A 143,768-nucleotide genomic window follows, 5' to 3' on the forward strand; every position below is an offset into this window, starting at 1 on the left:
GCTGAGAGATGAGTCGTGCTGTTCCATCATTTACCAATAACAAGGGCCTACGACTGTGCCACTATTCATCTGAATGAACCTGTGTGAAATTGTTGTTCACGAACACTTCGATATTCCTATAGGAATCCAGATCTCAAGTCTCGTTCTCTTTCTCCTCTGCAGAGTACGGAGCTGGGGGTAGGGTGTTGGCTTCGCCCCATATGAAACCTCTATTACTGTTGCTCTTATTATATGGTGTTGTGCAACATGATCTTACAGTCACAACGAAGGCTCAGGTTCTCCGTGGCCGAAGCGAGTAAGACATTTAAGCATGTTAACCCTAGCAAGGCTTCCGGTCCAGACAGCATCCCTAGCCGCGTCCTCAGAGCATGTGCAGACCAGCTGGCTGGAGTGTTTACGGACATATTCAATCTCTCCCTATCCCAGTTTGTTGTTCCCGCTTTCTTCAAGATGTCCCCCCGTACCCAAGAAAGCTAAGGTAACTGAACTAAATGACTGTTACCTCGTAGCACTCACTTCTGTCATTGTGAAGTGCTTTGAGAGGCTAGTTAAGGATCATATCTCCTCCACCTTACCTGACACCCTAGACCCACTACAATATCCGTACCGCCTCCTTCGACGGATGACACAGTCGCTATCACACTGCACACTGCCCTATCCCATCTGGACAAGAGGAATACCCATGTAAGAATGCTGTTAATTGACTACCGCTCAGCCTTCAACACTGTAGTGCCCTCCAAGGTCATCACTAAGCTCGGGGCCCTGGGTCTGAACCCCATCCCATGCAACTGGGTTATGGACTTCCTGACGGGCCAACCCCAGGTGGTGAATGTAGGCAACAACACCTCCACCACGCTGATTCTCAACACGGGGGCCCCAACAAGGGTGTGTGCTCAGCCCCCCTTCTGTACTCCCTGTTCACCAATGACAATAGTTTGCTGACGACACAACAGTGGGAGGCCTGATTACCAACAACAAAGAGACAGTCTATAGCAGGGTTCCCCAACTGGCGGCCTGTGGGCCGAATTTGGCCCGCGGGTGGTTTTATTTACCCCCCCAAGTTTTTTGACCACGGGGGACATAATAGATTTTTTTTTAAACAAGGAAATCAGCTCCCAAGTTATTTTAATTCAAGACATTTGTTCCCAAGTATTCCCACGCATAATAGAGAGACACGTGATCATATACAAATGTAAGCAAGGTTTGAAATGATTATGTTGTAGTCAAATATTATATCTGTTTGGGCTTCTTGCGGTCAATTTGCAGTCTACAAATTATTTTTAAATATGTTCCCGGCCCCCCCGACCATCTGCTCAAGAAAAAATAGGCCTGCGGCTGAATCTAGTTGACGATCCCTGACCTACAGGGAGAAGGTGAGGGCCCTGGCGGAGTGGTGCAAGGAAAATAACCTCTCCCTCAACATCAACCAAACAAAGGAGGCCGCAGTGGAGAGGGTTTAAGAAGGCGCAACGGTGCCGCAGTGAAGATGGTGAAAAGCTTCCTCGGCGTGCACATCACTGACAACCTGAAAGGGTCCATGTACACAGACAGTGTGGTGAAGAAGGCGCAACAGCTGCGATCGCACCGTCCACAACCGCAGGGCTCTCCAGAGGGTGGTGCGGTCAGCCCAACGCATCACTGGGGGTACACTGCCTGCCCTCCAGGACATCAACAGCACCCGGTGACCACACTCAGTACCCTGCCCTCAGTACCCTTCCCTCAGTACCCTTCCCTCAGTACCCTGCCCCCAGTACCCTGCCCTCAGTACCCTGCCCTCAGTACCCTGCCCTCAGTACCCTTCCCCCAGTACCCTGCCCCCAGTACCCTGCCCTCAGTACTCTGCCCTCAGTACCCTTCCCTCAGTACCCTGCCCTCAGTACCCTGCCCCCAGTACCCTGCCCTCAGTACCCTGCCCTCAGTACCCTTCCCGCAGTACCCTTCCCTCAGTACCCTGCCCCCAGTACCCTGCCCTCAGTACCCTGCCCTCAGTACCCTTCCCTCAGTACCCTTCCCTCAGTACCCTGCCCCCAGTACCCTGCCCTCAGTACCCTGCCCTCAGTACCCTGCCCCCAGTACCCTGCCCTCAGTACCCTGCCCTCAGTACCCTTCCCTCAGTACCCTTCCCTCAGTACCCTGCCCCCAGTACCCTGGCCTCAGTACCCTGCACCCAGTACCCTGCCCCCAGTACCCTGCCCTCAGTACCCTGCCCTCAGTACTCTGCCCCCAGTACCCTGCCCTCAGTACCCTGCCCCAGTACCCTGCCCTCAGTACCCTTCCCTCAGTACCCTTCCCTCAGTACCCTGCCCCCAGTACCCTGGCCTCAGTACCCTGCCCTCAGTACCCTGCCCTCAGTACCCTTCCCCCAGTACCCTGCCCCCAGTACCCTGCCCTCAGTACTCTGCCCTCAGTACCCTTCCCTCAGTACCCTGCCCTCAGTACCCTGCCCCCAGTACCCTGCCCTCAGTACCCTGCCCTCAGTACCCTTCCCGCAGTACCCTTCCCTCAGTACCCTGCACCCAGTACCCTGCCCTCAGTACCCTGCCCTCAGTACCCTTCCCTCAGTACCCTTCCCTCAGTACCCTGCCCCCAGTACCCTGCCCTCAGTACCCTGCCCTCAGTACCCTTCCCTCAGTACCCTGCCCCCAGTACCCTGCACCCAGTACCCTGCCCTCAGTACCCTGCCCTCAGTACCCTTCCCTCAGTACCCTTCCCTCAGTACCCTGCCCTCAGTACCCTGCCCTCAGTACCCTTCCCTCAGTACCCTTCCCTCAGTACCCTGCCCCCAGTACCCTGCACCCAGTACCCTGCCCCCAGTACCCTGCCCTCAGTACCATGCCCTCAGTACCCTGCCCCCAGTACCCTGCCCTCAGCACCCTGCCCCAGTACCCTGCCCTCAGTACCCTGCCCTCAGTACCCTTCCCTCAGTACCCTTCCCTCAGTACCCTGCCCCCAGTACCCTGGCCTCAGTACCCTGCCCTCAGTACCCTGCCCTCAGTACCCTTCCCCCAGTACCCTGCCCCCAGTACCCTGCCCTCAGTACTATGCCCTCAGTACCCTTCCCTCAGTACCCTGCCCCCAGTACCCTGCCCTCAGTACCCTGCCCTCAGTACCCTTCCCTCAGTACCCTTCCCTCAGTACCCTGCCCCCAGTACCCTGCCCTCAGTACCCTTCCCTCAGTACCCTGCCCCCAGTACCCTGCCCTCAGTACCCTGGCCTCAGTACCCTGCCCTCAGTACCCTGCCCTCAGTACCCTTCCCCCAGTACCCTTCCCTCAGTACCCTGCCCCCAGTACCCTGCCCTCAGTACCCTTCCCTCAGTACCCTGCCCCCAGTACCCTGCCCTCAGTACCCTGGCCTCAGTACCCTGCCCTCAGTACCCTGCCCTCAGTACCCTTCCCCCAGTACCCTGCCCCCAGTACCTTGCCCTCAGTACTCTGCCCTCAGTACCCTTCCCTCAGTACCCTGCCCTCAGTACCCTGCCCCCAGTACCCTGCCCTCAGTACCCTGCCCTCAGTACCCTTCCCGCAGTACCCTTCCCTCAGTACCCTGCCCCCAGTACCCTGCCCTCAGTACCCTGCCCTCAGTACCCTTCCCTCAGTACCCTTCCCTCAGTACCCTGCCCCCAGTACCCTGTTCTCAGTACCCTGCCCTCAGTACCCTGCCCTCAGTACCCTTCCCCCAGTACCCTGCCCCCAGTACCCTGCCCTCAGTACTCTGCCCTCAGTACCCTTCCCTCAGTACCCTGCCCTCAGTACCCTGCACCCAGTACCCTGCCCTCAGTACCCTGCCCTCAGTACCCTTCCCACAGTACCCTTCCCTCAGTACCCTGCCTCCAGTACCCTGCCCTCAGTACCCTGCCCTCAGTACCCTTCCCTCAGTACCCTTCCCTCAGTACCCTGCCCCCAGTACCCTTCCCTCAGTACCCTGCCCCCAGTACCCTGCCCTCAGTACCCTGCCCTCAGTACCCTGCCCCCAGTACCCTGCCCTCAGTACCCTGCCCTCAGTACCCTGCCCTCAGTACTCTGCCCTCAGTACCCTGCCCCCAGTACCCTGCCCTCAGTACCCTGCCCTCAGTACCCTTCCCTCAGTACCCTGCCCCCAGTACCCTGCCCGCAGTACCCTGCCCTCAGTACCCTTCCCCCAGTACCCTAACCCCAGTACCCTGCCCTCAGTACCCTGCCCTCAGTACCCTTCCCTCAGTACCCTGCCCCCAGTACCCTGCCCTCAGTACCCTGCCCTCGGTACCCTTCCCTCGGTACCCTTCCCTCAGTACCCTGCCCCCAGTACCCTGGCCTCAGTACCCTGCCCTCAGTACCCTTCCCCCAGTACCCTGCCCCCAGTACCCTGCCCTCAGTACTCTGCCCTCAGTACCCTTCCCTCAGTACCCTGCCCTCAGTACCCTGCCCCCAGTACCCTGCCCTCAGTACCCTGCCCTCAGTACCCTTCCCGCAGTACCCTTCCCTCAGTACCCTGCCCCCAGTACCCTGCCCTCAGTACCCTGCCCTCAGTACCCTTCCCTCAGTACCCTTCCCTCAGTACCCTGCCCCCAGTACCCTGCCCTCAGTACTCTGCCCTCAGTACCCTGCCCTCAGTACCCTACCCTCAGTACTCTGCCCTCAGTACCCTACCCCCAGTACCCTGCCCCCAGTACCCTGCCCTCAGTACCCTGCCCTCAGTACCCTTCCCTCAGTACCCTGCCACCAGTACCCTGCCCCCAGTACCCTGCCCTCAGTACCCTGCCCTCAGTACTCTGCCCTCAGTACCCTGGCCTCAGTACCCTGCCCTCAGTACCCTGCCCTCAGTACCCTTCCCCCAGTACCCTGCCCCCAGTACCCTGCCCTCAGTACTCTGCCCTCAGTACCCTTCCCTCAGTACCCTTCCCTCAGTACCCTGCCCCCAGTACCCTGCCCTCAGTACCCTGCCCTCAGTACCCTTCCCGCAGTACCCTTCCCTCAGTACCCTGCCCCCAGTACCCTGCCCTCAGTACCCTGCCCTCAGTACCCTTCCCTCAGTACCCTTCCCTCAGTACCCTGCCGCCAGTACCCTGCCCTCAGTACTCTGCCCTCAGTACCCTGCCCTCAGTACCCTGCCCTCAGTACTCTGCCCTCAGTACCCTGCCCTCAGTACCCTGCCCCCAGTACCCTGCCCTCAGTACCCTTCCCTCAGTACCCTGCCCCCAGTACCCTGCCCCCAGTACCCTGCCCTCAGTACCCTGCCCTCAGTACTCTGCCCTCAGTACCCTGCCCCCAGTACCCTGCCCCCAGTACCCTGCCCTCAGTACCCTGCCCTCAGTACCCTTCCCTCAGTACCCTGCCCCCAGTACCCTGCCCCCAGTACTCTGCCCTCAGTACCCTGCCCCCAGTACCCTGCCCCCAGTACCCTGCCCTCAGTACCCTGCCCTCAGTCCCCTGCCCCCAGTACCCTGCCCTCAGTACCCTGCCCTCAGTACCCTGCCCCCAGTACCCTGCCCTCAGTACCCTGCCCCCAGTACCCTGCCCCCAGTACCCTGCCCTCAGTACTCTGCCCTCAGTACCCTTCCCTCAGTACTCTGCCCTCAGTACCCTGCCCTCAGTACCCTGCCCTCAGTACCCTGCCCTCAGTACCCTGCCCCCAGTACCCTGCCCCCAGTACCCTGCCCTCAGTACCCTGCCCTCAGTATCCTTCCCTCAGTACCCTGCCCCCAGTACCCTGCCCCCAGTACCCTGCCCTCAGTACCCTGCCCTCAGTACCCTTTCCCCAGTACCCTGCCCTCAGTACCCTGCCCCCAGTACCCTGCCCCCAGTACCCTGCCCTCAGTACCCTGCCCTCAGTACCCTTCCCTCAGTACCCTGCCCCCAGTACCCTGCCCCCAGTACTCTGCCCTCAGTACCCTGCCCCCAGTACCCTGCCCCCAGTACCCTGCCCTCAGTACCCTGCCCTCAGTACCCTGCCCTCAGTACCCTGCCCCCAGTACCCTGCCCTCAGTACCCTGCCCTCAGTACCCTGCCCCCAGTACCCTGCCCTCAGTACCCTGCCCTCAGTACCCTGCCCTGAACCTTAGTCACTGTTACTAGCTGAACCCTAGAGACTCCTGCCCTATATACATAGTCATTGAACACTGGTCACTTTAATAATGTTTACATACTGTTGTACACACTTCATATGTATATACTGAATTCTAGTCAAGGCTGATCCTATATAACTACTGCAGTACACATCTTTTCTATTCATTTACTGCCATGCTGTCTATATATTTATGTTTCGTGCTCAACATTGCTCGTTCTGATATTTCTTAATTTCTTATTTGAATTTTGGGGATTTGGGTGTTTTATATGGTTAGGTATTATGACACTGTTGGAGCTAGAAACATAGGCATTTTGCTGCACCTGCGATAACATCTGCAAAATACGTGTACACAATCAATAAAATTAGATTTGATTTGATTTTGATTGAGATTTCTGGTCGAATGAGAAGTTCGGCCGAGAGCCTCTCCTCACAATGTCCACCCTTGGATACTTCCACTCTAATCTGGAGGCAGGACTTAAACACAATAACATGCTACTCCACGGCTCCCACTTGTTTTCCCCATGCATAAATTAACATAATTTAGAGGATTATCTTGAATTTATGCAGGAAGGATCTGCATTTCACTTGTTGGACCACAATTTTTCAGGGTGCTCAATACAATGTCGTTTTGCTTCTCGAGTTCCGCCGCCCTGTGTGTGTGTGTTTGTGTGTGTGTGTGTGTGTGTGTGTGAATCCTCTGTGCTTGGCTTGTGACTGAACCTGTGGCTTTCTGGAAGCGACCTGTTGCTAGTTAAGACCTTCCGCTTGGCAGAGAGGAGAGTACAGCAACAAGGGTTAGCTTCCAGGCAGGTCAGTTTAGTCCTTCCTCTCACTGCATCGGGAGAGAACAGCAGTGAAATAACAGACGTCAAAAAGACAACATTCTGTTTTGATGGAGAATAAATTGTATTATGTTTGAGACCCACTTACCCTCAGAGACACGTGCTGCAGCGGTAAGAAGTAAAAACCATAGACCGTATAAAACACGTGCGAGAGATCACATCCTGGATTTTTAACAACCAAGTACGATAGGTATGGGACAGTTCAATATATCTGGATGGCAGTGTTGGGTCGGATTTTCAACGGAAGCCATTACTACAAAAATGTAGATAGGGAGGAGAGGACCAGAGCTATTAGTCAATGAATAGTCTCTCCCCATCAGGCCTTTGTGTGCGGACCTGCAAGTGAGGCTAATCCATTTAAGATGACACATAAAGGACTTGGTAGAAGTGCGTCAATAAAGGGAGTGGATGTGGGATACTATGTCATCTTTGGCTACTGGTAAACACAGCATTGTTTACGACCAGAGGAAGCTCTACTTTGGTGCTAGGTGTTTGGTTACTTCGGAGGGATTGACTGTGTCTGTGTGTGGTGGCTGGTGTCTGGAGTCAGTCTGAGTGATGAATGGCCCTGGGATGGGATCAGCTACTGAGGGAATATGAAACACACAGGCCAGTGTTAGAGAGAGGACAATGGTAGAACACTGCTATCCCCCTAGCTGACTTCGCCACACCTGCGATACAGTTACCTGTGGTAAACAAACACACAAACCGTGGGACACAAACAGCTAGACTAACGTAAGACTGTTTGTCAACGAAGAGAGGACTCCCCCTGGATTTGACCAGCCTAGGCGTCGGCGGTTTCTTGTTTAGCTACTAACAGTATTCTGCTAATCAATGTCAAGCCTTCGGTAAAGCACAGCATCATATCTTCCCTACTGTATGCATGCTGTGCTTCTTCCTGTTACACGCATAGAAGCATTGGTAGTAAAAGTCAGGTACCCAGACTAGAACTGGACACGGTTCTGTTGGGTCTTTTTAGTGTCCTCTGTCTGTAACAATGGCTTCCCATGGTGTCTTCCTCTCTTCATCTGCCTTCATGGCCTCTAAGAAAACCTGTATCTTCTCACTCCCTGCTGATGTGGCTTCCTCAACTGCCTCAGCCCTGTTTCCATGGCACCCTGGTAGGTTGTAGCCGAACGTCAACATCATTGACAGCCAACTGTCGTGCCTGAAGTTCAATATTCCGGACACCCCGTTGCATAACCCCAACGGATCGATGCCTGTCTCAGCCACTCACAGATAGGCGTGCGTGCTGGCAGGCAAAAGCCACCCCCCCTCGCTGTCAACTCATTGTATGTGGCTGCACACACGCACATAAACACACACCTCACTGTCTGTCTTCTCTGTCTGTGGCTGTGCTGCTCACTGGCTGGCTGCACACGGCAGCATCCTCTCAGGCGATGCAGTTTTCGATTGAGTTATGTAACCTTACCAAATAGCATGATTACACTCTTTTCAACTATAGCATAAGTCAGTACAGCTTTTATGCTATACTCCATCAACGCTCTAACTAAAGGAGGCGGGAGGGAGCACTACATCTGTACAAAACACTCTGTACAAAACAGACTCAGTCAAGCAGTCTGTTTCCTGTAATGGGCCTCAACCAGTCTTCAGTCAGCCATGTACCAGAGAGATGTCTGACTGAGAAGGGACATTTACCTCACGGTGACAGTCCAGTCCCTCTGTGCGCGTCTTTGGCCTCCTCTACAGCTCCCTGGGTGGAACAGAGAGCTGCCAGAGGCCAGAGACGACAGCAGTGGGACAGGCAGCCACAGAGACAGCAGCCAGAGTGGAGCAGTCGTCTGTGAATCAACAGCAGCCGAAGCAACAGCAACACAGAGCTCCTTCAGTCATCCTCAAAGGCCCTCGTGTGGCATTCCAGCCAGTCCCTCTTATGTGACATCCGGCTTCCCTGAGCCCAGGGAGATGAGAGCGGTGCGTGGCAGGGCTTTCATCGGGACCACAGAACCAGAGAGTCAAAGAGCAGCCAGTCAGTGCCTGTCTACCCTCCTGTCTCCACCTCCCTCTAGGGATAAAACAAAGACTGGTAGACAACCAAACCCCCGGTCCACTAACACATTAAGAACACACACACACACAGGCACGTATGCGTACACACATTTTCACATATAACTGAGAGAGGAGCCAAGCCTGCTGTGTTCTTTATCAAGAGGCAGGAGGAGATGCAGAGGCCTCTCATATGATGAGCTATCAATCATATTTCCCTGCTCTGCTGGTGAGCAAGAGCCTGGTAAAAACTTGAAACTTTCAGCTTTACATGTTCAGTGATATGCATATGGTCTTACTCTAGTACAAGTCCTAATGCTGTGTGAAAGCCATTAGCCAATCAGCTGGAGGTCCAGGGTTTCCTAGCAACGGCTAACAGAAGAGTAAGGCCATGTCAAACCAGTATGACCCTCACACAGCTGGAGAATAGGCAAAATCACTGCAATATTCCTCAAGAATTTCCTGAAGAGCCAGACCGACACGTAAAGCCGAAACTTTGACATGAAGATATATTGTAATGAGGAGGAATGCATAGCCGTTCTACAATCTTAATTCTTCTTAATTCCCAAGGCATTAAAGCCATTCTGCTCTAGCGCCGTGCGTTTTTAATGGCATAATGTAGTATTCAGCTATTCTCTTTTTTAAAGCAGCTCTCCTTTTTTCTTCAGGTGTCACATCTCACAAAAGACTTCCTGGGAACTCACAGTGAGCCTCCGATTCAATGACATTCCTCTCCACAATAGCCCTCTGAGTATCTCTTATGCCCTGTCTAAGAGCTGTGCGCAAGGGGTCGAGCTACTAACTAACACGAAGCTCTTACAACGGTCAGAGAGAGGGTATGTGTTGAGAGAGAGAGAGAGAGAGAGAGAGAGAGAAGACGGCTGGGAATCCAAGGGCCATTTGGCCCTGTTTGCCATTTCGCAAGCCTTATTCCTTGGATGTTTACAGTTCTTACTGTTACTTCTCCAGAAAAAAGGCAGAACCGACAACAAAGCAGGAGCTGCAGAATAAATGTTCTGCAGGAATGAGATGTTTTGTTGCTGGGTGATTCTGCAATCACACTGTGGTCTCCAACGTGTTTTGAGAATTTTTGTGAGTTGAGCGTTTCCTTCAGTGTGTGGGTTTGCAGCCTTCCTCAGTCTGACATCCTGAAATGAAATGGATTGTTGCTAGGCTCCATGAGAAGAAGGCACAGGGCAGGCCTATTATCTCCCCTCTCAGAGCAGGGGCAGTGTTCCGTAAAAGCACCCGTGTGCCTCCTCCCTCCCTCCTCCCCTCATCCTTTTTTTCTGTCAGTTCACATCCAAGTTAAGACTGACCAACTGCACTTTGCCCCAAATGAATTGTTTTGCATATGACCTGCAGTAGCCCCCAATGTCGTCTTTGATTTGACAATACTGTCGAAGCCCTTTTTATATCAGCAGATACCTAGCCTAAAACCCCAAAGAGCAAGCAATGCAGAGGCAGAAGCACAGTGGAAATACTCAGTAGAGGGCTTTCCACACCTGGATTGTGCAACATTTGCACATTATTCTTTACAAAATTCTTCAAGCTCTGTGAAATGGGTTGTTGATCATTGCTAGACAATCAATTTCAGGTCTTGCCATAGATTCTCAAGCAGATTTAAGTCGAAACTGTAACTTGGCCACTCAGGAACATTTACATTCTTCTTGGTAAGCAACGCCAGTGTAGATTTGGCCTTGTGTTTTAGTTTATTGACCTACTGAAAGGTGAATTAATCTCCCAGTGTCTGGTGGAAAGCAGACTGAACCAAGTTTTCCTCTAGGATTTTGCCTATGCTTAGCTCCATACCAGCTTATTTTTTATTCTGAAAAGCTCCCCAGTCCTTAACGATGACAAGCATACCCATAACATGATGCAGCCACCACTATCCTTGAATATGGAGAGTGGTACTCAGTTATGTGTTGTGTTGTGATTTGCATTTGCCCCAAACATAACGCTTTATATTCAGGACAAAAAGTTAATTGCATTTCCACAGTTGTAGCGAAATGCAGAGGGAAGTTGAACAAGACTTTTAAAAGTGCTTTATTGTGAAATATTGTTTGTCTCCCTCCTCGCTTGTTGTATCACATGAGAAACTTACATTTTGTCTTTCTTAGACCTGTTTCTGTGAAAATATGAGATTACTGTGTGAAGTGTGCCACCTAGCGGCATCTCAATACACTCCCCAAAATGAGTGGAAAAACATAGAGATAGCTAGAGGACTTATCTTTGAATCTGTGCTATCATAGAGCACGCCAGCTTGTAGTTCAGCGTTTCGCAAACTCGGTCCTCTGGACTTTTCCCTAACACTGCACAGCTAATTCAAATTATCAAAGTGTGATGATTAGTTATTATTTGAATCAGCTGTGTAGTACTAGTGCAAAAACCAAAAGATGAACCTCTTGGGGTTCTGAGGACCGAGTTTGGGAAACCCTGTTGTCGTCCTAAAAAAACATTTCCTAAAAACTGGAAATTACAGTGCCTTGCGAAAGTATTCGGCCCCCTTGAACTTTGCGACCTTTTGCCACATTTCAGGCTTCAAACATAAAGATATAAAACTGTATTTTTTTGTGAAGAATCAACAACAAGTGGGACACAATCATGAAGTGGAACGACATTTATTGGATATTTCAAACTTTTTTAACAAATCAAAAACTGAAAAATTGGGCGTGCAAAATTATTCAGCCCCCTTAAGTTAATACTTTGTAGCGCCACCTTTTGCTGCGATCACAGCTGTAAGTCGCTTGGGGTATGTCTCTATCAGTTTTGCACATCGAGAGACTGACATTTTTTCCCATTCCTCCTTGCAAAACAGCTCGAGCTCAGTGAGGTTGGATGGAGAGCATTTGTGAACAGCAGTTTTCAGTTCTTTCCACAGATTCTCGATTGGATTCAGGTCTGGACTTTGACTTGGCCATTCTAACACCTGGATATGTTTATTATTGAACCATTCCATTGTAGATTTTGCTTTATGTTTTGGATCATTGTCTTGTTGGAAGACAAATCTCCGTCCCAGTCTCAGGTCTTTTGCAGACTCCATCAGGTTTTCTTCCAGAATGGTCCTGTATTTGGCTCCATCCATCTTCCCATCAATTTTAACCATCTTCCCTGTCCCTGCTGAAGAAAAGCAGGCCCAAACCATGATGCTGCCACCACCATGTTTGACAGTGGGGATGGTGTGTTCAGGGTGATGAGCTGTGTTGCTTTTACACCAAACATAACGTTTTGCATTGTTGCCAAAAAGTTCAATTTTGGTTTCATCTGACCAGAGCACCTTCTTCCACATGTTTGGTGTGTCTCCCAGGTGGCTTGTGGCAAACTTTAAACAACACTTTTTATGGATATCTTTAAGAAATGGCTTTCTTCTTGCCACTCTTCCATAAAGGCCAGATTTGTGCAATATACAACTGATTGTTGTCCTATGGACAGAGTCTCCCACCTCAGCTGTAGATCTCTGCAGTTCATCCAGAGTGATCATGGGCCTCTTGGCTGCATCTCTGATCAGTCTTCTCCTTGTATGAGCTGAAAGTTTAGAGGGACGGCCAGGTCTTGGTAGATTTGCAGTGGTCTGATACTCCTTCCATTTCAATATTATCGCTTGCACAGTGCTCCTTGGGATGTTTAAAGCTTGGGAAATCTTGTTGTATCCAAATCCGGCTTTAAACTTCTTCACAACAGTATCTCGGACCTGCCTGGTGTGTTCCTTGTTCTTCATGATGCTCTCTGCGCTTTTAACGGACCTCTGAGACTATCACAGTGCAGGTGCATTTATACGGAGACTTGATTACACACAGGTGGATTGTATTTATCATCATTAGTCATTTAGGTCAACATTGGATCATTCAGAGATCCTCACTGAACTTCTGGAGAGAGTTTGCTGCACTGAAAGTAAAGGGGCTGAATAATTTTGCACGCCCAATTTTTCAGTTTTTGATTTGTTAAAAAAGTTTGAAATATCCAATAAATGTCGTTCCACTTCATGATTGTGTCCCACTTGTTGTTGATTCTTCACAAAAAAATACAGTTTTATATCTTTATGTTTGAAGCCTGAAATGTGGCAAAAGGTCGCAAAGTTCAAGAGGGCCGAATACTTTCGGAAGGCACTGTAGTTACCTCTGGTACGTTCAGCCATTCATATGGGGAAAATTTATGGGGAAAGAATTAGGGTTTTGGGATAAACTCAGAAAATAAGGTTTGAGGTTAACACAGGCTTAAGAGATCTTATACGTTTTGGTCTATGAGATAATATTAGTCAGTTAACATGACCTTTATGAATTAAGAAGCCTTTGTGATTTTTTAAAATTACATAAATGCTTCAAAATTCACAAAAGGTGACGTTAGCTGACTATATACATTTTGCTCATAGAACAACAAGTATAAGATTTCCTAAGCCTTTGTTTACCACAGACCTTATTTTTTGGTGTTTATCCAAAATCCGTACAAAATGGGTCACCAGGAAGGATCAGCCAATGAAGTTTTGCTGTCCCACTCAGTTAACTACATTAAAATGGTGGAACCCCTCAATAGTGTTGCCCATGCTAATATCAAAGACAGTACAATATGAAGATAGGCTAAAACTGCTTCTCCAATAGAAATCCCAGATCATACTTGTATGCGATGTCATGCCGACACTGAATAGCTAAACTCATACATAGAAACACGTCATGGGGTCTGACTGTCTTCTGGCGCCGAACTGCGCATGTGCAGGCTGTCAAAAATCAAAGCCACTCCTTCGTTATATTGTTGTATATGACGGAAATGAAAACGTGTCAGTTTGTCACTTTGTATTTGTATTTATTAGGGATCATTAGGTTGGAGTAATAACATGTTCAACTACTTAAGACATGCGCTGGAATCTAGGTTGTGCCTTTAGATTTCGAGACAATTAACAATTAACAAATAATTTAAAATGTATCTCATTGACTTCTCGAACCTGTCTGTTTCGCGACCGTTCCCGGAAGTCTCGAGATGTTGCGCCTCTGGGTTTCGAAACGCAGCGTTAAAATGACCTTTCGGCCACCATAGGCCTCTACCATTCTCTATGGGGGAAAATGAACTCTTGCATCGCTGAGATGCGACGGAAGTCCTTACTCCATAAGCAGCTGTCCTTGAATGCACTCGGGAAACATGTTACAGAACTAAAATTACATCATTTAAATGATCTTTTGGCATTATTGATCAAACCATTCATACCGGAGTAGTGATATAAACATTAATGGTGAGTTGTCAAGATTATAACGTGGCAGCATTAGCTAGCTAGCTTATTTGATAACAGTTTTGATTGGGTTTGGAAACCAATTCGCTAACGTTACCTAGCTAACAAGGCACAATCTAAGGTTGGAGTTTGATTCTCGACGAATAAACTTGTAAATCAGCTAGCTGAAAGCCTTCATAGACTCTTCTTACCTCAGTCAGAGGCTGTAGGATATGAGGGCTGCAGGATAAGTGGGATATGTGTGCGTTGGTTTTCGCATCACTGATTATAATATAGCTCGCCAGCTTGAAGTCGGAACAAAAATAAACGCAACATGCAACAATTTCAAAGATTTTACTGAGTTACAGTTCATATACGGAAATCAGTCAATTTAAATGAATTCATTAGGCTGTAATCTAAGGATTTCACATGATTAGGAATACAGATATGCATCTGTTGGTCACAGATCCCTTATAGAAAAGGAAGTGGATCAGAAAACCAGTCAACCAGTCGACCTTACCAAACAAAGTGGCAGGGTCAGGCTGTTGTAGTTGCAGATTGTGCCATATAGTTGACCGAACCGTTTTTTCCTCTCGTTGTTTTAGTAAGTTTTCCCAAGCTCAGTGATGTCAGCCCCTAACTCGAACCAGAGAAAAGCATGCTGGGGCGCTAGGGACGAGCTGTGGAAGTGCCTTGATGATAACCAGGACAATGCCTCCTCCTGTGAGAAGTTCCAGAAAGAGTTTGAGGCGAGCTGTCCAGCTCAGTGGGTGAGTCTCCCTGTCTGGTCTCAAGTCTAGCTTATAACCTATTTGTTATTCTATTGAAAATGACAGTCTATCATAGAGGTAGCCAGAGAGAGAGGCTAGATCTAGAATGTTTGTGGTGGTCTAATTCCCTTATTTCTGTCTTTGATGTAGCTACAGTAGTAAACTCAGTGTGGTCACCAACCCTGATCCTGCTCAAATACATCCTATCTCACATTGATCCTGACAGGTGAAACACTTCACCAAGAGGAGAGACTTTTTGAAGTACAAGGACAAGATGCAGACGGAGGGCTTTGAGCCTGCTGACGGGCCTAAAGAGTCACGGTCCAGCCAGTAGCCACTGGTCAGAAGACTTGAGAGGAGGGCTTCCTGGGGCCTCCTGGTTGATGGACAGCAGTGGACTGTCACTGGTCACTAGAGCACAATCTTGCCATGCCTCCCCAGTGACAATAGATGCTGGAGTTCAGTGACCTAACACCTGGACACTGGGTAGATGTCAACTACGCGCCGCAGTCAGATTCTCAAGCTTCTCCTCAAGTGTGCACTTGTCTCGTTCACTCCTCGCCTCAGACTAGTAAACCGTATCTACGTCACGCATGGGACAGGTGTGTGGTGACGTAACCACGGTGAGCGCTGTGGAAAGTGCACCCCTCACAGTCACAGACATGGTTCTACAGGCTTTCTCTGTATCCCTCTCTACTCTCTCGATACAACGTCAAGGGGTTGTATGTGGTGTGACACAAATCAACTGCTCCGTGACTGATAGTCTAACCACAATAGTTTCTTATTTATGCTATTGTCAGAGATAGATTCAGATATTGTTCTTTATTTATGAATAGACAGTGACGTTATGTGTGTGTGATTTGTTGTGATAAATAAAGACGAGTCAATGGTTCAGTATTATTTTCTAACAATTGTGTTTAATTTCCATGAATCTAGGCCTATTCTACGAGGTGAGTTGAATATGTGTGGAAACAACTACATTAACGTTATTCATGGAGGTTACAGTTCATTGGATTGGTTGGACACTACAAGGCACATTTCTTTTTTATATATTACAAGTTGGCATGTATTTACAAAGGTTCTATATCTGTCTTCTAAAACCACATCAAAGTATGAAAACTTGTGCAACGTCGAATAAATTATAAACAGAGATGTAGGATTTAGATTGCTTGATGTGCATACATTCTGTATCGGCCTCCATTTTTCACGACGACAGTGGATAAAGTACAAAAAGGCACACGATTACATTTCAATTGGTTCAACAAAAATATAGAGCATTTCATACAAGTCATATGGTCTACGATAGAATGTACACGTTGCTCTGTAGTCCTAGGGACAGACGGCTCTCGTGATTTGGCTGTTGATTGGAGAGGCTCTTTACTCTGCAGTTTTCTCTATGGTCTCTATTGTGTCTGTCTTGACACCCTATTCTCTATGGCTCTGGTCAATAGTCGTGCACTATATAGGGAATTTCAGCACACTTAACAGTAGGGACCCAGTATGTAACACCATGAAGACTGTATACTACTGTAAATATAGAGTATAATTCTAATTAGCAAAGTGTCATATGCATAGAAATACTGTTCATGTGGTTGTTAGCTCAACCTTTAGGAAAATGTGTGACATACAGCATGCTGTGGCTTGTCATAAACCCATCTTGAATCAATGATTTTTTTGTGGGCTATGGGATGGAGAGATTAGAAAACAATATAAAAGTAACATTTACAGCAACATACAGTAATATGGAGTAAAAGGCAATATGATCCGTTGACTTGAGTTGGGAGTCTATTCCGTGCACCTCATATAGGCTACTTTGGCTGCGTTTACACAGGCAGCCCAATTCAGATATTTTGTGCAATTATTGGCAAAATATCTGATCTGATTGGTCAAAATACCAATTAGTGTAAAAAAAAAAACTGAATTGGGCCGCCTGTGAAAAGGCAGCCCCTGCGTCTCCTCCCTTGTGGTGCTTCTTCCACCCAGTCTTCCCCAACCTGCACGATTCTCAGACGTTACCAGCACAGTTGAAGGAATAAGCCTCAGTCCCTTTCAATTTGGCATTTACAGTAAAAGAGACGGCGAGTGTGCCTGTTTTGAGACGTCTTCTGCATTCTTTCTGCCCCCCCCCCCCCCCCCCCCCCTCTCTCTCTCTGACTGTCTGCACTCTCTCGCGCCCCCGCGTGGTTATAAGCTGCCAGTGAAGTTCCTGGCGATGGCCCAGTCTGGGTACTCAGTCAGGTTGAAGAGGGGCACGCCCCAGGTCATTATGGCCAGCATCACCACTAGAACACCAATCAGATTCACCCCGAATCCTGCCTTCACCTGAGACAGACGACAACAACACTGGGTAAGAAATATGTACTTGTTCTCTCACTTATTATTGAAGAGCTCCCGTATGTACCTAAGCCTAGGTGTTCTATTTAGGGTCCTGTGTTTTGTACAATCATGTGACATAGCAAGTTCTCTTATTTCTCATGTTTTTTTTTATTATTATTTTTATTAGTTATACTAGTTTGATATTGACTATGGCACTGTTGAGTAGAGCTCGCAAGTTAAGCATTTCAATGTGCTTGAGCATGTGACAATCAAACTTAACTTGCATTTATCCAGAAATGAGAATTACATCAACAATGAAAGCAATATTGTCTGAAGATGGTGCTGGACCATCTGACATCATAAGGAAAGGGGATCCGTTTGATGAAAAAGCTTTGAATGGAAGGTTCAAATCCAGGCATGTCAAATGATTGCGCAAAACACAGGGCTCTCGTTATAGTGATTGATTGCTGCTCATTAAAAGGTATTACGACTATTAAATAAATCTCTTATAATCTTGTATAATAGGACTGTTACATAAAAACGTCAGAATTGCAACAACAGCCTTTGATTCTGCTTGGCATTGTGCTGTCCCGTCCCAGTGGGGTTTGTGCTTATGTGTTTGTGTCTCACCATGTCGCTGATCTGCACATGTCCGTAACTGAACACTATGGCGTTGGGGGGGTTCCCGACAGGCAGCATGACCCCAAATGACACACACATGGTGGCGGGGATGAGTGTGTGGAGGGGGTTGATCTGCAGGGTCTCCGACTGAGAGAGGGAGACAGAGGTCAGAGGTCGCATAACTGCGTGTCACGCAAAGGAACAGCGGCACCGAGAGAGGAGGGCGAGCAGATGGCTGTGTTGATGTTGTGAGAAGAGAGTAGAAGTGTGTAGGCTATTCGAGGACACTGGGAATCGAGCTGGGAAATTGAAGGATGGGGCTTAGGTTCTTCTTCACGGGCTCTCAGGGTTAGAGGGGCTAGTCAGGGAAGAGAGAATAGACGACGACTGTGGTTCTTTCTAGAGCAGAGTGTATACACACAGTGTGCTTCTTACCAGAGACGATCGAGAGGACAGGTAGAGAAGACCGACAGAGAATCACTGTTATTCTTACCAGAGCAGAGAGGATAGGTAGGAACACGGTGAGAGTGGCGGGGTTGCTGGCGAACTCTGTAACCGCGGAGACGAGCAGGCAGGCCAGCAGCGTGACCATCCACGGGGGTAGACCACTCATGGGCTCCAGCTGTCTGCCGATCCACACACTCAGCCCTGACACCTGAACACACACGCAAACACATGACCAGACACACCACACGATCAGACACACACTACGTTGAGTTGTCATTGATGTATGTAATATAGATTGTGATGCATCCTCATAGCACATACTGTAACATATATACTGTAACCCACATTGGAAGGTATCATGTTTAGGATGGCACAATTTCATGTGTACAACAGCTAAAGACCTGCATCACTATACTGAGAGATTTGTTGTTTACAAAAGGACATATTTGGGCCTTTTTGGAGCCTTTGTTCAAGTTTTTTCAAGGCCCCCATACTACACAATGAGGATGAGGAAGTGATTTGCTGTTTGGGGTAAGTTTCTCAAAAACGTGAAATAACAACAACAAAAAATGTGTCTGGAACCTTCTATAACATGCCGTTTACACAGAGATTTACACTTTTCTAAATCGAGACCAAAATGAGATGTTGACCGTTCTCCCGTGACCCAAATCATTCTCTATTGACCCAAATTAGGCAGAAAGTGTGTGATTTATAGATGTATTGTCATAACTCACGACCCACCTCTCACATGCCTTGGGCCCACTTTGGGTTCCGAACTATAGTTTAAGAAACCGTGGTATCGTATGTTACCTTGCAGCATGAATTAGGCTGTTTGAGAAGGTTTTAATCCTAAGCAATCTGCCCTGTGGTGAGTAGCCTACACGTTGTTTGTACAGTATACTATATAACCTGGTACCTTGCAGCCAGCAGCCAAGGCGTAGCCCCCTCCCACAAGGATGACGATCTCCCAGGGCATGAGATTCTGGAAGTCCTTCCAGGTTATCATGGGGGCCATGGGGTCTGGGTCTCTTTCTGCAGAGCTGTCCCCTGCGGGGGTTCTGGGGGCCCGAGAGAATGGCCGACGGGCCGGGATAAGGAAGAGCAGGAAGCCCAGTAGCACAGAGACAGTAGCGTCGGTCCTGTAGCCTTTCCTGCGGAAACAAAACAACATTTAACTTTTTTTTTTTAATCGAACCTTCATTATTCAACGTTAGTCTCAATGAGATGCATTTGAAATGGCACCCTATTCCGCTAACAGTGCGCCATTTTCCCCCCCTTTGATAGTGCAATACCAAAAGGTATCTACGTACTTCTCGAACAGCGACGTCCACCCGGGTACGAAGCCCGGTTCTCTGGTGAACCACAGCAGAGTCATCAGGATGAAGAACACTCCTGTCACCACCTCTGGGTAGCTACAGCCCAGAAGAAACAGCACACAGGTCAGTTTGATTGTTTTCCTTCAGCGTTTGTACCATCAATTAGTCCTCACATACGGTTACACAGCTGCTTTCTTGTCCCCAGCTGTAACTGGAAAACGAGTCTAAAAATCACCTGATGGGCCCAAGCTTTATGTACTCGTCGTGGATCTTCCTCTCTGACAGCATCTCTCTCCTCGTCTTACGCTTTTTACTCAACGAGCATGTCTCCCTGAAACTGGAGACACGCGACAACACCGCAAGGTTAATATCACAGAGATGCCTGTACAATGTGTGTGTGTGCGGGTTCCTGTGTGCGTGTCTTCCTCCATTTCACATGCATGCGAGGTGCTTACTTGCAGCCGAGGAAGAGGAAGTGCAGCCAGACCCAGGTCAGCAGCAGCATGATGATCGCGATGGGGAAACTGAAGATGAACCAGGTCCCGAAGTTGATCACCTTCGCATCCGGGTAGCGACTGCAAGGGGGTGGAGAGAGAGAATAGTTAGTGATGGGAGGAGATACAGAGAGCATGGTTAACGTTAAACCAAATGCACCACACAATCTGTAAGGGTATTGTCCTCATAGTAAACTCAGCCCCAAAAAAAGAAACGTCCCCTTTTCAGGGCCCTGTCTTTCAAGGATAATTCGTAACAATCCGAATAACTTCACAGATCTTTATTGTAACGGGTTTAAACACTGTTTCCCATGCTTGTTCAATGAACCATAAACAATTAATGAACATGCACCTGTGGAACTGTTGTTACGACACTAACAGCTTACAGACGGTAGGCAATTAAGGTCACAGTTATGAAAACTTAGGACACAAAAGAGGCCTTTCTAAAACACCAAAAGACAGATGCCCAGGGTCCCTGCTCATGTGCCTGAACGTGCCTTAGGCATGCTGCAAGGAGGCATGAGGACTGCAGATGTGGCCAGGGCAATAAATTGCAATGTCCGTACTGTGAGACGCCTAAGACAGTGCTACAGGGAGACAGGGAGACAGGGACCACGTGAAACAACACCTGCACAGGATCGGTACATCCGAACATCACACCTGCCTGACAGGTACAGGATGGCAACAACAACTGCCCGAGTTACACCACGAATGCACAATCCCTCCATCAGTGCTCAGACTGTCCGCAATAGGCTGAGAGGCTGGACTGAGGGCATGTAGGCCTGTTGTAAGGCAGGTCCTCACCAGACATCAATGGCAACAATGCCGCCTATGGGCACAAACCCACTGTCGCTGTACTAGACAGGACTGGCAAAAAGTGCTCTTCACTGACGAGTCGCGGTTTTGTCTGACCAAGGGTGATTGTCGGATTCGCGTTTATCGTCGAAGGAATGAGCATTACACCGAGGTCTGTATTCTCGAGCTGGATCGATTTGGAGGTGGAGGGTCCATCATGGTCTGGTGCGGTGTGTCACAGCATCATCGGACTAAGCTTGTAGCCATTGCAGGCAATCTCAATGCTGTGCATTACAGGGAAGACATCCTCCACCCTCATGTGGTACCCTTCCTGCAGGTTCATCCTGACATGACCCTCCAGCATCACAATGCCACCAGCCATACTGCTCGTTCTGTGTGTGATTTCCTGCAAGACAGGAATGTCAGTGTTCTGCCATGGCCAGCGAAGAGCCCGGATCTCAGTCCCATTGAGCATGTCTGGAACCTGTTGAATCGGAGGGTGAGGGCTAGTGCCATTCCCCTCAGTAATGTCTGGGAACTTGCAGGTTCCTTGGTGGAAGAGTGGGGTAACATCTCACAGCAAGAACTGGCAAATCTGGTGCAGTCAAAGAGGAGGAGATGCACCGCAGTACTTAATTCAGCTGGTGGCCCCACTTTGATTTTGACCCCCCCTTTGTTCAGGGACACATTATTAAATTTCTGTTAGTTCCATGTCTGTGGAACTTGTTCAGTTTATGTCTCAGTTGTTGAATCTTGTCATGTTCATACAAATATTTTTTTTGGTGCTGAGTTTATAACACCAGCAATCACCAAGAGGCTCAGAATCAGATCTTTTGGTGTCATGTCTACGGTGTTGGACGACACGTTGCAGGGTAATCTCTCATGGACAGACTAAATGGATGCGATGACTAGAGAGCAACAGTTGTCCCGGTGCTTTGGTTTTCTGGCACTGGTTATTTAGACGTATCAGGGTTGGGTGAAGGTGCTTAAAGTGGGGGCTTGGATTTCAAGCAGAACATTTTTGGAAGTGGAGGGGCTCTGGCTCGTTAGCATCTTATCTCTTACATCTCCCCCAGAACCCAACGGAGCATCTGATGGAATTACGGGAGATAGTAGTTCTGGGTTAAGACCCACTAGGGATACCCCCAGTATCACAAGTCATTACAGACTCAGGGAGGGGCCACTACTACAACCTTAGAACCAGCAGAAACTAACCATGAACCCTTTTCTTTTGATCATGATCAGAACATGACGTCTGTAAGACCTCTGCAGGTCATTGACCACACAATGAATAAGTTCAGGTCTATTTTCTGACTCTATGGCCTATGTGGAAGGATATCTAGTAGTTGTCAATACTGGGCAGTGATATGGTAATATCTCTGTTTGCTGAAAGACAAGCTGACTCGCTGCTTCTTCTTCGTATACTTGCTCTGCTGTTCGATATCTGCCCGGTAAAAGACTGAACACATGGATATTCTGACAATTCCAACAGATAAAACTGTTAAATCAATCAATGAATTGCTGTTCATTGCTGTTCCATCCACTCAGTCAGCCATATGAAGGGTCTATGCAAACACCCCCCCCCCCCACCCCTCCTCACCCTACTGTCTGCGGTCAAGGTTTATTGAGGGCTTTCATTCCTTTTTCCATGTGGAAGTACCGGCCAAGGTCCTGCTTGCGCATACACAGAGTCAGATGAACTCGTAGATCTCAATGTTATGTCTCTGTGTGCAGACATAAAAATGGTATTCATGAGTTCATCTGACTCTGGGGAAGTAGATAGGGGGCTTCCTTGCCAAAATCCAGAAGTATCCCTTTAATGATTGATGTTGATGGAATCTTTTGGAATTTGCTATTAGATGCAAGGCAGATTATATTGAGTATCATTCATTATTTGTATTGCCACCTCCAACTGTCAATATAATACAATAATATATGCCATTTAGCAGACTGCTTTGACAAAACCTGCATACCAGTGTTTAGAGGATGGGTCTGTTGTTGTGAACATTACTCACTGTTGGAACGCAGTAGCAGGATAAAAATGCCTACAGGGTTAGGTTTAAGGTTCTGGTTTCACTAGTGTGGACCTGTTAAAGCTACTCAGACAATAAATCCTCTTTTGGGGATCACCAGCAAACCCCCTGACTCACAGAGCTGTCCTTCACCATCCTGAGCCCCAGTTTGACAGAGCTACACGTGAAGGAGCTACATACTACTGACGCATATTATAGTTGCACTGGGGAGGGAGGGAGGAAAGGAGGGGGATAAAGAGGGAGAGAAGGAAGACTGATATGGACACAGTCAGATTTACCTTTTGTCCAACAAACTTTAAGATGAAAAGAGGCCATTTTCTCTGGCTTAGCCTAGCTGATTTATTAAAGTGCCCAGGAAATCCGCTTTGTGGGATTGTTGAGAGGGTTTACACCAATCCTTCAATCCATCAATCCCAGGCCTCTTTGTCCTATTGTTTCCTCTGGACCTAGGTCACGGAGTTAAACATGACATATCGCATCATTCAATGTTCCCTCTAAACTGCGAGCCCTTCCTCCAGGACAGCCGCGCAGAATAAATGCCGTGCCGCGCAGAGACGCAGAATATTGAGATTCACTGATTTCGCCCCATTAGTTTGCACTATATAGATCAACGTTTTTTTTCTGTGTTCGAATCAACATTATAAGCAGGCCTTTTTCAATGCAACAAAACAAATCTGGCTTTGCGAGATTGAGTCTGTGATTTTGTTGTAGGCAGAGCCAGAGCGCAACAGAGTAGAATTCCACTGGCGGGGGTTGCCCACCAGCGGTCTTTGAATCGCTCGCGCTTTTCAGATCAGAGCCCGCGAGTGTGCGCATTTGTTAATATTCTTAGAGGGTTATTAGCCCAGTTATAGATAAGTATAGGTTAGCAATGGGGAGTTACTGCTTACTACTGGAGCACAAAATGTGTAGGCTACATTTTAAGCGGTCTTTAAAAAGCTTATGTCTTAATTAAAGGGGCAGTGTTGTATTTTGAGATAGATTTGAATATGCAAATAAGCCAATAGCAGAGGTAACCTACATCATCTCATTCTCTGCATAGTAATAATAATTCATGTTATTTTGTAAAGTGTTTTCTTGCGTCATACAACACAATACAATGCAATTGACAGTCAGCTATTTGGCCCATGGTGTTACAGACCAAGTAAAAAATAATTAATGTCAAGCCCTTCATAATGTCAAAAACGTTTTTAAAAGTCTCATGCAATGTATGCCTGCACTGAGAACCACATATAGGCTACATGTAGGCTATATCATAGAAATCAAAAGCTATTTACATGTGAAAATGTTACGGAATTTGTTGGTAGGCCTACAATATGCTCAAGTGGCCAGAATAGCCTATTGGCTACTGTCTAAAACGTTAAGGTTACTGCCTCAGTATTCATTGTAAACGTGCGCCGGAAGTTGCACAAAATTCTCACTATGTTCAAGTTTCCACTCACAAGAATTCAGTGCCAACCAAAATTTGAGGGAAAATTGGTATCATTCATCTGATCAACTCTCTTTATCTATCCATTTAAGTTTCACTGAGACAGAAATGACAGATTGTTATTTGGCTGATATGGTCAGGGCATGGGGGTATTAGTCAGGTATTGTATCTAGTAGTGAGAAATGTGTGGTATTGTATTTTGTTGATATTAATAGACCAGGTGTAACCAGTGTGAAATGGCTAGCTAGTTAGCGGTGCACACGGGTAGTGTTTCAATCGGTGACGTAATTTGCTCTGAGACTTTGAAAGTTGTTTCCCTTGCTGTGCAAGGGCTGTGGCTTTTGTGGAGCGATAGATAACGATGCTTCATGGGTGCCTGTTGCCGATGTGTTCAGAGGGTCCCTAGTTTGAACCCAGGTTGGCAATACTGTTACACAAAAGACATTTGGCTGATAGTGTATTGAAAGGCCATGGGGTATTTTGGGTATTGTACCTATTGAATTGCATTGGGGGTAGTGTATGGTATTGTACCTATTGAATTGCATTGGGGGTAGTGTATGGTATTGTACCTATTGAATTGCATTGGGGGTAGTGTATGGTATTGTACCTATTGAATTGCATTGGGGGTAGTGTATGGTATTGTACCTATTGAACTGCATTGGGGGTAGTGTATGGTATTGTACCTATTGAATTGCATTGGGGGTAGTGTATGGTATTGTACCTATTGAATTGCATTGGGGGTAGTGTATGGTATTGTACCTATTGAATTGCATTGGGGGTAGTGTATGGTATTGTACCTATTGAATTGCATTGGGGGTAGTGTATGGTATTGTACCTATTGAATTGCATTGGGGGTAGTGTATGGTATTGTACCTATTGAACTGCATTGGGGGTAGTGTATGGTATTGTACCTATTGAATTGCATTGGGGGTAGTGTATGGTATTGTACCTATTGAATTGCATTGGGGGTAGTGTATGGTATTGTACCTATTGAATTGCATTGGGGGTAGTGTATGGTATTGTACCTATTGAACTACATTGGGGATAGTGTATGGTATTGTACCTATTGAACTGCATTGGGGGTAGTGTATGGTATTGTACCTATTGAACTGCATTGGGGATAGTGTATGGTATTGTACCTATTGAATTGCATTGGGGGTAGTGTATGGTATTGTACCTATTGAATTGCATTGGGGGTAGTGTATGGTATTGTACCTATTGAATTGCATTGGGGGTAGTGTATGGTATTGTACCTATTGAACTGCATTGGGGTTAGTGTATGGTATTGTACCTATTGAACTGCATTGGGGGTAGTGTATGGTATTGTACCTATTGAACTGCATTGGGGTTAGTGTATGGTATTGTACCTATTGAACTGCATTGGGGGTAGTGTATGGTATTGTACCTATTGAATTGCATTGGGGGTAGTGTATGGTATTGTACCTATTGAATTGCATTGGGGTAGTGTATGGTATTGTACCTATTAAACTGCATTGGGGGTAATGTATGGTATTGTACCTATTGAACTGCATTCAATGCAGTGTATGGTAATGTAGCTTACTTGTTGAACTGTTCGGCGAAGATAAGGTTGGTGGAGGTGCCGGTGATGGTGATGAGGCCTCCGATGGTGGCTGCATACGTGATGCTGAGAGAGAGACATTTACAGATCATATGATCTCTCTTGGTGGGGTAGCGAGAGTTCTTGCTCTCCTTCTCCTTCTTGGGCTCTGGGATGCTGATCGCTGTCTGGAACAGAGAGAGGAACAAGTATAGTGAGTCACTGTTTGTGGGAAATATATATATATATATATATATAACATACATATATATTTTGTACACAATAAGGAAAATAAATGATGGGACAACATCTAAATATATAGCTCCCAGCGTTGGTCAAAGCTCAGAACGCTTATATTCTTGATTTGACTGAGTTTTCATTGAGCCTGCTTCTTTGCGAATGAGTGGAATCATGAACGGTGGTTTGTTTGTTGTGTTCCCATTTGTCCTCTGGATTTGCTTCTTGGATTTGCCTTTTTTTTAGCAGCACATTGACCACTCTTTCAAACGACTAAATCTGCCCTCTCACAGCACAGACCGAGGGCCTGAGACCGAGGGCCTGAGACGTGAAACGAACTACTCCAGCTCGGAGTCGGCTCACTATAGAAGTAGGCAAAACTGTAGACGCTGCTGACAGTGTGTTTGCGAGATGCCGGTCAAAAGGTTTTAAAATCGTCCTGCGACTCCTTCCGTGTCTACGGACATCCCCAAAGAAACAAAAAAATACTTTCTGAGAATAAGTGCACAACTGGTAGTCGCTTATAGATATGTATGGCTATGTAGATCAGTGGATGCTGCTGAGGGGAGGACGGCTCATAATGACGGCTGGAACGGAGCGAATGGAATGGCATCAAACACATTGTCATTGCTATCAGGGATCCTTGGTACGTCCATACGCCTAAACCTAACCTTAACCCCTACCTAACCTTAACCCATACCGTAACCATTTTAAGTGTCAACTTCAATGGGGTAGGGACGTCCCAAGGATACTAACTTCTCATAAAATCCTTGCTTTACAGAGTGTAGGCTACTAAAATAGCCAGTGATGTGGCTGTTGATAATTTACTTCCTTTCAGGGGTATAACATTACAATTGTTATGTGTTTGTAGATTGATTGAGGTGATAATGGCCGGGGTAATTTTTGCTTGTTTATTCTGTTTTCCAAACGAGCAATAAATGAGCTTTAACTTAAAAAAAAAATTATATTGGGAGGAGGGGTTAAGGCCCACCTTTCCGGACCTCACTAAAACTCAAACCCTGGTTGGGGCCCTGTGTGTAGTGAGTGTGTCTACTGACCGATGGCAGGTGTCCGTTGGTCTGTTTTAGGGACAACTGGCCCAGACTGGTCTTACTGGCCTTCCTCCCAGTCCCGTTAGTCTCCACAGTCGGCAACTGAGAGAACAAAACACACAATTGAGAATTAACGTAGAGGTTAAAGACAGATGTCCTTACACAGATTTACAAAAGATGTTATATTCTCACCTCAGTCAGAGTGCAGAGCTCCTGCTTCATACAGCTGTGGATAAAACACAACAGGTTCATAATTGACAACACTGGAGTTGTTTTCATGATGTGGACTGCAAACCTGTATTGGATGTGATTCTTCAGTGATTGTCTCAAAAGCTCCCCAGGTCTTACCTGTCTCTGCGATACAGACGCTCGAGTTGGTTCTGTTCCAGATTCTCTTCCCTGTCTGCAAAGGAGCAAAACAAAACCATTTAACGTTCACAGTTATGCACAATTCACCATGTCACTGAGATGTTTTACTGCAGGCAGTGAGGGGAAAGCCATACCGCTGAGGCAGCCGTCCTCGGTGGCCTCGACCGTTTCGGAGTCTTCCTGGGTGTCGGCCACGCCGGTGCTGATGAGCTGCTGCAGGACGGCCTCAGCGATGGGCATCACCATGGCAGTAGTGGAGGTGTTACTGAGCCACATGGACAGGAAGACCGTACAGCACATGAAACCCAGCACCAACCTGAGAATACACACAAGGAGAGAGAAGGTGTGTGTGTGTGTGTGTGTGTGTGTGTGTGTGTGTGTGTACACACTTGATTTATATATGGTTGTGTGCGTTTGTGGTAGCTGCGTACTTACATGCCAGGCTTGGCTCCGGCAATCATGACCATGCGTAAAGCGATGCGTTTGTGGAGGTTCCATTTCTCTATGGAGGCCGCCAGACAGATCACCCCCATCAGCAGCAGAGTGGTGTCCTTACAGTACTCTGCAGCTACCTGTACCAAAGACAACCACACAGTATTTATAGCACTCGATACACACAAATACACTCGATCCTTACATGTGACTCGCGCGCACACCTGGATTCGGTCGAGAAATGCTCAACATTTTTTGAACATATTTTTTACTTTGACCTCTTCTGTGTTCATGTTTGCCGATAAGCATGAATTGATGTAGTTGTACTCCAGGATGGGCTCAGATGGATCAGTTGGGTCAACATGTCTGAGCTTTGCTCATTTCCAAACATTTGCGATTGGAGGCATACAAACTAAAATGGGACCCAACAATCAAATCAAATCAAATTTTATTTGTCACATACACATGGTTAGCAGATGTTAATGCGAGTGTAGCGATATGCTTGTGCTTCTAGTTCCGACAATGCAGTAATAACCAACAAGTAATCTAGCTAACAATTCCAAAACTACTACCTTATAGACACAAGTGTAAGGGGATAAAGAATATGTACATAAAGATATATGAATGAGTGATGGTACAGAGCGGCATAGGCAAGATACAGTAGATGGTATTGAGTGCAGTATATACATATGAGATGAGTATGTAAACAAAGTGGCATAGTTAAAGTGGCTAGTAATACATGTATCACTATCAATGTGAGAGGGCAGGGGAAGGTTTTACGCGTAACACCTTCCTGTTTGTGCCAGGTTAAAACTGAGGTAAAGCAATCCCATTGGTGAGGTGAGGTGTGAGAGAGCAGCACTAAGTACAGTACACAAGTCTAGTCATCAGAGCAAAGAGTTGCATTAAAAACGTGGATATTTACCAAACACGATTACAAGAGCTTATAATAACACTAACAGCCTGCTTTGGCAGGTTTTGTCCATGCGATCAGATCACATGAGCGACTCAGTGGTTCTTTTTTATGTAACACTGATATAGTGAGGAGAGGGAACCATTAATGGTGGTCATTGGGAGCACTTGGGGCTGGTTAAATGACAGACCATTTCCTGTCCAGAAAGGGGTTAATGGGTTACTCTGATCAGTACATAAGGCCATCATCTCAGTGCTAAGTGCTTCACTGGAGACGACCCGAGAGGATCTGACTAGAATGCTTCCTGTATTATATTAGACGTTAGCATACAGATACCTCGTGATAACCTGACATCATCAGATCACCAGTTATCAGAAAGAGTGAGTCACTCACATGTTGACATGGGTCTGTGACATCATTACTGTCTCTTCACAAAACGAGAGGAGGTGAACGGTCAGACGAGGGGTAACTTTTAAGACTTAATAAAGTGTTTATAAAGGCTTCATTAAGTGCTGTACAAGGTCATTGTCTGTGGTTGTTAGTTCACACATGAGGCTACATTTGTTAGCGAGTGTAAACCAGGTGTCAACAACAATGCTGAGTGTTTTGTTTGTTTCCTCAGAATGGGATTGGGTCAACCTACTTCCCTTTTCAGTCATCACAGAGGCATTACAAAGCAATGGGACGGGACTTCTCAGGTTCTTCCTAGAAAGCATCCATCCATACGCTACTCCACATATGTAACAGTATCGAGTGTGTTATTTAGAGCGACCAGGAAGGGGCGTACATGTTAGAGTATACCTCCTTAGAGGCCCCAAGTATCCAGGGCAGCTTACTGTACATACACAAGGAGTATGGTAAATACTGTAAATGCTTAGAGATCCGATTTTACAATAAGAGAAGTGTTAATTTGGCAGTAGTGGGAGTCAGGTGCTCAGATGACCGTATTTACAGTTGAACAAGAATTATGTGAAAGGAATATTTTGGGTTTGAATGTACGTTTGTGTGTTTGTACACTAAACAAAAATATAAACGCAACATGTAAAGTGTTGGTCCCATGTTTCATGACCTGAAATAAAAGATCCCAGAAATGTTCCACATGCACATAATGCTTATTTCTCTAAAATGTTTTGTTTAAAATTTGTTTTACAACCCTGTTAGTGAGCATTTCTCCTTTGCCAAAATAATCCATCCACCTGACAGGTGTTGCATATTAAGAAGCTGATTAAACAGCATGTTCATTACATAGGTGCACCTTGTGCTGGGTACAATAATAGGCCACACTAAAATGTGGTGGCGGTGGGGTTATGGTATGGGCAGGCATAAGCTATGGAGAAACGAACACAACTACATTTTATCTATGGCAATTTGAATGCACAAAGATACTCTGACGAGATCCTTTGGCCCATTGTCGTGCCATTCATCCGCCTCCATCACCTCATGTTTCAGCATGATAATGCACTGCCCCATGTTGCAAGGATCTGTGCACAATGTCACCCATTGAGTGTGTTTGGGATGCTTTGAATCAATGTGTACAACAGCGTGTTCCAGTTCCCGACAATATACAGCAACTTCACACAGCCATTGAAGAGGAATGGGACAACATTCCACAGGCCACAGTCAACAGCTTGATCAACTCTGCGAAGGAGATGTGTCGCGCTGCATGAGGCAAATACACCAGATACTGTGACTGGTTTTCTGATCCACGCCCATACATTGTTTTTTTAAGGTATCTGTGTCCAAGTCATGTGAAATCCATAGATTAGGGCCTAATTAATATATTTTGATGGACTGACTTCCTTATGTGAACTGTAACTATTTTAAATTGCTGCATGTTGTGTTTCTACTTTTGTTTTGTGTGTGTGTGTGTGTGTGTGCGTGTGTGCGCGTGTGCGCGCTCCTGGTCCTCAGTACCCTTAGCAGAGAGCGGGAGAAAGAGAGAGGAGAGTGAGTGATAGTTTACTGACCTCGCTGGACTTGAGCACTCCGAACAGCGGGTATAGGAAGGCTGGTACGAGGGCAGCAGCTCCCAGGGGTACAGCCTCTGACACCCAGTACACTGCTGTCACTATCAACACGTACGCACAACAGGCCTCCTACAGGGGACAGAGACACAAGGGGGTTGAGACATAGGGAAGAGACAAGAGATTGGGCTTTCATGCGACAATGCAGTTTGCCAAGGTCCAAACCTTCTACATGTATGCCTGTATCGTATTTTCTAACGTTGCTTATCATGAAAGCACAGTCAATTATTGAGTATATGTCAGTGTTGAACTTCGTGAAATTCTGGTGAAACAAACTCATTGCTAGGTCCCCCGTATTGTCAGGGTTCATTTGTCTGAGTTTATTCCACTAGGGTTTATTGGAGTGCAACAATGCTGTTCACTGAAAGAAATGTATTTAGATTTTTGATGAGATTTTTTAGGATCCCCATGACCCGACACCAATGGGGACAGCTAGACTTACTGGGGTACAGCATATAACGAAAAAGACATTACAGACAATATACTTTACAATTGACAGACATTTAAAAACATGAACATGTCGAGTGTGTGTGCATCTATCAGTTACAAAGTTCCCCTTAAGAACAAACCCACTGTGTTCGTTAGTCACATTTCAACACCATTTATTTGCCACGGAAACAACGGAGAATGTGCTCAGTTTGGGAAGGAGCCAATCCAAATTCCAATCTAATAGTTTAATCAAAATGGGATTTGTTAAGTCATTCATTTACACGTACCTGTTTAACCTTTTCGTTTCCTCGGAAACTCGAGGCAGCTTTTCATCAAAATAGATGAATAACTGAATGTTTTTTTTTTAGAGAACGACCGAGTCAAGTTTTTTAGACACTGAGCTCGTCAAATCAATGAATATCTTGGATCTTCTCCATTAGTGAGCTGTGCATATCTATCTCACCACATTGAATGATCCTTTGTTACCACCGGCCCAGGTAGAGGGGTAGCGGTAGCTTATCCTGCGTAGGTGAGGACGCCTTCAGAACTCTCCCTTCTCATAAAACGTGTCCTACACGTGATGTGTGTCAGGCACTTGTCTGACCAGTGTATCGTGTAATTCCTGGTGGAGTACAGGTTGTCTGGAGAGTGAGGTGAGGGGTCTGGCAATACATCAGCTATACACACACACACACACGCACATGCATGCACACCGTCAGACTGTCCAGCAATGCACGCACGCACGCACGCTGGTAGTGTAACCTCTCATTGAAAACAATGTTGAATATTGTCGTGTATCACACAGAGACTATTTGGCCTCTCCATTGGTGCCTTTAAGGCAGGCAGCCACCAACCCTGGCCACGAGCACCTGGCCGGGCACGTTCTCCACATGTGCCCCACTGGACATGCCCGGTCCTGACCACCCCACCACAGGTGGGAACACAACACCTCCTTTCTGTGATCTAGATAAATATACAGGCTGTTACACACACAGTAATAATCTAATTTGGCCACAGGGAAAGTGTCCCCAGGTTTTGCCCCAGGAAACTGAGGTGATCTGACTATCTCCCAGTAGTTAGAGTTTGTCAGATACGGGATGTGAAGTCAGATCTCGGTCATTCAGGAGACTGGGGACAGAGACAATCAGAGATCCTAAGAGGTTATTGATCTGAGGTTGTCACACAGTAGAGAACTGTCATGGAATGAATGGACTTTCAATCAATCAATAAAATCATTTTTTTCAGTTTCATCAGAGAACTGGGTTTATTGAGGCAATCATGGGTTATTTCTTACTTACTGACATGTTACATTCAGTTAGGTTGTAGGGACATTTTCAAAATGGTTTAATTGATCAATTTGTTTCTCCAATCTACCATGTGTATGGATGGACTGTATGATAATTCACTGCAATGAGCAAGCGCTTCTCAAGAGGTCAAAGGTGACTCAGCAGACGGTTTCCATCCACATCTGGAGGTAGCATGGTCATGTGAGTTCTTAGAGTGAGAATTCGGAGGGAAGTTCACGTTCACCTTTCAGACCATGACTCAACATAACCCTTAAGTGTGTGATGTGATCAATTAAAGAAGATGGCTTTTCGTTGTTATCTCTTCATCAAGGCCAAAGGCTTTCATAAAGATGAGTCATCTGGATAACCGTTCATCAGTGTTGACGGTGCGATTTTCAGATGATTACTGTAAGAATGGATTCACTCATCAGTTCAATTCCCCTTATCTTCCTCTAGAGAAACAATGGTGATTAAATGGAAACACCGGTTTGGATTTCCTCATGTGAGCTCTACTGATAATCTCTGAACACAAGTTAGTCTGCTCATTGGACAGACATTATGGCTCCTGACTCAAACCCCAAGGAGCTGAGTTCATCCTGCTATCAGAGATAAGGAGGATCCCTAACCTTAACCTTGCCTGAGACCAGGGGCCTGTACTCATAAAGCGTCTCAGGCTAGGAGTGCTGATCTAGGATCAGTTCAGCGATTTAGATCACAATGAATAAGGACCCCGAAGACTAGGCTTTAGTTCAGTGGGCTAACACAGTCTCGGAGTAAGAAGCGTGGGTTTGAACCCAGAGAGGCACATTAGTACAATTCTCTCAGGCTGACACAGGAGAACAGAGCATGATGGGTTCTGTAGCTGCAGCTGGCCACATGCTCCATTGTTCTGTCCCTCTCTGAACTTGACAAATTCTGTAATTGATGAGAGAGGCCATTCTGGAACCACAGGTGGTTCTACACAAACAGAACGAACAGATCCTTCCCCACATAGCTGAGCTGAGTTATATAACCTAATAGCTTGGCACAGATTCACTTTCTCCCTGTCGCCTGTGGTGCCAACCGCTGTACAACAATGCACCCTACTGTGAAGTGTAAACACGCGGAATGGTGCACTTTACGCACAGACGCCAAGTGCATAACAAAATGCGTTAAACAAGTTTCCATTAGCAAAGCATGATTGGAATATGATGTAAATCGAAATATTTGTACTGTGGTTATATATTATGGCTAAATATAATCATAAAGACACTGACAGCTGTTCTCATCCCCAATTTTATTCTGCTTCATATACTTTAGGCTAACTCGGAAGAACAACGCAGACAGCCTACCCATGCGCAATATTAGTCATGCTCGTGACATGATGAATTCGGGTACTCACGCTGGTGGGGTGGATGAGGGGCAGCGGCAGCAGCGACAGCGGGATCAGCACCACCAGGATCAGCTTGCGTGCTCTCCATAGCTTCTTGATAAGGTCCATCCTTGCGGCGGCCTCCAGCCTCATCGGGGACTGCTCGCCTGGGTTCGGTCTCAGCGCAGAGAAGCTGGCTTGTTGGTCCCTTTTAACTGGTTATTTGGCGTGACATGAAGTCTTAGTGAAAGTAAAAATAAAAATCCCTTTAAATGTCTCCTTCTGGAGTGAAAACTGGAGTTTCTATTTGCAGGTTCTGCTTGTTTAGTTCTGGTGGCGATGTACTGCAGTCTACAGCGCACAGTCCTTCGTCTGAAAACTGCTCTTTGGACAACCTCACCTCCGTACTTGACCTGCAGGCAACCCCCACCTCTGAGTTCAGCTAGGAGTTCTACAAGTGAAACAAATAGTTTCCTGACTTCTTTTTCAATGCTGCCTGCCTACTTATTCTTATCTGAATACCAGATAAGGTCTCTTCTTCAGGGCTCCCTTGCAAAGGAAACCTTGGTCTCAACGGGGCTCCCTGCTCAAATAAAGGTTCGATAAAGTGTTGTAAAATGCTGATGCTTGAGATAGACCAGGAGGCACAACTGTATATAGGCTACTGTGAGTGCAATAAATGTCTATATAAAGAGGTTCTCAGCACCATGACTTTTCATAACTTGTCACATTTATGACCCTCAAGTATGCTAATTTCCTCAACCTCATCCTTCACTCCGCCTCACTGGTCTCTAAACCAATCCGCTTTTAGTAATTACTTGTCATGAGTTTGCAGCATGGTGTGCAGAAAAGGGGTAGGCCTTACGTTGTTTTAGTGCGTGGAACGTGTAATAGTATTGCAGTCATGTATACCATTGGTAATCAAGATCCCAATAACTGATCTTATGATATAACATTTGCTACCCGGACTATTTACATTGGCCTCCTTTAGTATTTATGTATCTTGTTTATTTTTGCACTTACTTACTTGCACTGGCTCTATGCATGCTCACTAGACTCTACCCACACACTCACACATACTACACTGACACTCCACACCTACACACACAAACACTAACACATGAACACACTTTCACATACACGGTTGCTGCTCTGTTTATTGTATGTCCTGATTGCCTAGTCACTTTTACCCCTACCCACTTGTACATTCTGTATTCAATTTGATTTGATTTGTAAAGAGGGGGGGGGGGGGGATAGTTTTGAGTGCTATATAAATTATAGTGCTGGTATGAACATATTATTTAATGTAATAGCTCATTGTTCCATATGCACCAATTTTGGTCCACACCAGTTTTGATCCAGACCCAGTGTGTCTTTGGTCCCTAGACGCCATGGACTGATACCCCACCAGTCAGAGTGAAGCGCAGTCCTTGCCTGCCCTCAGGTGGTATTTGTCTGTACAGTAAGTGCTAAATCGAAGTTCCCACATCTGAGTGGAGGGTTGTGGAACTGAAGAGCTACACCATCTTTGCACGCCCATCTTCCCTTATCTGTTCACACAAAGCTTTCCTCTGCCCTGTGAATCTGTGAACGTGTCAACGTTCAGCTGGCTGTCACATTTCTCATCACTATGCAGCTGAATAGCCTGGCCGTTTAAAAAGTTATAAAATAGCTAAATATAGGCTATGTCACGGTCATTTATGGGTTGAACATGAAAGCTACACAAATAAGTACATTTTTAAACTTTGCTGAGCGGCTAACTAATGTCACATGACAGACTTCTAACTCATAATCGGCATAATCCGACCAAAACACAAACCGTTTCAGTCAGTTCCTGCAGCTTTCCTAGTGAATAGCGTTCCTATTACACAAACCCATTTTATAATATGCTTCCATTCTCTCCAATTTAGAATTGAAATACCAGACACTTAATCGTCACGAAACACCTTTGCGTGACAGAGAGAGGTTTACCGATGACTTGCAAAGTCTTTTGCTTTGGCTGTATATACAGCACCTGTTCATTGCATGCCAATAAAGTAAAAGTGAGAGAGAGAGAGAGAGAAAGAGAGAGAGAGAGAGAGAGAGAGAGAGAGCGGAAGGCAATGGTTACAGCACAGTGACCTCGTTGATCTACACAGATAGTCAAACAAAGGTCATGTACAGAGCAGCCTTATCACAGCCTCATCACAGCCTCATCACAGCCTCATCACAGCCTCATCACAGCCTCATCACAGCCTCATTACAGCCTTATCACAGGCTTATCACAGCCTCATCACAGCCTTATCACAGCCTCATCACAGACTTATCACAGCCTCATCGCAGCCTCATCACAGACGTATCATAGCCTCATCACAGCCTTATCACAGACTCCTCACAGCCTCATCACATACTTATCACAGCCTCATCACAGCCTTATCACAGCCTCATCACAGCCTTATCATAGCCTCATCACAGCCTTATCACAGACTCATCACAGCCTCATCACAGGCTTATCACAGACTCATCACAGCCTCATTACAGCCTTATCATAGCCTCATCATAGCCTCATCACAGCCTTATCACAGACTCATCACAGCCTCATCACAGGTTTATCACAGCATTATCACAGCCTCATCACAGACGTATCATAGCCTCATCACAGCCTTATCACAGACTCATTACAGCCTCATCACAGCCTTATCACAGCCTCATCACAGCCTCATCACAGCCTTATCACAGCCTCATCACAGCCTTATCACAAACTCATCACAGCCTCATCACAGCCTCATCACAGCCTTATCACAGACTCATCACAGTCTCATCACAGCCTCATCACAGACTTATCACAGCCTCATCACAGCCTTATCACAGCCTCATCACAGTCTCATCACAGCCTCATCACAGACTAATCATAGCCTCATCACAGCCTCATCACAGCCTCATCACAGACTAATCATAGCCTTATCACAGCCTCATCACAGCCTTATCACAGCCCTATGCCATTCTTACACAACAGGAAGTGATACTACAGCTGTCTACATTGATATCTATGAGTCAGGCCAAATGGACATTAGCCTGTATAGATCCACCCGACTTTGATCTGTCTTGTCTGATATAATGTGTGTGTGTGTGTGTCAATGTGTATACAGTCATGCATGTGTGTGTATGTATATGCATTTGTGTGTGTGTGTGTGTGTGTGTGTGTGTGTGTGTGTGTGTGTGTGTGTGCAGAGAGGATACTAGGCCAGGTGTTGTATAACCCAATCAATGTTGCCTAATTCTTCCTAACCCTCTTTACATCTTAACAGGGATCAACTTAGTCAATGGTGCTCAAAGCCCAAACACAAATTTCCCAGTCACTGCTGAACAAAGTGTATATGTGTGTGTGTGTGTGTGTGTGTGTGTGTGTGCGTTTGCAAGCGTGTGCTCTCTTTTCTTGTTGTTGTGGTGCGGATCAGGAGATCATTTCCTTCTAGTATGGACAAGTAACACTAGAAAAAAGGCGGGTTGGATTGACTGGTTTGGGGCCGATCATCAGATTAGGTCTGGGACTGGTTGGTTCTGTGTCGGGGTAAAACCCAGGGGTAAGAGTCAGGTTAAACGACTCATTAGTACCATAGAGCTCTCAGCTCACTGAAACTGCGTCAAAGGTGGGTGTGTGGTTAGTCTGCTACTGCTATTGTCTCAACAAAAGAATCCTGCAGCAACAGGATTTGAACGTTTAGCCCACATTGTTGCTTGATCGGTGGTTGGACTATTAGCTAAGTTAGTTTTGGTTTTCAGTGAATTTATGTAAAACCCGAAGCATTTCCTGCGGTGCAGAGAAATTCTCATCCACGAAAGAGTGATTCATTCAAGATCCTACATCTGTAAATTGAGCTGTGTCAGGTATTCTGGTTCATCAGCTATGCGCGTGAGAGGCTATAGATGCCTCGGACACTTGGAGACTCAGTGACTGAAGATAAGAGTACTCCTGTGGACTGTCTGAACACACTATAGAATTAGCAACCAGATGTACTTCTAATTCTATAGTTGGGTCAACCAATTCATCAAAATACTCTCTAGTGCTACACTGCCCAGTAGGTCTATGAGAGAGAGAGAGAGAGAGAGAGAGAGAGAGAGAGAGAGAAGAGGGATGCAGAGAGGGAACAGCAGTACAGTGATGGTCAGATCAGGACAGCTCCCCTCCAGAGAGACCCTGCCAGACCCTGCTCTTCATCAGCCAAGCTCTGCTCCATCTCTGATCTATGCCCTGGGTGCTAGAGATTACTACACTCACGTGTACACACACACACACACACACACACACACACACGTTTTACTGTCCTTGTGGGGACCTAAAATGTATTTCCATTCAAAAAAAATTATTTTCCTTAAACCTAACCCTAATCATAATCCTAAACCTAACCTTAACCCCTAACCCTTACTCCTAACTCTAAACCTCTAACCCTAATTCAACCCTAACCCTAATTGTAACAACCCTAAACTCAACCCCTAAACTTAAAATAGCCTTAAAATAACCTTTTCCTTGTTTTACTATCCTTGTGGGGACTTTTTGGGGATTTCCACATGCGCGCGCGCGCGCACACACACACACACACACACACACACACACACACACACACACACACACACACACACACACACACACACACACACACACACACACACACACACACACACACACACACACACACACACACACAGGATGGGACAGGGCCAAGGGGGGCAGAACCACAGCACGGCAGGAATGAGCCTGAGAATCAAATCCACTACTACATCTACTGTAGCCTTTCAGCCCCAGGAGGACTTAAATCCTTCTCCCTAAAGCTGCTGCCTGCTGCCTCCCTGTCACAGCCCTTTAGAGCCTTTCCCATGGCCCTGCTAGCTTAGTTAGGTTACTGTAACTGTGGTTATGTACAGTAGTAAAACATCTCCATGGTTATTATCGCTCTCAGAGAAATGAATGTAACAGTCGCCATGTTGATAGGATCTGGTAAAATGTGATGTTGTGGTAACCTATGAACAGTCTATGTGTGCATCTCTCTCTCTCTCTGTCTCTCTCTCTCTCTCTCTCTCTCTCTCTCTATGTGCATCTCTCTCCTTCTGTTCTCAATGCATTTACGGTGTGGCTGTGATTTCCCCTTGACCTGTAGGTGCAAAGCTCATCTGCCCTGAGTGACCTGCTCCTCAGTTATCTCCTGCAGAGCACATCCTGTTAGTGGCTTTAGCTGCGTGCTGTAGTGCTCTTCTGTTCTGTACTCATCTGTGCTCTTATGTACTCTGTACCCTTGCACTAAAGTGTGACGCATATCCACCAGAGACACAGAGGGGCTGTGAAGGACGATGCGTTGCCTCTGTTGCTGTGTTACATCGCCTTGTACCTTACCATTCCTCTCCTCTCTGTCCCCGCAAAGACGTTTCATTTTGGGATTATGACGAAGACGCTGCTTCGCGTTTGTTGTTGTTGTTGTGTTGTGTGCAGTGTTATGTTTTCAACTTTATTGTAATCCAAAGTGAAGCTGAACATTATGATCCGAGCGAGGAGTTTGTCGGCCGTTTCAGATGGCTTCGGTATATGTTTCTCTAAAGTCATGAGAGTTTCAGTGACCCCTGCACCTTTATTTGAAGTCATGATCAGTGACCCCCAACAAGACACCCTGCACGGTTATCTAAAGACGCGATAGTTTCAGTTGAGCCCCCAACAAGACCATTGAATTTAACATGCACATTGGTGATATTTGTGAATGTTTTTCACCGTGGTTGTTTAAAGTGCCAGTTGAATCAGGTCAGAGATTGCAGCCTGGACAAGACAGGAAGTCATGCAGATGACTGTTGAATAATAGAGGCTGTGATCTAAAATAGAGTTTTCGTGCCAATCCAGCGCCGTTAGTGACCAGAGAGTACTGCAGGAGAGATGGGCCACTCACAACTTTTTTTATTTTATTTTTAAAATTGAACCTTTATTCAACTAGGCAAGTCAGTTAAGAACAAATTATTATCTACAGTGACGGCCTACCAAAAGGCAAAAGGCCTCCCGCGGGGACGGGGGCCTGGGATTAAAAATAAATAAATAAATAATCCAATATAAAAACAGGACAAAACACACAACAAGAGAGACAACACGACACTACATAAAGAGAGACCTAACCCAACCGCACAAAGGACAAGAAGGTAGAGACAACAATACTTCACACAAAGCAGCCACAACTGTCTGTAAGAGTGTCCACGATTGAGTCCTTGACTGAAGAGATTCATCCTAACCCATCTCCCTAGGATTCGTTTACAAATGAAAATTGTGACTTTGCGTCTTAACGGTGTGTTCTTACTTGAAACAGCACAGTATCACTTTCATATCATTACCGATGTTATGCGCATACTGCAGCGCTCAGTGTCCTGCTCTATGCTTTGTCCCAGAGGTGATGCTGGCCGATGCTGTTGGCTGCTCATGCAGTTTTCTCAATACTGCAAACGGTTATTTTTTGTTGTTGCATGGATCCACTTACCTTTGAAACATGATCTCTCTCTCTCTCTCTCTCTCTCTCTCTCTCTCTCTCTCTCTCTCTCTCTCTCTCTCTGTCTACCTCAGTGGCACTAACACACTCTCACTGACTGGACTACATGTGCTAACATGCACCTTCTCTCTCTCACTCTCTCTCTCCCTCACTCACTCAGCCCTGGGACGAAGAGAGAGAGGGTGGGAGGATATGGGGGAAGAGAGAGAGGGAGGGGGGGGGAGCAGCGACCAGGAATATCAGGATTTAAGAGTGCATGAGTTGCCGCTCCACAGCGGGTTACGTTACGCAAGAGCTGCCGTCAGAACAGGGGATCACAGGGAGCAGAGAGAGAGGGAAAGCAGAGAGGATGGCATAGAGAGAAGGGACAGAGGCAGAGAGTAAAGAGAGAGAGAGAGAGAGAGAGAGAGAGAGCAGGGAGAGAGAGAGAGAGCAGGGAGCAGAGATTGCAGGGACAGGCAGATTACAGAGGGGCTACGATCCACGGCGCACCAGCGACATGGACAACACACAGACCTCTTTGTCTCCACTGAGGGAGTGAAGAGACGAGACAAGGACTGGGAGGAGGACAGGACACTGCGAGAGGAAGGGATTTGAAGAACAACTGTGTTTCTACAGCTTTTGCTGGGACACCTTGAGTGGCGGGACGGCAAGGGACCAGCTGTGAGTGCCTGGCCATGAGAGAGTGACGGAGAAAGGACATCTAGTGCTACTGAGGACATCTTGGTATCTTCTTCTCCTGCCTGTCCCCATGTCTAGAGGAGGGAGGCCCCTGTGTGGGTGGGCCCAGATGTGGCCCCTGGCGTGTGCACTGGCCCTGGCTGCATGCTCGTCGGTCAGCCCCCTCCTCCAAGAGACCACCTCTGATCCTCCCATTGCTACAGAGACACAGACTGAAGTATGGACACAGCAAGACCATCAGACAGAGGCCCAGACACTTGCAGAGTTTCAGACCCAGCCAGAGCTACAGACAGAGGCACAGACTGTGGCACAGACACAGACAGAGCTACAGACACAGCCTGAGCTACAGACTGAGTCCCCAACAGAGTTAGAGTCACAGGCAGCTACCATCAACCACACAGGTGAGTCCGAGTTCTCCTGGACCGATGTCTAATACTACATACAAACGGGTGTTATGTTTGTGGTGTATACTACTACAGTGTTTATGCTTTTAGGTGCAAGTGAAACGGTTGTGTAAGTAGGCCTGTGTGCCTGCTTGTTTGTCCGCATGTGTATGTCTGTAAAGGTTTGCCTATCTGTACACAGGATGGCGGGATCAGTCATCATATGAGAGCTTGAGTAGTGTGCAAGTGTTATTGGCTTTTTAAAACTTTATTAGAATCCAATGTGAAGCAGTTCAGACTCAGGACTTCCTAATTAGAGCCTGGGGGGGGGGGGGGGGGGGGGGTCGTGGCTTCAGATGCTGTGGTTGTGATGTCTCATTATGTCCACTGTTCAGCTGCACTGCCTAAAGAGAAATCATCAAGATGCCATTATGGTGCTGCTGTGTGCATGAGTTAGCAGTTAGTGGAGCATGCCATTCTCTCTCTCTCTCTCTCTCTCTCTCTCTTTCTGTCTCTCTCTCTCACACACACACACACACACGCACGCATGCACACACGCACACACACACACACACACACACACACACACACACACACACACACACACACACACACACACACACACACACACACACACACACACACACACACACACACACACACACACACACACACACACACACACTAGTTCTCACACACTATTACACAGTCCCACCACCACCCGCACGTGCATGGCATAAACACGTGCATACACACATACAGCAATGGACCGCCACTAACCGCAACGATGCAAATCTCCTTAAAGGTTTAAAAAACACACAGTTAGGTTTCATAACAGCAGCTCTCTCTCACTCTCTCTCCCAGTGGGAATAAATATTTTATGTTGAGAGCCTGCTGGTCAACAGCACACTTCCCTTTAGCCCTCTCCTCTCCTTGTCTGATAGATCACACTCTTTCTAGGCAAAATCCTGAGCAGCTCCCCTGTGACTAGACTGCCCTGGTCCCTACCAGTACACTCTGTAAATGGCATATTGATATTGCCATTAGGGGGTCAATGAAAGTGATAGATTTGTAGTTTTATCTCCCTTTTCCATTCCATTAGTTGTTTTGCTAGCAGGGGAGAGTTTGTACACTGCAGTTGTGGCACAGGGATGGTCAAAAATTACTAAACACAATTACAAATAACCATAAAGATCAATGTATCAAAATGAACTACAAAATACTTGTATTTTGTCAAGTATAGTATTTTAAAATACAAATATATGTATTTCAAAATACAAAGTAAATTTGCAAGTAGCCAGGACAAACAGCAAGAACATTCTCAGTAACAGTTACAGAAACATTTTTACTTACTGTGATATGTGGTAAATACCAAAATGAACTACAAAACACACTGGCCTTGTTTTGGGGAGCTCATTAGAATAATACTCAGCATGCGTTGCAATTTTTCATGACATTATATTTAGTTCATTTAGCACTCTTATCACACCGTAGCACCATCAGACTCTTGATACCAATGCAGGGTGCAGTGGTGTAAAATACTTAAGTACAAATACTACTAAATACTACTAAATAATACTAAGTACTACTAAGTTGTTTTTTGGGGTATCTGTATTTGAGTTTACTGCACCAATGGTCAAAAATTTTAGAACACCTACTCATTCAAGGGTTTTGCTTTATTTTTTACTATTTTCTACATTGTAGGATAGTAGTGAAGACATCAAAACTATGAAATAACACATATGGAAACATGTAGTAACCAAAAAAGTGTTAAACATATCAAAATATATTTTATATTTGCGATTCTTGAAATAGCCACATATTTTGACCATTAGTGTAGTAAAGTAAAGTACAGATACCCCCAAAAAACGACTTACTAGTACTTTGAAGTATTTGTACTTAAGTATTTTACACCACTGCACCCTGCATTGGTATATGGAGTCTGATGGTGCTATGGTGTGATAAGAGTGTCTGCCTTGATGTCAGCTTTGCACACTCTTGGCATTCTTTCAACCAGCTTCATGAGGTAGTCACCTGGAATGCTTTTCCAACAGTCTTGAAGGAGTTCCCACATATGCTGAGCACTTGTTGGCTGCTATTCCTTCACTCTGTTGTCCGACTAATCCCAAACCATCTAAATTTGGTTGAGGTTGGGGGATTGTGGAGGCCAGGTCATCTGATGCAGCACTCCACCACTCTCCTTCTTGGTCAAATAGCCCATACACAGCCTGGAGGTGTGTTGGGTCATTGTCCTGTTGAAAAACAAATTATAGTCCCACTAAGCCCAAACCAGATGGGATGGCTTATCGCTGCAGAATGCTGTGGTAGGCATGCTGGTTAAGTGTGAATTCTAAATAAATCACAGACAGTGTCACCAGCAAAGCACCCCCACACCATAACACCTACTCATCCATGCTTTACGGTGAGAAATACACATGCAGAGATCATCCGTTCACCCACACCATGTCTCACAAAGACACGGCGGTTGGAACCAAAAATCTCCAAGTTGGTTTCCACCGGTCTAATGTCCATTGCTTGTGTTTCTTGGCCCAAGCAAGTCTCTTCTAATTATTGGTGTCCTTTAGTAGTGGTTTCTTTGCAGCAATTGGATCATGAAGGCCTGATTCACACAGTCTCCTCTGAACAGTTGATGTTGAGATGTGTCTGTTACTTGAACTCTGTGAAGCATTTATTTGGGCTGCAATTCCCGAGGCTGGTAACTCTAATGAACTTATCCTCTGCAGCAGAGGTAACTCTGGGGCTTCCTTTCCTGTGGCGGTCCTCATGAGAGCCAGTTCCATCATAGCCTTTTTGATGGTTTTTGCGACTGCTCTTGAAGTTCTTGAAATGTTCCGTATTGACTGACAATCATGTGTTAAAGTAATGATGGACTGTTGTTTCTCTTTGCTTCTTTGAGCTGTTCTTGCCATAATATGGACTTGGTCTTTTACCAAATAGGGCTATCTTCTGTATACCCCCCCCTCCACACACACACACACACACACACACACACACACACACACACACACACACACACACACACACACGCACACACGCACACACGCACACACACACACACACACACACAACTGATTGGCTCAAACGCATTAAGAAGGAAATAAATTCCACAAATTGACTTTCAACAAGGCACACCTGTTAATTTAAATGCATTCCAGGTGACTACCTCATGAAGCTGGTTGAGAGAATGCCAAGCGTGTGCAAAGCTGTCAAGGCAAAGGGTGGCTATTTGAAGAATCTCAAATATGAAATATATTTTGACTTAACACTTTTTTGGTTACTACATGATTCCACATGTGTAATTTAATAGTTTTGATGTCTTCACTATTATTCTGCAATGTAGAAAATAGTAAAAATAAAGCACCGGTAGTGTATTTATATGTTTGACAAATTTTACTTCACTACATTCCTAAAGACAATAATGTACTTTTTACTCCATACATTTCACTGACACCCAAAAGTACTCGTTAAATTGTGTATGCTTAGCAGGACAGGAAAATGGTCCAATTCACTCACTTATCAAGAGAACATCCCTGGTGATCTCAACTGCCTCTGATCTGGCATACTCGCTTAACACACATGCTTTTAGAAAACAATTACCTGAGTGTTGGAGTGTACCCCTGGCTATCCTTAAAGAAAATGGTACCGTCTGGTTTGCTTACAGTTTTTTTCGATTGCTAAACGACAGTGGACACAACTGGAGTCACATGTGCAAAACTCTAACTACAGTCTGCACAGCAGCAGTTCATGTGGACCAAACTCTAGTTCGTTTTTCATTGCTTGAACACAGTTTTCAAAACTCTACACACTTATCCCATGACTTTAACCACAACCTGCACAACACTGTGGATTTACAGCACTTTGATCAAATGCTAACACACTGCTGTCAAAACTGTGAACCACACATTCAAAACGGAATAGATTTCAGCCTTGTGCCTTTCAAACACTGCTGATTGCAATTTCAGCTGAAAGGCTAAGCAGGTGTCTTGTTTTAGACTTGTTAGTGAACACACACACATATTACAGTATATATAGGTAGAGCTCAGAAAGACTCATTTTGGAAATGGAACAAGGAAGATGGGTTCGTGGAGGGAGAAGGGTGGCAGGGAGAGGGCAGATGCGTGGAGGAAGACAAAGAAGACAAAGAGCTGTTATTTCAGATGAAATAAGGGCTACACTTATAGACCATGTCGTGAACCATGGTCTCTCATTGAGAGAGGCAGGGTTGAGGGTGCAACCCAATGATCCACAGTGGCATCTGTAATGCAAATTTTACATCATGCAAACAGGTGAGAGTTACATCCTTACAGTAAATGAAAACATTACAAGAATCTATTTTGTATTGCAATTATAGAATATCTACCTTTTTTTTCTCATTACTGTAATTCCGTAAATTACTACAGACTATTGAAGCAAACTGCTAATTTTCATTTACCTTAAAGAATTGTTATGTTCTAAAAATTTTAATAAATCATGTGAAAGAATGTCACTCTTTTCTTTGAAGAAAATATTACTTTGTATGAGGTCACTGAAATTGTTCAAACTGTAAAGATGAAAAGTTTGTATTTTCTGTATTGGTGTTTGATGCTAGTGTTTTTACTCTCAGTGTGTTCTGAGTGACAGTGTGTGTTATCTCAGTGAGGGTTGTGCTTAGTGTTTGGCTGCACTGAGCGTGTTTTGAGCCATGTTTTAAGAGTTGTGTTGCTTGGAATGAGTTTTGCAGGTGATGTGAACTGTTTAGCTCAGGTGACTGTTGGTAGTGCAGACTGTAGTTAGAGTTTTGCACATGTGACTCCAGTTGTGCCCACTGTCGTTTAGCAATCGAAAAAAACTGTAATATAAGAAATTTGCAATGATTTATACTTAAGTATATTTGAGCAATTACATTTACTTTCGATACTGAAGTATATTTAAAACCAAATACTCAAGTAGTGTTTTACTGGTGATCTTTACTTTTACTCAAGTATGGCAATTGGGCACTTTTTACACCACTGGCAGGATGAAAAGGGGCCACAAAATTGTAAACTGCTTAAATGATTCTTATAGAAAAGTATTTTGAAAATACAAAGCTCTCGAAAGTATCTTGTTAAAAAATACTGTATATGTCAGAGTTGTGTGTATAGGTGGCAGGGAAGTCAGGCACAGGAGAATCAAACTTGGGGGAAATGGAGTAGTTTAATAACTTACAAAAACAGAACTCCAAAACCATGAATACAATAAAACAAAGTGGGTACGAGGACTCGTCGCGCACCAATACAAACAACACGAATACTGAACAGCTAACAATCTCTGACAAAAACATGAGGGGAAACAGAGGGTTTAATACACAACAGGTAATGAATGGGATTGAAACCAGGTGTGTAGGAAGACAAGACAAAACCAATGGAAAATAAAAAATGGATCAATGATGGCTAGAAGACCGGTGACCGCCGGTGACCGCCGAGCACCGCCCGAACAAGGAGAGGCATCGACTTCGGCAGAAGTCGTGACAGTACATTAGCGTGTAGTTCCGCCCAGAGGGTTAATGGACAGAGAGTTAATTGAACTGACTCCTGATCCATGTTCCACAGCTAAAACAATGGAGACGTTCTAACTGCTGAGCTCTAGCTGCTGTCAGTCTGTCCAGCGGCCTCCGCTGGCACACAACCAGTCATCATGTTACTGTTACTATGTTTAACCAATACTTCCAGCCTCACAAGGCCCAGGTCCACTCCTTAACAGAGAGAGGGAGAGTTAACGTTGGAGTGAGGAAGGGAGAGGGAAAACAAATATAGTTCTCGAGATAAAGTTATCGTCGGTTATTGTCAGAGGGAAAATTTAGAGGGAAAGTGCAGCACCCGGAACACCATCTCTGCTCTCATCCCTCCATTTGTTCTTAAAATAACAGAGAGAGAGAGAGAGCGAGATACACACGTCGAGGGCTCTCATCTAAAACTCGGCGAGGACTCTGAGAAATAGAGTTCTTCAGTGAAGGAGGGCAGCACCTTGTTTCCACTCATCCCTGTCATTCCTCTATCCCTACCTCACCCCTCTCACGCTACAGGGAGTGTTAAGGGGATTAGATCATTGGCCGTGTCAGAGAGTAGCGGAGAGAGAGACCACAGGAATAGACTGCTGCTACATCACGCTTTGATGGAGAGAGAGAGGGAGCGAGAGAGAGAGAGCACAGTCAGCCTATGACATCGGTCAGTGTGGGAGTTGGAAGGTTTACTACAGAGAGACATCCCTGACAGACAGAAAGAGAGAAATAAGAGAGATAGAGGGGTGAGAAAAAGAGAGAGAGTATACAAAAATGAACAAGAGGGCAGTTTGTCCAGCGGAAGGCAGTCAGCCAAACAAAAGACAATAGATCACCAGGCTAATCAGGTGGTTCAGCCTCCATCCCTGCGTGTATTAGAGGGTCAATAGGGGTCACTCAGCTTCAGGGTTGTGAACCCGCATGAAGAAAATATTTCAGTTTACTATAGTACTTACACACGGTAGTATCCCTCGATCATGTGTAATACTTACTCTAGAATGTTGTAGCATTCTAATATAATACTACAGTAAATACTGCAGTATTATCCACAAAACAAACATCACAACACAGAAATAACGTAACATTACAACTCAGCGTCAGTACTACTCTCTGCTGGATCGCTTGTGTATTGGTTTATTTGTTCATTGGTTCGTTCGGCCCATTAGCTTTTGCCGAAGCAGCATTGTTACGGATACAAGTATTCTGTGTGTATTTCTTTTCTCACCTTCTCCCCTCCTCACAGGTGGCAATCATCATTCCCCAATCAGTCGCTAATCAGAAGACACACCTCCTCCTATTTCCATTACCCAATCACATCCCCTTTCCCTTGGTTTATAAACCCATTCAGTTGTTTCCTCTGAATCTCCATCTCTCTGTCAAAAAAAATACTACAGTAATGTCTGCAAGAATACTACAGTAAATACTATAGTCTGTAAAAACACTACAATAAATACTGTAGTATTTATACCATAGTATACTATAGTCATTTTTTATGTGGGAAATCCCGGTAACTTTCCCCAAAAATCCAGAAAACCTTTTTTGAAGGATCCTGGATTTACTGCTTATTCATCTCTGTTTAGGGAATCTTCCGACCAGGACTTCTGGAAAACCTGGGAATTTGGGGAAAGTTACCGGAATTTTGCAACACTAATTCAGATGGAGGGATAATGCTAGATGGTAGAGAGGTGATCATATCTAGATTATAGAGGTTGTTGTGGCCTCTGGGGTGTGTCATATGCCAGGTGGTCCAGCGGCCTTCTCTGCCTTGCTGGAGGGCAACTCAGCGAGTGTACTGTATTGTCAGTAGTGAAGCAGCTCCAAGGTGAGAGTGTGTGTGTGTGTGTGTGTGTGTGTGTGTGTGTGTGTGTGTGTGTGTGTGTGCGCGTGCATGCGTGCGAGAGAATATGAGTGTTTTTGTGTGTGGATGAATCTTTAATGGTGGGCCTAATCTTTATTTAATCAGGCACTATTCTGAGCGCCTATCTGTGAGGACCCTGCGGCGGACAAAGAGAGAGGGATAGAGGGAACAACAAGAAGAGAGAGAAGAAAGGGGCAGTTGTTCAATGTTGTGAGAGTCAGGTTGCCAGGTTGGTTGCTGGCAGCCCACAGTATTGCCATGCCAGCTAAGCCCTGTGAATGGTGGCCCACTGGAGATAAGCTGATCAGAATGAGACAGACCCAACATTCACCCAGTAGCCAAACCCAGTGGTCTAACACAACAATAGAAATACTCTAATGGCAGTCCAAAGTCCACTCCACAAGATATTAAAGTGGAAGGGGTATTTTCTGAGCTGCGCAGGGAACATCCCAATAACACATTGCTCTGTAGGCCTACTAATATAGACTGTGTGTGTCACGTGTGTGTGTGCATGTGTGTGTGTGTGTTGGGAGGGGAGGCATATGGCTTAGGGGCTGCATTCCTGATTAAACTCTATGATGACTCAGGTCTAAGCTCGGCTGGTGTGTTTGTGCATGTGTGCAATATTTTGTGTGTGTGTGTGTGTGTGTCTGTGTGTTTGTGTGTATCAGGGCATGAATACATGCAAGCAGATCTTGCATGATGATGCAGATTTAGTCCTATGCTGGACTCAGCAGGGAAACGAACTGCTGTGGTCCCTCTGCATGCATGTCTGTCATATTGTTATTCACATGTTTGTATGTGTGCCTGTCTTGGCTTTCATACAGTGTGTGTGTGTGTGTGTGTGTTTGGGAAAAGAGAGAGCAAGAGTAAAGCCCTAGTGCAGTAGTATCAACATCCTTCATCCCCTCGTGGCAAGCTCTCTCTCTCTCTCTCTCTCTCTCTCTCTCTCTCTCTCTCTCTCTCTCTCTCTCTCTCTCTCTCTCTCTCTCTCTCTCTCTCTCTCTCTCTCAGCCCCCCACCCCCCCTCTGCACCGCTGCAGAACAGAAATCCTCCCATTTGTCATATCTAATCAGCAGACAGCCGCCTGCGTGCTTTCAGGGTCTTAGAGCACTAATAACATCACAAGACAGGAATAACATAACAACTCAGCATCAGTACTGCTCTCTGCTGAATCAATTGTTTATTGGTTTATTGGTTCATTCGGATTCCCAGTTTCTTTTACATAACAGCAACTATTCTTCCTGGGGTCCACAAAAAAACATAAAACAAGTAGCAAAACACTGATACACTAGCTAGGTTTCCATCCAATTGGCGCCAGATTTTCTTGCAAATGTTCGAAGATCCGAATAAAAACTCTTGTGGTTTTGTAACAGAAAATGTTTGCATTACATAGCGAATGTGCCTGCTCTGGTCTTGGCATATACGCTCTAGTCAACTGTTTGCAGATACAGTGCGGGTTTAGCCTACTGCATTATGAGATTATTATGGACAGAAGAGCGAGATTATTTGGATTTGTCAAACGGCAATCTTCGATCACCATGCATCGCCTAGCCAAGCATCGATCACCATGCACCGCCTAGCCAAGTATCGATCACCATGCATCGCCTAGCCAAGCATCGATCACCATGCATCGCCTAGCCAAGCATCGATCACCATGCACCGCCTAGCCAAGCATTGATCACCATGCACCGCCTAGCCAAGCATCGATCACCATGCATCGCCTAGTCAAGCATTGATCACTATGCATCGCCTAGCCAAGCATCGATCACCATGCATTGCCTAGCCAAGCATCAATCACCATGCATCGCCTAGCCAAGCATCGATCACCATGCATCGCATAGTCAAGCATCGATCGCCATGCATCGCCTAGTCAAGCATCGATCGCCATGCATCGCCTAGTCAAGCATCGATCACCATGCATCGCCTAGTCAAGCATCGATCACCTCGCATCGCCTAGCCAAGCATCGATCACCATGCATCGCCTAGCCAAGCATCGATCACCATGCATCGCCTAGTCAAGCATCGATCACCATGCATCGCCTAGCCAAGCATCGATCTCCATGCATCGCCTAGCCAAGCATCGATCACCATGCATTGCCTAGCCAAGCATCAATCACCATGCATCGCCTAGCCAAGCATCGATCACCATGCATCGCATAGTCAAGCATCGATCGCCATGCATCGCCTAGTCAAGCATCGATCGCCATGCATCGCCTAGTCAAGCATCGATCACCATGCATCGCCTAGTCAAGCATCGATCACCTCGCATCGCCTAGCCAAGCATCGATCACCATGCATCGCCTAGTCAAGCATCGATCACCATGCATCGCCTAGCCAAGCATCGATCTCCATGCATCGCCTAGCCAAGCATCGATCACCATGCATCGCCTAGTCAAGCATAGATCACCATGCATCGCCTAGTCAAGCATCGATTACCATGCATCGCCTAGTCAAGCATCGATCACCATGTCACTAGAATAAGACCCTCAATATTTATTGGAAAGGAGCATCACGCTCATCACCTTGCACTTTCACCAACCTGTGAAGTTCATCATTTATCATCATCATTTATTTAATATGTAGCCTAATAAACTGCATGCTTTCCCGAGTCGTAGTGGGAGGACCACTCCCAAGTTAATTTTCGATATGATGCTTATTATATCAATATTTGCGCATAAAGACGTTTCCACTGCCATTTCTCGCATAATTAATTGTACCGACACAAAAAGATCCCACCTTGCCTATTTTGTTTTGTGGACATTTGGAAAGTTTACCGATAAATGTGCTGTTTCCATCAGGCCTGTCGTGACATTTCTTGTCCTACGTACTTGACTTACATAAAAAGTCTGGATGGAAACCTGGTTACTGATATACAAGAACAGTCCCACAAAATGTAAAATACAATGATATAAAAAACAATACAGCAACAAAAAATGATGTGTGTGTAGATGGTTTTTGTTAGAGTGTGGTAGTGTGCCTGTGTGTGTTTGTGTGTGTGTAATTTCACAGTCCCTAATGTCCCATGAGCTGTTGTTGTTTGTTGCTCTGTTTTGAATCAAATCAAATCAAATCAAATTTATTTATATAGCCCTTCGTACATCAGCTGATATCTCAAAGTGCTGTACAGAAACCCAGCCTAAAACCCCAAACAGCAAGCAATGCAGGTGTAGAAGCACGGTGGCTAGGAAAAACTCCCTAGAAAGGCCAAAACCTAGGAAGAAACCTAGAGAGGAACCAGGCTATGTGGGGTGGCCAGTCCTCTTCTGGCTGTGCCGGGTGGAGATTATAACAAAACATGGTCAAGATGTTCAAATGTTCATAAATGACCAGCATGGTCGAATAATAATAAGGCAGAATAGTTGAAACTGGAGCAGCAGCACAGTCAGGTGGACTGGGGACAGCAAGGAGTCATCATGTCAGGTATTCCTGGGGCATGGTCCTATGGCTCAGGTCCTCCGAGAGAGAGAAAGAAAGAGAGAATTAGAGAGAGCATATGTGGGATGGCCAGTCCTCTTCTGGCTGTGCCGGGTGGAGATTATAACAGAACATGGCCAAGATGTTCAAATGTTCATAAATGACCAGCATGGTCGAATAATAATAAGGCAGAACAGTTGAAACTGGAGCAGCAGCACAGCCAGGTGGACTGGGGACAGCAAGGAGTCATCATGTCAGGTAGTCCTGGGGCATGGTCCTAGGGCTCAGGTCCTCCGAGAGAGAGAAAGAGAGAAGGAGAGAATTAGAGAACGCACACTTAGATTCACACAGGACACCGAATAGGACAGGAGAAGTACTCCAGATATAACAAACTGACCCTAGCCCCCCGACACATAAACTACTGCAGCATAAATACTGGAGGCTGAGACAGGAGGGGTCAGGAGACACTGTGGCCCCATCCGAGGACACCCCCGGACAGGGCCAAACAGGAAGGATATAACCCCACCCACTTTGCCAAAGCACAGCCCCCACAACACTAGAGGGATATCTTCAACCACCAACTTACCATCCTGAGACAAGGCTGAGTATAGCCCACAAAGACCTCCGCCACGGCACAACCCAAGGGGGGGGGGGGGGGGCGCCAACCCAGACAGGATGACCACATCAGTGACTCAACCCACTCAGGTGACGCACCCCCTCCAGGGACGGCATGAGAGAGCCCCAGTAAAGCCAGTGACTCAGCCCCTGTAATAGGGTTAGAGGCAGAGAATCCCAGTGGAAAGAGGGGAACCGGCCAGGCAGAGACAGCAAGGGCGGTTCGTTGCTCCAGAGCCTTTCCGTTCACCCTCCCACTCCTGGGCCAGACTACACTCAATCATATGACCCACTGAAGAGATGAGTCTTCAGTAGAGACTTAAAGGTTGAGACCGAGTTTGCGTCTCTGACATGGGTAGGCAGACCGTTCCATAAAAATGGAGCTCTATAGGAGAAAGCCCTGCCTCCAGCTGTTTGCTTAAAAATTCTAGGGACAATTAGGAGGCCTGCGTCTTGTGACCGTAGCGTACGTGTAGGTATGTACGGCAAAACCAAATCAGAGAGATAGGTAGGAGCAAGCCCATGTAATGCTTTGTAGGTTATCAGTAAAACCTTGAAATCAGCCCTTGCTTTGACAGGAAGCCAGTGTAGAGAGGCTAGCACTGGAGTAATATGATCAAATTTTTTGGTTCTAGTCAGGATTCTAGCAGCCGTATTTAGCACTAACTGAAGTTTATTTAGTGCTTTATCCGGGTAGCCGGAAAGTAGAGCATTGCAGTAGTCTAACCTGGAAGTGACAAAAGCATGGATTAATTTTTCTGCATCATTTTTGGACAGAAAGTTTCTGATTTTTGCAATGTTACGTAGATGGAAAAAAGCTGTCCTTGAAATGGTCTTGATATGTTCTTCAAAAGAGAGATCAGGGTCCAGAGTAACGCCGAGGTCCTTCACAGTTTTATTTGAGACGACTGTACAACCATTAAGATTAATTGTCAGATTCAACAGAAGATCTCTTTGTTTCTTGGGACCTAGAACAAGCATCTCTGTTTTGTCCGAGTTTAAAAGTAGAAAGTTTGCAGCCATCCACTTCCTTATGTCTGAAACACATTCTTCTAGCAAGGGCAATTTTGGGGCTTCACCATGTTTAATTGAAATGTACAGCTGTGTGTCATCCGCATAGCAGTGAAAGTTAACATTATGTTTTCGAATGACATCCCCAAGAGGTAAAATATATAGTGAAAACAATAGTGGTCCTAAAACGGAACCTTGAGGAACACCGAAATTTACAGTTGATTTGTCAGAGGACAAACCATTCACAGAGACAAACTGATATCTTTCCGACAGATAAGATCTAAACCAGGCCAGAACTTGTCCGTGTAGACCAATTTGGGTTTCCAATCTCTCCAAAAGAATGTGGTGATCGATGGTATCAAAAGCAGCACTAAGGTCTAGGAGCACGAGGACAGATGCAGAGCCTCGGTCCGATGCCATTAAAATGTCATTTACCACCTTCACAAGTGCCGTCTCAGTGCTATGATGGGGTCTAAAACCAGACTGAAGCATTTCGTATACATTGTTTGTCTTCAGGAAGGCAGTGAGTTGTTGCGCAACAGCCTTTTCTAAAATTTTTGAGAGGAATGGAAGATTCGATATAGGCCGATAGTTTTTTATATTTTCTGGGTCAAGGTTTGGCTTTTTCAAGAGAGGCTTTATTACTGCCACTTTTAGTGAGTTTGGTACACATCCGGTGGATAGAGAGCCGTTTATTATGTTCAACATAGGAGGGCCAAGCACAGGAAGCAGCTCTTTCAGTAGTTTAGTTGGAATAGGGTCCAGTATGCAGCTTGAAGGTTTAGAGGCCATGATTATTTTCATCATTGTGTCAAGAGATATAGTACTAAAACACTTGAGCGTCTCTCTTGATCCTAGGTCCTGGCAGAGTTGTGCAGACTCAGGACAACTGAGCCAGCTGCAGCTGTGCTCGGTCTTTCTTTGCTGCACTTGACCATATTACCGGACAGTAATCAAGATGGGACAAGACCAGAGCCTGAACAATTAGCACAGTTGATTTTCTTTGGTCAAAAACAAAGAATATATTTTTTTACAGCAGATGTACTCCTCACCATCTTCACAACAACTTTGTCAATATGACTTGACCCTGATACTGTTATTGACCATCCAATGTTATACCTAGGAGTTGAGCCTCCTCAACTTGCCTCTACAGCCACACGCTTTACGTACAACTACAGGTGAGGTTTAGGTCTTAGAGAATGTTTTGAACCAAATACAATGCTTTTAGTTTTAGATGTATTTAAGACCAGTTTATTATTAATCACCCATTCTGATACTTAAGGGGCTCCCGAGTGGTGGAGCGGTCTAAGGCACTGCACCTCAGTGTTGGAGGCGTCACTATAGACCCTGGTTTGATTCCAGGCTGTATCACAACCGGCCGTGATTGGGAGTCCCATAGTGCGGCGCACAATAGGCCCAACCTTGTTCTCCTTGAAACATATATTTTCCTCAATTTCTTTCTCTCTCTGCCCTCTTTCTAGAAACAGCTAATTAAATGGTGCTAAATGTCCTCTGAGAGCTTCAGATTTAACACCTCTCAAGAGTTTATTCCTTATGCTAGATATGAATATTAGTAATAAATCAATATTATACATATATTCTAAACCCCTCTTGTTCTGCTTTTGTAATTCTCATCTTCACTGTCCGTCTCCCGCTCTCCCCAGGTCTGTCGTGTGTGTCCGTGCTTCCCCCGAGGCGGGGGTCGTTCTATGTAGAGCGTGGGACGGGGGTGTCGGTGGGTACAGTGCTGGCCTTCTGGTGCAGGGAGGGCTACCAGCTGGTGGGCAGTGATAAGATCTCCTGCAGCGTCCGGGCAGGCAAACCCCAGTGGAGCAACTTCCTGCCAGTCTGTGAGGGTGAGACATCACAGCTGGTCCAATCCCTAGCTAGCCCTTTAGCTCCAAGCCTCTTCTCCTATTCTGTGCCCATTTCTCCCAGCTCATACCCTCTTTCCCTAACTCCCTTCTCCTAGCTGCTACACATTTCTCCTACCCTTCTTTCCTAGCTCCCAACCCTGCAGTAATCACAGATATTAAGAAATATATCTGAAGCGACATGATACGTGAAAGTAATTTGGCTATCCCTTGATCTGCCTTCCCCTTTAGCCATCCCGAGGCCAGAGGACCGGGGTCTGCGCGTGGCCGTTCTGGCCTCGGTGGTCAGTGGCATCGTCATCCTGGCAATGTCTCTCTCCTTCATCATCTGCTGCCTGCAGGAACGCACTGGGAAGGACAGGGGCTCCAGGAGGGACGGCAGGATCAGGTACACTACGCAGACCCACACGCATTCACAGACGCAGGCAAGCGCACATACACATTTGAAATGCTTTATTTGAATCCACAAATTAGATAGCAGTCTTCTTATCCATACAGCAAGGCTGCCCATGACCGCTGGCACAGAGCAGGACCTCACCAGATGCTTTGCCTTTGTGCGATGCAGGCCTGCAATCTGAACGCATGTACTGTCAACCTGGCCGAGACCCCCAAATATCAGCACTACAAGTTTGCACTGATGACCAAGGCTGTTCAGGCGTGACACAGGGGTCTGGTATTTCAGCAACTTGGCAGCAAATGCCTGCTCCATGCTGTAGTCAAAAGAGCAACACACTTCCAAAATGAACACCTCCCTCTGGCCTCCCTCCAAAAACAACAACAACATCTGGCATATTTGGTATATAAGAAAACATATCCAAATCATACAGACACGCATACGTCAAACCTTTACCGGAAAGAGGAGACAGATATTGATGGAGATGATGATAATTACCTCTCTCCAGGCGTAGAGACACGCGGTCTTCTCGGCGTAGTGAGTGCTGGCTGGAGAGAGAGGAGGGGGATTGGGACACATTCCCCCCTCCTAAGATCTTCCACCTGTCCCAGCGGCCGGACCTCCGGCTGGCTGCAGAGAGCCCGGTCTACCTGGGGGGCATGGCTGGCTTCGACAACCGTGGATACCTGAGGTGAGAACCTGAGATCTACTGTATGAACCGAAACGTGTTGTAAATATCAATTGGAACCTGCTACTGTATGCACCTACTGTATGCCTAATACATTGGTTTGTAGAGAAATGTTGTTTCCACTGATTCTAAGGTCTCTCGCTCTCTCTCTCTAGGAGTCAGGAGAGCCTACTGAAGGCCACGCTTCCTGGTCTGTTCCGGACGGAGAGTCAGATCATCTACCCCCACGTGGTGCTCCAGAGAGTCCCCACCCCCACCGCCCCGACTGCCCCTACAGCCCCTGTCTACCTCCACAATATGCCCTCCAACTCTGCCTCCAACTCTGGATGTGCTCCCACACAGCCACACCACATGCCCCCATACCCTACCCCGCAGTATCCCATCCACAACTCCACCCCCCAGCGAGTTCCATGGCAAACGCAGCCCCATTGAACTGTCACTGTCCCCTCTCTCTCTCTCCCTCTCTGTAGGTCAAGGGTCAAGAAGGAATGATCAAATAACACACTATTCATTAATAAGTGTGCTACTTTTGAGCAGAGCCCTATGCAGTTAACATACACGCTTTGGTCAGAGGTAGTGTAATACATAGGGAATAAGGTGTTATTTGTGATTTGAGAACAGCCCTCAGACCCCTGTCAGTGAGATGCTTCTACTACTGCAAGGATAGATGGATGGGACACGTGCTACTGTACATACTGTATGATATGAACTGACAGACAGACAGACAGACAGACAGACAGACAGACAGACAGACAGACAGACAGACAGACAGACAGACAGACAAGAGGGTCTTTTCCAGCACTTTCTGACTCCTCGCCTTTTCTCTCAGTGGGGAAGCCCTTTCTGCTGTTTCTACGGCAGAGAAGGGTTTTCTATCTCTACCATCCTCTCTCTGTCTCCTGCCCGACTTTTGGTCCTTTTGTGGTGTCCTCCATTTTCACAAGATCATTCTTCCTATTAGTCTTCTGATTGGTCGAAGTCACCCTCAGAGCGGGCCTATCAGGACACACTTAGCTGAAGTTCACTTGTTGATGTCCCTGACTGAAGACTGTGAGATGTTGTTTGGCGGTGGTCACCAAGTCTCGCCACCGACCAAAGAAGAGAATGGACTTAGCTGAGTAAAGTTGATGCAGAAATCATCCCCAATACCATGTATGGGTAATAATATATTATTCTTAAAGGTCACGAACAGTCAAAATCACGCTTTTCATGAATTTGGATGATATTTGGATGAAAGTATGATGACCCAAGTATGAAAAATGACTGTTTCTTCTACACTTCTAAAGTTTGATCATAAAGTTACTGGTCCCCACCCCCAGTATCAAACACTTAGATTCAGGAAGCAGGATTATTAAGGGGATAGGGTGACATCACCCTAATGCTCTCGTTTTAACACACCAACAGTAACACGGTATTCTCTTACCTGATTTAAATAAGTACTGCCTTGTAACCAACACCGGAGAAAGCGTGTTTCCAGAGGGGGCGTGGTTTATAGAGCTAGATAACTACTCTACTGGTGTTACCTAGTCACTGGCTAGCTAGGTCTTCAGCCAGCGTGGAACTAAAGGGGGGACGGGTCGTTCAGAACCCTGACACAGTTGTCAGGTTAACACATCCTTCGGTGCTGCTGTGAATTGCAACACCGGAAACATGCCAAACGGGAGATGTATATAAAAAAAAATGATGTATATCACTGATGCGATTTCAATGTTTGTTTGAGTAGCTTTGTGTAGCACCAAATTAGCTTGAGAGGATTTTAGTGTAATACTGCTCATTGCATCCAAGTTTTTCGACATAGGCATTTAAAAGAGCTCTCGTTCAAGGCGAGTTCATGAATATCAGCTCCCCGCCCACTCAGCCTATCTTTTCAAACTTCCTGGTAGTTAGCCATGAGAGAAAAAACAATTTTCTAAAATGTTTAGCATTTATATCCCAAAATAATATAATGGCTGATATTTTTGTCACTCAAAAGGCTATTTTACATGGGAATCAGAATGACTCTTCAGGACCTTTTAATGATATCAGAAGGCATTTCAGCAAAGTTCACCCATTATTTTCCTCCCGTTTTGTTCTAAAGCTTTGGACAAAAAATTTGGAGAGCTCCTTACCTGTTGTTGAGGTCTTTGTCGTGTGTTTTTCTACGGTGGTGGAACAGTCACACCAACTAACCTGCACTTTATGGATTTTACTGACGGGCTGGCAATAGCAATTCCAAGAACCTTGCACTGATTATTCCCGCAATATGTTTGTATGAAAAATGGTTTCTACCTGAAAACTGATTAAATAGATTTTTGTTTAGTTGAATGTAGTGTTCTGAGAGTATTTTTTGTCTCTACATCACCCCTATTTCCATAGCCATGTGCCTTATCCATCATCTGTCATTTCTGCACTATCCAGCAAGGGGAGACCTTTCACAGCAGATCAGTACCATAGAAAACGCTGACATGCTCTGAACCAGCGTTTCACTCTGTCCTGGGGACCCCAAAGTGTGCACCTTTTGGTTTTTGCCCTAGCACTACGCACAGCTGATTCAAATCATCAAAGCTCGATGATGAATTGATTACATGAACCAGCTGTGTAGTGTTTGGCCAAGAAAACAAAACGTGCACCCGTTGGGGTCCCCGGGACAGAGTTTGAGAAACGATGTTCTGGACAACATCCTGTATAATGATGGGTGAAATGTGAACAGTAGCTATATCCATCAATAGGTCAATACAGACTAAGGGAGGTTATAAACATAGATATTACAACGATCAAAAAAACTATGTTGGATGAAGCTACATCTCTGTCTGGCTACGGTAGCTGATTTGGAAGGCACATGTAGATGCTAGCCTTAACGACAGGTAGAGTTTTCTTTAATATATCTCCAACAGGCAAACGCTATATCTTAATGTACCTATGAAACACGAGAGACAGGACCGAGTTTGGTTTACTATTTGCATTGAAGCATGGAAAAATCCCAAACCTGCTCATTTGGTTTCTGCCAATCACCACTAATGTTTGTGTGTGTGTGTGTGTGTGTATGTGTGCGTGCAGGGTTATGTGTATATGCGTGTGTGTGTGTGTGTGTGTGTGTGTGTGTGTGTGTGTGTGTGGATGTGGATGTGTGTGTGTTTGGGTGTGTTGCTCAGGAGATACATTAGGCTATACACACCTTAGAATTTTGTCCAGTGGTAGAGAGGAGCGATAGAGTGATAGACCTGGGAGGCCTCTGCAGTACTGAGGAGATGATGAGATTGAAGAGGGAAAATATTCATTGTTTATTAAACTTGTAGTGCGTTCATTACAATCTCAAAGCACGTTAAGCAACAACAACAAAATAAGTCATGCTGATGCAATTTTGAAAAACAAATAGTTCCCTTTGGAGATGAAATGGTTGGGGAGGTGGGTAGAGTAAGGAGTAAGGAGAGAGAGAGAGAGATAGAGAGAGAATAAGAGAGAGAGAGAGAGAGAGAGAGAGAGAATAAGAGAGAGAATAAGAGAGAGAGAGAGAGAGAGAATAAGAGAGAGAGAGAGAAAGAGAATAAGAGAGAGAATAAGAGAGAGAGAGAGAATAAGAGCTAAGAGAGAGAGAGAGAGAAAGGGAAAGGGGACACCTAGTCATTTCTACAACTGAATGCATTCAACTGAAATGTCTCTGAATCAGAGAGGTGCGGGGGGCTGCCTTAATTGACATCCACGTCATCGGCGCCCAGGGAACAGTGGGTCAACTGCCTTGCTTAGGGGCAGGATGACAGATTTTTACCTTGTCAGCTGAGAGAGAGACAGAGAGAGAGAGACAGAGAGAGAGAGACAGAGAGAGACAGAGAGAGAGATAGAGAGACTCTAAACTACTGAGAGGTGTTCAGCCATTGAGAGCAGGAGAGTTGGCATCATGACGCTTGAAGCTACAGTCACGTTCTCGTCCTGGCAAACTATCCTAAACTCTTCTACTACTCCAGCTATCTCAACTACAACCGTGGAGGAATGTCAAAGTGGACTGGATAGGATCCGGAAGGAATGACAGTTCTATGACCTCAAAGAACATGTTGAGATCGTCATCATGTTGACTGGTGTTCTCGCCAACGCTGCTCTGCTGTGGCAGCAGTTGAAGGATGGGAAGGTTCTGTCTGCATCTAAGGTCTGTCTGTCTACCGTCCCAGTCTCTGCGTCACCTGGCACTTAGTTGGGCACTAACTATTTTCTGGCAGGTTTTTAAGGTTTAACTTGTGACGATCACGCTACGTGCTTGTTTTACCATAGAAATAGATTCTAAATAGATTCTATTTCTATGGTTTTACCTTTCCCAGATTGATATGATTGGCTCTGTAGTAGGCTATAGATGACTAAAGGGTGTACTGTGACTCTCAGGTTCTAGGCTACTGTGTTTGTGTGGTGCTAGTTGACGAACATAAGGCGTACAACATTTCCTGGGAAATGTGGGGTAGGTGCAACATAAGGGTGATAAGGGTTTGAGTGAGAGGAGTAACTGGTGTCTCCAAGTGATCACACACCTCTCCAATGTGTGCACAGTCTTCAAATTGAAGGTACTTTTTCAAACTCTCCTTGCTGTGAAATGCGAAGCGCACATTTGAACTCACAGGGTTTTGGCTTGCTTGTATGACATCAAAGCGGTATTTATTATAATCCTCAATGTCTCATCTTTCAAAATACATAGAGTCCTCCCAATTTACTGCTTTTCCCTCGCTCAGACAACAAACATTTTGCAGAGAGGGATGGGGGCAACTTCTTGTCGCGCGTGGTGCTCAAGTTCAGAATGTCTGTCAGTCAAAACGCATACAGCACTGTGAAGCGCAGAGCCAGAACTCTGACGTCATGTATATCATGTTACTGAACAGCCACAACGTTCCAATTCAGGCGCTTATTAGTGCCCAAATCTGCAATTTTCAACCCATACAGTATACGGGTACGAGTGTGAAGGGCTAAACTATTGGATTGCACCCAAATTAGTCATTTTCATTTATAGCATTCATATCAACAACAAAACATCTAAAACCCCCCACTGACCCACCACACCAATTACTCTACAACAACTAGTAAACAGTATCAGTTCTCTATGTCTGGCAAGTAGTATGGAGCTGCGGCTCAGAGTAATGTTTCTTCATACTATGTATTATATTCTCAGTGAATTGGATGTTTGTTTTCCCCTGTTCAGAGAAATTAGTAATTTAAGTTGTTAGGTTTATCATCATACATCCTGATATTATCAGTGTGAATAATGTGTGAAGAATTCCCTCCTCAATGTTTAAGGCATAGAAAAGGACATAAACTGGATTAAGTTGTTTTTTTCCTTCTCATCAATCTACACACAATAACCAATAATGACAAAGCAAAAACAGGTTTTTAGACATTTTTGCAAAAAAAAGTTATAAAAAATAACTGAAATATTACATTTACATAAGTATTCAGACACTTTACTCAGTACTTCGTTGAAGCACCTTTGGCATTGACTAAAGCCTTGAGTCTTCTTGGGTATGACGCTACAAGCTTGGCACATCTTTATTTGGGGAGTTTCTCCTATTCTTCTCTGCAGATCCTCTCAAGCTTTGTCAGGTTGGATGGGCAGCGTCGCTGCACAGCTATTTTCAGGTCTCTCCAGAGATGTTCGATTGGTTCAAGTCAGGGCTCTGGCTGGGCCACTCAAGGACATTCAGAGACTTGTCCCGAAGCCACTCCTGTGTTGTCTTGGCTGTGTGCTTAGGGTCGTTGTCCTATTGGAAGGTGAACCTTCGCCCCAGTCTGATGTCCTGAGTGCTCTGGAGCTGGTTTTCACTTTGCTCAGTTCATCTTTCCATCGATCCTGACTAGTCTCCCAGTACCTGTCGCTGAAAAACATCCTCACAGCATGGTGCTGCCGCCACCATGCTTCACCGTAGGGATGGTGGCAGGTTTCCTCCAGATGCGACGCTTGGCATTCAGGTCAAGGAGTTCAATCTTGGTTTCATCAGACCAGAAAATCTTGTTTCTCATGGTCTGAGAGTCCTTTAGGTGCCTTTTGGCAAACTCCAAGCAGGCTGTCACGTGCCTTTTACTAAGAGGTGGCTTCCGCTTGGCCCTCTACCATAAAGGCCTGATTGGTGAAGCACTGCAGAAATGGTTATCCCATCTCCACAGAGGAACTCTGGAGCTCTGTCAGAGTGACCCCCGATTGCTCCGTTTGGCTGGGCGGCCAGCTCTAGGAAGAGTCTTGGTGGTCTAAACTTCTTCCATTTAAGAATGATGGAGGTCACTGTGTTGTTGGTGACCTTCAATGCTGCAGACAGTTTTGGTACCCTTACCCAGATCTGCGCCTCGACAGAATCCTGTCTGAGCTCTTACAGACATGTCCTTCGACTTCATGGCTTGGTTTTTGTGGGACCTTTATATAGACAGGTGTATCTTTTCAAAACATGTCCAATCAATTTAATTTACTACAGGTAGACTCCAATCGAGTTGTAGAAAAATCTCAAGGATGATCAATGGAAGCAGGATGCACCTGAGCTCAATTTCTAGTCTCATAGCAAAGGGTCTGAATACTTAAGTTTTTCTGTTTTATTTTTAACAAATGTGCAAAAATGTCTAAACCTGTTTTAGCGTTGTCATTATGGGGTACTGTGTGTAGATTGACGAGGATTTTTTTTTAAATGTAATCCGTTTTAGAATAAGGCTGTAGCGTAACAAAATGTGGAAAATGTCAAGGGGTCCGAATACCTTCCGAATGCACTTTACTGGTTTCCTTACCCTGTAAGTAGCGTATCGTTTTTTAATGTTTGCATGCTTTTCTCATTCGAGAAAACAGCTGATCAAAGGGGGTGGGGCAGATTATAAAAACACTTCTGAACTACCTGCCGCAAGGATACTCTTGTGTCGAAGTAGATAATCGAGGAGGGCAGCAGACTCCTTTGTTTGCCAACTAACGAATTGACATTCCTCGATCACTCGACCACTTATCATTTTACGGAGGAGAGGACGGAGGAGTCGAGAAGAGGATAGACTAGCCCAATTGAGAATCTCCCAAGGTAAGACAGTAATCCATGCTTTGGTTTTATTTACCTGGCCACTGTTTCAAACGCTAACCTTTTAGCATTTGTGGCACAAATCCAACGCAAGTCAATGGTACCTATATTAGCATTTTCACGCTTCATATCCAAATCATCTATAAGATTACACCACTGATACAGGGCAAAACAGACCAAAAGGACATGGCAAAATGCTCAACTTTAAGGTTTAAGGTACATTTATTCGTTTTTTCCATAATTCATTACATGTAAATATTTCAAATCAAATTTAGTTAACCTTAAAAAATGTACAATTCAAACAATAAAAAGTCAATACAACTTAAGTTAATCAAATCGTGCAAAACTGAAAGCGTGAACCAACGCATTTAACCCCAGCAAGGTGACTGGGAATATGGTTGAATACAAACAGTGTAGTTATTCCCTCCATAAGGCAATCAAACAGGCAAAATGTCAGTACAGAGACAAAGTGGAGTCGCAATTCAACGACTCAGACACAAATATGTGTCAGGGTCTACAGACAATCACAGATAACAACGTCACGTCGCACACACGACTTCTTGCAAAACACTTCCTTCGCCCGCTTTGGGGATTAGACAGTGCCACCTACGCGGCCCGCTCTCAAGGACTGTGGGCTCTCGTTCTCTGTGGTCGAGGTGAGTAAGACATATAAGCATGTTAACCCTCGCAAGGCTGCCGGCCCAGATGGCCTCCCTAGCCACATCCTCAGAGCATGTGCAGACCATCTGGCTGGATTGTTCAAGGACTTATTCAATGTCTGTAAACCCTGTCCCAGTCTGCTGTCCCCACTTTCTTCAAGATGTCTACCATTGTTCCTGTACCCAAGAAAGCAAAGGTAACTGAACTAAATTACTATTACTAGCTCACTTGGAGGTGATAACTCACTTCTGTCGTCATCACCTCCACCTTACCCGACACCCTAGACCCACTACAATATGCGTACCGGCTCCATCCACAGATGACGAAATTGCCATCACACTGCACACTGCCCTATCCCATCTGGACGGGAGGAATACCTATGTAAGAATGCTGTTCATTGACTATAGGTCAGTCTTCAACACCATAGTACCCTCCAAGCTCATCATTAAGCTCGGGGCCCTAGGTCTATGCAACTGGGTCCTGGACTTCCTGCAAGCCACACCCAGGTGTTGTAGGTAGGAAACAACACCTCCACTACGCTGATCCTCAACACAGGGACCCCACAAGGGTGCATGCTCAGCCGCCTCCTGTACTCCCTGTTCACCCATGACTGCGTGGCCACGTACACCTTCAACTCAATCATCAAGTTTCTAGATGACACAACAGTAGTAGGCCTGATTGTCAACAATGACGAGACAGCCTACAGAAAGGAGGTGAGGGCCCTGGGAGTGTGGTGCCAGGAAAATAACCTCTCCCTCAACAAAACAAAGGAGCTGATTGTGGACTTCAGGAGACAGCAGAGGGAGCAGGCTCCTATCCACATTGACGGGACCGTAGTGGAGAAGTTGAAAAGTTTCAAGTTCCTCAGCGTACACATCACTGACAATCTGAAATAGTCCACCCACACAGACAGTGTGGTGAAGAAGGTGAAACACTACCTGCAATTTCAGGGCTCTCCAGAGGGTGGTGTAGTCTGCCCAACACATCACTGGGGGCACACTGCCTGCCCTCCAGGACACCTACAGCACCCGATGTCACAGGAAGGCCAAGAAGATCATCAACCCCCCGAGCCACGGCCTGTTTACCCCGCTATCATCCAGAAGGCGAGGTCAGTACAGGTGCATCAAAGACCGAGAGACTAAAACACAGCTTCTATCTCAAGGCCATCAGACTGTTAAATAGCCATCACTAGCCGTTTACCACACGATTACTCAACCCTGCACCTTAGCGGCTGCTGCCCTATGAACATAGACATGGAATCACTGGTCACTTTAATAATGTTTACATACTGTTTTACTCATTTCATATGTATATACAGTATTCTACTGTATTTTAGTCAATGCCACTCTGACATTGCTCATCCTAATATTTATATATTTCTTAATTCCATTCTTTTACTTTTAGATTTGTATATAGTTAGAGACAACTGCACTGTTGGAGCTAGGAACACAAGCATGTCGCTATACCCGTAATAACATCTGCTAAATATCAAGTTCAAATTAGGCAAAAAAACAAATGGTCATCCAATCACTAGAAAGCCGGTGACGTCGACTGCCGAACGCCACCCGAACAAGGAGAGGGGCCGACTTCGGCGGAAGTCGTGACAATGTCAGTCTACTCAGTCAGTCACAATGTGTCTTTATGTTGGTGGAGTGGAAGCAGTGGGGTTTGGGCTAGCAGTTGCTGAAAGGGATAGCAGTTGTGGTTGTTCGGTGCTGTGTCCAGGGTTGGTGCTGTTGTGGCTTGGACCAGGAAAGCCTGGGTTGGTACTGCTGTTGGGGCCGGGACTGGAAGTCATGCTGGGACTGGGACTGGAGGCCAAGGGTAGGAGCTGGGTCTGGTGCTGGGGACCAGAAAAAAACAGGAACCAGGAACTATGTCCATAGGCCTGGACTGGTGTTGGAGAAGGAGTGATGCGGCGGCAAGTTTGGACGCTGGAAGACGGAGGTACAGTAGCAAACAGGGCCCAGACCCAGCTGGCCATGGAGCACTCACAAACAGTTGGTAGGTGTGTTCAGTGTGAGTGCCTCCATGGGGGAAGCTCTCTGTATGTACCTTGTGCCGTCTGTAGATGGATTCCCTAGTGGGGAGGCAACCATGAACAGCCGTCTGGGGAAAAGCCTTCTGTTCGGTGTGTGTTGTCAGGGTCATGATGATGGGTTATTGGGGGGAGGGCCAGGTCTGGTGTTGGCCATGTCGTTGCAGATTTGGATGAGAGCCTCTAGCGGGTAAATTGTGTTGGGTGGTTCTTGGCTGTTTACTGGTCTTAACATGCCTCCCCAATGACTCCCTGGTGAAACCCTATACTGTCTTGGTGATGGAGTGGGGAATGCTGGAAGGGGTGAAGGCAGTTCGGAGGGTCAGAGGGGTCTAGACTAAGGCTGGCTGGTTTGCTGTTGCGTGGGATCATGGGCCAGGAGGGCTAAGGAGTGTGGATCTGGGTTGCTAAGGAGCAGGGGGGAGGAGTCAAGGACAGTTGGGGTATGGTAGGGTAGGGGGGTCAGGGGCTGTTGGTGGTGCGAGTGGGGAATCAGGGACAGTAAGGGGTAGGGAGGAGCGATCAGAGAAAGTAATGCACTTGGGGGGTGTTGAGCTGGCTGGTGTCGGGGTTTAGGTTTTGGGGTGATCTTCTGGTCGGGATTCTTGTTGGTCTGTTGTTTGTCCAGTTTGGGTCATCGTCGCCCTCTAAGAACTGGAGTTGTATGGTGAGGGGGTCTTCCAGTTGAATGACTTCTCTCAAAATCGGCTCCCCTTTGACCAGGGGTTTGTCGGGGGTGGAGGTGGCAAGGTCAAGCCAAGGTTTGATCTCAGGCTGTGTCGGGAGACAGCACAATTGGCCCAGCGTCGTCCAAGTTGGGGTTTGGCCGGCTGTGATGTCCTTGTTCCATCGCTCTCTTGCTACTCGTAGCCACGGGCTGGGCGCATGAACACTGACTTTGGTCACCAGTTGTACAATGTTTCCTCCGACACATTGGTATGGCTGGCATCCGGGTTAAGCGAGCATTGTGTCAAGAAGCAGTTCGGCTTGGCAGAGTCGTGATTCGAAGGACGCATGGCTCTCGACCTTTGCCTCTCCCTAGTCCGTACGGGAGTTGCAGCGATGGGACAAGACTGTAACTACCAATTGGGGAGAAAAAGGGGTGAAAATGTAAAAAAAAAATATATATATACAGTTGATGTAGGAAAGGCCGCTCAGCAAGGAAGAAGCCACAGCTCCAAAACCGCCATAAAAAACACAGACTACGGTTTGCAACTGCACATGGGGACAAAGATCGTACCTTTTGGAGAAATATCCTCTGGTCTGATGAAACAAAAATAGAACTGTTTGGCCATGATGACCATCGTTATGTTTGGAGGAAAAAGGGGGAGACTTGCAAGCCTAAGAACACCATCCCAACTGTGAAACACGGGGGTGGCAGCATCATGTTGTGGGGGTGCTTTGCTGGAGGAGGTACTGGTGCACTTCGCAAAATAGATGGCATCATGAGGAAGGAAAATTATGCGGATATATTGAAGCAACATCTCAAGACATCAGTCAGGAAGTTAAAGATTGGTCGCAAATGGGCTTAAGGACAACAAAATCAAGGTATTGGAGTGGCCATCACAAAGCCCTGACCTCAATCCTATAGAACATTTGTGGGCTGAATTGAAAAAGCGTGTGCGAGCAAGGAGGCCCACAAACCTGACTCAGTTACACCAGCTCTGTCAGGAGGAATTGGTCAAAATTCACCCAACTTATTGTGGGAAGCTTGTGGAAGCCTACCCAAAACGTTTGACCCAAGTTAAACAATTTAAAGGCAATGCTACCAAATACTAATTGAGTGCATGTAAACTTCTGACCCACTGGGAATGTGATGAAAGAAATAAAAGCTGAAATAAATAATTCTCTCTGCTATTTTTCTGACATTTCACATTCTTAAAATAAAGTGGTGATCCTAACTGAGCTAAGACTGGGAATTCTCTCGGATTAAATGTCAGGAATTGTGAAAAACTACATGTAAATGTATTTGGCTAAGGTGCATGTAAACGTCCGACTTCAACTGTATATATATATATATATATATAGTAATAATAAAGGATAGAAGAGATGGTAGTGAAGGGGATACAACCCTAGAAAATGTCCACCAATCAGAGTCCTATTGTTAACTTTAAGGTTTAAGCCTTGCTGCCACTCCAATCTGCTCCGTATTTTAAATTGATACAGAATTCAAATGTAGCCTCTTACAAGGCACGCCTCAAAATATGTTAATGAGCCAGAAACAAACATACTATGCGCCCATTAGTGTTCAAAGGTTTTTTGGAGCTCTGTATTCTGTGGAGTGGAATTACAGTACCATTCGAAATACAGCAATTCTTTCCCTGCAATGCAACATCATTTATATTTTACTGATGATAATAGCCCAAATTACCGTATAAATGACAGTTTTCCATTACAGTGCTGCTCTGCCTGTCATTCTCCAGCCTTTCTGCCCTGTCAAATCCTCACATCCCTCTGCTGTAGACTTCTTAACCCCTATAGCATTGACAGACAGTATGTTTGCTAACATAGAGTTAGTCTCTCTGTCCCTGCCCTGTGTAAGGGCTCGGAGGGTTAGGGGTTTACGTATCAGTGAAAGTGCGATGCTTAGGCACACACACACACACACACACACACACACACACACACACACACACACACACACACACACACACACACACACACACACACACACACACACACACAGGCAGAAGAGCATGTCTTCATCAGGTTAACTCTCAATGCTAGGAATCTTTCGGCCTAGGTTTTGTGAGAACTCTACACAAAAACCTCTCACACACAATAAGCTATCTGGCACCTTGTAAAGGAATTCACATTATCCTCTCTGACACATCACTGGTGCTACATTCCCAAAGCCTGTTCTCTCCAAAGACATGAGGAAATTCCTTCTCCACACACCCTCTCTCCACCTCCTTTCTTTCTCTCCTCTCTCCCTCTCTTTTTCTCCCTGTTTCCTCTCTCTTTCTCAGCCTCCATCTGCCTTCCTCTTTCTTTTTTTCGGTCTACCTTCCTCTCTCTCCCATTCTGCCGATTCTACAACTGTTTCCCAGTTAAATATAAAGTACAAGTTTTCATCAATGTTAGGGCTTCCAATTACATAGAGTGCTCTCATAAACCTCTCTACATCCTTCTCCACTGTCTCTCTGTCCCCCTACACTCTCTCTCTCTCTCTCTCCAGGTGTTGGTGGTAATCTCCTGTCTACCCGCTCAGAACCCCCAGATAGAGACTGTCCCCATGAGATGAGATCTGCTGTCCATTCCTATTCAACATCCATGATGCTCTTCAGCCCCTCTCAGCCCCATTCAGTCCCAGTCAGTTCCCTGCCTTACGGTCCCCTTTGAAATAACCTTATCTCTGTCTTCCAGGCTGACCCTGGCTAGAGGGCCTTTTCCACATTAAACAGAGAGAACCTATTATCCTACTGTTACTGGAGACAGTCAGTCTGTCAATCAAACACAGGCCATGGACCATCATGAGACAGTCTGGTTTGCTAACTGTACTCTCTAAGCCTTTCTCAGTGGTAGCATGTGACATGTGTAAATGAGCTGCATCACCACGGCCAACACGTCTAGCTAGAGAGACGTCTCGTGTGTTTGCGTAGGCAGGTGCCATAGGCATCTTGGCAACCGTGATTTCGTGTCACTGATGTAGACACATTACCCCATAGCGTCAAAGTGGAATTGTATTTTCATATTTGTTTACAAATTAATAAAAAATGAAAAGCTGAAATGTCTTGAGTCAGTAAGTATTCAACCCCTTTGTTATGGCAAGCCTAAATAAGTTCAGGAGTAAACATTTGCTTAACAAGTCACATAGTAAGTTGCATGGACTCACACTGTGTGCAATAATAGTGGTTAACATGATTTTTGAATGACTACCTCATCTCTGTTCACACATACCATTCATTATCTGTAAGTGAATTTCAAGCTCATATTCAACCACAAAGACCAGAGAGATGTTCTAATGCCTTGCAAAGAAGGGCACCTATTGGTTAGGTGGGTGAAAGAATAGAAGCAGACACTGAGCAATTACGCTTTGGATGGTGTAGCAATATACACCCAGTCACTGCAAAGACACAGGAGTCCTTCCTATCTCAGTTGCCGGAGAGGAAGGAAACCGTTTAGAGATTTCACCATGAGGCCAATGGTGATTTTTAAACAGTTACAGAGTTGAATGGCTGTAATAGGAGAACTGAGGATGGATCAACAACATTGTAGTTACTCCACAATACTAACCTAAATGACAGAGTGAAAAGAAGGAAGCCTGTACAGAATACAAATATTCCAAAACATGCATCCAGTTCGCAATAAGGCACTATAGTAATACTGCAAAATAACTTGCAAAGAAATGAACTTTTTGTCCTGAATGCAAAGTGTTATGTTTGGGGCAAAACATCACTGAGTACCATTCTTCATGCTACGTGTATGCTTATCATCGGCAAGGACTAGGGAGTTTAAAAAATGGAATAGAGCTAAGCATAGGCAAAATCCCAGAGAAAAACCTGGTTCAGTCTGCTCTCCAACAGACACTGGGAAACAGATTCGCTTTTCAGTAGGACAATAACCTAAAACACAAGGCCAAATATACACTGGAGTTGCTTACCAAGACAACATTTAATGTTCCTGAGTTGGCTAGTTAGAGTATTAACTTAAATCGACTTAAAAATCAGACTGAAAATGACTGTCTAGCAATAATCAACAACCAACTTGACAGAGCTTCGAATAATTTAAAAAAGAATAATGGACACATATTTTACAATCCAGGTATGCCAGTCATGCTCTCAGAGACTTACCCCAAAACACTCACAGCTCTAATCGCTGCCAACGGGGATTCTCACATGTATTGACTCGGGGTTGAATGGTTGAATACTTATCTAATCATATCATTTGACTTCACTTTGACATTGTGTGTGGATCATTGGCAAACAGAAAAAGACAGTGAAATCTATTTAAATCCCACTTTATAACATCACTAAATGTGTAGAAAGTCAAAGGGTGTGAATACCTTCTAAAGGAACTGTATGTTCTGTGGTTGGCCTGCTGCCATTCTCTTTGTGGGTGGGTGTGTCTCTCTACTAGCACCAGTTGCTTAGGAACTGGGTCAATATTTAGAGATTGTTATGCAAACAATTTAGCAGCAGCTGTCTGTTGTCTTACAATCAGGAGAAGTTAATATTTATTATAATTAAAGTCACTTTACATGGAGAGGTAATCAGCGAGTTAAAAAAAAGGGAGTAATAAAATCCCACATTAAAAAAATGAAGTATATAAAAGTACACTGAACATAAGAACAGACTGACCAGGGAAAACACTAAACATGATGACAGACTAATCTGGGAAGTGAACTAGACGGGGTTAAAACGAAGACAACAGTGAATCTGAGTAAGTCTTCGTGAAGAGGTGTCTTTCTTTCTCTCTCTCTTGTATCCTTGCTGAAGGACAGAAGCTGTGTTTTACAGGGACTGGGTGACAGTATTATGTTGTCCTCTCAGGTCTGTCTCCCTGACTCCCCTTGCAGGGGAATGTAAGAGGCTTGGAGAAAGGGAGTATAGGGAGGAGAGAGGGAGTATAGGGAGGAGAGAGGGAGTATAGGGAGGAGAGAGGGAGTATAGGGAGGAGAGAGGGAGTATAGGGAGGAGAGAGGGAGTTTAGGGAGGAGAGAGGGAGTATAGGGAGGAGAGAGAGAGTATAGGGAGGAGAGAGGGAGTATAGGGAGTATAGGGAGGAGAGAGGGAGTATAGGGAGGAGAGAGGGAGTATAGGGAGGAGAGAGGGAGTTTAGGGAGGAGAGAGGGAGTATAGGGAGGAGAGAGGGAGTATAGGGAGGAGAGGGGGAGTTTAGGGAGGAGAGAGGGAGTATAGGGAGGAGAGAGGGAGTATAGGGAGGAGAGGGAGTATAGGGAGTATAGGGAGGAGAGAGGGAGTATAGGGAGGAGAGAGGGAGTATAGGGAGGAGAGAGGGAGTATAGGGAGGAGAGGGGGAGTTTAGGGAGGAGAGAGGGAGTATAGGGAGGAGAGAGGGAGTATAGGGAGGAGAGAGGGAGTATAGGGAGGAGAGAGGGAGTATAGGGAGGAGAGAGGGAGTATAGGGAGGAGAGAGGGAGTTTAGGGAGGAGAGAGGGAGTATAGGGAGGAGAGAGGGAGTATAGGGAGGAGAGAGGGAGTATAGGGTGGAGAGAGGGAGTATAGGGAGGAGAGAGGGAGTATAGGGAGGAGAGAGGGAGTATAGGGAGGAGAGAGGGAGTATAGGGAGGAGAGAGGGAGTATAGGGTGGAGAGAGGGAGTATAGGGAAGAGAGAGGGAGTATAGGGAGGAGAGAGGGAGTATAGGGAGGAGAGAGGGAGTATAGGGAGGAGAGAGGGAGTATAGGGAGGAGAGAGGGAGTATAGGGAGGAGAGAGGGAGTATAGGGAGGAGAGAGGGAGTATAGGGAGGAGAGAGGGAGTATAGGGAGGAGAGAGGGAGTTTAGGGAGGAGAGAGGGAGTATAGGGAGGAGAGAGGGAGTATAGGGAGGAGAGAGGGAGTATAGGGTGGAGAGAGGGAGTATAGGGAGGAGATAGGGAGTATAGGGAGGAGAGAGGGAGTTTAGGGAGGAGAGAGGGAGTATAGGGAGGAGAGAGGGAGTATAGGGAGGAGAGAGGGAGTATAGGGAGGAGAGAGGGAGTATAGGGAGGAGAGAGGGAGTATAGGGAGGAGAGAGGGAGTATAGGGTGGAGAGAGGGAGTATAGGGAGGAGAGAGGGAGTATAGGGAGGAGAGAGGGAGTATAGGGAGGAGAGAGGGAGGTGGAGATAATGGTGAAGGTTTTGAAGGAGTTGGAGCAGGGATAGAGGCCAGGTTAGTCCTGCAGGCTGTAATGTGAGTGTGGCTGCTAAGTGGAGGCAGGTTACTTCAGGCTCTCCAGGCTGCTTGCTATAGGCTGCTAGGTGGGGTGCTCAGGCTGCTCATATGGCTCATGACTGTTTAATGTGCACCAGAGTAAAGAGTTTTTACACATGCTCAACAATTTAGGTCATACATGCATAGCACAAAATACGTCACATTCAGGTACAGATACACATTTAAAAGCCAGCATCCACAACATACAGTACAGACTAAAAGGGGCTCTTAGTCTGAGCAGTGTGTGTCCGTCCATTTGTGTGTGTCCATGCACATGAGTGCTCTCTCCCTGTTCTGGATCCACAGAGGACAACCAGAACCAGTGTGCATGTGGAATGGTCTCTCATGTGTCCGAACAGGCTCAGTGCATAATCGTCTTCCTGTGCCTCTGGGTGTCTTCGTCTAACTCTGGGAAGGGCTCTCTCTCTCTGTCACAAACTCTGTCACCTGGGAGGTCATTAACACGCACACACATCCACTGAGCTGTGAGACAGTCTCTGAACAGTGTCAGTAATCATCAGAAGATGTAACAGCCATGAAGGTGCTGCTATCAGCATGACATGTTGAGTTCAGAAATCAATATTTGGTGGAATAACCCAGATTTTTAATCACAGCTTTCATGCGTCTTGGCATGCTCTCCACCAGTCTTTTACATTGATGTTAGGTGACTTTATGCCACTCCTAGAGCAAAAATTAAATCAGCTCTGCTTTGTTTGATGGCTTGTGACCATCCATCTTCCTCTTGATCACATTCCAGAGGTTTTCAATGGGGTTCAGGTCTGGAGATTAGGCTGGCCATGACAGGGTCTTGATCTGATGGTCCTCCATCCACACCTTGATATACCTGGCTGTGTGGCACGGAGCATTGTCCTGCTGGAAAAACCAGTCCTCTGCGTTGGGAAATATTGTCAGATCAGAAGGAAGCAAGTTTTCTTCCAGGACAACCTTGTAACGTGGCTTGATTCGTGCATCCTCTACCAAAATTCACAGTGGGTGCGAGACACTGTGTCTTGTAAGCCTCTCCAGGTATGTGTGTGTATGTATGTATCTCAGTCATAGCAAGTACAAATATCTGTAATCTTCACTGAAAATGTTGTTGTCGTTAAGGATACATTGGTCGTCAAAATAATTGTAATTACAACACAATATTTCTAAATAGCGCCAATATATTACTGACATAATCACGGTATCTCCATGCAGTAATAGTCTCAAAATATGTTAATGCATACCAACTAGTATTCAAAAGGTTTTTGGCACTCCAAAAATGCAGTATAGTACTGCATTCTGAATTACTGTAAATTACTGGCAGCAAATTTGCCAGTAAGTTACTGTTGAGTTTCAGGACAACGTTTGTAGAATTCCTACAACACAATATATTACCATATTCTGTGGGGGTATAGCATTCTCACTTACGGACGCAACAAATATGGCCTCTTACAAGGCACACCTTAAAATATGTTAATGAGCGAGAGACTCTTTGCCCAAACATTTTCCCACAATGCACCATAATGATTACTGTAAAACACATTTACGGTGTTTTACTGTGCATTCGACAGTGTATTACTGCTAAAATTACAGAAAAGTCTTACAGTGTGCAGTAAAACAAATGTACTGTATTTTACTGTGTGTTCTACTGTTGATTAATACTGTACGTTATTGATAAAATTGCAAAAACAGCTAAATCTGTATTGTAGTGCTTAGACAAAGGAACTAAATACAGATGCAATGCAGAAAATGTAAAGTGTGTAGTGTATTTTGAGGTTTAAAAAAGCCTCCGGAGGGGCGCAGCGGTCTAGGGCACTGCCTCGCAGTGCTTGAGGCGTCACTACAGACCCGGGTTCGATCCCAGGCTGTGTCATAACCGGCCATGACCAGGAGTCCCATAGGGCGTGCCACAATTGGCCCAGCATTATCCGGGTTATGGGAGGGTTTGGCTGGGGGTGGCTTTGCTTGGCTCATTGTGCTCTAGCGTCTCCTTGTGGCAGGCTGGGCGCCTGCAGGCTGACTCCAGTTGTCAGTTGAATGACACATTGGTGGGCTGGCTTCCGGGTTAAGCGGGCGGGTGTTAACAAGCGCTGTTAGGCGGGTCATGTTTCGGAGGAAGCATGACTTGACCTTCGTCTCTCCTGAGCACGTTAGGGAGTTGCAGCGATAAGAGAAGATCGCAATTGGATATCATTGGGGGTAAAATACAACAAATAAAAGGCTCCTGAAGTTTGTCATTTCCAAGTTTGTCATTTGTCATTTTTAAATTTCAGACTTGTCTTTCCCTTACGAAAAATGTATTAATCCCTACCAAAAATGTCAATTAAATATAAAACACATAATAACAAAAATGTCTTGTTGCTGCAGGATTATTTACCTGCTGTAGCAAACTGGCTCAAATTAAGATGCTACATCTGTGTAGACACAGGCTCTTTAAATAATTGGGTTTTCCTCTAAGGACCATGACAGTAAATCTCCACATGGGAAGATACCTTCCTCTATCTCTTCCTCCTTCTCTCAGCGGGGATTTCGAAGAGAGTTGAAGGAAAGAGAGAGAAGAAGTGAAGGGCAGACAGAAAGATAGAGAAAGGCTTCCTGTGTGAGTGACCTTTCCTGTGTCCTCTGTGCCAGGGGAATATCCTCCCTCTTCACCGCTTCACGTTACCACAGTTCAACTTATTCTGAGTTGTGTAATGTGGCTCAAATTGTGTGTGGGTTTGACTAGGTAAGGTGTCTGGGTGTGTTTCTGACACAGTCACACGGACTGTACAATTTCTCTGTCTCCCCAGTAGGAACACCCCATCTACCCCATCCAGTAACCCCAGCCCTCCACTCTCCCCCCCCCCCCCCCCCCGCCCTTTTTGTGCCTGGAGGAGAGGCTTGGTGCTGGCTCGCCTGCTGAAGAGAGAGACGGTGGTCAGAGAGCAGGATGGAGAGAAGGATGAAGATGGGGGAGGAGAGAGAGAGGCGGAGCTGCATCTGGACGGTTTGTCGCCTACGTCTCGGATCTACCTGCACCTGCAAATCTCCTGGAACAGTTACATTATAGTGAGTCATTCACTTTGTGTGTGTGTGTGTGTGTGTGTGTGTGTGTGTGTGTGTGTGTGTTATAATGTCGCAGTAACGTGTGTGTATGTTGTTGTTTTTCCTCCAGAGGTCGACGTTGCTGTTGGACCCCCTCTACAGAAGGAGATGCAATGTCATGTTGAACACCTCAACACAGAAACAACCCCCAATTAGGTACTTTCCAATACTCTTCCCCAAATCAGCCAACATGTTGTTCCATGGTCACTCACTCCCCTGTCGGTGTGTAGTTGGGAGCGTACAGCCCACCTGTTCCACCAGCTGAGTGGTGATATGCTTGAGGAGGGCATCAGTCTGGAGAGCCTATATCTGCTCCTCCAGGAGCTCTGCAATGCAGAATCACCTGCAGGAAACTCTTCTGGAGGGTGAGATCACAGGGATCTTTGTGTGTGTGTGTTTGTTTCTGTGACTTTCTGTGTCCTGATTTCTCCATACATAACTGTGTGTGTGTTAGTCCAATGACATGTTTCCATTCCTGGTGCGGATGCTGGAACAGGCTGGAGACCAATACAGCAACCTACTGTGAGTGACACTGTGTGTGTGGGTGTGTGGGAGCACAAAGCTGACAGCCTACTGTGAGTGACACTGTGTGTGTGTGGGTGTGTGTGAGCACAAAGCTGACAGCCTACTGTGAGTGACACTGTGTGTGTGTGGGTGTGTGTGAGCACAAAGCTGACAGCCTACTGTGAGTGACACTGTGTGTGTGTGGGTGTGTGTGAGCACAAAGCTGACAGCCTACTGTGAGTGACACTGTGTGTGTGTGGGTGTGTGTGAGCACAAAGCTGACAGCCTACTTTGAGTGACACTGTGTGTGTGTGTGTGTGTGTGAGCACAAAGCTGACAGCCTACTGTGAGTGACTACAGTGATCCTTGGTTAAGACTCCCTGTTATCTTTCATAACATGACCACCGTCACTTGAACAGGTTTAGCAGAGTGCCACTGTGAAACACCGGAGTGTGGATTAACTAAGGAACCCAGCTGGGTTTTCTTTGGGGGTTTTTAAGCAGCTTTGTCTTTATGCAACTAGATTAGGGGTTTAATGTGGATCTCTGTGTCGCTACTACACTACTACACTGTTACGTAGGTCAGGTTAGGTGACAGGTGACAAGTCTCACTAGCCCCCTCCAGTGGTCAAGAATATAAAGGTTAAACTCCATCATACCTGTTCTCAAAATGGGTTTATCTCGGACCCTAACCCTCTTTGTCTCCTGTGTCCAGGCTGTGTACTCTGATCGCTCAGATCCTGGCCTTGACGTTCAGGGATCGAGCAGGCTCGACTCAACATGCTTACGGTCAAGCAGTGAGTACACACACACATTCTCTCCTTCCTTCCCTCTCTTTCTCCCTCACTGTTTCTTTGTCTCGCGCTCTTCCTTGATATCATAGAAGTACAGTTGGAGTCAGAATTTTACATACACCTCAGCCAAATACATTTTAACTCAGTTTTTCACTATCCCTGACATTTAATCCTAGTAAAAATTCCCTGTTTTAGGTCGGTTGGGATCACCACTTTATTTTAAGAATGTGACATGTCAGAATAATAGTAGAGAGAAGGATTTATTTCAGCTTTTATTTCTTTCATCACATTCCCAGTGGGTCAGAAGTTTACATACACTCAATTAGTATTTGGTAGCATTGCCTTTAAATTGTTTAACTTGGGTCAAACGTTTTGGATAGCCTTCCACAAGCTTCCCACAATAAGTTGGGTGAATTTTGGCCCATTCCTCCTGACAGAGCAGAGTCAGGTTTGTAGACCTCCTTGCTCGCACACGCTTTTTCAGTTCAGCCCACAAATTTTCTATAGGATTGAGGTCAGGGCTTTGTGATAGCCACTCCAATACCTTGACTTTGTTGTCCTTAAGCCATTTTGCCACAACTTTGAAAGTATGCTTGGGGTCATTGTCCAGTTGGAAGACCGATTTGCGACCAATCTTTAACTTCCTGACTGATGTATTGAGATGTTGATTCAATATATCCACATAATATTCCTCCTCATGATGCTATCTATTTTGTGAAGTGCACCAGTCCCTCCTGCAGCAAAGCACCCCCACAACATGATGCTGCCACCCCCGTTCTTTACGGTTTGGATGTTGTTCTTCAGCTTGCAAGCATCCCCCTTTTTCCTCCAAACGTAACGATGGTCATTATGGCCAAACAGTTTTTGTTTCATCAGACCAGAGGACATTTCTCCAAAAAGTACCATCTTTGACCCCATGTGCAGTTGCAAACCGTAGTCTGGCTTTTTTTAATGGCGGTTTTGGAGCAGTGGCTTCTTCCTTGCTGAGTGGCATTTCACTTCGATATAGGACTCATTTTTACTGTGGATATAGATACTTTTGTACCTGTTTCCTCCAGCATCTTCACAAGGTCCTTTGCTGTTGTTCTGGGATTGATTTGCACTTTTCGCACCAAAGTACGTTCATCTTTAGGAGACAGAACGCGTCTCCTTCCTGAGCGGTATGACGGCTGCATGGTCCCATGGTGTTTATACTTGCATACTATTGTTTGTACAGATGAATGTGGTACCTTCAGGTGTTTGGAAATTGCTCCAAAGGATGAACCAGACTTGTAGAGGTATACCATTTTTTTCTGAGGTCTTTCTTGATGATGTGGTTTTTGAGTTTTTTTTCTTTTTTCTTGCTGATTTCTTTTGATTTTCCCATGATGTCAAGCAAAGAGGCACTGAGTTTGAAGGTAGGCCTTGAAATACATCCACAGGTACACCTCTAATTGACTAAAATGATGTCAATTAGCCTATCAGAAGCTTGTAAAGCCATGACATAATTTTCTGGATTTTTCCAAACTGTTTAAAGGCACAGTCAACTTAGTGTATGTAAACTTCTGACCCATTGGAATTGTGATACAGTGAATTATAAGTGAAATAATCTGTCTGTAAACAATTGTTGGAATAATTACTTGTGTCATGCACAAAGTAGATGCCCTAACCGACTTGCCAAAACTATAGTTTGTTAACAAGAAATTTGTGGAGTGGTTATAATGTCTTCCATCTGGTATGGTATTCTCTTGCAGGTACTATGTGAAGCGGCCTTGTGTAGAGGAGAAGTTGACCCCCGATTACCCATCAGCCAGCCTGATTTTCGCCTTGTCTCTCAACTGCTGGGACTTATCATACAGAATTCCTGACCACATACACTACATGCATTTCCTTGATTCATAGACAGACGTACTTATTCTCATGTGTTTTTAGAATTATACTGTATATCAGGGTTTCACAAACTATGGGTCGGGACTTAAAGTGGGCCCTGTGCATGTGAGATGTGGTTAGTGAGATATGAGAATACATCTACAATCACACTGTATCTCTTAATTTGGGTCGTTGGAGGACAATTTGGGTCACAGAGGAAGGTCAACTGGACATATACTCTATTAAAAACTCTCACAGACATAGGGACAGGACATTGCTCTGGGAAAGTGTACCTTTGTCTGAGTGGTGTGTGGTTTCTGAAGGACCTTAGAAGTTTCCCTCCTGTGTGGTTGGGTACTGTACATACTTGTGTTTATGTCTTTGCACTTGGTGAGATGTACGATGCGAGGCATCTCACTCTTCTCTTCTCTCCTACACACGGCCTTGTTCTCAGGTTAACTGTCATGTAAATAGCAGTCAGAATGGTCAGATTGGTCGCAATAAAATGTATGAATTTAATCAAGGTACTGCACATCTCACTTTCTAGGATATTCAGCTTACACTAGAAATAATAAATATTCCACTTGTTGAGCAAAAGGCATGTTCTACCGATGTACCTTATTACTGATATAGGCCTACTGATTTGTAAGACCTTGTGTGCAGTATTTACTTAGACACATTATCGTTTTGATTCAGAATTGAATGCATTTATTTAGATTTGATTGTGTATCATCATCTTACTCTCTGTGAGCGAAGGATTGTAACCAAAGGTTTTCTAGAACTCGACCTTGGTAAATGGCCTAAAATAAAGTTACTATCCAGCTCTATTGTTTATATCTTGTGTCGTCCAGCTTCACGGGAGACAACATCCATAATATTTGGAAATAAAACCTATATGTTATGTCATGTCCCCCACATATATAATACTTCATCATCAACTTAAACATGTTTTATTTTAAAGTATTTGATCCAGCCCCCAGTATCAGCGGAACTGTCCTATTGCCTTCTACAATGAATCACGGACTTATATTAGCGACGGACCGGAAGCAGCGTGCACTTAAGGATTTCGGTTACTGCATCATGTAAGTTGAATTAACTTACTGTATGTCCTTAGATATCAATGATGATAAACAACAACAAGCATGCTAATATTTTGTAGGATAAGTGTACTTTTTATGGCAGTTTATGTCTCGGCCCTATTATTATCTATCTATTCACTCGCATTGCAACTAATGTAGCGTGCTAGCTGGGCATGACTGTAACATCAGTAGATGTTACAATGTAACGTTAGCAACCATTTACCCGTGGTTATAATGCGATACAATTTATCTTTATGGAGACAATGTAAGTTAGCTAGACCTATTTCAAGCAGCAGTCCGTATTATTATTGTCTTCGATTGTAGCTAGCTAGCTAGGTATTTGAAGAATGATAGCTAGATAGATACCCACTAGGACAGCTAACCAAATATGACAGGTGTGACTATAGAAGAAAGACAATTGTGTCCATGTAACTTGCTGGCTGTTAGTCAGGATTAAAGCTCTAACTAATGCTCATAGCCTCATCTTGAGATGAAGTCAACTCGATACTCTTTCTTACAGTCTGTCTACTTTACTATCATACAGTCCGTCCAGCAAACAACGAGGATGTTGAGAAACGGAGCAGCACAGGTAAGTGTGCAACACAAATACTCCAGCTGTTCCCCCTTAATCGCTACTCTACTTTACTTTTGTGGCCGTGGCTCCTTGGCTGACTGTAGTGTGTCTTTATGCATCTCCCCTGCAGGTTTTCAGACAGCTGGTCAGACACCAGTCTACAGACACCAGCCTGATCCTGGAGAGATGTGAGTATAGACCGTCAGGGCACTTTCTCAGGTTTCTCATCTATCGAACACAAACAGCCCAGACCAGTTGATGTCTGTCCGCTCCTCTGTCTTCCCCCATTAGCTTTGACGTGTGTACACCTTAATGTATCCCCCCCCCACACACACACAGCGATTAACCGTGTTCAGCTGCTGGGCCGCGTGGGGCAGGACCCTGTCATGAGACAAGTGGAGGGACGGAACCCCGTTACCATCTTCTCCATGGCAACCAACGAGATGTGGCGCTCCGGGGACGTGGAGACGTCTCCCGCAGGAGATGTCAGCCAGAAGACGACGTGGCATCGTGTGTCAATCTTCAAGCCTGGTCTGAGGGATGTGGCGTACCAGTATGTCAAGAAAGGGTATGTGTGTTTTTCACTCTGTGTTCCCCTGTATACTGTGGGTTGTCAATTTCTCGGGCTTAGTTTCTATTTCTCTGGGGACTAGTAGCCTGATAACTTAAACTTTTTCTGTCTTATCTACTTATTTCTAGAAGTATCATCCTTGTGTTTACTGCAAAGACAACTGGTCTTATAACAATCCGCGGAAAACCTATCAGTAACACATTCCTTGGTTCTGTGTGCCCCCTGTTGTAGGTCGAGGGTTCTGGTGGAGGGGAAGTTGGACTACGGGGAGTACGTAGACAAGAACAACGTCAGACGCCAGGCTACCACCATCATCGCAGGTGAGAGAGGGGAACACGCACTCAGACACATTTCACATTCACTGGCATTTTATATTTTCATAACAATTAAACATGTCATTATTTTCCATTCTACAGACAACATTGTATTTTTAAGCGACAACATTCGAGGGAAGGATCAATGAGGGATGTGGCGATCTTCATCTAGGAGGAAGACTGAAGCTCTTTCTGTGTAGCTACTCTATTGTCTATATATTAACTGACTGTGGAAGAAGCTGTGTGCCTGCTATCTAAATGGGACAGAACACAGTGTAACACCTCTCTGTTGATTGTAGTGAATGATAGAGGACTATCTGTTCCATTATGACGTCGGTGAGCGCACGGGCAGCGCCATTGAGGCCATCTCCATTTTGAAGTAGTACATTTTCTTATACTACTTCTATGAGTTGGTAAACAAACTGAAATGGTTCATACTGCCAACTGGAATGCGTTGTTTGAACAGGTGTAAAGCCAAGTGGAGATTTACTGCCACCTGCAGTTATGGAATGTTTGCTCGTGAGTATAATTCATTGGTTGATGCCCTGGATGGAATTATGTGATCCTTCCTTAACCCATAGGAGGTTGACTACTTCAAAATGGTGAAAGTCCTCAATGGCACTGCCCATGCTAAAACATGCTTATGGTTACTAAAGTCCTCTCATTCTCTGAGCGCGCCAGAGTATACCTAGACATGGGGTCACATGTATGTATTCTATCCCCCAAAATGTTTGTTACTACTGTATAATCTTAGTTTACGTCCATTTGCGCTACTCTTGTTGCAGTACTACTAATGGAACTGCTGTTCAAAGCAGAGCGAAGGATCAGGCCTTAAAGGTGAGCAGTTAGTTGTTTTCCCAGAGAAGAGATGAGAGAAATAAATGGGTGATGTGTGACTGACTCTCATCCACATAATGCTGTACCCAAAACTAGGATTATGTGCCAGTTTCAAATAGAATGTTATACCACCTGTTTTCATCTCAGCATGTCTTTCTGTTCTATTTTAAAGATAGATTGAAACTTGTAACTATTTGGTTAGTTTTGGTTTCATTCCACCTTAGTTTTTTTTTCCCTTCCTGAAATCACCAGATTCTCACCTAATTCTGTCTGAGCAAAGTTTGTACTCATGTTGTTTAATGTACTTGTATGTATCATGTAGGTTGAATATATTTTTTTTCTCCAGTACTTTAGCCTCTTAATTTCAATATCCACACATTAGTGGAAAATGTTTCTTAGCAGAATGTCCTCTTTGACCTGTTCCTTGGCAGACCACTCGGGAATTGCAGAAAAAGTTAAGTTATTGCAGCAGAAAGTTGGCTACTCATTTGCTTATTTTTTAAGAGCTTTAACTTGATTGGTTGATTTGCATTCCAGGGAGGCCGTGTTTAGAATGAAAAATTCTTGTCTTTCTCTGATTTGTTACAAAACATACGTTAATGTGATGTAATTGGCTTATTCGCTTGTCAATCAAATACTCGGGCTCAAATGCTTTGGATTGGTCGCAGAACCTAGTCAGTCACAGACGGTCAGACTGGAATAGAATAGAAGGACTCGTTCGATTGGTATGACGCAGATGGACAGGAGTGTTTTTTTTTTTTTTTTGCAGTGTGGAAGTTACAAATTCTCCAATTTCTGACCGAAATTATTGCAAAGTTTTCATTTGAACAGTTTCTCCACATACATTGTAGATATTGCGCTAAATGTGTATCCATTGCATTGTATGTTGCCCTTTATCTTGATACAACCTACGCAAATGGAATGCAAACCCTGTAGTGTTTTAGTCTAATTAGATGTCGCTACTCTTGTCCCCGCCCCCACCCACATTCCTGTCTGTCTGGTCTGTTCTGGTGGTGGGCAGCAAACTGCATCAAGGAAAAAGTCCATGGAACTCTGTGCAAAGAAAATAAACAAGAGCCAACACGGGGCAGTCTTCTTCTAACGCTATTTTTCACCTTTAATATTGTAATTCGGAGATAACTGCTTTGTTGGCAGCACTGCTGCGTATATTACGGCGTTGTAGTTACATCAACTGCATAACTACGTTTCTTCACTGAAGTTGAATTAACTGCGTGGACAGAGTAAAAACATAACATTCTTCGGTTGATATCGCTGTAAAGTGTGTGAAGGAGTGTATTTGCTATCTGCGCTGCAAAGTATCATCATCAAGGGAACTGTCATCTAACGACACATTAGGAATCAGAGCGGTCGCATCGCCAAGGATGGAAATATTGGACAGTACTGAGTCCTTTTTACACTGGGATAGGAATCTCAGTGAGCTCTCGGAGCCTGGAGAAAACGAACATGTCTTATACAGCACAGTAAGTTATATATAGGCAAATATTATAAACAATACGAACCATTATGCCACTGCCACACTTGTCAATAGCACTTTTCTTATTATTGATTGCCATACCAAGGTTCTCAAGGTTTCTCTGGGGTGTTGACGTTAGTGAAAATATGCCATCCAGTTTATTTTCTTTTGTTAGGAATTTCAATTGAGTCTGCTATTTTCAATGCAAACTATGATTCGCCTCTTCATTGCCCTACATCGACCCACCATGAGTGGGGTAGGTCGATGGGCTAATTGATAAGTTATTCGGTTTGTGGTGACAGAGTTAATGATGGATGGGAACCAGACACTTACTGTACACTAGGCTGAGACTTTCTCTGCTGTCTATATTTGGTGTGCCTGACTACATTTCCGTTACTTCTTCCAATGCCATAGATTAGTGTACTAGCTGGAATCTTAAAACCTCAGCGAATTCACACCATGCTGATCTTTTATCTGTGTATTGGACCAAGTCCACCCTTCTGCCATCTACACCTTCCTAGTTCAAATGTACGATAACGTGCACCAGTGTTGTGGCCCCCAGCAAAGCCATTGTTCTTAACCCACAACAGGGAACTGTGTCCACAGACCTGCAGAACCGCACAGACTGTGTGAGTAGTAAATCCCAGGCTTTGTGAGAAGAAACTGTACAGCCTCTGTGTGAGGGAGTAGCAGGCTGTGTGTGGGGGGTGGGTATAATTTGTGGAACGTTCCAACAGGAATCTGTTCCAAAAACTTCGTAAAGTACAAGGTTGCCAACAAACAACGCATATAAAGTAGCACGGTCAATCACCTAGCTAACTAGCTGCCGAATAGGCATCAACTCACCACGTAGTTTATTCTTAATGTTTTGTCGGTTGGTGTGTGTGTGCGGAGAAAAGGTTGATCATCTCAGATGGCAAGAGAACAGAGCAGGGTCTTTGTTCAAGACTCCCATGCCCCCCCCCCCCCCCTCTCAATTCCTTGGGTTTGAAGCCTACACACACACTCTCACTTTCTCTCTCTGGGGTTTGTTGACATGGCATATCTCACAACAATGCCAACTGTTCTCAGCTGCAGAGCAGAGCTCTCACCTCCCCTGTTACTGATTGGTATGTGTGTGTACTCTTGAGACCCCCGTCTGGATCTCCCGTCAGTAAGGAGGGCACATCTCTCTGCGTGTCCCTCCCACTGGGCACAGACCAACGTTGAATCATCACGTAGGAAGACTGGACGTTGAGCATACATCTGTGCTTTACATTGAAATACAATCATTTTATGCCATTCCGTTTTATTGATTTATTAAGGCCGGAATTCAAACCAATCACGCCTCGTCTGCAATGCACCCTTTAAAGGCAACACTCCGCATTCGAGGGGGCTGCATATGTCAGCTCAATCCCGGACTAATTCTATTTGTACAATGCTCTCTTCGCTACTCATGCATGTCTACTATTACTCTTGTTTCTTAACACGCTAACGCAACTAGTCTTTTTGAGGTGGGAGTCATAACCTCTCCGCTCCACAACAACATATCCCCACCACTCACGTTCCGTACCTAGAAACCCCATCCGCTCTTCATAGATGTCTGCTAGGAGATAGTCATTCTGAAGGACAGTCACACACTGTCAGATGTTATTTTTCTTATGTTTCATATACCCAGGGCCGATCAGTCCTTAGAAAAACGACAGCGTGATGCTAACACTTACAGTAGGAAAGGCAACATATAGGACAGACAGTTGGCTGACTTAGGCAGAAAAGCTCATATAGACTTGATGGCAGACACCGATGTGCTTTTTGCTTACAGAGAAGTTCTCGGAGAGAATGTATCTCTGCCTCAAATATTTACGAAGCGCTACAGTCCGTTTTTTTCCCGCAAACATCTAGAATACGGCGTTGTTCGTTGTCATGCACCCGTGGCCTGTTTTTGGTCTTATTCTGCAAATCCCGTGGTTTAGCCTGTCTAATATCAGACAGCTGCAATATGGCTTTGTTTCTATAATACATTTTCCAGACATGATTCATCCTCTCCTGTCTAGGTAGAGACATTTATATTTTGCGTACAGCCTACCCGCCGTTCTACATAAACTAATCGAGTAGCAGCAGCCTTGTGTGACGATCAAAGGAGGAGCTCTCTAGGATCTAGTCATACATCTATGGGTTTATAATACTGTATATTACTGTGTATATTTTTCCTGTGTACATCGTGGTATTATAAAAGTTGAAGGGAAGTTCCGATTGACGTCCTCACCGTTCTCTCACAGCCCTACTGCGGAACTTACAACTTAGAATGCCTGGCGACAGATCGAGCCATTGTGCAGACCGTAGGGATAAACCTCTAGTGAGAACATTGTTTTATCGCTACACTCTTAGGAAAAAAAAGGGTTCTTCAGTTGTCCCCACAGGAGAACCCTTTTTTGGTTCCGTGTAGAACTCTCTGTGGAAAGGGTTCTACATAAAACCCAAAGGCTACTACCTGGAACCCCAAGGCTTCTACTTGGAACCAAAAAGGGTTCTCCTTTGGGGACTGCGGAATAACCCTTTTTAGGTTCTAGATGGCACCTTTTTTCCCCCCTAAGTGTATGGTGGAGACTGGATACGCAGGCCGTACTGTTAGAGCTACTGAAGAGAACAGAGAAGGCGTCTTTTGTGAATGAGCCATGTCACTACTGAGTCAGTGAGGTCATAGCAGTGATTAGTTAGAGAAAGCCCATTAACAGCTCTGCTACTTCAGCTCACCCTGCCTAGGCACTCGGACGACAGGAAGTCCCTGGTCTAAGATTCCTACATCTGAAGCCACCGGCCGCCCACAAGAGAACGTCTGTATGCCCAAAACCAACATGTCTGCCACCCGCCAGGCATGCCTCTGTGTTTGTTCGGTCCATATTTAGAAAGAGTAAGAGCTACAGGAGGGGTCAGGGAGTAGAGATGGGCCTGAATGGGCAGATTGTATTTCTCTGGGTCTGAATACTAAAATTACTTTATAGATATGTTTTGTGTAGTGTATTAACATGTGGACATATTCATAACCCATTATGTCTAGGAGTGTTCAGTGGAAACACTGACTGGTTTAAACTGATCTGAGTTGAGTGTAGTGACGCCAAAGGCAGCAGGATCACCCTGACATGCAGGTTTGGTTATGCAGGTTACTGAAACCTCCCCTGTGGTGTCATGTGAATATTCTCTCTGAGAAAGTTGATCGCCAGAGGACATAAAGTGCAATACATCAATCAGCTCAGAGATGTATTAAGAGGGGGGGGGGTAGATGGAGGGTACGGTTGGCAGTCATATTTTAATAGAGCCCTCTTTCTCTCTCTCAGTATTGTATGTGCCGGTTGGACATGCCGATGAAGGACAGGGCACACACACACACACGCTCTGCTAGTCTAACAGAGAGTGGGCGCTCTCATGCTGTGTGTGTGGACAGAGTGATGCCTGTTCTCCACTGGTGCAGGGCAGCCTTATCCTGTGTGGCCCCTCATAACAGGCCGACACCCCCACCTCCTCTCTCTCCCCGCCAGGCTGAAAGGGCCGTCTGTGTGATGTCTGCTGGGAGAGAGGGTCACAGTCTGGGACACACACACATGGCACACGTGTGTGAACGCACGAGCACACATTCACCCTCACAACGCCACATTCACTCACTGCCCTAACCCAGTTCAATATCAGCACCTTCATTTCAGGAGAGGATCATTTCCGTGGGAAAGGACATGCACAGATTTGGTGCTGTTTTTCTGTGTGTGTGTGTGTGTCAAACATTCATATGAACGGAGTGTGTTAAGCACCGTGTACTTTGCGTATATTAGACAGCCTGTCAATCAGCTTTTTCTGTGATGATGGTGATGTGCTTTGACGTGTGTGGTTTTTGTATGTCCCTGTTCCAGCCCTACCCATGGGCTCGTGTTTATATATAGCTGTGTTTCTGTCATGCCACACCTCTTTCTTCCCTCCCTCTGCATGTCACTGTCAGTTAGTCCTCCCAGGCATGTGAGGCGCTTTGTGATCAGGAACAAATCATATTTCTCTACAGCAGATATTTAGATGTAGTATCATTTACAGTTGAAGTCGGAAGTTTACATACACCTTAGCCAAATACATTTCAACTCAGTTTTTCACAATTCCTGACATTTAATCCTAGTAAACATTCCCTGTCTTAGGTCAGTTAGGATCACCACTTTATTTTAAGAATGTGACATGTCAGAATAATAGTAGAGAGGATGATTTATTTCAGCTTTTATTTCTTTCATCACATTCCCAGTGGGTCAGAAGTTTACATGCACTCAATTAGTATTTGGTAGCAATGCCTTTAAATAGTTTGCCTTGGGTCAAACGTTTCAACGTTTGACCCATCACAAGCTTCCCACAATAAGTTGGGTGAATTTTGGCCCATTCCTCTTGACAGAGCTGTTGTAACTGAGTCAGGTTTGTAGGCTTCCTTGCTCGCACACACTTTTTCAGTTCAGCCCACACATTTTCTATAGGATTGAGGTCAGTGCTTTGTGATGGCTACTCCAATACCTTGACTTTGTTGTCCTTAAGCCATTTTACCACAACTTTGGAAGTATGCTTGGGGTCAATGTCTATTTGGAAGACCCATTTGCGACCAAGCTTAAACTTTCTGACTGATGTCTTGAGATGTTGCTTCAATATATCCACATAATTTTCCTTCGTCATGATACCATCTATTTTGTGAAGTGCACCAGTCCCTCCTGCAGCAAAGCACCCCCACAACATGATGCTGCCATCCCCGTGCTTCACGGTTGGGATGGTGTTCTTCGGCTTGCAAGCATCTCCATTTTTCCTCCAAACATAACAATGGTCATTATGTCCAAATAGTTCTATTTTTTTTCATCAGACTAGAGGACATTTCTCCAAAAAGTACTATCTTTGTCCCCATGTGCAGTTGCAAACCGTAGTCTGGCTTTTTTTAATGGCGGCTTTGGAGCAGTGGCTTCTTCCTTGCTGAGCGGCCTTTCAGGTTATGTCGATCTAGGACTCGTTTTACTGTGGATATAGATACTTTTGTACCTGTTACCTCCAGCAACTCTACAAGGTCCTTTGCTGTTGTTCTGGGATTGATTTGCACTTTTCGCACCAAAGTACGTTCATCTCTAGGAGACAAAAGCTCATCTCCTTCCTGAGCGGGATGACAGCTGCATGATCCCATGGTGTTTATACTTGCAAATGATTGTTTGTACAGATGAACGTGGTACCTTCAGGCGTTTGGAAATTGCTCCCAAGGATAAAACAGACTTGTGCAGGTCTACCATTTCTTTTGATTTTCCCATGATGTCAAGCCAAGAGGCACTGAGTTTGAAGGTAGGCCTTGAAATGTATCCACAGGTACACCTCCAATTGACTCAAATTATTTCAATTAGCCTATCAGAAGCTTCTAAAGCCATGACATAATTTTCTGGAATTTTCCAAGCTGTTTAAAGACACAGTCAACTTAGTGTATGTAAACTTCTGACCCACTGGAATTGTGATACAGTGAATTATAAGTGAAATAATCTGTCTAAACAATTGTTGGAAAAGTGACTTGTCATGCACAAAGTAGATGTCCTAACCAACTTGCCAAAACTATAGTTTGTTAACAAGAAATGTGGAGTGGTTAAACAAGTTTTAATGACTCCAATCTAAGCGTATGTAAACTTCTGACTTCAACTGTATGTCATGTTGCTATTCTGTTTTATACAACAGGTGGTTCTAAGCCTGAATTCTGATTTGGTTAAAACCGCATTCCAGCCAGTGTCTATTCCACAAGTTACCGCCAGCTAAATCCGTGACGTTAAAATGCCTATTTACTCTGTTTCATCTGACTGTGCAATCCATTGTCTCATCAGCCCAGCCAGGCATTTTATAAACTTGCTCTCTACTATAAAAAAACATTTAGACATTCTCACATTTCCTTTAGACTAACATTTAGCTTTAAACAGTGGAGATTTGTATAAACCTGCATATTCGATCTCCAGATATCCCATAGTAATGTCCCCGTTTAACTCAGCCAGTCGAAATCACGAATCAGCATCATTTATATAGAACGAACTATCAATAGAAAACAGGTAAAACTGCTAGTTTAGTTTGCGGTCTTTCCACTTTCAGTTTGAAGTGATTGTGTTAGCTGTGTTGTTGGTTAGCTCCTCTGAACAAGTGTCCTGACGAGAGAGCTCTTTTTCTATGCCAGCCATTAGCTCATTGTTATGGATGTATCCAAATAAATCTCACTAGAAAACAGCTTAAACAAATGGAAATGCAGCTACTTTTCTGTTATTCTGGCTGCACTGTTTGATGTGTCTTTAAGTTAGCCGTAGTTGGCTAGCTTGCAAGCAAGGGATAAAAATGTCGCCAGCCTGTATGGCAATGGAACATTTAGAACGAATGGCTCGGTCGTGTCCATAGATACAGAACAAAAAGACTGAACGACTGGGTCGCGTCTCTGGCAACCGAACCGATGGAACGTACAACCAGCCGGCTTGGGTAGCAACCTTTTAGTTTTGTGTCAGGCCTATATCTTGTGGAAGGATGAAATAGTATGAATAAATGAATCCAAATCATGTTTATAGTGAAAATATGTCAATCATTTTTTGAATATGTTTGTAACCCGTTGTGATAATGCCCTCGATGCCAGTGTTTGGAGGAGACATTGGCACAGTTTGCTGGCCCGAGACGTGCGAATATATCTTCCAAACACCGGCTTCCTCAGCATTATCACTTAAATAAGCTCCAGGGTGAGGTGCTGTACTGGATATTCTGGTTCTTCAGACAACAGGAAATATTTGCAATACTCAAAACAATAACAATCCCATTAGAAAGATGACCCCCCTCGTTTTTTCATGCGTGTTTTCTCCTTCCTCGCTATGGTGTTGTGTTGGGTGCCTCTTCCTCAAACTTCATAAATCCTTATTGAAGAGAAACCATCCGTGATACTGGAAGGTACCTGTACCATGCTCAACTTCCTGTCGCGTAACCATGGCAACGGCTGCTCTTTAACCATGTCTGCTTTGGAAACGGCACCTTTTTTTTTTGCTTTTCTGGTGCACTACTTTCGGCCAGAGTTTCTCCAACCCCTCCACTGTGAAGTCTTCCTCCACACTCCATGCAGCTTTTCTTCTGCTCTGAAGCCAGATATTCATAGTTACTGTAAGGTTGTAATTAGTGTGTGTGTGTGTGAGTGAGTGAGTGTGAGAGAGGTCATTACTCCTAACCCACAGCAGCTAGCTTAGCTTCCACACTCTACAGCACATCTATATTTACACTCACCCTTTCTTTCTTTCTCTCACTTGAGTCCCTGGTTAGCTGTTAACTGGTACTGTGTGTGGCTCTCTCTGTGTGTCTGTCTCTGTCTCTCTCTGTGTCTGTCTCTCTCTCGCTCTCTCTGTGTGTGTCTCTCTCTGTGTGTGTGGTGTCTATGTTTCTCTTTAGAGTAGGGCATGGTGACCCAGCCCTAAAAAGGGAGAGGAGCCAAATCTACCATAGCCTAGTAAGGATATAGTTTGGCCTAGTAATCAGAGTTCTACAACACGATCCAGTGATTGTACTCGTATTTCCCTGCTCTCTGTGTCGTCTTACCACTGACTTCTGCGTAGCCCTACATTCACTGAAGAACTTCAGTGCCACCGACGCGGCCAGCTACCAAAGACTGCGGGCTCTCCTTTTCCATGGCTGATGTGAGTAAAACATTTAAACGTGTTAACCCTCGCAAGGCGGCCGGCCCAGATGGCATCCCTAGCCGCGTCCTCAGAGCATGTGCAGACCAGCTGGCTGGTGTGTTTACGGACATGTTCAATTATTCCCTGTCCCAGTCTGCTGTCCCCACATGCTTCAAGATGGCTACCATTGTTCCTGCTCCCAAGAAAGCAAAGGTAACTGAACTAAATGACTATCGCCCCTTAGCACTCACTTCTGTCTTCATGAAGTGCTTTGAGAGACTAGTCATCGATATTATCACCTCCATCCTAGACCCACTTCAATTTTCTTTTCAGACGATGCAATCGCCATCACACTGCCCTATCCCATCTGGACAAGAGGAATATCTATGTAAAACTGCTGTTCATTGACTAAAGTTCAGCATTCAAAACCCTAGTACCCTCCAAAACTCATCATTAAACTTGAGACCCTGGGTCTCGAACCTGCCCTATGCAACTGGGTCCTGGACTTCCTGACGGGCCGCCCCCCAGGTGGTGAAGGTAGGAAACAACATCTCCACTCCGCTGATCCTCAACACCGGTGTCCCACAAGGGTGCGTTCTCAGCCCCATCCTGTACTCCCTGTTCACCCATGACTGCGTGGCCATGCACGCCTCCAACTCAATCATCAAGTTTGCAGACGACACAACAGTAGTAGGCTTGATTACCAACAACAGCGAGACGGCCTACAGGGAGGAGGAGAGGGCAGCTGCACCGCCCACAACCGCAAGGCTCTCTAGAGGGTGGTGTGGTCTGCACAGCGCATCACCTTGGTCAAACTACCTGCCCTCCAGGACACCTACAACACCCGATGTCACAGGAAGGCAAAAAGGACAATAACCACCCGAGCCACTGCCTGTTCACCCCACTTCCATCTAAAAGGCGAGGTCAGTACAGGTGCATCAAAGCTGGGACAGAGAGATTGAAAAACAGCTTCTATCGCAAGGCCATCACATTGTTAAACAGCCACCACCTGCACAGAGAGGTGGCTGCCTACCTACAGACTTGATATCATTGGCCACTTTAATAAATGGAACACTAGTCACTTTAATGCCACTTTAAGAATGTTTACATATCTCGCATTACTCATCTCACATGTATATACTGTATACTGTATCCTTCACTATCTATTCTTTACTATCTATTGCATCTTAGCCGCTCTGTCACTGCTCATTCATATATTTTATACTTATATGTTCTCATCCCATTCCTTTACTAGATTTTGTTGTTATTCGATTTTGTTGTGGATTTTTTTTCGATATTAGGTTTTGTTGTGTACTTGTTAGATATTATCTGTTAGATACAGCTGCACTGTCAGACCTTGAAGCATAAGCATTGTTAGATACAGCTGCACTGTCAGACCTTGAAGCATAAGCATTTCACTACACTCGCAGTAGCATCTGCTAACCATGCGTATGTGACCAATAACATTTTATTTGATTTGAATTTAGAACGAGCCGTTTAGGATCGAATCAGGGCACAGTAGTTTGTGTTTTAATCTTTTTCTTTTTTTTATCGCCTAGCACCCATTTCCTGGGCTGTTCACACGTGTTCACTCCATATCCTCCGTCCCTTCCATCTCTCTCACCCGCTCCCTATTTAACCCTATAACCCACTCCTTCCTCTATCCCTGCTTTTGCTCCTCTCTTCCCTCGAGGCCGGGTGGGGGAAGGGACAGCCAAGGGGAACATGCCTGCTCCTGCCCCATAGTCTAAACACAAAGCTCCTTCACCTCTCTGATCACTCTGTCTCCCTGCATTTTGACATTGACATCATTTTCCCTATTAGACGATGTCAACCAGAGAGACACGTATTGAGTGCTTTCCAAACAACTTAATACATGCATGATTGAACAAGTTGTTTCTCTCAGCAGGCATGTATAAGCTTTTCGCTGGAAGCCCTTATGCTGAAGGGGACTGTGACTCCATTTAACTACACCCACTACACTTACACAGAGAGAACGCTTGGTCAACAGTTGAAGGACGTCAGTGGGGCAGAGTGACTGCATGGCCGGTCACTGTGTCAGAGCAGGTTTGGGGTAAAGTTCAATGTCACCGAAGCGGGGTGTGTGAGTTTTGGACTCAATTAAGCTGCCTTGGTAGGAAACCATGGGAGACAGGAAGAGAGAGGGAGATAGAGTTTTCCAGACACTAGTCATCTTCCAGCCTCGTGTCTCTCTCTCTCTATCTCTCTCTCTCGTGTTCCCTTCTTCCCTCCCTCCCTATTTCCATCTCGGATCCTGCTGCTGTAGTCTGACTGTCAGTGGTGTGTGTGACTGATAACACTGTGAGTCACTGTCTGAACTTTGACCCCGAGGATGTTCAACTCATGAGCTCAACGGTCAGTCATTGAAGACGATCTGAAATTCCACAAACAGCAAATTCTATTTGCACCACTTTCACCTACTTTATTTCTTTTTTGCTACTTTTTAAGTTGTCTTTTTCCAATCCAACTGCCCTCCCTAAAGCCACATAGGAGACACACTTTCCCATTTAAAGTGAACTGCTTTTCGAAAGCAGTGCACCGTATGGGCAAGAGGGTGCAAATCACCGGGGGGCGGTGAGAGGACGGAATTATGGAATGAAGCGAATGGAACGGTATCAAGCACACGGAAGAGATGTGTTTGATGGGTTTGCTATCGTTCCATATGTTCCGTTCCAGCATTTCCGTTAAGGTGCCACCAGCCGCCTGTGGTGTCAATGTACCCTTTACTACACTGTAATGTAATTTAGCCATGTCCTTTTATCATGCTGTAGTCCCCCCCCCCCCCGTCTCAATTTACACTACTTCTAGTGATTATCTTTCTGAAACACACAGTGTTGTGGACAGTCTACATATCACACTGGTTAAGCATCACTCCCACTGGTATTAGTATCCTGGAGTTACAGACAAACCCTTCCCCCTCTCCTCCACCTAATCCTATCCGATCAGCATGGTCTCATCGGTCATTCGGACTCTTCACCCTTCACCCTGCTCAAAGGGGGATAACTGGGTCACGTAGCGGCCGTTTTTTTGGTTGAAATGAATCGTCACAAACGTTTAAAATGTGAAGAATGCTGCACGAGTTTCAGTGTTCTGTTAATGAAAACAAAACAAAAAATAACATTTACTATCCCGAGCCTGTTTCTTTGGAGGCTGACCATGGGATTGGATCATAGCATTGCGTTGGTCTAAAGGATAGGAACACAACCCTGGCTTCAGTTGGTCCCTTCAGCCCCCCCCCCCCCCACCAGCCTGCCAGTCTGGAACCCCACCAAACCCCCCAGTCTGAGCCCTGTTTTCTGGCCTCAGCCTTGATAACCCCCAGAAACAGCTGGAGCTCCAGGCCTGGAGTGTGTTCATCCCTGCTGGGAATAACACCAATATCTGCCAACCACAACAGTCAGAACAGGGCCTCAGTCTTTATCATTGTTGTTTTGAGTTGGTGATCTGTTGAAGACACCCTGTCCTTCCTGCTATCTGAGCCATCAGTCTTAGGGTTTAGAGTGTTAGAACGGGGACGTGCTGACTGTGATCCAATGAGTAATGCTACATGACTAGGTGGCAGGCATGCAAAGCAAATGTGTGTGTGTGTGTGTGTGTGTGTGTGTGTGTGAGTGTTTGTGTGTGTCATTTATCAGTGAGTCAGTACACAAGGAAGAGTCCAGGGCAAGGTACAGCCTCATGCGCGCACACACAAGGAAGGTGACCCTTGTGCCCATGTGGGCTGTGCGTGTGTGTGTGTGTGTGTGTGTGTGAGTAATTTCTTCCCTCTATTGGTGCACATCTGGTTTATGTTTTTCAAGGGAAGGTATTGCGTCATCAATTCCGCCTCTTCCCTTCCCCCCCGTGCTTGACCGAGTTCCTCCCTTTGCCTAAACACACTAAACACACACAAACACACACACATTTATGCCCTGGGGGGTCAGAAATGACAGACCACCTTCTCATCACCCTCGACTTCAACATTAGCCCCGTGTGTGTGTGTGTGTGTGTGTGTGTGTGTGTGTGTGTGTGTGGTGTGTGTGTGTGTGTGTGTGTGTGTGTGTGTGTGTGTGTGTGTGTGTGTGTGTGTGTGTGTGTGTGTGTGTGTGTCTGCAGAAACCATCCGTCTACCAGCTGGAGAAGGAGTCAAGAGAGTCAGCTTACAGCCCCTCACCCAAACACCCCTAACAACACCTCTCCCCCCATTACCTCACCCTCCCCTCACGCCCACCCCAGCTGCCTCTGTGCCAGGCCTAAGACCAAGAAGAGGCCTTCCCTCCCATCAGGAGCACCTCTGGAGCAGAGGGAGCCTTAGCCCAACGACCCACATCCCCCTGCACGACTAGGCCTCACACACCACCACAACCCCACCACCCCAGCCCCCTCCTCCATTTTATGTCCCTGAATAGTCAAGGCAATGACTGAGAGAGGGAGAGAGCTGTGGTTCAGTAGGCCTCGACAGTCTAACCTCTCCCTAGAAGACTGCCAGAGCTTCATTCCTCTCTTCCCTTCTCCTCCTCTTTTTCTTCCTCTTGTGAAGCTAGTCAACACCCAACAGTTTGTTCACCATCACCATCACCATCATCATCTCACCAAACCATAACTGTCACACAACACATGATGACAAGGGACAAACATGATGGATAGGGGTGTGTCTGTCGGTGGTTGTCCTGGTAAGGGCCCAGATTTTCTGTGATTTCTGTGTGACAATCGCTGGGGTCGGCTGTTCTGTTGCTAGGAGACGTGAGCGCCAGTGATGGGGTTGTACATTTTCTGTTGGTTATGGATTCGATGTGACGTAGCCAGCAGTCCTTTCTCCTTTACCCTCTTACTTCCTCTTCTATAACCTTTTCTCCCCTCACCTCACCTCTCTTCCAACTTGTCTCCCCCTCTCCCCTCCTCTCTTTTCCTCTCTCCCCTTCCCCCTCTCTACCCCTGCCTACCTCTCTCTCTTCTCCCCTACCCAAACACAGGCCAAATGCAGGGTGAGACACTTTTTAGACAGTTAACACGAGGCCCATTTTGTGTGTGTGTGTGTGTGTGTGTGTTAGAGGTTGACCGATTAATCGGAATGGACGATTTTAATTAGGGCTGATTTCAAGTTTTCATAACAATCGGTAATCTGCATTGTTGGACACGATTATGGCCGATTACATTGCACTCCACGAGGAGACTGCGTGGCAGACTGACTACCTGTTATGCGAGTGCAGCAAGGAGCCAAGGTAAGGTGCTAGCTAGCATTAAACGTATCTTATATAAAACAATCAATCTTAACATAATCACTAGTTAACCACACATGGTTGATGATATTACTAGTTTATCTAGCTTGTCCTGCGTTGCATATAATCGATGCAGTGCTTGTAAATTTATCATTGAATCATAGCCTACTTCGCCAAGCAGGTGATTTAACAAGCACATTTGCCAAAAAAACATTGTCGTTGCACCAATGTGTACCTAACCATAAACATCAATGCCTTTGTTAAAATCAATACACAAGTATATATTTTTAAACCTGCATATTTAGTTAATATTGCCTGCTCACATGAATTTCTTTTAACCAGGGAAATTGTGTCACTTCTCTTGTGTTCTGTGCCACAGAGTCAGGGTATATGCAGCAGTTTGGGCCGCCTGGCTCGTTGCGAACTGTGTGAAGACCATTTCTTCCTAACAAAGACCATAATTAATTTGCCAGAATTGTACATAATTATGGCATAACATTGAAGGTTGTGCAATGTAACAGCAATATTTAGACTTATGGATGCCACCCGTTAGATAAAATACAGAACGGTTCCGTATTTCACTGAAAGAATAAACGTTTTGTTTTCGAAATGATAGTTTCCGGATTTGACCATATTAATGACCTAAGACTCATATTTCTGTGTGGTACTATATTATAATTAAGTCTATGATTTTATATTTGATAGAGCAGTCTGACTGAGCGGTGGTAGGCACCAGCAGGCTCGTAAGCATTCATTCAAACAGCACTTTCCTGCATTTGCCAGCAGCTGTTCGCTGTGATTCAAGCATTGCGCTGTTTATGTCTTCAAGCCTATCAACTCCCGAGATTAGGCTGGCAATACTAAAGTACCTATTAGAACATCCAATAGTCAAAGGTATATGAAATACAAATGGTATAGAGAGAAAATAGTCCTATAATAACTACAATCTAAAACTTCTTTCCTGGGAATGTTGAAGACTTTAAAGGAAAAGGAACCACCAGCTTTCATATGTTCTGAGCTTTTTTACATGGCACATATTGCACTCTCCAACACTTTGTTTTTGCATTATTTAAACCAAATTGAACATGTTTCATTATTTATTTGAGACTTAATTGATTTTATTGATGTATTATATTAAGTTAAAATAAGTGTTAATTCAGTATTGTTGTAATTGTCATTATTGCAAATATATATATACAGTGCCTTGCGAAAGTATTCGTCCCCCTTGAACTTTGCGACCTTTTGCCACATTTCAGGCTTCGAACATAAAGATATAAAACTGTATTTTCCTGTTTTGCAAGGAGGAATGGGAAAAAATGTCAGTCTCTCGATGTGCAAAACTAATCGAGACATACCCCAAGCGACTTACAGCTGTAATCGCAGAAAAAAGGTAGCGCTACAAAGTATTAACTTAAGGGGGCTGAATAATTTTGCACGCCCAATTTTTCCGTTTTTGATTTGTTAAAAAAGTTTGAAATATCCAATAAATGTCGTTCCACTTCATGATTGTGTCCCACTTGTTGTTGATTCTTCACAAAAAAATACAGTTTTATATCTTTATGTTTGAAGCCTGAAATGTGGCAAAAGGTCGCAAAGTTCAAGAGGGCCGAATACTTTCGCAAGGCACTGTATATATATATATATATATGGTGGATGGAGCGAGACATGATGTCCCAGATGTGCTCAATTGGATTCAGGTCTGGGGAATGGGCGGGCCAGTCCATAGCATCAATGCCTTCCTCTTGCAGGAACTGCTGACACACTCCAGCCACATGAGGTCTAGCATTGTCTTGCATTAGGAGGAACCCAGGGCCAACTGCACCAGCATATGGTCTCACAAGATATCTGAGGATCTCATCTCGGTACCTAATGGCAGTCAGGCTACCTCTGGCGAGCACATGGAGGGCTGTGCAGCCCCCCAAAGAAATGCCACCCCACACCATGACTGACCCACCGCCAAACCGGTCATGCTGGAGGATGTTGCAGGCAGTAGAACGTTCTTCACGGCGTCTCCAGACTCTGTCACGTCTGTCACATGTGCTCAGTGTGAACCTGTTTTCATCTGTGAAGAGCACAGGGCGCCAGTGGCGAATTTGCCAATCTTGGTGTTCTCTGGCAACTGCCAAACGTCCTGCACTGTGTTGGGCTGTAAGCACAACCCCCACCTGTGGACGTCGGGCCCTCATACCACCCTCATGGAGTCTATTTCTGACCGTTTGAGCAGACACATGCACATTTGTGGCCTGCTGGAGGTCATTTTGCAGGGCTATGGCAGTGTTCCTCCTGCTCCTCCTTGCACAAAGGCGGAGGTAGCGGTCCTGCTGCTGGGTTGTTGCCCTCCTACGGCCTCCTCCAAGTCTCCTGATGTACTGGCCTGTCTCCTGGTAGCGCCTCCATGCTCTGGACACTACGTTGACAGACACAGCAAACCTTCTTGCCACAGCTCGCATTGATGTGCCATCCTGGATGAGCTGCACTACCTGAGCCACTTGTGTGGGTTGTAGACTCCGTCTCATGCTACCACTAGAGTGAAAGCACCGCCAGCATCAAAAGTGACCAAAACATCAGCAAGGAAGCATAGGAACTGAGAAGTGGTCTGTGGTCACCACCTGCAGAACCATTCCTTTATTGGGGGTGTCTTGCTAATTGCCTATAATTTCCACCTGTTGTCTAGTCCATTTGCACAACAGCATGTGACATGTATTGTCAATCAGTGTTGCTTCCTAAGCGGACAGTTTGATTTCACAGAAGTGTGATTGACTTGGAGTTACATTTCCCTTTATTTTTTTGAGCAGTGTATATATATATATATAAAAATCGGGCGATTTTAATTGGAATCGGCTTTTTTCGTCCTCCAATAATCGGTATCGGCGTTGAAAAATCATAATCGGTCGACCTCTAGTGTGTGTGTTAATATAAACATATTAACTAAACACACACACACACACACACACACACACACACACACACCAGGCCTGTTAGAGGATTACAGAGAGACATGCCTGAAAAGTATCTGAAGTCCTACCCCTTATATATGCCCACATGACTCCTTATGGAGAGTTGGGAGTCATACAGTAGTATGTGTGTGTATATGAGTTGTTTGGGTACTATTTAAGTCATGTGTACAGGACTGAGTGTTTCCTATGGTGATTTAGAGTATATGGGTGGGTGTGTATGGGTGTGTAACGGGATGTTTAGCGTGTAGAGTCGGGTAAAAGAGGTCACTCTGACTCTCTACTGTAGTCGGCCCACTGGACAGACTTGCATTTGTATGGAGTTCCCTTCCAACTGTACATGTAGAAAATGGTATTAGTGGAAAAAGAGCGGAAAGAACATTCCAATGGCGAGTGGTCAGTTTTGTCTCTCTCCCTCGCTCGCTCTCTGTCTTTCTGTCTTTCGCTGTCTTGGCCTGAATCAGACTGTAACTTGAACCCACATGCCTGGCCTCCTGCCATCTCTACCCTTCTCTCCTTGCGCTCCCTCTCTCCTTGTCCTCCCTCTCTCTTTCTTTCTCGCTCCGTCCCCCTCTCCTTCTTACTCCTTTCACATTCTCCAGGGAGAGTTCATCACTTTTTCCGCCTGCTGTCTTCTCTTTTCCTATTTGTCATTCCACCCTTTTCCCCTGAATGTTGCTCTCTGTTTTCCAACTTAGATGATATCCATGAAGTGTTTTCTCTGCCCTCTCTCTGAGATGCTACCAAGACACATTTTCTAGAAGCTTCCTATCCCCCGCTGTAGCATTTTAGAGACCGGCCCTCTCTGACTAATTTTCCTATTGGCTCAGGTCTGTGAGTTTTGCCCGGAGACAGAACTCTAGTCTAGAGCAGGTGAAGGTTATTAGTTATGCATGTACTTCCAAGGAACTGAACTTGGGGTGGAATCAGGACAATAACGTAACTGTTTGGCTGACTCAGTGGTTTCCAGCACACTGCAGTACAACCTGAACGGTTGTCTCCAAATCCTATGGAGTAATGCTTCTTAGCATTACTGCGAAATATGTAGGCCTATTCGTTTTTTAATAACGTGCATACTTTAAATGTCTCTGGTGTTTTTCTTATTAGTTTTAAACATGACGTTAAAGACGGCTTGTTTTACCTTCTAAACAGCCGTGGAAGTTGTTGTGAGTGAAAAGGCCTTTGTTTCACAAGGTTGTTGTCTCTGTGGGTCTTTTGTTAATGAGCAACACATTGAAACATCACTCCCTCCCTCCTACCCTTTCCTCAGCTCTACAGTAACACTGTTCCCTACTGTACAACATCATCCCCACTCTGACACACACATACGCGCAGGCAAACATACAGACACACGCAGAGATATATGGAGATATATAGCAGTGGGGGAATAGGATGGGAGTATATGGAGATATATAGCAGTGGGGGAATAGGATGGGAGTATATGGAGATATATAGCAGTGGGGGAATAGGATGGGAGTATATGGAGATATATAGCAGTGGGGGAATAGGATGGGAGTATATGGAGATATATAGCAGTGGGGGAATAGGATGGGAGTATATGGAGATATATAGCAGTGGGGGAATAGGATGGGAGTATATGGAGATATATAGCAGTGGGGGTATAGGATGGGAGTATATGGAGATATATAGCAGTGGGGGTATAGGATGGGAGTATATGGAGATATATAGCAGTGGGGGAATAGGATGGGAGTATATGGAGATATATAGCAGTGGGGGTATAGGATGGGAGTATATGGAGATATATAGCAGTGGGGGAATAGGATGGGAGTATATGGAGATATATAGCAGTGGGGGAATAGGATGGGAGTATATGGAGATATATAGCAGTGGGGGTATAGGATGGGAGTATATGGAGATATATAGCAGTGGGGGTATAGGATGGGAGTATATGGAGATATATAGCAGTGGGGGTATAGGATGGGAGTATATGGAGATATATAGCAGTGGGGGAATAGGATGGGAGTATATGGAGATATATAGCAGTGGGGGAATAGGATGGGAGTATATGGAGATATATAGCAGTGGGGGAATAGGATGGGAGTATATGGAGATATATAGCAGTGGGGGTATAGGATGGGAGTATATGGAGATATATAGCAGTGGGGGAATAGGATGGGAGTATATGGAGATATATAGCAGTGGGGGAATAGGATGGGAGTATATGGAGATATATAGCAGTGGGGGAATAGGATGGGAGTATATGGAGATATATAGCAGTGGGGGAATAGGATGGGAGTATATGGAGATATATAGCAGTGGGGGTATAGGATGGGAGTATATGGAGATATATAGCAGTGGGGGAATAGGATGGGAGTATATGGAGATATATAGCAGTGGGGGAATAGGATGGGAGTATATGGAGATATATAGCAGTGGGGGAATAGGATGGGAGTATATGGAGATATATAGCAGTGGGGGTATAGGATGGGAGTATATGGAGATATATAGCAGTGGGGGAATAGGATGGGAGTATATGGAGATATATAGCAGTGGGGGAATAGGATGGGAGTATATGGAGATATATAGCAGTGGGGGAATAGGATGGGAGTATATGGAGATATATAGCAGTGGGGGAATAGGATGGGAGTATATGGAGATATATAGCAGTGGGGGTATAGGATGGGAGTATATGGAGATATATAGCAGTGGGGGAATAGGATGGGAGTATATGGAGATATATAGCAGTGGGGGAATAGGATGGGAGTATATGGAGATATATAGCAGTGGGGGAATAGGATGGGAGTATATGGAGATATATAGCAGTGGGGGTATAGGATGGGAGTATATGGAGATATATAGCAGTGGGGGTATAGGATGGGAGTATATGGAGATATATAGCAGTGGGGGTATAGGATGGGAGTATATGGAGATATATAGCAGTGGGGGAATAGGATGGGAGTATATGGAGATATATAGCAGTGGGGGAATAGGATGGGAGTATATGGAGATATATAGCAGTGGGGGAATAGGATGGGAGTATATGGAGATATATAGCAGTGGGGGAATAGGATGGGAGTATATGGAGATATATAGCAGTGGGGGAATAGGATGGGAGTATATGGAGATATATAGCAGTGGGGGAATAGGATGGGAGTATATGGAGATATATAGCAGTGGGGGAATAGGATGGGAGTATATGGAGATATATAGCAGTGGGGGAATAGGATGGGAGTATATGGAGATAAATAGCAGTGGGGGAATAGGATGGGAGTATATGGAGATATATAGCAGCGGGGGAATAGGATGGGAGTATATGGAGATATATAGCAGTGGGGGAATAGGATGGGAGTATATGGAGATATATAGCAGTGGGGGAATAGGATGGGAGTATATGGAGATATATAGCAGTGGGGGAATAGGATGGGAGTATATGGAGATATATAGCAGTGGGGGAATAGGATGGGAGTATATGGAGATATATAGCAGTGGGGGTATAGGATGGGAGTATATGGAGATATATAGCAGTGGGGGAATAGGATGGGAGTATATGGAGATATATAGCAGTGGGGGAATAGGATGGGAGTATATGGAGATATATAGCAGTGGGGGAATAGGATGGGAGTATATGGAGATATATAGCAGTGGGGGTATAGGATGGGAGTATATGGAGATATATAGCAGTGGGGGTATAGGATGGGAGTATATGGAGATATATAGCAGTGGGGGAATAGGATGGGAGTATATGGAGATATATAGCAGTGGGGGTATAGGATGGGAGTATATGGAGATATAGGCTAAACTAAGGTCCCCTGACACTTTTTACAGATGTAGGGTCTTAATTTGATCATCCTGTTGCAGGAGACATTTGCAGGAGTGCAGGAAATTCAAAACGTGTAGTGTATCTTGGGTTTAGAAAGGCTTCTGAAGTTTGTAATTTCCACTTCAAAATGAAAGACTTAATTTTCCCTTACTAAAAATGTATCAACCCATAATGTCCATGAATTATAATCCACATAATTCACATTTCCTGTTTCTGAAGGATTATTTTCCTGCTATAGCAAACTGGCTCGAATTAAGACCCCACATCTGTAATGCAGTTCATTACAAGTCCAGAACACAGAACTCTGTTACATGTAATCCATCCAGCGGTCTGAGTCAAAAATGGGTGACCTTCTCAGTGACAGAAATTGTACACCAGAAAGAGCATTTCTGTACACCAGAAAGAGCATTTCTGTACACCAGAAAGAGCATTTCTGTACACCAGAAAGAGCATTTCTGTACATCAGAAATTATCCTAGTCATCCCACCACTGGTTAAATTCAGGGGAAAATGGGTATGACACTACAAGCTAGGGACACCTGTATTTAGGGAGTTTCTCCCATTCTTCTCAGCAGATCCTTTTAAGCTCTGTCTGGTTGGATGGGTAGAGTTGCTGCACAGGTATTTTCTGGTCTCTCCAGAGATGTTAGATCGGGTTCAAGTCCGGGCTCTGGGCTACTCAAGGACATTCAGAGACTTGTCCCGAAGCCACTCCTGTATTGTCTTGGCTGTGTGCTTAGGGTCATTGTCCTGTTGGATAATTAACCTTCAACCCAGTCTGAGGTCCTGAGCACTGTGGAGCAGGTTTTCATCAAGGATCTCTCTCTGTACTTTGCTCCGATCATCTTTACCTCAATCCACACTAGACTCCCAGTACCTGCCGCTGAAAAACATCCCCACAGCATAATGCTGCCACCACCATGCTTCACCGTAGGTATGGTGCCAGGCTTCCTTCAGATGTTACGCTTGGCATTCAGGCCAAAGAGTTCAATCTTGGATACATCATACCAGAGAATCTTGTTTTTCATGGTCTGAGAGTCTTTAGGTGCCTTTTGTCAAACTCCAAGCTGGTTGTCATGTGCCTTTTTTACTGAGGAGTGGCTTCCGTCTGGCCACTCTACCATAAAGGCCTGATTGGTGGAGTGCTCTAGGAAGACTCTTGGTGGTTCCAAACTTAGTATATTTAAGAACGATGGAGGCCACTGTGTTCTTGAGAACCTTCAATGCATTTTGGTAGCCTTCCCCAGATCTGTACATCGACACAATCCTGTCTCGGAGCTCTATGAACAATGCCTTCGACCTCATGGTTTGGTTTTTGCTCTTACATACACTGTCAACTGTGGGACCTTCTATAGACAGGTGTGTGCCTTTCCAAATCAAATCCAATCAATTGTATTTACCACTCGTGGACTCCAACCAAGTCGTAGAAACATCTCAAGGATGATCATTGGAAACAGGATGCACCTGAGCTCAATTTCGAGTCTCATAGCAAAGGTTCTGAATACTTATGTAAATAAGGTATTTCTGTTTCGTTTTATACATTTGCAAAAATGTCTAAAAACCTGTTTTCACTTTGTCATTATAGGGTACTCTGTGTAGATTGCTGAGTGTTTTTATTATTTATTTAATCCATTTAGAATAGAATAAAGCAGTAATGTAACAAAAAGTGGAAAAAGTCAAGGGGTCGGGATACTTTCTGAAGGCACTCTACATCATTGCGTGAAACCAACCAAAAGCACGGTTTTTTTGTGTTCGCGAACGGGGGACAAAACACATGCTATTCAACAGTTTTCTTGTTAGGCTATGTACTTTATATTCCCTGTCCTCCACTGGCTCACAGAAGACATGATGAACTGCTGTTGATGCTAACTGGCAAGCTGTTTCAATGTAGTTATTAGCTACAAAAAAAATAGTCAGACCATTATTACTGTTCCAGCTGGCTGATAGGCGTTATTAGGTAGGTCCTGTTAAATAGAGTTAAAGAAGTACATAACCTGACAAGCAGAAAGTGTTATAGAGGTAGATAGTTAAATTAGTATACACCCATCTGATAAGACAAGTGCAGGGTACAGTACCGTCACACACATCGAATGCTCCCTCAGTTTATTGAGTGCATTTCTTTGACCCAAAGGTCTTCATGACGACACAGAGGTAGGGAATCTAAAAAGCGGAGAGAGGAAGAAACATTGGACAGCTGAGGTTGAGAGGCCTGTCCTAACCTGTCCCAAGCAGTGACGAGAGATGAGTTTTCAGGTCACATCAAGAAAGGAAGACGGGAAGGAATGTGCATGGAGGAATGCTATGAGGGTAGGATCGGGGGGGATGGAAGGAAGAAAGAATGGAGGAGAAGTGGAGAAGATGGCCGGCAGCCATCTCCTCCATTCTTTCTTCCTTCCATCCCCCCCCGATCCTACCCTCAGAGCATTCCGCCATGCACATTCCTTCCCGTATCCTTCCCGTACCCTGCACTTGAAGGTCCTTGGCCTTTACTCAAAACGTCTCACCGCGTTGAGAGATGGGAGGATGAGATATGGCCGCTCTGATTGGTTGGAGCCATATCAGCCTCTGTTGTCACTGGAGGAGAGGGGATTTTACAGCTCTGTGATTGGCTGTTTGTTGCTGGCCTGGGGGGGGGGGGCTTTTCCTCAAAGGAAAGTGCTGATAGCCATTAAAGAGCTTTTATAGGCAGTAATTACAGACTAGCTACAGGTACAGGTATATGCTCTAATAATGACATGGTATATGGTGTAATAACTAGACAGTGTGATGACTAGATGGTATCATGTCTGTGTCCGTCTGTGCTCTTAGCTTTAAGTCTGTGTTTCGCATGTCTTTTGTCAGTCTCATTAACATCAGTCTATCATTAAAATCCCCCCCCCCCCCCTAACAGCACTTCACAGACCTCCTGGATGACTTTTCCCAGGATGCTTTGCTGGGCCAGCTGCTGAGCGACCCCTTCCTCTCCGGCCGGGAAGGAGAGGCCATGGACGAGGGGGAGGATTTTACCCCGTCCTCCCCGCTGCCGCCCCACATCCAAGCGGAGCACTCCTACTCCCTGTGTGGGGACTCCCGGCCCCAGTCGCCCGTCTCACATCTGCCTGGGGAGCAGGGGAGCGATGCAGGTGAGAGGGGGACGGCAGAGTGAGGAAAGAGCGGAGGGTTTTGGGCCTCAGTGGCAGTTGTAGATTGCATGCCGTATTGTAATGTGTGGACTATCTACGGCATCTATAAAAAGAAGAGGGTGGCAATATAGACATATGTGGAGATGTGTACATTCAGTGCCGCACAAGACAACGAACAATACGTACAGTATCTAATGTAAGTGACAGTGTTGATGCCGACGTGTCTCTTTCTATTAGAATCAGATGGTGAGGATTGGTCCCTGGAGCAGGAGGAACAGATGGAGGTGTTGCTGTGTGACCCTCCAGCCCAGCTGCCCACCCTAACCCTCTCCCTGGCCCCTGAGGGCCACATCACTGAGGCCCCGGCCCCACCAGCCCCCAAGCCCAACCCACAGACCGCCACACAGGGCAAGGCCAGCAAGGTAATAGGACGTCTAGAGTCGCAGCACATGCAGACAGTCCCACAATGCACGCGTGTAACGTCCCTCTCTGCTGTCTGATTGTCTAGGCGAAGGAGATTGGTGAGATCCAGATCAAACTGGAGCCTCATGAAGTGGACCAGTTCCTCAACTTGTCTCCTAAAGGTGAGATCTGACGCACACCATATCGTACTGCCACACTACTCATAACCTCTCTGTTTGACCTGGGTCAAATATACGTGTCAAATACTGTGCTAACTCTTTCCACCTCATTAAATAATATAACATATGCCATTTAGCAGACGCTTTTATCCAAAGCGACTTAGTCATGTGTGCATACACTTTGAAGGTAAATCAAGCACATTTGAAGTATTTGACAATGTATATGGTATGTACAAAATATTTGTTTTAAATACAAACGCTCTGACGAAGGTCGTGAGGCCGATACGTAAGCCTATTAAAGAGCAGTGATTACTATTCAGAGCAGTGTGTGGGTTTCTTCTTTAAAATAAAAATACAAACGAAACATGTGAAGTGTTGGTTTCATGAGCTAAAATAAAAGATCCCAGAAATTTCCATACGCACAAAAACCTTATTTCTTTAATTTTGTGCACAAATTTGTTTACATCCCTGTTAGTGAGCATTTACCGTTGCCAAGATAATCCATCCACCTGACAGGTATGGCATAATCAAGAAGCTGATTAAACCGTGTGATCATTACACAGGTGCACCTTGTGCTGGGTACAATGAAAAGCCACTCTACAATGTGCAGTTTTGTCACATAACACAATGCCACAGATGTCTCAAGTTTTGCAATTGGCATGCTGACTGCAGGAATTTCCACCAGAGCTGTTGCTAGAGAACTGAATGTTAATTTCTCTACCATATGCCGCCTCCAACGTTGTTTTAGAGAATTTGGCAGTACGTTTGCTGATGTCAACGTTGTGAACAGAGTGCCCCATGGTTGTGGTGTGGTTATGGTATGTGCAGGCGTAAGCTACGGACAACAAACATAATTGCATTTTATCGATGGCAGTTTCAATGCACAGAGATACCGTGATGTGATCCTGAGGCCCATTGTTGTGCCATTCATCCACCGCCATCACCTCATGTTTGAGCATGATAATACACGGCCCATATTGCAAAGATCTGTACACAATTCCTGGAAGTTGAAAATGTCCCAGTTCTTCCAAGGCTTGCATACTCACCAGACATGTCACCCATTGAGCATGTTTGGGATGCTCTGGATCGACGTGTACGACAGCGTGTTCCGGTTCCTGCCTATATCCAGCAACTTCGCACAGACATTGAAGAGGAGTGGGAGAACATTCCACAATCACAGGTCACAATCAACAGCCTGATCAACTCTATGCGAAGGAGATGTGTCACGTTGCATGAGGCAAATGGTGGTCACATCAGATAATGATTGGTTTTCTGATCCATGCCCCTACCTTTTTTTTAAGGTATCTGTGACCAACAGATGGATATCTATATTCCCAGTCATGTGAAATCCATAGATTAGGACATAAGAAATGTATTTTGTGTTGACTGATTCCCTTATATGAACTGTAACTAAGTAAAATCTTAAATTGTTGCGTTTTATATTTTTGTTCAGTATAGTTACTATGCAGGCGGATCAGTGTTGTGCTGCTCTGAGGACCCCTTCTAGCCACTGATGGATAATGTTAATGACATTAAGTACAATCCAATGTGTAAAGTCTGTAAATGTTAGTGTTGATAATCTCCAGAGAACGTTTGCAAGTGTGTAAACTGTTTGTGTGTGTTTCCCCTCACAAGGTCTGGAGTCTCTGCAGATGCCACCCACCCCTCCCTCCTCCCACGGCAGTGACTCCGAGGGCAGTCAGAGCCCGGTACACGCCAGCACCCCCCAGAGCCCCTCCACCCCCTCCTCTCCCCTCAGCCCTGCGCCCTCCCAGGCCGGCCTCAAGGTGTCTCAGCGCACACCGTCCTCCCTCTCCAACTCCCCTCTTCTCACCGCCCCACACGTAAGTACAACACAGACTGGGGACCAGGGATTCACTGAAAAGATACAGGGACCCTGTTGGCAGAATATGAATCCTTCCAGCCTTCCTTCAGGTGATCACTGATCTGAGAGAGATTGGATAAGTTAATGCGAGGTTATCACCGTATTGCGTTCACCAATCCAACCTGGTCAGATCAGTGACAACCTCCATGAAACTTAAGGAATGAGCGATGGAGGTATTCAGAGAACAGATACTGGGAAGTCACTGAAATAAGATACAGTATGTCAGTTTATCTGATGGGCTCTGATGACACTTCCTCCCCCCCCCCCCCCGTAGAAGTTGCAGGGCTCTGGCCCTCTCCTGCTGACAGAGGAAGAGAGGAGAACCCTGGTTGCCGAGGGTTACCCTGTTCCCACCAAGCTGCCCCTGTCCAAGGCGGAGGAGAAAGCCCTGAAGAAGATACGCAGGAAGATCAAGAACAAGGTGGGACTTGGGATTACGATTTCTGGTTTGAAATGTCAAACAATAGTTAGGAACATAAATATAAACGCAACATGCATCAATTTCAATGATTTTACTCAGAGTTAATTTATGAAAATCTGTCAATTTAAATAAATAAATTAGGCCATATTCTTAATTTCACATTATTGCATGGATGGGCCTGGGAAAAGCGTAGACCCACCCACTTGGGAGCCTGACCCACCCACTGTTGGGAGTTCTTCCCCACAAAGGGCTTTAAAACAGACAGAAGTTGTCCTCGGTTTCATCAGCTCTCTGGGTGGCTGGTCTCAGATGATCCCGCAGGTGAAGAAGCAGTATGTGGAGGTCCTGGGCTGGCACGGTTACACGTGGTCTGCAGTTTTGAGGCTGGTTAGACATACTCTATGTTAGCCAAATTCTATAAAATGACGTTGGAGGCGGCTTATGGTAGAGAAATTAACATTCCGTTTTCTTGAAAGAGCACTGGTGGACATTCCTGCAGTCGGCATGCCAAATGCACACTCTCTCAAAACTTGAGACATCTGTGGCATTGTGTTTTGTGACAGAACTGCACATTTTAGAGTGGCCTTTTATTGTCCCCAGCACAATGTGCACCTGTGTAATGATCATGCTGTTTAATCCGCTTCTTGATATGCCACAACTGTCAGGTGGATGGATTATCTCGGCAAAGGAGGAAATGCTCACCAACAGGGACGTAAAACACATTTGTGCACAACATTTGAGAGAAATCAGCTTTTTAATGTGTATGGAACATTTCTTGTATCTTTTATCATGAAGCATGGTACCAACACTTTACATGTTGCGTTTATATTTTTGTTGACTATATTCTGTATACAGTGGGGTCTAAAATGATTGACGCCCTTGATAACGCTCAGCAACAATGACTGTATATGTTGTTTTTAAATCCTGAGACATTGCATTCTCATTCAGGATTATAAATATAATTATTTTATACTGTCTATATATATGTATCTTTAATACTTTCTATTTCTGCCTGTGCCCGACATGCAATAACACACTTCAAGAGTGATACATTAAAGTGACACTTCCGTGAGCCATGACTTGGCGTAATTTCGACACCCTTTCTTTCAGATCTCTGCTCAAGAGAGCCGCAGAAAGAAGAAGGAGTACATGGATGCCCTGGAGAAGAAGTGAGTCTTTCGTGATGTTCTCATTCGGCGTGAAATCAAATGTGTTGCTTTGGTGATGCGTTTTTTTTGTTTGTTTGTCCTTCTATTTCTTTGGTAATTAATTTGCATCCTGATCAAATGCTATAGATAAATACTTTATTATGACAAGTCATAAAACTCAAAAGTGCTTTAAACAAGTACAGCAGTAACGTCTGTCAAGGCATTGTGTCCCCTGGTTATTCCTTCTACCCGTCACTGATCTTGTAGTTCCCCCTTTTGTCCACAGGGTGGAGAACTGCTCCAATGAGAACAGCGAGCTGCGCAGGAAACTGGAGAATCTGGAGTGTACCAACAAGTAAGAGACGTACATGATATAGTGCTGCAGGGTATGTTTCGTGCTTCATCCTCTCCTACATTATTAATCCAACCTTGTAAAATGTATCACACAGTTCACTGAGTCGAACGGAGCGTGATGTTTAGTTGTGTTTTCATGTGTCTGTGCACGAATACACACCGTGTAACATTGTCTGTGAAGTCACATGTTAGTCCAGTGACGTGTATAATTCTCTGCTGTTCTTTTCAGCTGTGTGTGTGTGTGTGTGAGAGAATGCGCGTGTGTGAGAATGCACGCGTGTGAGAATGAGTACGTGTGTATTGTCTTCGGCGAAGTGTGTGATTGTGTCTATGACTAAGCTCTCCCCTTCCCCCCCCATCCCCTCTACCCTCATGCCCTCTCCCTTTCCCCCCTCTCTCCCCTCGTCACCTCTCCCTAGGACTCTAATACAACAGCTGCACTCTCTGCAGGCGGTGGTGGCAGGGAAGGTTCCCCGCTCCTGCAAAGTCACTAGCACCCAGACCTCCTCCTGCCTCATGGTGAGACTCCCCAACACAACGCTCAGCCCTGTGTTTGTGTGTGTGTGTGTGTGTGTGTGTGTGTGTGTGTGTGTGTGTGTGTGTGTGTGTGTGTGTGTGTGTGTGTGTGTGTGTGTGTGTGTGTGTGTGTGTGTGTGTGTGTGTGTGTGTGTGTGTGTGTGTGTGTTCATATTGATTGGATAACCTTTTGCTTTTCATTTTATATGACTCCTGCATGCTCTGTGTGTCAGCTGTTGTGGGCAGACTATCTTGCCCTTTTCATGTAAATGCTTGACTGTGGAGCCTACTGACATATCGGGGGTGTGTGTCTAGGTAGTGGTGCTGTGCTTCGCTGTGTTCCTAGGGAGTTTCTACCCCAGCCTGGGTCCCTGCTCCTCCATCACAGAGACTGGCCTCTCCAGAGACATGACCATGCAGGAGTCTTACATAGCTACAGGTACTGTACACACACTCACACACACACACACACACACACACACACACACACACACAGTCAGTCAGTCATACGTTGCACATTCATGTTTCATGGATTAATGCTGATCTTTTTATAGTGTGTGTGCGAGCGAGGCATTAGCTCTGAATCTCTGAGTGCTGAGGGACTAGCAGTGTTCTGTAATCCTACCAGTCACACGCACACACACACCTTTTTTGGAGTGTTTTGGCGTGGCCTCCTGGAAGAGTGTACACTTGAATGTCGTCGTTTCCCATTCAGCGGGACTATCATTAGCATGATTAAGCTGCAATGCAGCCATTTTAATGATGACTGATCTTTGCTCCCCCTACCGCTCTTCTCCCTCCCACACACAGCCTGTTTGCCACAGAGCCCAGTATCAATGTTGCTGGCAGTCTGCCCTACAGTAGAACAGTCTGGATGTAGGCTATGTACAGAGCAAGGTTTACTGTTGGTAGGGTTGGGTTGTTTTTTTTGTGTGTAATCCTTTTCATAAGACTTCATTTGTAAATCTTGTTAAGAGGGTTGCAGGGATGTAGGATTGCATTAGTAGTAGACTTGATCATATCAAAGGATTATACCGGCCCTAAAAACCAAAAGACATTTCAACAAGGGAATATGTAAAAGATTAAGGTAGGCATGTCATTGAGTACTTTCTCCTTTCTGGACATGATGTGATCAGATAGGTGTTTTATTTTTAAATATATATATTTTTTTACCCATGATCCTTCACAGTGAAGTCCAGGAGCCTGCTGTCCTATGAGGAGAGAGGGCTGGACGAGCCACACCTTCTGGGTCTGGGCGGGGACTATCCTGACCAGTTGGAGAGGCCCACGGTCGTCATGGCAGCGTGGCGCTCTGAGAAAAAGCAGCAGAAAGGGGAGGAGTCACACCGTGCTGAGACACGCTCACCTTTCAACAACAGTGATGCGAATCCACAGAAACCCCTGCTATTAGACCTGCACAGGTAACAGACACACACACACACACACGTATGGTAGGCGATGATATCAGAGACTGTATGAGACAGAAAAACTGTTTTTGACACGATTTTGGGATATTGATGCCAGTAAAAGTCTAGTACTGTAGTTTCTTATTGGTTCGTCTCTCTTCTTCTGCTTCAGGTCTCTGGAGCAGAGGGTGAACGACAGCACTAAAATCATAGAGCTGGAGAGAACGGTCAACGAGACGTCATAGGGCTCTACCTCTGACCCCTGACCTTCGACCTTCCCTCTGCAGGCGCAGGAGACGGAGGCTCTCTGTATTTATAGAATCCTTTTTTTGATATCTTTATTATTTTATCGTATGTAGTTGTTGTTCTTTTTATATTGTGTTTTTATTCCATTCCAATAGTACCACCGCCGTCTGATATATTTTTGTGTTCATGCTTTTGTTTTTATTTAGTCTTTTATTTGATTTACTTCTTTATATATTTGAGGACATCCGTTGCTCTGGCCATTATGCTCCGTTACATTTGAGTGAGTGGTATTTCGTTCTGTATCGCTATGGCGATATTCCCCTTCATGTGATGGTGGTGTTATGAGGATGGGGCCGCGGAGCTCTGTGAATACTCGACTGTCTTCTTCACAGTAATGGGGCTTTCTATCTCAAATGCTATTTCCTTTCCGTATTGGTTTCCTGTCGATTTTTTTTTTCAGGATGGATTCAGAATAGCACACTGTGTCCTTAAATATGAGTATCTGTCAAAAGCCAAAGGTCTTCGTAGCGAACCCTATTTTTGTAAATTGTAAATAATAACAATGTAATAGTCAGCCTACGTGCCTATGTGTGCGGTCAGTAAAAACAATGTTGACGGACGTTGATCGATGGTTGGATGTTGAGACAATCAAGCTTTATAATACAGCCTTATGACACAGTACTTTTTATACCGGATAATGTGTGTAGGGAATGTGTTGTTTCCTAAACTAAGATACGTTCTTGCTGGAGAAAACACAATGGTGGCCTTGTGAAATGTAATGAACCACTATGAGGTTTCTGCTAGGTCATAGTCTCCGTACCACCTGCGCTGTCTCACACAGATGAATAGAGCCATACGCGCCTTCCCCATTGGCCTGCACCCTGCCGTCAATCCACTTGTACTGTGTCCCCAAAGAGTCCATTGTCATTCTTATTTATTGTAAATAAACTGTTGAGTCACATTTTTGCCTCCACAGGACCTATATTTGTCTTTTATGGGTTCTGTCCTTTTTGGTTTTTGATTAAAACAAATAAATATTTTCCGTAGTAAAAGCATCAACTGCCGTGTAAGATTGTCCTGCTTTGAAGTGTGATTGAAGTCATGTGTATGTGTGTTTGAGACTGCGAGCACGCATACCCTCACTGTGAGCATGTGTCAGTCAATAATGACATAAGCGTCAGAAGTTGTACTAAGCCCTTCCCAAAGGTTTGACCACCAGCCATTCAAATCAACTTATTCAAATGTTTTCACCCAGTGGTTCTCAACTGGTTTTGCCTCGGGACCCAAATGGAACCAGATTGTCTCAGCCGCGATCCAATATTCACATGGCGATTATTTTTGGTTTGTTGCCAAAATGCAACCTGGATTATTTTATTTTTGCAGTACTATTTGAAAGTAAATGTACAAATTATATGACAAGGGAACAACAGTACCTCATTTTTCATTTTGCCCATATTCTTGATGAGGAATGTGAAGTTCACTGGTTTCAGACTGCAAAATCAACCAAATAGTTCTACTGATTTCTACACACTTTCTATCTGGTTTTAGTCATTTCAGTTCAGACTGGAGTATTTAAAAAAAAAAAAAAACACTCGCCAGTTGAGAATCGCTGTTTTAACCCTCACTCCAATGTTCAAATAAATTACAGCTCTGCCTCTGGCAGACGGGTCTATGGATTCAACTGGTGAGTGTGTGACCATGCGGTCGTCTATGCACATTTCTGTGTGTGCATTTATGCACATTTCTGTGTGCATTTTGTCAAATGTTGTGTCTGTTCAGATGATGATTTGCTTAGAATGAAAGTCTCATGGTTGGGAGGTGGGATACTAACTGCGTTTAACAGAAAAACAGAGACTTACTGACAGAATCAGATGCAATTTGTCAAATTACTGCAAAAGCATCATTTCCAATCCTTAACTACTTAGTCATTTCCCTATTCATTCCCATAGTGGGTTATAATGATGCAACTGAAATGTCAATTTTGGCAAATGCCAGATGGGCTGGACCATTTTTTGTTGTTGGGTGGGCTGGTTGAATTATTTATTTATTTTTTACATTAAAAATACAACAATGAGCAAGGTGACATGGCCAGCGGTATACTAATCTATAATAAGGGTTTGGCTGATCAGTCGGCAACGGCCAAGATCATGGATCGTAAAAAACAAAGGGTGCCTATAAATGCAGAAAGAGCACATTCTACATTGTCACTTCACTCAAAACAAATGTGTGGTGGCTAAAACCACGATTTGGTCAAACAGTAAAGTGTATTCTCCTCATGATTCCTGTAATGAAAGTGTCTGTCCTGCCCATGTGTCTGCCCTCGCTGGGGCCTGCTGCTGTGATGAGCGAGCCTCTCTCCTATCCCCCCATCAGCTTGAAAGACAAATGCGTTCTGATTGTATAACATTAAGAAATGCAATTGTGGAAAAAGCACAGCTTTGGAAGCTTTGTTCCCTTCTCTGACGAAGAGAGGAGGGTCTCCGCTTTCTGTAGGTATCATTGTATTTATCAACTCTCAATATTCAGCTCAATAACTATTTTGATATGGCGAAATGTGCACCGGATATTGCGAGGGCCTCATGGGTAGGTCTCATGAGTAGGATGTTCAATTTACTGTTGGATGAATACATGGCTACTATCGGTGTGTATTATATTTAGAGTTCGCTATTTAATTAACTAATTTTGTGTTTTCACTTTCTCAGGTTTTGAACCCTAAATTAATGATCCTATTATATGAGTTAGTGCACATAAAGATGTATGTAATTCATCTCTTTCGGAAAAAAGGAGGAAATTCTGGTGTCCTATTTGACTAGGGTGACCAGTCGTTCCTGATTTCCGGGGACAATCTCCGATTTTAGAGCGTTCCCTGAAATTGTCACTGATAAGCCCTCAGAAAGAAAACAACAACTCTGAAGTTAAATTGAGGCAGATATTACAATAATCAAATGCTGTATCCAATCATATTTGAATGTAAAAATGATGTCTATATCCCTGTTCCAAACTCATTTGCTCCTGCGGTTTCGCCACAGACCTTTTATGAGAATGTTTGATCAGTAATACATTGTGACCACCGCATGAACTACGCCCATGACTAGAACATGCATCCAACAGCATAGGCTACCAAACTTGTGTGATTGTAAAATTACTAGATAGGCAAAGATTAAGAAAACTGTGGAGGGGCAGTTGCTTTCTGTGTTGTAAATAATGCAAGTATTTCAATGTACTAAAGCGAAATGTTATAGTTTAATATCTGTATTTCCATCCATGCCATTGTTATAGATTTTTTTTGTCAACTTGACAATCACTGGATTGCACATGACAATATCTCGAATCATGCATTCCTGCTTGGATGTGTTAGATGAAATCATTTAAAAAAAATACCTCAGTAGTCTATTTGTTGCACTTATTGAAGGACTATGAATTACTTTGTCTGACCAGATTACCAACAAAGTTAGTGGCACCAGTGACACCAGGAGGAAATTAGTTGGCTGTGCGCATAGTGCTGTGGGCCGGTGTGAATAAAACGCCAGGGCCGAAATCTTGTCCCAGTCCGCCCCTGCTCTGCCCTACTTTTACCATGGTGATGATGCTGCAGCGGAGTGAGGAGGAGCAGGAGTATCCCACAATGCCCTTGTCGGGGCCGGAGATGGATGCTGCCTGCTGCAGCTCGTGAGCTTCTGTTGAGCTGACGCTTGTTGTTCCTGCCGCAGCTCGTGCTGCCATTTCCAGACCGTCATCTCCGACTAGCCGTTCGCGATCACCATCTCGTGCTTGACCGTGCGGCGAACACAGTTCCCCGCCGCTTTGGGTTCCTTCAACAAACTCGACCATAAAAAGGACGGACACTGTCATCCAGCGATACCCACCGTAGACCGTCTCTGTCTCCCGGAGTAGCCGGGGAGAGGGGGTCCAGCGCCAGCCGCAGCATGAGCATGGACCCCCTGGCCAAGCCCTGCCCGTCCCAGGCGGAGCACACCCCCGGGACCTTCAGCGGCCGGCTGACGGCGCTGGAAGCTGCGGGGGAGGACAGCGAGTCCGGCTGCGGCGAAGAGGAGGCCATGGGGGGCAGTGATACGTTCACTAGTCTCGTCGAGATGGAGGTGGAGACGCTGGAGGAGAAATTAAAGGGTCTGGCTTTTAGGAAACAGACTTCGTATAGGTGAGTCAACGGTAGAAGGCTAGCCTTCAGGAAAAAGGGCTAAACGTTATTTGGATAAAAACTAGGATTTAGACAGCAGAGAGGAAGATGGGATTAGAGGACTGTAACGTTAGATAATTCTCTGCTCATTTACATTCACTTGGGCTGTTGTTTGTATTGGCAAACATTGACAAAAACACAATCGAACACACAAATAGAGAGAAGAGAGAGGGATAGAGCATTTGATAGCGCACATATTTCTGACATAAGGTCCTCTGAAATACTGTATTATTACTAATATGGTAGACTATTACATTATTAAATTGTGATAACTATCAGAGTAGGTTATTTATACCTGACTGAACCACGCATTGGCTTGAGCACACTAGCATTCTGACCTAGTGTCCATAGTGTGTGTGCAAATGCGTATTGTTGTATTTTCTGTGTGGTGTCGTGTGTGGAAGGGGGGTTATCTTTATTGATTTGCAGGCTGTGTGTGTGTGTGTGTGCCCAACAAAACCCAGAGGAAGCTATAGCTTTCGTTCTGATTTAGTGAGAGATGGAGTGTGCGTGTGTGTGTGTGTGTGGTCTTGCATAGCGTAGTGTGTCGGTCAGTCTGCCTCTTGTATTGGAAAACGGTCTGCTTTGGAGGTCAAATCAATATCGCCTATTGATTTGTTTGCCGTTTGGTTTTTGTGGAGAGATGTTGAAATCTTTAGTCTGTCTGTCTGCCTTCTGGTTTGTAGTAGCCATAGTGAATGAATGCATCAGGATTACATGCAGCTCCTGTGTCTGTTTGAAGTCCAAGCTCTCCGTGGTCTAAGTGTGTGATTCAAACAAACCTGAGAAATGATACCGTTGAACATCAAAGGCTCTCTCTCTCTCTCTCTCTCTCTGTGTGTGTGTGTGTGTGTGTGTGTGTAAAACAATGACTTCTTTCAGACCAGTAATAGGTACCCCCTTCACCAGTCTGTAATAGTGACACTGCCCCCAGGGGGTAGACCACAGCTGGAGAGTGTGTATTGTGGTAATCAGGCAGAGTGTGTAATTGTGTGTCTCTGTGTGTGAGTGTCAATAAATACATTTGATTGATTGATTGAGATAGACAGACATACATATATATAGATAATAGAGAGAGTGGACTTAGTGTGTTGTATCCCCACATTGAGCTGACTCCCACTGGGTGAGTGGTCACACAGGACTGTGTTCCCAGAAAGCTCTCGGCCCTTTCATCTATTCTGAGACGTCTATGTCTGCTACCCATAAATAAACAGTGCTCAGACACCCAGCGGGTGTGTGTGTGTGTGTGTATGTGCAGTGGTGGGAAAAAGTACCCAATTGTCATACTTGAGTAAAAGTAAAGATACCTTAATAGAAAATGACTCAAGTAAAAGTGAAAGTCACCCTGTCAAATACTACTTGAGTAAAAGTCTAAAAGTATTTAGTTTTAAATATACTTAAGTATCACAAGTAAATGTAATTGCTAAAATATACTTAAGTAAAAGTATACATAATAAAACAATTTCTTATATTAAGCAAATCTGATGGCACCGTTTTCTTGTTTTTTAAATTTATTTACGGATAGCCAGGGGCACACTCCAACACTCAGGCATCATTTACAAACAAAGAATGTGTGTTTAATGAGTCCGCCAGATCAGAGGCAGTAGGGATGACCAGGGAGGTTCTGTTTATAAGTGTGTGAATTGGACCATGTTCTCTCCTGCCAAGCATTCAAAATGCAATGAGTACTTTTGGGTGTCAGGGAAAATGTATGGAGTAAAAAGTACATTATTTTCTTTAGGAATGTTGTGAAAGTATAATAAAATACAGATACCCCAAAACACTACTTATGTAGTACTTTAAAGTATTTTTACTTAAGGACTTGACGCCACTGTGTGTGTGTGTGTGTGTACGCAAGTGTGTGTTTGCATGCATTCGCATGTGTGGTTGTCTGTGTTGTATGTGGGGTAGCCTATCTCCCAGAGGAGGACGTTCAAAGCCTCTCTCTCTCTCATGTGGGATAAAATCGTTTTTACTTCCTCCCCAACCAGGACACCCAACAACAGAGAGAAGATTAACAACCACACAGAGAGAAACAGGACAGGATGGAAAAACATCAACTCTGATGTGCTGATCTAGGATCATTTTAGCCTTTTAGATCCTAATGAGTACGATTTATATGGACAGATCCTAGATCAGCACCCCTACTCCGAGACACCTTCTGGATATGGTTCCCTGATCACAGTTCCTGCCTGCAGTAACTGAAGGAAGAAGCATTGAACTGACCAGAACAGACAGACGCTGACAGCAAAATTGTTACGGCCCAAATCCGGCCCACATCTGTTTGGCCCAGTTACCATTTATTGTTATTATCGTCCAGAATTGGGTCAGATCTGTTTGCCATGAAAAGGCCACAACATCCATAACCCAGACTCAAATATTGGCGTAAAACTCTCCAGGAGGCCTGTCGGGATTTAATCAGTTGTCACAGTGAGAGAGTAGAGCGCTCAGCCTGGGACTTCAGAAAGATACATTTTCCCATCCCGAACCAGTGAACAGTTCAACATACAATATGAATGGGTTTCTTCTGTTCCTGACAAACTCTGAGTCACAGGCCTTTTCTTTTTTGGGCAAAAGAACGTGCCCTGTTTTCTCTCCTCCGTCCTCTCTCCTCCGTGACCCCGGAAACTGATAAGTGGCCGAGTTGTCGAGGAGTGTGTCATTTCCGTTAGTAGGCAAACGGAAGACGGCCCTTCCCTCCTTGATAGCGTCCTTTTGGTGAGGAAGCACAAGTGTATCCTACCGCGGAAGAGTTTTGAATCAGATCAGTTGCATTGTCGGAGGAGAAAAGCCAGCACACAATTTAAAAACGATATGCTACTTATCTTTGTATTTATAAAATGTTTTGCACATAAACTTCATTTTTTTTATTTTTATAACTTTACACATTTATTTTGGGACACACCCCTGTAAACGTAATTTGCCTGATGACGCGCGAGAAGAAGGAGCTTCCCGTTTCATACAGGCGCATTTTCCGTCCACGTTCCCCCCCCCCACGTCGCCTCTCCTGGATTACCTTTGACCTTTTTTTTCCCAAAAGGAGGAGAGAGAGAACGGAGGAGAGAGGACATGAGCCTACAGGCTGATCTAGGGCTACTGTGTCTCTAAAGCATCATACTGTATGTCAACTGAGCTGCCACCAACTTTAAGGAGACAAAACCTTATCCTTAACTGAAACAATAACAAAGCGTTCTCCCCGCCCCTGTGTCGCTAAACAACGAAGGGAATGATGCTGGAGAAATGTAACCACTCTCAAATTCATAGGCATCGTTATGGATGCAAGGACTGACATCCATGATTTTAAATGTGTAGTTTTAACCATGTTTTGAGGTTATTACAGTGTTTGTTTACATTGTTTACGTTGTTTACAAACTTATATTTTGGCTTCTAATGGGGAACGACAGTTGAAATAAGCTCATGAGGCATTTAAAGGTTATCGTCTTCAAGAATAATGGGTATATATCATTGATTTATAAGTCCAAAGATGTGTATAGCAACTAATGATTCTAGCTTTAACTTTGCACTGGGCTTGGTAGTGGTTGTATGTCCTTGGGAAGAGCCTGGGCCTGGTAGTGGTTGTATGCCCTTGGGAAGGGCCTGGTAGTGGTTGTATGTCCTTGGGAAGAGCCTGGGCCTGGTAGTGGTTGGATGTCCTTGGGAAGAGCCTGGGCCTGGTAGTGGTTGGATGTCCTTGGGAAGAGCCTGGGCCTGGTAGTGGTTGGATGTCCTTGGGAAGAGCCTGGGCCTGGTAGTGGTTGGATGTCCTTGGGAAGAGCCTGGGCCTGTAGTGGTTGGATGTCCTTGGGAAGAGCCTGTGCCTGGTAGTGGTTGTATGCCCTTGGGAAGAGCCTGGGCCTGGTAGTGGTTGGATGTCCTTGGGAAGAGCCTGGGCCTGGTAGTGGTTGTATGTCCTTGGGAAGAGCCTGGGCCTGGTAGTGGTTGGATGTCCTTGGGAAGAGCCTGGGCCTGGTAGTGGTTGTGTATGGGAAATACAAGACAGAATTTGTTGTCATTATTAAAGGCTGACTTTGAGCAATACAACCTCTCTCTCTCTCTCTCTCTCTCTCTCTCTCTCTCTCTCTCTCTCTCTCTCTCTCTCTCTCTCATCTCTCTCTCTGCTTTGAGCTGAGGGCTGTACAGCAGGGAGGAAGTACATCCCCTCCGTTTCCTCACTAACTTATTCATGTGCCACAGAGACAGCGTGCTGCTGACGCCATCGTTTTATACAGATGAATACATAATGATAACACACTGAACGTTGACTGTCTAGTGCAGGGGAAGAGAGGGCTTACAACTGTCTGCTTCTATCTAGCCTGTTTCAATGATCCCCCCCTCGTCCGCTCTCTCCATCTCTTCCTCTCTCTCTCTTTCTCTCTCTGTCCTTCTGTCCCTTCGTTCAGTGACTCCTTGTGTATTTCTAAAGCAGGCAGCGGGCGTAGGGAGCAGCCGGACGGATGGACAAAATGAAAAGACAGATCAGGGCCCAGGCGGTGACCCCTTCATATGAACCCTTTGATAACTGAGGGAGAGGAGGAGTCGATCATTCTCTGTGAGTTGTGATTACTGAGGGAGAGGAGGAGTCGATCATTCTCTGTGAGTTGTGATTACTGAGGGAGAGGAGGAGTCGGTCATTCTCTGTGAGTTGTGATTACTGAGGGAGAGGAGGAGTCGGTCATTCTCTGTGAGTTGTGATTACTGAGGGAGAGGAGGAGTCAGTCATTCTCTGTGAGTTGTGATTACTGAGGGAGAGGAGGAGTCGGTCATTCTCTGTGAGTTGTGATTACTGAGGGAGAGGAGGAGTCGGTCATTCTCTGTGAGTTGTGATTACTGAGGGAGAGGAGGAGTCGGTCATTCTCTGTGAGTTGTGATTACTGAGGGAGAGGAAGAGTCGGTCATTCTCTGTGAGTTGTGATTACTGAGGGAGAGGAGGAGTCGGTCATTCTCTGTGAGTTGTGATTACTGAGGGAGAGGAGGAGTCGATCATTCTCTGTGAGTTGGTTTGAAGGTGGATAAGCTGCTGAGTTTCTGGAGTTTTGGCAGCCCGTGAATGTGCTGAAAGGCATTGGAGCAGTGTGTATTTGAGCTGCGTGTGTGAGATGGTTGGGTGTGTGTGTGTGTGTGTGTGTGTGTGTGTGTACTGCATACTGTGTGCGTTCTGCACGTCGCTTGCATGCATACACACGTGCAGAACGCACACAGTATGCAGTACACACACACACACACACACACACACACACACACACACACACACACACACACACACACACACACACACACACACACACACACACACACACACACCAGGATGTTAGTAGTGTGATACATCCTCCTCTCTTTCCTCCTCATTGTGGGTTGTAATACCCTGTTCTGGTTGTCCAACACTGAGATGTGTGTGTTTGTGTGAGAGTGAGTGAGTGAGTGAGTGTGTGTGTGTGAGTGAGGTGTGTGTGTGTATGCCAGTGTTTTATTTGATGGGAGCAGGTCTGTGGGGCAGGTCAGACACACAGACAGTGTCTGATAATACGTGCGTAGGTAACCGTCAGTCTTAATCTGTGTGGTGAAGAGAGGAATGGGGGGATGTCTGTTTTAGGAGTAGAGGACAGATTATTCCTTTAAAAGGTCTCTCTGTCTCCTGGCGTTTTCCAGAGCAGCTCTGAGGTTGGGGCTGGCGACTGGTGTTTTCATCCCATAATGCAGTGTGATGAGGCATTAAGGGGATTGGATGTTCAGGCTGCGTGGAGTCAGTCTCTCCTTATTTGGTGTTTGTCTGGCTGTAAGAGGCTTTGGATCCTGCCCCCCCCCCCCCCTTCCCAACATCACATCACCCAGCACCAGGCAGACCAGGCTGAGGGGCCCTACTACAGCCCCAAGTTTCAGCAGGATTCACTAGGCCCCAGAGTGGATGGCTGGGCAGGAACAGGTGTGGTGTGTGCCTGTTAAACCTGCTGTTTGTCTGTCAGAGCTCTCTGCTTAGACAAATACCCCCCCTCTCCTCTCTCTCTCCCTCTGTGCTGTCCAGTCCATCTGGCAGTGCCACAGACAGCCCCACTGAGCTGAGACTGACTCCATCACTGTGACACATGTCTGGCTGAGAGAGAAAGAGAGGGAGAGGAGAGAGAAAGAGAGAGAAGGAGAGAAAGAGAGGGAGAGGAAGAGAGGGGAGACGAAGAGAGGAAGAGAGGGAGAGGAGAGAGGAAAAGAGAGAGAGGAGAGGAGAGAGGAAGAGAGGGAGAGGAGAGGAGGAGAGGGAGAGGAAAGAGAGGGAGAGGAAAGAGAGGGAGAGGAGAGAGAAAGAGGGAGAGGAGAGAGAAAGAGAGGAGAGAGAAAGAGAGGAGAGAGGAAGAGAGGGAGAGGAGAGAGAAAGAGAAGGAGAGGAGAGAGGAAGCGGGGGAGAGGAGAGAGAAGGAGAGGGAGAGGAGAGAGAAAGAGAGGGAGGGAGAGGAGAAAGAAGGAGAGGAGAGAGAAAGAGAGGAGAGAGAAAGAGAGGGAGGGAGAGGAGAGAGAAAGAGAGGGAGGGAGAGGGGAGAGAAAGAGAGGGAGGGAGAGGAGAAAGATGGAGAGGAGAGAGAGAGAGAGGGAGGGGAGAAGGGAGGCAGAGAGAGGAAAGGAGGCGATACACACCTCTCACATCTTCATCCTAGTGCATGAGGTGCCAGTGTGTCAGGGTTTATGTGTGAGCAGAGCGTGTGAGTGTCTGTGTGTGCGTGTGTCTGTGAGCAAGCGAGGCATTAGCTCTGAATCGAGAGTCATCTGAGTGCTGAGGGACTAGCAGTGTTCTGTAATCCTACCAGTCGTATATACACACACACACACACACACACACACACACACACACACACACACACACACACACACACACACACACACACACACACACACACACACACACACACACACACAAAGGCTTAATAAAATGCCTGGCTGTGGTTCTAGCATCCAGACAGGTGTGGGAGTTAATTGCAAAAGTATTGATACATGTAAGCTTCACTCTGTGAATTTTCTCAACAGACACACACACACACACACACACACACAGCACACAGCACACAGCACACAGCACACAATACACAGAACAGTTGTTTGGAGATCTCAGTAATTCTAGAACGTCCCTTGCTCTCCAGCTGTGGTCTGGGGGGCCTTGTGTGTGATTTCTCTGGGTAGCAGAGCCTCATTTAGTAAATCATTGATTCTATTAACCAGTGAGGAGATGAGATTGAGACCGTAGCCAGGAGACACCACTCCTTCAGCAGCAAGCCTAACCTCTGTCTAATCCTGTTCCAACGTTATTCCTGCTCAACTCTAACCTTATTATAACCTCTGCCTAACCCTATTACGACATGAATGCAATCTAACGCTTGTTTCAACAGTGATACGGTGTTGTTACAACCTCATTCTAACCCTATTTCAACATTATTCATACAAAACCCTTTTTGAAACCTTACGCTAACCCTATTTCAACATTATCCCAGCCATATTCAAGTGTCAGTTTTCCCTTCAGTCCCACCTGGGTCAATGTTTTGTACCAGAAATAGAACTACAGATCTCACCATTGACACAAGGGACTTTGAATGAAAGAGGTAAATGCTGCTGTTATATTTTGATATGACAGTTCAGTCCTTTTCTTCTGCTGGCCGGTCTGTTCTGCGCCGATGGAAGGTCATGGAGAGCAGCATGCTTCAGATACTTCCCCCACAGTACACACACACACACACACACACTGGGTAATTATTGAGGTGTCACGGCCCTGTGTGAAAGAGAGGGAGAATGAGAGAAGAACAGAGAGAGAGAAATAGAGAGAGAGAGAGGATCCTCTGTCGCGAGTGGGCACATTCCCTCCCACAATTCTGGAACTGTTGCCCATGCAGACACACACACACACACACACACACTGAAAGAGAGATAGACAGAGGGAGAGAGACAGAGAGATATGCCATTAAAGCTGTTTTTGGACCTGCCGCCTCTTTGAGAGGAGAGGGGGTTGGCAGGGTAGGAGTTCTGGAAGAATGTGCTGCTTCTTTTCTTCTGTGGCATGAAAGAGGCAGAACGGACAGAAGGATAAGAGACGAGAGAAGCTTGAGCCCCCGAGCACTTGGATTCTGTTTGGAGGTTGGGGTGCAGAGCCAAACCACCCACTGACCCTCTCTCACTCTCTCTCTCTCTCTCTCTCTCTCTCTCTCTCTCTCTCTCTCTCTTTCGCTCTCTCACGCTCTCTTTCACTCTCTCACTCTCTCTCTCTCTCTCTGTCTCTCTTTCTCTCGCTCCCACTCTCTCTTTCGCTGTCACTCTCTCTCTCTCTCTCTTTCTTTCGCTCTCTCTCTCTCTTTCGCTCTCTCTCTCTTTCGCTCTCTCTCTGTCTCTCTGCCTAAGGAAAGGTAATGTAGGCCAATAGAGGAGTGAAGGAATAGGACAGCTTGAACCACCCTTACACACACACACACACACACACACACACACACACACACACACACACACACACACACACACACACACACAAACACACACCCTCTGCTCCTGGTCAAGGACAGCAGCGGTGAGCATCTGTTCTATTGGGACCCTAACCCTCCCCAGTGGCTGACAACTCTTCCTCCTCCTCTCCCTCTCTTTGCTTTCTTCCTCTTCCTCCCTCCACTGTCCACCTCCCCACTCCTCTGTTACTCTCAACTCTCTGTCATACACACATTCCAAACCGAAATGTGTCTGTGTGTCTGTTTGTATGTTGTGTGTGTGTGTGTGTATGTGTGTCTTTTCAGTGTCCGTGTGTCTATTTGTATGTGTTTTGTGTGTGTTTTCTTTCAGTGTCTGTGTGTCTCTCTGTGTGTGTGTGTGTGTGTGTGTGTGTGTGTGTGTGTGTGTGTGTGCGTGCGTGCGTGGTTAGAGATGGGGTGGGAGAGGGATAGAAATAGAAAGAGGAAAGGGGGGGTCAGAGGGAAAGGCCCAGGCTTCCTGTCTGCACAGACAGGATGGAGCTCTAACACACACACACACACACACACACACACACACACACACACACACACACACACACACACACACACACACACACACACACACACACACACACACACACACACACACACACACACACACACACACACAGGTTATCTTCTCTCTCCAACACCTACTCCTCCCTCTCCACTGGTGTCCAGGCAGCCATGCTATTACATGTGTGTGTGTGCGTGTCTTTGCGAATGCGTGTTTGCGAGTGTGTGTATTTGTGTCTGTTGTGTGTGTGTGTTACAATGTTAAAAAACCCAGACATTACAGGGTTAAAGAAGACAAACAGATTGAGGACACGTCTGCTGTTTCAGTAGCATCTTGTCCTCCTCTCCTCCACTCAGCAATTTCTTATCTCCCTCCAACAGTACATTAGTTTAATTTAGCAGAAATAAGGAGAGTCAAAGATGGGATTGTTTTTTATCTGCCAGTGAATCGTGCTGACAAAGCCTCTCCTCTCCTCTCCTCTCCTCTCCTCTCCTCTCCTCTCCTCTCCTCTCCTCTCCTCTCCTTTCCATACCTGTCCTCTCCTCTCTCCATGCCTTTCTTCTCCTCTCCTCTCCTCGCTCCTCTTTATACCTCTCCTCTCTTCTCCTGTCCTCTCTCCTCTCTCCACAACTCTCCTCTCCTCTCCATACCTGTCCTCTCCTCTCTCCATACCTCTCTTCTCCTCTCCTCGCTCCTCTCTTTATACCTCTCCTCTCTCCTCTCTTCTCCTGTCCTCTCTCCTCTCTCCACACCTCTCCTCTCCTCGCTCCTCTCTTTATACCGCTCCTCTCTCCTCTTCTCTCCATACCTCTCTTCTCCTGTCCTCTCTCCTCTCTCCATACCTCTCTTCTCCTCTCCTCTCTCCATACCTCTCCTCTCTCCTCTCTCTATACCTCTCCTCTCTCCTCTCTCCATACCTCTTTTCTCCTCTCCTCTCTCCTCACTTCTCTTCTCTCTTTTGTGTTTTTGAAGAAGTGGTGAAGTCTCACAGGGATTTTAGTTAAGTGTGTGTGTGTTGTAAATGATACACAGTCTGATCTAGCAGGCTGTGTGTTCAAAGTGCTTTGGTAGGGGTGTGTGTGTGTCATAGCAGTGCTGCGAGGAGCGGAGTTGATCTAATAGGAGCTGATAGTGAGCTGCGCTCTGTTCTCACTGCAGCTGCTCTCACATACACCCACTCAGAGAGAGCGAGAGAGAGAGAGAGAGATGCTGTATTTAGATGAACTCAGAGGGAAGGAAGTTTGAGGTTACCATGACAACCCTTTCCTGACCCTCTCCCTAGTCTTGTCCACCCCTGGTCAGTGTGTGACTGTGAGTGCTTAATGCGTGTTGTTAAGATCTGGTCTACACTATTTTGAGTTTTCCTGCCATTGTCTATGTATGTGTTTGTGTGCATTGGGCCTTTATGTGTGTGTGTGTCTGTAACTCTCATTCCGTCTTAAAAGAAACAACAACAAAAAGGAATGGTGTAATCCGCACTGTGTACGTGATGTTGTGAATTCTATGTCACGTAAAACCTTGGACCGGCGCGCTGACAAACAGCTGTCGGTGTCAGGTCGGGGGTCAACGGTCAGGGTCGTGAGGGTGACGCAATGTTCCCAGAATAGACCTTGGGGTGACTGAGACGGGGGAAGACTGGGATGATGTGGCTAAGTGGCACGGACCATCTGACACCACACACACACACACACACACACACACACACACACACACACACACACACACACACACACACACACACACACACACACACACACACACACACACACACACACACACACACACACACACGGTATAGGTGACTGGTGTCAAGTCTCAGCTGCCCGTCACAATGATCAGAACAATTACCTGGTGTGTGTGTGTGTGTTACTAAGGATGTATTTCCATCAGTACCTGTCGACCAGTGGACACTAGTTGCAGGACTGTAGAAGTGCAGGGCGGAGGGGCGGAGAGGAGCGTTTGTGGAAGACTGATGGAGAGAAAAGGACAGAGGGGATGAGAGGAGAGGTAGAATAAAGGAAGTACGTTAGTATCGCAGGCTGCTGGGTTACAGGTGAGTGAGCGGCCAACCTCGGGAAGGGCTTTTCAAACCTCTCCTCCGGGACACCCCCGCCGTTCCGTGGATTTGAATTATTCCAGAGATAGCACACCTGATTCAACTAATTATCAAGCCCTGGACTACTTGAGTCAGGTGAGCTTGTTTAGGGCTACAACAACATTGTGAAACGCCTGGGGGTGCCGAGGAGAGCGTTCAAAACCCACTGGCTTAGGGTATGTGTGTCTATGTGTGTATTTGTATGGGGTCTGTGTGTATTCCAGAGACATCCTCCTGATGAGTTCCAGTCAGGATTGAGGTCAGGGCTTTGTGATGGCCACTCCAATACCTTGACTTTGTTGTCCTTGAGCCATTTTGCCACAACTTTGGAAGTATGCTTGTGGTCATTGTCCATTTAGAAGACCCATTTGCGATCAAGCTTGAACTTCCTGACTGATGTCTTGAGATGTTGCTTCAATATATCCACGTAATGTTCCTCCCTCATGATGTCTTCTATTTTGTGAAGTGCACCAGTCCGTCCTGCAGAACAACACCCCCACAAGATGATGCTGCCACCCCCGTGCTTCAAGGTTGGGATGGTGTTCTTCGGCTTGCAAGCATCCCACTTTTTCCTCCAAACATAACGATGGTCATTATGGTCAAACAGTTCTATTTTTGTTTCATCAGACCAGAGGACATCCAAAATTAAATCTAGAATTGGCTTCCTATATCGCAACAAAGCATCCTTCACTCATGCTGCCAAACATACCCTCGTAAAACTGACCATCCTACCGATCCTCAACTTCGGTGATGTCATCTATAAAATAGCCTCCAACACTCTACTCAACAAACTGGATGCAGTCTATCACAGTGCCATCCGTTTTGTCACCAACGCCCCATACACTACCCATCATTGCGACCTGTACGCTCTCGTTGGTTGGCCCTCGCTTCATACTCGTCGCCAAACCCACTGGCTACAGGTTATCTACTAGTCTCTGCTAGGTAAAGCCCCGCCTTATCTCAGCTCACTGGTCACCATAGCAGCACCCACTCGTAGCACGCGCTTCAGCAGGTATATCTCTCTGGTCACCCCCAAAGCCAATTTCTCCTTTGGCCGTCTTTCCTTCCAGTTCTCTGCTGCCAATAACTGGAACGAACTGCACGTTAAGCACCAGTTGTCAGAGCAGCTCACAGATCACTGCACCTGTACGTAGCCCATCTGTAAACAGCCTATCTATCTACCTCATCCCCATACTGTATTTATTTATTTATCTTGCTCCTTTGCACCCCAGTATCTCTACTTGCACATTCATCTTCTGCACATCTATCACTCCAGTGTTTAATTGGTATATTGTAATTACTTCGCCACCATGGCCTATTTATTGCCTTAACCCTCATATCTTACCTAATTTGCATTCACTGTATATAGACTTTTTGTTTTATTTTGTTCTACTGTATTATTGACTGTGTTTTGTTTATTCCATGTGTAACTCTGTGGTGTTGTTTGTGCCGAACTTCTTAATTTATCTTGGCCAGGTCGCAGTTGCAAATGAGAACTTGTTCTCAACTAGCCTACCTGGTTAAATAAAGGTACAATTTAAAAAATTTAAAAAATTCTCCAAAAACTACAATCTTTGTCCCCATGTGCAGTTGCAAACCGTAGTCTGGCTTTTTTATGGTGGTTTTGGAGCAGTGGCTTATTATTTGCTGAGCGGCCTTTCAGGTTATGTCGATATAGGACTCGTTTTACTGTGGATATTGATACTTTTGTAGCTTTTTCCTCCAGCATCTTCACAAGGTCCTTTGCTGTTGTTCTGAGATGGATTTGCACTTTTCGCACCAAAGTACGTTCGTCTCCTTCCTGAGCAGTATGACGGCTGCGTGGTCCCATGGTGTTTATACTTGCATACCATTGTTTGTACAGATGAACGTGGTACCTTCAGGCATTTGGAAATTGTGATTTATAAGTAAAATAATCTGTCTGTAACAATTGCTGGAAAAATTACTTGTGTCATGCACAAAGTAGATGTCCTAAACAACTTGCCAAAACTATAGTTTGAAAACAATAAATTTGTGGAGTGGTTGAAAAACGAGTTTTAATGACTCCTAAGTGTATGTAAACTTCCGACTTCAACTGTATATAATGCTGTTGAACAGTTACAATAGGCACTGTATTGGAGATGCTTTTATATGAGATGGTATCTTGGTAGAGGCATTGAGTGGGTACAGTAGGGTGACCTCATCTTTGGGGGTTGGTCCTGACTCTGTAGCAGCCTGACAGTCAGAGGATACAGGTGTGTGTGCATGTGTGTGTTTGCGTGCGTGCATGCATGCATGCGTGCGTGTGTGTGTGTGTGTGTGCGCAGACCATGATGCTGACACTAAGTCTCTACTCTATAATTACATCTTTACACAGAGACAACTGGTGCATACTGGGTGGTTACTATAGCAACCATGTCAGCCTTGCACTGCTGCCACGACTTATAGAAGGAAGAGGAGGAAGAAGAGGAGGAGGAGGAGAAAGAAGAGGAGTAGGCAAGGAGGACAAAGGAGAGAATGAGGAGATAAGAAGAGGAGAGAGAGAGAGAGAGAGAGAGAGAGAGAGAGAGAGAGAGAGAGAGAGAGAGAGAGAGAGAGAGAGAGAGAGAGAGAGAGAGAGAGAGAGAGAGAGAGAGAGAGAGAGAGAGAGAGAGAGAGAGAGAGAGAGAGAGAGAGAGAGAGGAGGGAAAGCCGAGAGATGGAGAGTGGGAGGCATAGGAAGGAGGCAGAGGCAGTAGTTGCTCAGTTAATCAGTCAGTTGTGTGGGTATCTTTCTTTGGTTTATGTGATACACCAGCAACCACTAACTTCTGCATCGGGGGAGTGTCAATCACCAGTTGGGATCAATTCAGTTTTCCATTCGGTTCATTCTGAATTTTTGCCCAGTGTTTTCTCTGAGGATTTTTTAAAGGAATTAGTTTAATTTCAGTTCACTTCCTGGATTTACTGAACTGAAAAGTGAACTGAATGAACCCCAACCATGGAGTGCATATTCTAATCTGTTACCCTATTGACTGTTAGGTGCCTGAGCCGACTCGTTCCTCTGTAGAGTCCCCATTACTGTATATCCATCCAGTCTAACACCAAAGTCATAAAATCAAGCTTTAATACCTTGATCCTGCTATGTACTTAGTAGATTACTAAGCATGCAGTTGAAATGCAATGGTGGTCTGTCTGCCTCTGTCTGTGTGTCTCTGTGTGTGTGTGTGTGTTCAACACACTACAGTACATAGCTACTCTCTGATCGCTGAGGCATCAGGTGTTGATAGTAGTGTATGAACACAGGCCTCTCTATCACTCTCGCTATCATATACACTCTCTCTCTCTCTCTCTCTCTTTATCCCACTCCCTCACACACACATCCGTATCTCTACTCTGTCAGTCTACTCAAACTGTCTATCCTGTCAGATCAGGTCCCGGCTATAATCAAGTTAGATTAATCTAGATCACTCAACACTAAACACACTGATGAGCATGTGTGGGCAGTTTGTGTGTGTGTTTCTTTATCACTGGTATCTGATAAGAAGAGGGGTTAAGTGTGTTTGGACAGTATGGGTGTGTGTTTGTGTGTGTGTGTGTGTGTGTGTGTTATGTTATCACTGGTATCCATTAATGCGGTAGATTTTAGGTGCATTATTGTCTGTCAATGTGGTGTGTGTGTGTGTGTTGGCCTCAGTGGCATGCATTCAGTCGCGTGTTGTCACCCACGTACATCTATTTTTTGTGTGTGTGCAGGGGCTCGTGTTACATAGCCCTGTAAGCAGCCCTGTTTTTGTCACGGTGGATAATTCTAGATGAGGTCTGAAACTTTCAACAGGTTGTCAGGAATAAGGGAAAGGGGGGGATACCTAGTCAGTTATACAACTGAATGCCTTCATGTGTCTTCCACATTTAACCCAACACCTCTGAATCAGAGAGGTGCGGGGGGCTGCCTTAATTGACATCTTAGGCACCAGGGGAATTAGGCACACTTTCCACCGTACCTATCCACACATGCACGCACGCAGGCCTCACCATACTGTGTTGCATACTGCATAGGACAGATGAGAGAGAGGTGAGGTGGTTCCTGGGTAGTTGCTGTTATTTAACCCACCTAGATTGTCACAGTTACAGCGGGCTGGTGATTGGAATATAGGCAGCTACTCTGTAGGACGGATCTGAATGTTAGATTTATTGTATTACATTATACTGAACATACTCAATATTATAGTGCTATTACGCATTATGCATACAAATGTTGCTGCGAGCCGATAGCAGAGATTTAACTCTCAAAGTTGGTTATAGGGAGGTTGTGGGTTGTTGTAGGGGGAGGCTTTAAGGAGGTTGTGTGGAGGTTGTGGGGAGGTTATATTGAAGGAGAGGGCGCCAGGAGCAGCTCTCAACACTGCTGACTCATCCTACCCCTGACTGAGAGAGCAGACGTTTTCTCTCTCTCCCTCCGTCCCCCTCTCTTTCTTTCTCTCCACATCTCTCCAGAGTATCGGGGCTACTGGGTCAGTGTACTGAAGTAGCATCATTGCAATCCTCTCTAAAAGAAACATGGTGCTATTTTCCTCAATCACCTGAGTCCCTTCATGTCACTGATTAAAGATGGTACTCGTCAATGAATCCCTTCATTTCACTGATTACAGGTCAAGAGATTTGATATGATGGGTCACACTAATACTTTAATAATGTGTGTGTTTTTCAGGAAAGCCATCTCGCGGTCGGGTCTCCAGCACTTGGCCCCGGTCCACAAACCCATGCCCCCCATCACTAACGGACCGTCCAAGGAGATACGCACGTCCGTTGACTGGACAGTGAGTCACACACACAAACAAACACACACACGCGCGCACACACGGAAAAACCACATGATTTCACCTGTTGAATTTGACATGTGAAAACATGTGGATCAATGTGTTTTTGGAACACTTCACGTGATCACATAACCTTTCAAATATGGATTGAGTATTTCACCTGAGATTTTCCAGGTGATGCCCTGCAAACAAAAATCAGTTCTTAGAATACGCACACAAACAACACATACAGCATTTCCAACTTACATATTTGACACACTTGATTAGATTGTTTATTTACACAGGGCTTTTTATTCAACACATCCTCCCTGGGATTTGAACTCACAACCTCCCTGGGATTTGAACTCACAACCTCTTGGTTCGCAGCACGATGATCAACTTGCTACGCCACCATGTCTGTGTCAACGACTGATTTCACACTTTGAACTTCATATTCCATCTCAGCTTTGTTAAAAATACACTCAAGAAAAGAATATGATATTTACCATAGTGATTCAGCAGTAACATTAAAGCAGAATAATATGCCCCACCAACATTAGATATCTATACAGAAAACCCTCAAATGTCTGAAATACGTCAATTAAATCAATGATGGGAGAATAGTCCGATTAAAGAGGTTCTCCAGTACTTTTGTATACTTTTTTGCCAGTAGTTCTGAAAGTAGAACTCACGAGCCTAAAGTGGTCCCCGAAAATGGCCTACTACATCACATACAGTATGTGCATCACGTCATTGCTCTCTCTCTCTCGCTCTGCTATGGGTTCATGATGTACCTCTTGCTAGCTGTCACTCATGGGGCGAAAGGCTGAAGCCCATTGGTTGAACTCGAATTGCGCGGGTTCTGGACCATATGGGGGAAAATGGAGGGAAAATGGCACAGCACAGCTTCCAGAAAAACTGTTGCTTTCAAATGAGGGATTCCGTGGCTAATTGAGGTAAGATATTAATTCTGCTAATAGATTATGCATGTATGAACTACACATTGACACATCCAGCCCACAGCGAGAGGTTTAGAAAATACTTACCAGTCACCAAAGTTCCGGAGCATGTCTTTAAATGAGAACTAACATAACAGTGCAGATGGCACTCTTCTGCTAAGTGCAGATATGTATTATAGGTAATGACTGTGTATTGGACTGCTACAGAACTCTCAGTGTATCTCAAATCCAGAGGTTGTGAGTTCAAATCCCAGGTGGGTTCATATTGCAAATTCAGCACTAGGTGGTCATGTCAAATGTAATCATATTGTCATTGATTAAAGATTTGAACACTATTTTAGCTGAACGGCATACCACTTACTTTAAAACCCCATACCATTTCATTCATTTCCCTTACAAATAAGCATGTGAAATTTGCAGTTTCACGTGTTTTCACATGTTGAGCTGAAATGTTCACATGTGAAAACAAAAGAGACATGTGTGAGTTCAGTTGTTCAACTGTGAAACCATATGTTCACATGTAATAAATGTAGATGCTAACACCACCTTTTCACATAGAATAACATGTTCTCACAATTGCAGTTTCACATGTGAAAATATTTGGCATCCCTATGTTTGTCACCTGTGTAGTTTCATGTCATCAAATGTTGCTTTTACATGTTGTCACATTTTATCACATTCACTTCACATAATATCACATGTGAAACACCTCATCAGGTGAAATTGGTGTGGTTTTTCTGTAAGGGCACACCCAGGGATCCAACCCGGCTATACCTGGGGAGAAATAGGTCCTTCCATGCAGGAGATTTCCTCAACGTCATTACTGGCATTTCCCTCTCTGCATGATCCACACACACCGCGCGCACACACTCACACGCACGCACGCACGCAAACACACAAACACACACACACCGCGCGCACTCACTCACTCACTCACTCACTCACACACACACACACACACACACACACACACACACACACACACAGCCATTAAACTTTAATGAGCTAATGTATCAACTTCATGCAGCACAGAGCGAATAATGTGATTGTGGTTGTGCTGTGCTGCTTCTCTGTGTGTGTTTGTTGTGTGTGTTTTATGTTTGATCCACACACCCTGTAGGGGAGGATATATTTCCCTCGCCCACACACTGGAATCCAATGGACAATTAGACACATTAAACACTCATACACTGTTTGTCTGCCGGGCATGTGGGAGAAGGTCTAACATGTTTCTTTGTGTGCGTGTGCTGAATTTTGTGTTGCCGTGCGTTTGTGTGTGTGTGTGTAGGAGACTGCTGTGAACGGAGACCACCTGTGGCTGGAGACCAGTTGTTCTGGAGAGCTGTGCTACCTGGGAGAAGACACCTGTGTACTGAAGACTGCAGTGAGTACATGGAGAGGGAGTGAGACAGAGAGAGAGAGAGAGAGAGAGAGAGAGAGAGAGAGAGAGTGGAAAATAGAGACAGCGAGAGAAAGAGAGGGAGGGAGAAGGAGAGGAGGGGGGTAGACTGACAGAAAGGACAAAGGACAGAAAGTGGAGAGGTGAGTGAGGGAAACAGGGAGAGAAGAGACAGAAGGGGAAAGAGGAAGAGAGTGGTCAGAGGAGAGAGAGCCAGAGTGTGTGAGGAGAGAGAGCCAGAGTGTGCGAGGAGAGAGAGCCAGAGTGTGCGAGGAGAGAGAGCCAGAGTGTGCGAGGAGAGAGAGCCAGAGTGTGTGAGGAGAGAGAGCCAGAGTGTGTGAGGAGGAGAGCACTGGTGATAACAGTGTTATGCTGAGGTCTATAATTCAAATTTCAAGTTTTATTGGCTGTATGTATTTACATTGTGTTAGAAGGCCACGGAGAGCGTCAGTAGAGTGAAGTGCAGGTATTCCCAAACTGGGGTATGCGTACCCCCATGGGTACACGCAATGCCGTCAGGGGTACGACAAATAAAAATGTGATTCAAATTTTTTACAACTTTTTTTTCCTTCACATTTTCAAACAGTCCATTTATAATTTCCAACGGGGCCATACATTTGGGTGAGGTTTTTTTCTTGTCTGAGTAGCCTCATTTCACTGCCAAAAATCAAATTAAACCATCTAGTGTTCAGCGAAGTAACAACACAATGTCAAATACAGGTAGCCTACTCAAATAATTAACATCCAATCACATTAACCGTTACTCTCTCGCGGGAATTCCACTAACAGTCCGTATGTAGCCAAACGTAGCTGCAGCTCATGTTGGTATCTGTACTGGTGGAGCAAAAGCCATGACAGGGAGACATAGTGGAGTGGACAACGCATGTGCAAGCAGTTGCTCCCGACGCCACTTGGGTACACTGCAGCATCCACCGAGAGGCTCTTGCTGCCAAGGGTATGCCTGACAGCTTGAAAGACATTTTGGACACTACAGTGAAAATGGTTAACCTAGTTAAAGCAAGGCCCCTGAACGTTCATGTATTTTCTGCACTATGCAATGATATGGGCAGCGACCATGTAATGCTTTTACAACGTACAGAAGTGCGCTGGTTGTCAAGGGGCAAAGTATTGACATGTTTTTTTTTTATTAAGAGACCAGCTTAAAGTTTACTTTACTGACCACAACTTTCACTTGTCTGACCGCTTGCATGGTGACGAGTTTCTCACACGACTGGCCAATCTGGGTGATGTTTTTTCTCGCCTGAATGATCTGAATCTGGGATTACAGGGACTCTCCGCAACTATATTCAATGTGTGGGACAAAATTGAGGCTATGATTAAGAAGTTGGAGCTCTTCTCTGTCTGCATTAACAAGGACAACACACAGGTCTTTCCATCATTGTATGATTTGTTTGTGTGCAAATGAACTCAAGCTTACGGACAATGTCAAATGTGATACAGCGAAGCACCTGAGTGAATTGGATGCACAATTATGCAGGTACTTTCCAGAAACGGATGACACAAACAACTGGATTCGTTATCCCTTTCATGCCCTGCCTCCAGTCCACTTACCGATATCTGAACAAGAGAGCCTCATCGAAATCGCAACAAGCGGTTCTGTGAAAATGTTATTTAAATCAGAAGCCACTGCCAGATTTCTGGATTGGGCTGCACTCAGAGTATCCTGCCTTGGCAAATCGCGCGGTTAAGACACTGATGCCCTTTGCAACCAAGTACCTATGAGAGTGGATTCTCTGCCCTCACTAGCATGAAAACCAAATACAGGCACAGACTGTGGGAAATGATTTAAGGCTGAGACTCTCTCCAATACAACCCAACATTTCGATGAACAAATAAGGTTTTATATGTAAGATGGTTAAATAAAGAGCAAAAATATTGATAATTATTATATTATTATTTGTGCCCTGGTCCTATAAGAGCTCTTTGTCACTTCCCACGAGCCGGGTTGTGACAAAAACTCACACTCATTCTTATGTTTAATAAATGTATCGTATAGTGTGTGTGTGGCAGGCTTACAATAATGGCAAAAAAACAACATTTGAGAGTGTGCTGACACCAGGTGCTAGAGGGGGTAAGCAGCTGGAGGTCGAATGTTTGAAGGGGTACGGGACTACAAAAATTTGGGAACCACTGCTCTAGAGAGATGACTTTGATCATGAAATAGGATAAGAAATAGCTTTGACACTATCTGCAGTAGTAATCTCTAACATTACCTTTAATGGCCCTGTGTCGTCAACATTCAGTTTTGCCTGTGTTTTATATCATTATTGTACAGGTGCAGTGATCTGTGAGCTACTCTGACAGCTGGTGCTTAAAAGTTAGTGAAGGAGATATGAGTCTCCAGCTTCAGTGATTTTTTGAAATTCGTTCCAGTCATTGGCAGCAGAGAACTGGAAGGAAAGGCGACCAAAGGAGGAATTGGCTTTGGGGGTGACCAGAGAAATATACCAGCTGGAGCGCGTGCTATGGTTGGGTGCTGCTATGGTAACCAGTGAGCTGAGATAAGGCGGGGCTTTACCTAGCAAAGACTTATAGATGACCTGGAGCCAGTGGGTTTGGCAATGAATATGAAGCGAGGGCCAGCCAACGAGAGCATACAGGTCGCAGTGATGGGTAGTATATGGGACTTTGGTGACAAAATGGATGGCACTGTGATAGACTGCATCCAATTTGCTGAGTAGAGTGTTGGAGGCTATTTTGTAAATGACATCGCTGAAGTGAAGGATCAGTAGGATGGTCAGTTTTACGAGGGTATGTTTGGCAGCAGGAGTGAAGAATGCTTTGTTGCGAAATAGGAAGCCGATTCTAGATTTAATTTTGGATTGGAGATGCTTAATGTGAGTCTGGAAGGAGAGTTTACTGTCTAACCAGACACCTAGGTATTCGTAGATGTCCACATATTCTAAGTCAGAGCCGTCCAGAGTAGTGATGCTGGATGGGCGGGCAGGTGCTGGTAGCGATCGGTTGAAGAGCATGCATTTAGTTTTACTTGCATTTAAGAGCAGTTGGAGGCCATGGAAGGAGAGTTGTATGGCACTGAAGCTCGTCTGGAGGTTAGTTAACACAGTGTCCAAAGAGGGGCCAGAATTATACAGAATGATGTCGTCTGCATAGAGGTAGATCAGAGAATCACCAGCAGCAAGAGCGACATCATTGATGTATACAGAGAAAAGAGTCAGCCCGAGGATTGAACCCTGTGTCACCCCCATAGAGACTGCCAGAGGTCCTCTAACAGGCCCACTCTGCCAATAACAATTAATTGTCCCTTTTCCCTTCCCGACTCAGACCACTCCAAGCAAAAGTCTTGCATAAGATATTGCTTTTAGGAAAAAAAGTGCGACAGATTTGTATGCAAATATTCTAAAGTCTGCATAAAACAATATGCGCATTTTCCTGCCAGAGATGTCTTTCCATCAGACAGACTTTTTTTGCTGATAAAAGGCTGTGCGTGATGACGTAGTGCACATACAAATAACGTTAAATTCCCATGTACCGAATTAAAAATTAAATGGGTTTCCATCACAGTTTCAAATCTACTGATGGTTTGATCACAAAAACTGTTGCGTTATATAGAAAAACTCTGGTCTTCACAAACAAAACTCTCCAGCCAACAGCTCACAGATACAGTGCGGGTAGGCTACCTACAGTGTATTATGAGATTATGGATAAAAGCGATATTATTTGTTTTTGTCAAACGGCAGCCAAACATCGATTATCATGTCACCAGAATAAGACCCTCAATATTTATTGGAAAGCAACATCAAGCTCATCGCCGTGCGTATTCACCGCCCTGTGAAATTCATCATGACTTATTTCATCTGTAGCCTAATAAACCGCAAGGCTTTCCCGAGTCCTAGTGGGAGGACCACACACCATGTCTTCGCGTGACTCCAAATTGACTTCGATATGATGGTTAATAGAATGTCAATATTTGCGCATAAAGGCGGTTCCACCACCATTTCTTGCATAATACATTTTACCGACACAAAAGGTATCCACCGGTCGAACGAACAAATTGTCAGTCCGCATTTATAATACTGTACCGGCATTTCATGTTTCCATCAGCCCGGTCGTGACTTTTTTCGTGCGTCAGGTAATTCATCGCATTAAATGGTTGGATGCAAAAATGGTTAGTAAGGTACTTAATTGTTACCCAGAAATGATCTGATATTGATTTAAAAAAAACGGCTGCATTTGGCCTTTAATATCTCTTAGTGGAGAGGCCACAAACACTGTCATTAGTCTGAATAGGATAGAGGCTGTTAAGAGCAGGCCAAAATGTAATCTCTCTCTAGTTTCCCATCTGTCTCTCTCTCTTTCTTCCCCCCGCTCCCTCTCCCTCTTTCTCTCTCTTCCTCTCTCTTTTCCTCTCTCCCTCTCTCTCTCTCAATTTCAATTTAATTCAATTTAAGGGCTTTATTGGCATGGGAAACATATGTTTACATTGCCAAAGCACGTGAAAATGAACAAAAGTGAAATAAACAATAAATACATCTCTTCCTCTCTCTATGTCAAGTTCCTCTCTAACACATTATGGGCTTAATACGTGTTTGATGTTTTTTTCAAGCGTAGACAACTATTTTATTGTGACTTGGTCCGAGCTGGCAGATTTACCCGATTGTATGTGTGTGTGTGTGTGTGTGTGTGTGTGTGTGTGTCTACGTGAGTCTCACTGCTTTCTCTGGTGTGTGTGTGTGTGTCCTCTCTTTTAAGAAGTCTGCCCCCAGGAGGAAGTGCGGAGCGTGTAAGATCGTAGTCCACACCGCCTGCATCGAGCAGCTCGACAAGGTAACACACACACACATTGCAATTCTCCCTTTCAACAAGTCAATCCGATAAAGCACACCTGGCGCTATATCCTTACCATCTCTCACTGCCCCCACCCTCTCCTTCTCTCTCAGATTAACTTCCGCTGTAAACCAACGTTTAGAGAAGGAGGCTCTCGCTGCCTCAGAGATGTAAGTCAGCATCTGATGATGGTGTGTCTCTGATATGTGTGTGTGTGTGTGCGTGCGTGCGTGCGTGTGTGTGCGTGTGTGTTTGTGTGTGAGAACTGCTGTATATGTCCGTCTCTGACTGCTCTCTTTTCTTTCCCTCTCCCTCGTCCCTGTCTTCTGCAGAATATGTTGAGGCATCACTGGGTGCACCGGCGCCGCCAAGAGGGGAAATGCAGACAGTGTGGGAAGGTAAGACACCTACTGTACACCTTGAAGGATATGCACCCTGTATATTGTGTATATCTCGAATGAATAACATGATACATCCTGTGTATCCGGTAGAGCTTCCAGCAGAAGTTCTTCCACAGTAAAGAGATTGTGGCCATCAGTTGCTCCTGGTGCAAACAAGCTGTGAGTAGTGTCTTGTGTGTTTCTCTGTGTGTTTGTATGTGTGTGTGTTTGTGTATTGGGGATGTGTGTGTGTGTGTGTTCTTCTCTATTAGAGTGTCTGTATGAGTTAGTAGCGGTACCTACAGACCCCTAACCCCGTCTCCTCCCTCTCTCCTCTCTTTCCTCTCTCCCCTCCTGTCCCCCTCAGTTCCATAACAAGGTGACGTGTTTCCAGCTACATCAGATTGAGGAGCCCTGTTCACTGGGGGCTCACGCCGGGGTCATCGTCCCCCCCTCCTGGATCATCAAAGTCAGGAAGCCACAGGTGAGAACACAACACACACACGAACCCTGACACAGATTCACACACGCACGTAGCTCAACTGCAGCTCAACCACCGGCTTAACCCTAGAGCACACACACAGTCCAACAGGGAGCCTTCACGTCACATCACAGCCAAACAGCCAGGATTGGAGGAGACCCACATGCTTGGGCACGCACTCCTTTACACACTCCTTTACACACTCCTTTACACACTCCTTTAACCACTCCTTTACACACTTCTTTAGGCAGTCCTTTACGCACTCCTTTGCACACTCCTTTACGCACTCCTTTACACACTCCTTTAGGCAGTCCTTTACGCACTCCTTTACACACTCATTTACACACTCCTTTATGCACTCCTTTACAGACTCCTTTACACACTCCTTTACACACTCCTTTACAGACTCCTTTAGGCACTCCTTTACACACTCCTTTACACACTCCTTTACACACTCCTTTACAGACTCCTTTAGGCACTCCTTTACACACTCCTTTACACACTCATTTACAGACTCCTTTACACACTCCTTTACAGACTCCTTTAGGCACTCCTTTACACACTCCTTTACAGACTCCTTTACACACTCCTTTAACCACTCCTTTACACACTCCTTTAGGCAGTCCTTTACGCACTCCTTTACAGACTCCTTTACACACACCTTTACACACTCCTTTACAGACTCATTTAGGCACTCCTTTACACACTCCTTTACAGACTCCTTTACAGACTCCTGTACACACTCCTTTACAGACTCCTTTACAGACTCCTTTACAGACTCCTTTACACACTCCTTTACAGACTCCTTTACAGACTCCTTTACAGACTCATTTACACACTCCTTTCTTTACACACTCCTTTACACACTCCTTTACAGACTCCTTTAGGCAGTCCTTTGCGCAGTTCTTTACACACTCCTTTACACACTCCTTTACACACTCCTTTACAGACTCCTTTACACACTCCTTTACACACTCCTTTAACCACTCCTTTACACACTCCTTTAGGCAGTCCTTTACGCACTCCTTTACAGACTCCTTTAGGCACTCCTTTACACACTCCTTTACACACTCCTTTACAGACTCCTTTACATACTAATTTACACACTCCTTTACATACTCCTTTACACACTCCTTTACAGACTCCTTTACATACTCCTTTAACCACTCCTTTACAGACTCATTTACACACTCCTTTACACACTCCTTTACAGACTCCTTTACACACTCCTTTACAGACTCCTTTACAGACTGATTTACACACTCCTTTCTTTACACACTCCTTTACAAACTCCTTTAGGCAGTCCTTTACACACTCCTTTACAAACTCCTTTAGGCAGTCCTTTACACACTCCTTTACACACTCCTTTACAAACTCCTTTAGGCAGTCCTTTACAGACTCTTTTACATACTCCTTTAGGCAGTCCTTTTCACACTCCTTTACAGACTCCTTTATAGACTGCTTTACGCACTCCTTTACAGACTCCTTTACACACTCCTTTACAGACTCCTTTATAGACTGCTTTACGCACTCCTTTACAGATTCCTTTACACACTCCTTTACAGACTCCTTTACAGACTCCTTTAGACAGTCCTTTACACACTCCTTTACAGATTCCTTTACATACTCCTTTAGGCAGTCCTTTACAGACTCCTTTATGCACTCCTTTACGCAGTCCTTTACACACTCCTTTACGCAGTCCTTTACAGACTCATTTACAGACTCAATTACAGACTCATTTACCAACTTCATTTACATACTCATTCACAGACTCCTTTACACACTCCTTTACGCACTCCTTTTAGAGTCTGCAGTCTCTTCTTATTACTGTTAACTTCAACTGACCTCCGCATATACCAGCAGCTAGACATCCTGTGTGTGTGTGT

General features: G+C 45.4%; 6 protein-coding genes and 1 long non-coding RNA gene across 10 annotated transcripts in view; 6 read left to right on the forward strand and 1 right to left on the reverse strand.

Moving 5' to 3' along the window:
- The first annotated feature begins 13,942 nt into the window (after nt 1-13,942).
- LOC139378701 (cytochrome c oxidase assembly factor 6 homolog) lies at nt 13,943-15,755 on the forward strand. The gene is made up of 3 exons (XM_071121115.1): nt 13,943-14,114; nt 14,696-14,860; nt 15,087-15,755. Exons 2-3 carry the CDS (start codon nt 14,717-14,719, stop codon nt 15,192-15,194), a joined length of 252 nt encoding a protein of 83 aa, XP_070977216.1. The 5' UTR covers nt 13,943-14,114; nt 14,696-14,716; the 3' UTR covers nt 15,195-15,755.
- A 321-nt stretch (nt 15,756-16,076) lies between these two features.
- Nucleotides 16,077-34,501, reverse strand: LOC139378699 (solute carrier family 13 member 4-like). The gene is made up of 15 exons (XM_071121114.1): nt 33,993-34,501; nt 30,840-30,968; nt 27,963-28,099; nt 27,662-27,843; nt 27,507-27,561; nt 27,351-27,384; nt 27,165-27,260; nt 25,873-26,057; nt 20,016-20,135; nt 19,796-19,897; nt 19,555-19,656; nt 19,161-19,395; nt 18,291-18,452; nt 17,807-17,944; nt 16,077-17,182 (listed from the first exon to the last, which is right to left on the reverse strand). Exons 1-15 carry the CDS (start codon nt 34,113-34,115, stop codon nt 17,045-17,047), a joined length of 1,938 nt encoding a protein of 645 aa, XP_070977215.1. The 5' UTR covers nt 34,116-34,501; the 3' UTR covers nt 16,077-17,044.
- On the forward strand, nt 17,088-19,918 carry LOC139378703 (uncharacterized). The gene is made up of 3 exons (XR_011628318.1): nt 17,088-17,207; nt 19,529-19,683; nt 19,766-19,918. It is a non-coding gene; the product is annotated as an uncharacterized lncRNA (long non-coding RNA).
- Nucleotides 34,502-40,727: 6,226 nt separating the features above from the next.
- LOC139378702 (uncharacterized) lies at nt 40,728-57,763 on the forward strand. Its single transcript, XM_071121116.1, has 5 exons — nt 40,728-41,538; nt 55,623-55,814; nt 56,064-56,220; nt 56,735-56,917; nt 57,070-57,763. The coding sequence occupies exons 1-5, from the start codon at nt 41,208-41,210 to the stop codon at nt 57,344-57,346; spliced, it is 1,140 nt and encodes a 379-aa protein (XP_070977217.1). The 5' UTR covers nt 40,728-41,207; the 3' UTR covers nt 57,347-57,763.
- A 22,049-nt stretch (nt 57,764-79,812) lies between these two features.
- LOC139378705 (single-stranded DNA-binding protein, mitochondrial-like) lies at nt 79,813-83,421 on the forward strand. Of its 2 annotated transcripts, none has more exons than XM_071121119.1 (6): nt 79,813-80,780; nt 81,298-81,366; nt 81,482-81,539; nt 81,691-81,919; nt 82,154-82,242; nt 82,339-83,421. In XM_071121119.1, exons 2-6 carry the CDS (start codon nt 81,343-81,345, stop codon nt 82,383-82,385), a joined length of 447 nt encoding a protein of 148 aa, XP_070977220.1. In that variant the 5' UTR covers nt 79,813-80,780; nt 81,298-81,342; the 3' UTR covers nt 82,386-83,421. The 2 variants fall into 2 exon arrangements, with proteins under 2 accessions (XP_070977220.1, XP_070977221.1); XM_071121120.1 differs by having other exon boundaries at nt 80,660-80,780; nt 81,322-81,366.
- Nucleotides 83,422-83,789: 368 nt separating this feature from the next.
- On the forward strand, nt 83,790-114,881 carry LOC139378704 (cyclic AMP-responsive element-binding protein 3-like protein 2). The gene is made up of 12 exons (XM_071121117.1): nt 83,790-84,554; nt 107,034-107,265; nt 107,503-107,687; nt 107,774-107,849; nt 109,482-109,690; nt 110,006-110,152; nt 111,263-111,321; nt 111,587-111,655; nt 112,074-112,173; nt 112,486-112,609; nt 113,360-113,591; nt 113,749-114,881. Exons 1-12 carry the CDS (start codon nt 84,456-84,458, stop codon nt 113,819-113,821), a joined length of 1,605 nt encoding a protein of 534 aa, XP_070977218.1. The 5' UTR covers nt 83,790-84,455; the 3' UTR covers nt 113,822-114,881.
- Nucleotides 114,882-117,468: 2,587 nt separating this feature from the next.
- LOC139378706 (diacylglycerol kinase iota-like) overlaps nt 117,469-143,768 on the forward strand; it is a 44,553-nt gene continuing 18,253 nt past the window's right edge. For 2 of the 3 annotated variants that reach the window (XM_071121121.1, XM_071121123.1), the window contains exons 1-8: nt 117,469-117,981; nt 133,767-133,875; nt 136,102-136,197; nt 140,947-141,021; nt 141,135-141,191; nt 141,354-141,419; nt 141,513-141,581; nt 141,769-141,885. In XM_071121121.1, coding sequence (XP_070977222.1) covers nt 117,749-117,981; nt 133,767-133,875; nt 136,102-136,197; nt 140,947-141,021; nt 141,135-141,191; nt 141,354-141,419; nt 141,513-141,581; nt 141,769-141,885 — 822 coding nt within the window. In that variant the 5' untranslated portion in view covers nt 117,469-117,748. The remainder of the gene's footprint in view (nt 117,982-133,766; nt 133,876-136,101; nt 136,198-140,946; nt 141,022-141,134; nt 141,192-141,353; nt 141,420-141,512; nt 141,582-141,768; nt 141,886-143,768) is intronic. The other variant, XM_071121122.1, reaches the window with a different exon arrangement.

Source organism: Oncorhynchus clarkii, chromosome 21 (genome assembly GCF_045791955.1).
Source record: "Oncorhynchus clarkii lewisi isolate Uvic-CL-2024 chromosome 21, UVic_Ocla_1.0, whole genome shotgun sequence".
Classification (NCBI taxonomy): domain Eukaryota; kingdom Metazoa; phylum Chordata; class Actinopteri; order Salmoniformes; family Salmonidae; genus Oncorhynchus; species Oncorhynchus clarkii.

What these genes read in the sequence shown, in the direction of transcription:
- LOC139378701 (XM_071121115.1), top strand. Translation starts at nt 14,717, where the DNA reads ATGTCAGCCCCTAACTCGAACCAGAGAAAAGCATGCTGGGGCGCTAGG. An exon ending in CGAGCTGTCCAGCTCAGTGG is followed by an intron (nt 14,861 to 15,086) that starts GTGAGTCTCCCT and finishes TGATCCTGACAG; the next exon opens with GTGAAACACTTCACCAAGAG.
- LOC139378699 (XM_071121114.1), bottom strand. Translation starts at nt 34,115, where the DNA reads ATGAGGCTGGAGGCCGCCGCAAGGATGGACCTTATCAAGAAGCTATGG. An exon ending in CCAACGGACACCTGCCATCG is followed by an intron (nt 26,058 to 27,164) that starts GTCAGTAGACAC and finishes TCTCTGTTCCAG; the next exon opens with ACAGCGATCAGCATCCCAGA. An exon ending in TTCGCCGAACAGTTCAACAA is followed by an intron (nt 20,136 to 25,872) that starts GTAAGCTACATT and finishes ACCCCCTTGCAG; the next exon opens with TCGCTACCCGGATGCGAAGG.
- LOC139378702 (XM_071121116.1), top strand. Translation starts at nt 41,208, where the DNA reads ATGTCTAGAGGAGGGAGGCCCCTGTGTGGGTGGGCCCAGATGTGGCCC. An exon ending in AGGAGGGACGGCAGGATCAG is followed by an intron (nt 56,221 to 56,734) that starts GTACACTACGCA and finishes ACCTCTCTCCAG; the next exon opens with GCGTAGAGACACGCGGTCTT. An exon ending in GACAACCGTGGATACCTGAG is followed by an intron (nt 56,918 to 57,069) that starts GTGAGAACCTGA and finishes CTCTCTCTCTAG; the next exon opens with GAGTCAGGAGAGCCTACTGA.
- LOC139378705 (XM_071121119.1), top strand. Translation starts at nt 81,343, where the DNA reads ATGTTGAGAAACGGAGCAGCACAG. An exon ending in TGAGAAACGGAGCAGCACAG is followed by an intron (nt 81,367 to 81,481) that starts GTAAGTGTGCAA and finishes TCTCCCCTGCAG; the next exon opens with GTTTTCAGACAGCTGGTCAG. An exon ending in TACCAGTATGTCAAGAAAGG is followed by an intron (nt 81,920 to 82,153) that starts GTATGTGTGTTT and finishes CCCCTGTTGTAG; the next exon opens with GTCGAGGGTTCTGGTGGAGG.
- LOC139378704 (XM_071121117.1), top strand. Translation starts at nt 84,456, where the DNA reads ATGGAAATATTGGACAGTACTGAGTCCTTTTTACACTGGGATAGGAAT. An exon ending in GGAGCAGGGGAGCGATGCAG is followed by an intron (nt 107,266 to 107,502) that starts GTGAGAGGGGGA and finishes TCTTTCTATTAG; the next exon opens with AATCAGATGGTGAGGATTGG. An exon ending in GCAGGAAGATCAAGAACAAG is followed by an intron (nt 110,153 to 111,262) that starts GTGGGACTTGGG and finishes CCTTTCTTTCAG; the next exon opens with ATCTCTGCTCAAGAGAGCCG.